This window comes from Botryllus schlosseri, chromosome 9 (assembly GCF_051294905.1).
Source record: "Botryllus schlosseri isolate E-star chromosome 9, Bs_hap1, whole genome shotgun sequence".
Lineage (NCBI taxonomy): Eukaryota > Metazoa > Chordata > Ascidiacea > Stolidobranchia > Styelidae > Botryllus > Botryllus schlosseri.
This window is the reverse complement of record NC_137244.1, coordinates 22,789,491-22,928,911: the sequence shown is the minus strand read 5'-3', so window position 1 is coordinate 22,928,911 and position 139,421 is coordinate 22,789,491. Positions and strand designations below refer to the sequence as shown.

Below are 139,421 nucleotides of genomic sequence, written 5' to 3'. Positions count from 1 at the left end.
TTATAACATCTGGTATCCTGTTATAATCACATAAGTGTAGCCTATGTTGTTAATTCGTGACCTCCGGTCTGTTAATCAAAAGATATTGTTGTATCCCAAACGTAGCAGACTAAATGAAAAACTTTCGTGAGACGCACACACAAATTGTCATGTCTTTAATGCTCCATGGGTGCCCGGGTGGCATTTTCATTGTGGGCTCAGATTGGAAGGACCGGACTATTAGTCACGCCCAACCAGCGCGGCTATTGACAATGGACACATACCCTAAGTTTCGGCCAAGGTCTTTCTTTAGTGGCACACTTCGTGAAGTCGCGTGTTGGTCGAAATTGCTTATGTCTTTTGGTGTGCCGTTCCACGGTATTGACTGGAACCTAAATGCCTATTACTATAAATTACGGTTGCATTTAAAACAAAAATCAATTTAAGCAAACATGTTTATAACAAGGTCCTTATTTTTTATGTTTTTTTTTAAGCCATGACGTCACGAATGTGGATTGACATTGACAATTGAAAATATAGGGTAAATATAGCTCCTTTGACCAAATATCTACTATAACTGTTGAACCGACTATTTTTGGGGTTCCAACCATCCCATATCGACGTACGTCGGTTAAATCGGGTAGTTATTGTCCCTAGGCTCATATAACATGTTTTTTGGAAAGTATTTACACAATTATGGCATAATTTTACAACTTAAAAAACACAATTCAGTTTTTTTTAAAGTCTTTGTTTAAAACATGTTTAAACAAAGTGTTTTAAACAACCATTTGCTTTAAATGCAGCCCTACTATAAATTATGTATGCTTTATTTGTTGAGGGGAAGACGTATGCATTTCAAAATCAAGCTTATTTAGAGAGAATTTTCAAGTCAATTTAATCTCTCGAAAATACTCTATAATTTATGTTGGTCTACGAAATCCTTTTGAGTCCCTTTCGAGCTCGCTCCTCACCCTATTGGTAGATTTGTGGTGCGGCAGTCATGGACCTGAGAAGAATGCAAATCGTTGAGTGCGATGAATCGTCCTCTATAAAAATGGGCAATAGGTACATTATGACGTAACAAGCAAATGACGCATCTTTTTTAAAGCAAGTTTGTTATCTCATTAGGCCTTTTCAGCACAATTCATATATTGTCTTCCAATATAACTTCCAAGATGCAAAATAAATGTAATCGTGAGTAATCGTGATTACTTTTCCAATGTAATCGTAATCGACTACTTCCTTATTTTGCTGTTATCGTAATCGTAATCGTAATCGCGTCATTCAGAAGTAATCGTAATCGCAATCGATTACATTCATGAAGTAATCACCCCGTGTCTGATTTGGTTATAACCCTGCACAGTAGTGATGGAGTGACAAATATGTTTTCACGAAAGTATCAGTGAATATAATTTAGGTATACCGGATTGCTTCGTTACTCTCACACGGCATTGTCGCCCATATCAAATATTTCATCACAGTAAATATGGCCCACCATAACGTCTGAAACTAGCGCTTCGCAATCTAGCAATTACCTGTCATATCGTAATCTAATCCATCACGTGTCTTGCTAATTTGGAAAATGCAGCTTTTTTGAACATTACACCTGTTTTAGCAGGTCACTTTTGATGCTTTATGGACAAAAGACATGAAATATATTTTCCGGTTTTTAGAAATGGTATTTGTATTTCACTTTCAATTACGATTATCATACTTTGAGTTCTAATTACTTTCAGTTCTTTTGTCTACAGAACATACATGTTGAAGCATAAAAGCAAGTGTAGTAATGCCTCTATTTTCCGAAAATAATGCTACACTGAATCTCACTTTTACGATCCACAATATTTGTTATTAACGTATACTAATCGCGCAAAGTGATGAAACCGTATCCGATAAAGTATTGCTCTTCGCCTAAACTTGGGGCCTTATAATATGGGGTATCGCGCCATGCCATGATATTCTCTAAAAACGGGGTCTTCTATAGTAAACAAAGGGTTAGAATCGCATTTTCATATCAATACTATAATTTGCATCCCATGATGCGAAACAATGCTTATTTTTTCGTCGCTACTTCTACTTCTACTTGAGTAGCTTTCTTGACTACTTTGACCACCTCTGAACTAATATATGGAAGAATCAATTGACAGACTTCATTAACAAATTGTAACAAGCAGATGCATATAGTAAGCCCGCAAGAAGTTGCATCGATTCCCTTATGGTGGGCCCAAGATTAGTGCTTTTTTGGACGGAAGGGGTTGAAAAAATGTTGTTTCGGACCTGGTTACAACACACAAGCAGATAATCGCACCGACCTAACAATTTGGCAGGGCTGTCAAACACACAACCGATGGACCGGATAAGGTGAAGAAATCTGTTGCATGCAGACCCAAGCAATCACCAGTGCTCACATTAGAGATGGCCCAATTCAAAACCTATGTTTCACTACACTTCTGCCATGCAGTCGATAGGCGAAGCTTTGCTAGTGTGACGTCATATTGACTGACAATGTGTTCGTTCCTCATTGTAAAATCCGCTAGTGGGCGCTAAAGGGTGTCCGGAATTTCATCCATAAAAATATGGTAACCCTATCATAAATCCTACCTGCATATATGTGCAATGTGCATACCTTCCTATACGTTCCTACGTACATGCATAATTTGGATTAAAATGTTGTACACGATTTATAACGCGGCATTAGTCCGAGATAGGTGATGGGTTTCGTGTGCCATGTGTGTATCTGTATATATATTCACACCCGTATATCAAGGGTGGTACACAGGTGGCAATACACACTGTTTTCGCTGAGAGTGCAGAGGTACTTCTGATAAAAATGATCGAATCTCAGATTTTCTCTTCGCGCTTCGAGCGAAATATATCTACGATAAGCAATTTGTTTCCACAAATGCAGTGGTCATTATAATTCATGTAGAAATTGAGTTACGTGCTTCATTCGCGTATAGTCGCGCAGTTCCATCATAGTAGATATAGTTTTTTTCGACAAAATTTTCCGAAATAGGTATTCTAATCTTGCAGCACACGGCTTGTCCAAGTCTGGTCAAGTAAGCCCTACCCATTACTATTTTCTACCGCTCGTGAGTACACCCATTTTGAAGCGTTCTGACCAACATGATAAACAAGAAAAATCACTGTATTTGGGAGTTAGTCTGTTACATGCGCGGTTATGGCGGACCGCTGGTCCTACCTAGCTGCAGCCATGTATCTGATGCGAAAAAATATCATAATTTTTGTAGCAATAACTTAATTTGTCATCGGCACAAATCGCACCATATCATATTAATCTACGTTACTCGCTCATTGCATGAACCCTGAGTATACAATATTGGTGTCGGCGTTTTAAGATTTACACTTATTCACGCAACCTATACCATGGCGTCGATATCTGAATAAACTTTATTGAGTGTATCTGTGGATTGAGAATTCACTGCCCAGGACAGCAGCGGACGCAAGGTCAAGTTACTTGCCGGTACAGCGCAACCCATAATATTTGGTTTGCTACCATTGCACTTCAGGCACAGCAAGTCCATTCATCAGTTGCACTGTGCTACGTATGTCGGATTGTTACGCCAGAAATCGGGGAGGCAAATTAATTCGTGTTTCACATTGTATTGTTGCACTGCGCTGTCATCGAGCGTGACAAAGCCGAATTTCACATTCCTTGGTTAGCCTATTGTGAAGGGGTTCTGGTGTTCTGACATTCTCTTCATTTGAGATTTTCGAAATCAATGCGACATAGCATTCGATTATTTATTAGCCTACCATAGTTATTATAAAATCTGAACTGTTTATGATGAATTGCGCTATCACAGGTGAGGTAAGGCTTGGCTCGTCTGTGCAGTGTGCACCACCTGTGACTCACCTCACACGTTGCCCTAAATGTTGGAATCATAAAAAGACATATATTATATGCGTAATTTAGGTGTAAAAATATTCAAAATAAGTCATCAATAACATGCGTCGAAAAGTACCAATAAGCATGGAAAGTTTTTCATCATTTTTTAAATCTTGACGAGGCGCAAGACGCTCGCGACGCTCGTCTAACTTGCCGCCTCTGACCGCACGTCTGACGTCAATGGTATAACCATAGTGTCCTATATGGTGTCGACACAAGCAAATCGCACGGTTCAATGAAATTGTATCATGTCACAGTTTCCATTTGGCTACAGGCAATTTGACGGTGATTTTTGACCGGCTTGCCGAGCATTAAATTTGATGAATCGGGTATCAATCGAAAGCTGACGCTGTACTTCTTGCGAAAATATAAATTTTGTTCCACTCATGGCCCTGGAACCCCCACAATCAGCCCCGAATTATTCATTGTCGAGTAGATTGGCAGTGTGACGCAACAATGCTGTCTGGCGAAACGAGAGACTAGCTCAAGAGCAAGAATGCGGCCGAGCAGCGAGAGTGGGATCAGCTGACGTCGCGGCAATAGCAATGTGCAACCGCGCCACAGAGAAACGCTGCGCTGTTGATACTTTTTCTATGCGCTTCGGTACAAGCGAGCACACACCAGCCTTTCCTTGACTTGTAAGGGTAGAACTGGGTCCACAGAATGTATTAGGGCCCTACCAATTTTCGCGCAATATCCTTCAGCTGATAGAGATATGTAGGCTACGTCTAAGTAGTCTACATTGTATATGTCAGATTATTATGATATCGATTGCCTTAGCCCGCTTGTTGCGTAGGGCTCCAGAGATGCGTGGCACTGTTGATACTTTCTATAGGCGCTTCGCTAAAAGCGAGCACACACCAGCCTTTCCTTGACTTGTAAGGGTAGAACTGGGTCCACAGAATGTATTTGGTCCCTACCAATTTTCGCGCAATATCCTTCAGCTGATAGAGATATTTCTAGTAAGAAAAATATACTTTCAAGTAATAAGATTCACTCAAGACAGCAAATTTAGATAATGTAAATATATCATATTGTAGTAATACAACTACAGTGTTGAGTTTTCACTCTAGTCCCCATGAGCACCACGTCGGTGACCTTGACACCAAATTCCGAGAAGGCGAAAAAGTGCAAACTCTGTTGGGCCGAATGGACAATGGACATTCAGTTATTCACAGATGCGAAAAAATAATGCAAATCCGTTTTACGTAAGTTACATTAGGAATATAAATACAGGCTACAGAATGAATATAATTCAAATATCTGTGACACCACTGTATTACTTTTGACGAAAAAGGTCCCCGGCATTCAAAAAAACTGTTTGGTGATTGAAAAATGCTAAACCAAATTCAAACGTCAACGTTTATAGCGATATCAGATATATTCCAGTGAAAAACAAAGGTATGAATTTGGTGGTAACATTTTGGAATCAATTGGCAGGTATGGCCCGCAAGCTTTCTAGTAACGGATTGAATCCGGACAGCGATACCAGTTTAATTCGACACTCCTGCTGTTAAACTTTATTCAACAATCAACATTTTACCTGCCGCATTTGCGGACCAAGTCCTACCCATACGGACCAAATAAAAGCTTGTAATGTATGCTCATGCTCAATGCTCCTTGCTCACACTAACCATAAAAGCGACTATAGAAAGTATCGACACCCGCCATCAACAGCGCGACGTGTCTCTGGAGCCCTACGCAACAAGCGGGCTAAGGCAATCGATATCATAATAATCTGACATATCCAATGTAGACTACTTAGACGTAGCCTACATATCTCTATCAGCTGAAGGATATTGCGCGAAAATTGGTAGGGCCCTAATGCATTCTGTGGACCCAGTTCTACCCTTACAAGTCAAGGAAAGGCTGTTGTGTGCTCGCTTGTACCGAAGCGCATAGAAAAAGTATCTACAGCGCAGCGTTTCTCTGGCGCGGTTGCAACATTGCTATTGCCGCGACGTCAGCTGATCCCACTCTCGCCGCTCGGCCGCATCCTTGCTCTTGAGCTAGTCTCTCGTTTCGCCAGACAGCATTGTTGCGTCACACTGCCAATCTACTCGACAATGAATAATTCGGGGCTGATTGTGGGGGTTCCAGGGCCATGAGTGAAATAAAATTTATATTTTCGCAAGCAGTACAGCGTCAGCTTTCGATTGATACCCGATTCATCAAATTTAATGCTCGGCAAGCCGGTCAAAAATCACTGTCAAATTGCCTGTAGCCAAATGGAAACTGTGACGTGATACAATTTCATTGAACCGTGCAATTTGCTTGAGTCGACACCATATAGGACACTATGGTATAACAACGCAGTGAGAACGGAAATAAGTCAATAATGATCTGCAAACATTTTCAGTCAAGTCACGGTCCTAGAAAACGCTCGCAAACAATGACAACATAGGCAGAATTTACGCGTCGTTCCGGTTATATAGAACGCTTTTTTGTGTAGTTATTGGTGTCTTACGGATTTGAGAGATAGCGAGGGTACGCGATGTTGCAATAGCAATAATTAATATATTAATATCTCTATAAATTTGTGTAACGTATAGCGCGGACCTACGAAATCATTATTCTATTTAGTTCTGACATTCACGCTACACATGCACTGCGCATACACATCATTCAAATTGTACGAGATTAATGGGCCTTCATGATCATTACGTTTGTACGCCAATGATTGTATTGTCCGAATTATGCGCTATTGTGAACGTTAGAATATAGTGTTGTGTACGTACAAGATATGTATATATCATTATCTATGCCGAGAAATGGGAATGTTGAAATTGTGCGTTCGTTCGAGTCTACCTATATCTTGACTATTGTCATGCAGAATTTATTATTTATAATCCACAATCTGTAATCACACATCGGCGATGGCACCACCTAGACACATGACGAGTGGTGAGTACATCACTTTCTACCTGGATGCTATCGCATTAACCATGACATTTGATCAGGAATATATATCTCTGCATTGGATTAATAATATGTTGGTAATAAAGTAGACGGAAATATTTTCATCTCACCTTTTACCAATCTAGACCTAGACCAATCTCAGTGTCAGTGCCAAACGTTATCGGCAAGCACGACAGGTAGGTATGATGTATCAGTTTGGTGAGAGTAGAATCATTCCTAACCGGTATTGTAAGGAGAATGTATATTATATATAATTACGTGCGTTTTGCCTTTACGAAGGTTCAATAACGGGCTGATTGCAAATTTCAGAGGATCATTTTCCCGCGAAAACTCCGGGGAAGCTGAGGCTGTACAGCATGCAGTACTGTCCGTATGCAATGAGAGCTCGCCTCATGTTGGCAAAGAAAGGCGTCGAGTAAGTTGGGTGAGAATATACTTCAGGCAGGCCAACTTTTTCGCTGCTTCACCTCAAAAGCACTGTAGCAAACTTTTTGCGGCTGATGAAGGTCTTAGTTTTAATGCTGTCGAAGTGCATATCCTACAGTTTATCGACGAGGCTTTAACGGTACCATACTGCTGGAAATCAGTAGTAGCCTACGTAAATGTAGCATAAATATGGTGATGGTTAACATGACTGATTGACCTTGGGACTTGCATCGCCAAGTTCCGCTCCAAGATTCCAATATCCAATAATCAATATGAATGGTCGTGTACTTTTTAGCCGATACATATTGCTGCATAATGATTGATTCTGTAAACTGACACCAACGTCAATAAACTACGTTTCTTCAATATTTCAGCCATGAAGTAATCAACATAAATCTTCGAAACAAGCCGCAATGGTTTATCGAAAAGTATCCGGTCGCGACTGTGCCCGTGATAGAACATGATGATAAATTGCTCGGCGGATCACTGGTGATCGCCGAATACATCGATGAAGTCTACTCCAAGGATGGAGAAAGAACACTTTCAGTCGACCCTTACGAGAAAGGGACAACAAACATGCTAATAAGTGACAAATTTGGAAAGGTGAATAATTTGCCCTCGACTATAATATATGTCTACCGGTACTTACTATTTCATATTATACCATCGATAGGCCATTATATCAGTGTATAAGCGACTTGGACACAAGGAGAATTGGGAAGAAGACTTTTTCAAATATGTCGGTGAACTGGATAAGGAGTTGAGTGCGAAGAAGTATTTCGCTGGGGGAGACAAACCAACATACGCGGACTATATGATATGGCCGTGGATGCGACTGATCGGTGAGTGTTCAATAAATAAGTCTTCTTTTCAAAATTACTCTCTGATATTTCAATGTTAGGCATCAAGTTGTTGTGGTGCAGGCATATGTAATCCCCCATTTCTCATATTGAGCATTGAAAAGTTTGGTTGAGTTGAGCTTTAAATGTACCCATTACATAGCTCAACAAATTCCCACTTCAATTTTGCTCATTTTTAACGACTTATGGATGAGCCATATATCGATGCAGATATAAACAGAAGTAGCGAGTAATACCTGGAGTATGGTAGATAGACAATTAGACATACACTGAGACGTATCAAAAACCGTATGCATAATGGTGCAAATACTAACCACTACGTATACTATCATAATATAATGACGTTTGTAGTAAAAAACTAAACTTTGTATCTTGGTCTCAAAAGGAACTTGTGAAATTATATAGGATACATAAAATCGGTATACCGATTTGCAATGGCATTCGTCATTGGCGGTCTCGCCCATGTTACATTTTTCATTTTCCACTTCTGCGTGGAGTAGAAAGACACTTCATGGAATCCCCTTCTTAATTCCGTAGCAATTTTGCTACATGATTCCTAATTCTACGCGAGTATAGCTTCAAGATACACTGACGTTCAGATGGGGATTGAGTAATGACGCGAGTGTGTCATACAATGGTCGTGAAGTGCTATAGGCTACATATAAAAGTGCGAAGCCGCATGCATGTTGTACAAGAATCAGAGATGCCACTGAGATATTTTGGAAAAACCCAGATTTGGACGTTAAAAAAACCCAGAAAAACCCAGATCCTATATTTCACTCAAATTTCTATTAAAAAGCTGTAAAACAGTGATTGACAGTCATCAATGGCAGGTATACGGACATAGAAGAAGTTCTAGCCCTTGATATTGAAATCCCAACGGTTCATATACTATACATGTTGCTCAGTTAAATGAGCAAATCCATCGAAATATGATGTTTTCCTCTCGACACATTGCTACCAAGCATTCGGTATGGGGGGGGTCAATACGTAGTGTATTATATATTCGTAATGTTAGTAACAATCCTAATCCCAATCTATCGTGAGGATGATTTTAGGGTAGTTCCAGTGACTGCGCCCTGACCAGATAGATTGAAAATAGCTTCCGACTCATTAAACCTGGAACAAACACTTTTATCTGGGATGTTTAGTCGAAAAAGAAACTGCCAAATCATGAAATTAAGAATAGGCCTACATTTGAATTTAACAAACCCCTCTCCCTCTGAATAACTTGCCAGGGTGCCCAAACTGTCTCTCTTTGAGTGTCCCTGTTCAAAGTGAATATACTCTGATGTCAACATGGTAAATTAGTTAGATAAACATTTGGTCTTTTCACGTGCATTAATTGCATTCTTTACAGCAGTTACATGCTATTTACTGACACACAACGAATTTGTTGCAGCGCTGGCATTAAAGTCCTAAATCTTTTTGAACTGTCAAACAACTGCTCCAGAGTTGCCCTGTGAACATGACTTGCTGCGACCTATTTTCAGTAATCATAATGAAGCTCTATCGCATCAAGCCCAAGACCTCTCATTTTATTGGTAAACGGGTCTCTTTAGACTCTGTCGTTTCAATCACAGTGGAATCCGTCGACATTATAAGATCTTACTAATCTAATAATCAATTTTGGGCCGTAAAATTGACCTGACAAACATGATGTTGAAAAAAAACCAGATTTCAAGCACAAAAACCCAGAAACCCAGGTGATGCTCGAAAAACCCAGATCTGGGTGGAAAAACCCAGGAGTGGCATCTCTGACAAGAATATTCATTCGATTTCAGGACCAGCCTGCGCGATTGATGATGTGCTTCCGAGTGGAAAGTTACCGAATCTTGAGAGATGGATTGAAGATATGAAGAAAGACGAGACTGTAAAAGCATGCCAAACGTCGCCCGATGTGTTGAAGAAATTCTGTCAGGGATACCACACTGGAAAATTTGTACACGACCTGGAGTAAAACTTGAACTTTCAAAAGTATATGTGATGTGTGAATTATATCAAACATACATTCACATATATCCAGAAAGCTCATCTGTTCCAGATCTCAAGCTGTAGGCTTAGGCTACTTCGGAGCTGTTTAACGTTGCTGTAATCCACAGCATTGTTGTACTTCCCAAAAATTACGTAGCTTTTAGCATCGTTAAATGTGTATGCCATTCAATTTATTTAACAAAAATGATGGAAAACACTTGTTGCTTGTGGCTGTGTTACGAGAATGCGTTTTACGACTGGCTGTGGTAGCCTATATGCATTTTTCGCTGGGAGGTGTTCGACATGGCCAAAGCAAGAAGACACTGTTGCCGGCCATATCGTTTATTGGTTGTAGCATGAACTACTGTACTCAGCAGTTGAAGATACTCTCAGACTCTTGTAATCAACAACACAATCATTGCCTCCTTGGGCATTTAAGATAGACTTACCACAAAACTACAGAAAGTGTACTCGATCGTCAGTGATTGCTTTTGCTGGCACTATTGTAAAAAAGCTTGGATGAGTCATGGTAGGTCTTTTTTAAATCAGATGCTTACAAGTAGGGTTGCATTTAAAACAAAAATCTATTTAAAACAGACGTGTTTGAAACAAGGCCATTGCTTAAAACATGTTTTTTTTTGTTTCTCAAAGCCATGACGTCACGAATATTCAATTGTGTCGTCATGGTACATTGAACTTAACAATTGAAAATATATGGTACATATTGTTCCTTTGACTAAATACGCCTCAAACCACTGCCATATACGGACCAAAAATATCTTTAACCAGGACTACATCGTCATGCAGCATTTTTACGGTCGGCGGTCATCATCAATGAACTGTTGAGCCGACTGTACTTCGAGCGCTCCCGCCATCGCATATCGTATACCTCGGCAATATCGGGTGGTAATCGTCCGTAGGCTGATACAACATGTTTTTTGGAAAGTATTTACACAACTATGGTATAATACAACTTGAAAAAAGCAATTTTGATTTTTAAAAAAGTCACCGCCCCCCCATTAAGTATATAATATCGATACCAAACACCCCATTTTTCAATTAAGATAGCATGTAGCTGCAAATGTCAAGAAGGAAATCCTTGTGAGTTGTGAGTCTTGGTTTTTCCAGCCGCCGAAACTGTTAATGTGCCGCTGGCCCGCTGATCATTCCATTTCGAAAACTGCGCTCTCTGCATGTTTTGTACAGCAAAGAAGTCTATCTTACATCAGTAGAACCATCAATTTGGTGAGAATATCGCAATCAGTCGTAAAACACTCAGATTCCTTTCGCAAATAACAAAATGTAAAGCATGAAACATTTGAAACAGCACGCGTCACAATCGAAATAAAAATGAACACTTTACATGATCCTCAAAATATCTATATCAGTTGAATACATACTCACACCGAATAAACGGAATCATTGAATTGAATATATATCCGGATAATCTCAGTACTTTAAGCAAATATCACCACTCGAAAGCACACAACTCGCGTGCACTTATAGACCGATGTTCCTTCGAGAATTCTAATGCATATTGAAATGCATAGGAGGGAGTCGTTGGTCTTGCGATACAAAACTCATTGTGTTATACCCACATTTACTTCTACTTGTAGATGAGAGTATCAATCTACGACGTCTGATGTCAATGGTACATAACAATCAGTAAGAACGTATATAAGTCACTAACGATCTACAAACATTTTCAGTCAAGTCATGCTCTTAGAAAACGCTAGCAAACAACGGCAATCTATCGTCATGATGACTAAGCAGAATTTATTCGTCGTTCCGGTTATATAAAACATTGTGTTTTACTGTGTCTAATGTATTGGGTAGACAGCGAGGATATACGACGTTGCGCTAGCAGTAATTTATATATAAATATCTCTATTATTAAATTAGTATATCCTATAGCGTGAACAATCTGAACATACACGAAATCAGTATGTTATTCCATTTAGGTCTGGTATTCAGACTGCACGCTTCATCATAACACCGTTGAAATTGTGTGGGATTATATAGGCCTCCTTATCATTATGATCATTACCTTTGTAAGCTAATTAATTGAATTGTCAGGATTATGTGATATTGCGCACGCGAAAATATAGTATGTTTTGTACAAGTTATACCTATATCCAGATGTATGCCAAGAAATGCGAATGTTGAAATTTTGCGATCGTTCGACTCTACCTATATCTCGACTCTTGCCACGCAGAATTTATTATATAATCCATAATCCGGAATCATATATCTGTGATGGCACCACCAAGACACATGACGAGTGGTGAGTATAGTTTTGCCTGGACGCTATAGTGTCAACTATTACATTATTGTTAATAACATTAATGGAAATAGTTCCATTCCTCCTTCTTCCAACCTACCCTAATCTCAATGCCAAACGTAATCGGCAAGCAAGACAGACATGTTGTACAAGTCTGCTGAGAGGCGAATCTTTCCAAACCTGATGTTTGTTTGTTTGTTTGCTTGTTTGTTTGTTTGTTTGTTTGTGGTATTCATGATGTTTTTCGACTACTATAGTCATGGTCAGTTACACCAGGCCTATTTTCTTTATTCTTATTCCGTAGCTGCCGACTTGCAGCACGGCACACTTCTAGGCTTTTTATAAGACACCGCGTGAGGCGAGGAGGAGCCTAGAGAAACCTCCTACACTTAGGTAGGAATTCTGGAGTCGAACTCGGTCGGACTCGAACCAACAATCCATTGGTGTTGTAGCTGTGGATTATACCACATACGCTATCTCGCCACTCCAAACCCGATGGTGTCGTAAATTGGAGGGATATCATTAGGGTGCATTTAAAACAAATGGTTGTTTAAACACTTTGTCCAAAACATGTTTTAAACAGTGTTTTAAACAAAGGCCTTTTTTTTCAAAAAAAAAAAATCGCGTTTTTTCAAGTTCTATAAATATGCCATAATTGTGTAATACTTTTCAAAAAACATGTTGTATGAGCCTACGGACGATTACCACCCGATATAGGCGGCGTATACGATATAGTTAGGACCCTCGGAATAGTCGGTTCAACAACTATAGTACGTAGATATTTCATCAAAGGAGCTATATTCACCCTATATTTTCAATTGCCAATGTCAATCCACTATGACGTCACAATAAAATATTCGTGACGTCATGGCTTGATAAAATAAAATAAAAATAAAAAACATGTTTTAAATTAGGGCCTTGTTTTAAACATTTTTGTTTTAAATTGATTTTTGTTTTAAATGCAACCCTAGATATCATATTTGATTATACGCGTGATACCTGTACGAAACCCACGTTCATTAATTCACTGGTTGCAAATTTCAGAGGATCCTTTTCCCGCGAAGACTCCGGGGAAGCTGAGGCTGTACAGCATGCAGTACTGTCCGTATGCAATGCGAGCTCGGCTCATGTTGGCAAAGAAAGGCGTCGAGTAAGTTGGCAGGCTTGCGTTTTCGCTGCTGTACCTCGATAGGACAGTAGCGGAATATTTGTGCTTGAAAGTCTTATAGTTTTGATTCGCTCGAAGTGGGATGTCCTCTAGTGATTCACAGTCTCGAGGCTTTAGCGAAGCCATACTGCCAGAAACAATTAGTAGCTAGCTAATTACGTGAATAGGCCTATAGCCCCAACATGATGCAAAATAACCGTGGGACTGACATCACCAAATATCGCTCCAAAATACTGCCAGCTAACTAATAGAAATAGTCTTGTACTTTTTAGCCGAGACTTTTAGCAGCACCTATATGCGAATGAACGGCATTTCTTCAATATTTCAGCCATGAAGTGATCAATATAAACCTCCGAAACAAGCCGCAATGGTTTCTCGACAAGTACCCGATTGGGACTGTGCCCGTGATGGAACATGATGATAAATTACTGGGCGGATCACTTGTGGTCAGTGAGTACATCGATGAAGTCTACTCCAAGGACGGAGAAAGAACACTTTCTGCAGATCCTTACGAGAAAGGAAGAACGAACATGCTAATAAGCGACAAATTCGGAAAGGTTAGGAATAATTCGCTCACTGCTAATATCATTAATTGATCAATTATTTTCACAAATATTACTTTACAGGCTATCACTACAGTGTATCAGCGCATTGGACGCAAGGAGAACTGGGAAGAAGGCTTTTTCAAACACGTGGGCGAACTGGATAAAGAACTGTGTGCGCAGAAGTATTTCGCCGGTGGAGACAAACCAACATTCGCGGACTATATGTTATGGCCATGGATGCGAATGATTGGTTGGTATTCAATGAATACTTTACGAAATGCTCTCTTGCATTGTAATATTATGTAACAATATGTTATTGTATATGCAGGTAGTCTATTTTTTGTCCTATTTTATTCAATTTAGCATTGAAAACTTTGGTTGAGATATCCTAATTAAATAGTTCAACAAATTCTCATTTGTACCGACGTATCCAAACTCATCAGTGCGGCTCTCAGATATATAGATATTAGCAGAAGTAGGGAGTAATAGCTTTTCTGTGATAGAGATAGGTGGCCATACACAGCGACACGTACAAAAACCGTAAGTATAATGGTGCAAATCCTAGCCGCTACGCAATATGTCATAATATCACGGCGTGTGTAGATAACAACTAACTTTTATGTATCTTATGTTCTCAAAAAGAACATAGTTATTCTCTTTCACCGAATTGCGGAGTCATCAGTCTTTCCGTGTAAGTCGCGGTCTCGCGAAGATGTGTCTTGTTGATTCGAAAGTTGACACCAACAATTGACTCATATAGAAGCCTACGACGCTTCGCCTCTTTCTGATTTCAAAATTACTTCGAGTATTTTTCGAACCATGAAGTAGAATGACATATCGCGGAATTCCTTTCTACTTCTATTTCAATGGCTATTTTCAACATTACTGCTAATTCTATATACGCTCGAGTAGCACCATTGACTATGAACGCCTGTATATTCAAAGTACGCGCGTATTGTCAGGTGGTCATCGTACGCGTTTTTACGTGATGACTGCGGAGTGCAATGGGCTGCATGTGCTAATATTCATTCGATTGTAGGAAGCGACAGCGAGATTGATGACGTGCTGCCGACTGGAAAGTTACCGAATCTTGCGAGATGGATTGAAGACATGAAAAAAGACGAGACTGTAAAGGCATGTCACACGTCGCCCGATGTGTTGAAGAAATTCTGTGAGGGATACCGCACTGGGAAATATGTGTACGACCTGGAGTAAAGCTAGAGTGAACTTGAAAAATTAGACGCTTGTGAATTATCAAGCCTATATGCAGGCAGATATATCCCGGAACCCTGTCGATTGTTGATCTTAAGCTGAATCTCCGTACAGATTTCTTACCTTTGCTGTCATTGTAATTCGCAGCATAATTGCACTTTTTAAGTGTGTACTTGGGATCGCAATAAAATTGCGCTGCTTTGAGTACTTTATAGGGAATAATAAATTGTTACAAAATGGTCGAAAGTATGCCCCAGCTAAACGCTTTTTTGCAAGTCACGAGCGACTGCTCTACTTTAGGCGTTTTTGCTCAGGGACGTGGGACATGGCTCAAGAAGACACTGATGTCGTTGGCCAAAATGTTTAATGGTTGCAGAATGACGTAGTCTACTACGCCTGTTATAGTATAGATAGGATAGGGCAAGTATGCGGTAATAATAGGTGTCAATAGGTTTATATTTGTTCGTTTCTTCAGCGCTAATAAATTTTCAATCGTGAAGTGTAGACATTGAAAATATCATATACGAGAAGATATTGTTCCACCCATTTGAAGTCAACTCCATCGTATCATCGGAACGCACACGATGAAATATCGTTTGCAGGGTAAATATACATAGAATATTTTTCATGCCTAGCTATTCTCTTCGCAATCTGCAAACACGACCGCTGTCTATTCGTGAAAATATAATGGACCTACTTCAAAACTTCCTATCCTTATGAGATAAATGCTGAATTTGCTGGTGCTCACTACGTTACAATGTTACGATCCGGATTGCCACGTATATAAAATATCATATACGAGAAGATATTGTTCCACCCATTTGAAGTCAACTCCATCGTATCATCGGAACGCACACGATGAAATATCGTTTGCAGGGTAAATATACATAGAATATTTTTCATGCCTAGCTATTCTCTTCGCAATCTGCAAACACGACCGCTGTCTATTCGTGAAAATATAATGGACCTACTTCAAAACTTCCTATCCTTATGAGATAAATGCTGAATTTGCTGGTGCTCACTACGTTACAATGTTACGATCCGGATTGCCACGTATATATGTACCTGTACCATGGTGACCTGATGAGCGAAAGTCGAAACTGAGGTCGCAAAATTGATACCAAACACCACGAAGTTAAACCAGATTTGAACCCCCTATTATCCGTTTGTATACCCACAGATGCTAATAATGAAATCACACGTGAACTTTGATTTTCTCCCAACCACAGAAAGTGCTAATGTATCGCTGACTGTTCCATGTCGAGGAGTGTACGGCCTGTACGCTCTGCATTTGTTATGCAGCAAGGAGTCTGGCTTGCTATCAACAGAACATCAATTTGGTGACAATATCGCAATCAGTAGAAATACACAATCAGATTTATTTTCGCACACAACAAAATCGAAACCAAAACTAATGCAGCTGTACGCGTCACAATCGAAATGAAGATGGACACGCTTTATTACTATTCATCAAAATATCTATATCAGTTGGATACATACTCGCAGCGAATAGACGGAATAATTGAATTGAAAATATATGCAGAACGCTGAGTGCTGTTGAGGTCTCTCGTAGGACAAGCTGCAAATGGCGATAAAGATCTCACAGTGCTCGATAGAAGTACACAAGCATTCTAGCATTATATGTTGCGGTTAATTTCAGTACGTCTGACAAATATCAACAGTTTAACACTCAAAAGCACACAACTCGCGTGCGCTATGGACCGATGATCCTTCGATAAATTTAATTTGTATTGAAGTGCATAGGAAGGTGCCGTCGGTCTTTAGATACAAAACCCGTTATTGCATGTCTAAGATTCTCGTGGCGAGTACCCTTGTTATCCGAGTGAAGTCAATCTGCGGCACGCTGGGGTAAAGGAAATTTCGAACGGGCTGAGACAGAGGTGGTCAGTAACGAAGTACTACCACTTTTTGCGAGTACTCAAGTAAAGGTTTTGCCTATACTTACTCAAGATTGTGTTTTATACTACTTTCACTGTACTCAGTGTTATAGGCAAAACTAGGCCCTAGCATACTTACTCTTTACTTACTTGGAATCACTACTTATACTTTGACTTAATTACAAGCAATGACTGGTTGTGTTTTAGAGTGCGTCCACCAGTATAGCCTACTACAGTACAGTTTGTATGGTAGTCAGTAGTTGTGGGATATGCAGCCTCCGTAACGCGGCAACTATATGTTTTCGAATGTTGCACCTGTTTGTAGTGTCATTGGTCCGTAATTTCTATTCGTAATTGAGAGGAAATTTACTTTGTTTCTAGTTCTACTTGGTAGTATAAACGCTGACAATACTATGACCACCTCAGAACATTTCTGAATTCACAGACACCGACCGGACGGCATATACCGCGGACCAGGAGATGTCTCTTTTCGGAACCTGTGTTTGAGCCCGCGCTCCATAGGAATGATATCCCTGTAGGCTACCGCTCCGTACAATCGCTGTCATCGGAGTAGCTATCATCCACCTCGCCCTCAGACACACGCTCAGATTGCTCAGCGTCGTCGTCTGAAATTCTATCGCGTGCTGTGACGTCATAAGCCGGTATCTCCATATTATCCAACTCGCCACACACTTCTTTTTCACGCTGTTCGCCTCCATTCGACATGATTATCAGCGGGATTTTAGTCGGAGATAACTCACCGTCCCTTCGCGACACAGTCGCCACCGCCAACTGTCTTCGCGGCGTTGAGTCAGGCGTTCCGTTGACAGGAGTGTTTTGTTTTGAAGTATAGACCGCTTTGTCCGGCATCCAAGAGCGTCGCAACTGCGTGATGCCTTTCACGTCTAGTACGAGTTCGCCTGTTCCGTTGAGGTTGTTGCGGTTTACGTTTTGGCTTCGTCCGATTGGCGACATTTCGGATTGGGAGCGGCGGGCGTAGCGGCTTTGGTGGGCTTGCCTGAATTCGTCCTCGTCGGAGCTGGCGTCGCCTCCCGGCTGAATCTGAACGAGAGAACGATCGAATTGTGAGCGTGCTAATTGAGAACGTGGCTGGTTGTCCGTATACAATACATGCATTCGACTGGCTCACGAGAAGGGCTTGGCGGACACAATGATTCGAGCATTCGAGTACTAACAGTAGATATTATCGAGTACTGGAATTAGACGCTCCTTGGCACTACGGGTAATTTTGCCAACTAAAATTATGGTTTCGATTTCAAAAATATTTTCAACTGTGACATTCTTATCGAAGCATACGAAACATGTAGTGCAAAGCTATACGCAGGTTGGTTGAAAAGAAATATCTGTGAAATCACAAAGTGTAAAGAAATAGTAATAGTCGAAATAATACCAAACTATTATAATGCGGGGTGGATCGACAAATTCCCTAGACCGACTCCCATCCTGTCCATTGAAAATGGAATCCTGCTCCGGCGTATCAGAAATAGTATGAATCCGGCTCCGACCAAAAAATGCCAATATCACCCCGCTTATGGCTAAATCATGCACACTCCTCTTTGATAATTCAGCTGTATTCGAAAAGTACGAATCCTGATCCGATACGAGTCCAGCCTTAACAGTGTAAGCATAGTGTCCTATATGGTGTCGACATAGGCAAATCTCACGCCTCAGTGAAATTATATCACGTCACAATTTCCATTTGGCTACAGGCAATTTGGCGGTCCTTTTTGATCGGCTTGCCGAGCATTAAATTTGGTAAAACAGGTATCAATCGAAAGCTGACTCTGCACTGATTACGAAAATATAAATTTTATTCAGCTCGTGGCCCCGGAACTCCCACAATCAGCCTCGAATTTTTCATTGTTACGGAGATTGGCATTGGGACGCAACAATGCTGAACAATGCTGTCTGGCTCTTTTTCTCTTGAGCTACTCTCTCGTTTCGCCAGACAGCATTGTGGCGATCTGCGCTATTACAGCACTATGACGGATTTCGCCTAAGTGAGTTTATAAAATGTCGCGTGCCATACGGATTCCATTTCCCGACACGTTATTACTGCGATGTCGGCGATAAGCACCACACGGGGAACGAGAACTGCGCCGACAAACTATTCTACCTGAAGCAGCATCGCACTATTTCTCATAGCACGCCTTCTCCTATCTTCCTCGTCGTTACTAGTCGCGCTAGCACGCCGTTTCGACTTCCTCCTAGTACTCGCTCTCTTAAACGCATGGACAATGCTCTGTGGAAAACAGGACCTAATCAATGAAGGACAAGAGCTGCCGTCAAAGCACGCGTTCATGGGCAGTAATTATTCTGGTAGTACGTTCCAACAAATCCTGTACTCTCGAGTTAAGTTTTGAAAGTTTGAATTCGTATGGACATAGACGATATCAAAATCTATGATATCTATTACCATGTTTTTGAAACATGAGGTTAATTTCTAAAGATTTCAATGTATGTCTTCCTATAGGTACGAGTTTGACAGGATGCGGCATGCATTTTACAAAACAGAATTCAGTAGCCTACAATAAGTTTATATGATGACGAGACCCACGGGAAGCGTATGGAAATAGTGGCTAATGTCAGCTATTACGTAGAATCGTTATACGTTACTGGTTACTGCGTGCAACATTGAAAAACCGGCATAGTAAATTGCAAATATATGGGTTGATAGGTGTATACTGTATATAGAGGATTTACACCATAAGGACACTGTGCAAATCAGGTCATCGACACTTTCTGGTAACAGATTGCTTTCACACCCTTTCCCATGGGTGTATTCGAGTCAAATACACCAACCCTTATCGATACATATCCCGGGGTGTAGTGGGCAGGGCTGTGGAGTCGGTAAATTTTACCACCGACTCCGGCTCCGACTCCGACTCCACACATTTTCAATATACCGACTCCGACTCCGACTCCTGAGTCTTTAAACGTACCGACTCCGACTCCGACTCCTGGGTCTTTAAACGTACCGACTCCGACTCCCGACTCCGACTCCAGCACTATTACCAATTTACTTCGAAAATTATATGCCACATTGTCGGTTGAATGACTATCATACAACCATTAAACATATGCAAACATATGATTAACGGTGGCATGCTAAATCGTTTCATTGTGGCACAGCTCGAAGTATCCACTATGAAATTAACATGAAATAAAGATTTGCTAAATATCCCTCCTTATTCAAGTTTTTATAACATGGACTCTCTAATATCCTGAAATGTATGAATCATTCAAATATGGCAGATATCCAATCCTGTATAATAAAAATGTAGATAAAAAATCCAAGTGTAGCTCTTGTGTATGACTCAGCAACTAATAAAGAAATTGAACTTACTAATTTTGTCATTGCACACTATCCTGATTACAAGCACAAACACTCTTACTACTAATTAGAGACATTGGTCATAAATGGAATTTAGTTAAGTAGTCAAAGACCATAGCCTATGTCTAGTCTACAAGTATTCAAGAATTGGGACTTGCAGTCTTTCTTAATCATTTGTTCGACCCAAACAGCTAAGCTACACTTCAAATATTTTTAATTTTGTCAAGTGGGAAGCATCATTTGGTCATATTTACATCATTTTTACAATTTTACAAAACCAGCCGATGCATTTTCTCTGTCACAGTATCATGGTATAATTCCAAAAATTGCATCAATTTTGACTGCGTCGCGAAAACACATCTTGCGATTTTCTTCCCCTCTGCAACTGAGTTGTAATTTGCAAGTAATGTCTAATTTTATCTATATCAGGGGTGGGCAACTTTTTCAGCGAAAGGGACACCTGATATTTACGAACCATTGCGCGGGCAACTGGAATGTTGATAACCTTTTTTTCGTCGTCGATAGGAGCGAACCGAATTAGGTAACATTGCAAACAAGACTTATATTAATACGCTCTAAAATTGATAACAATATGTCATGCAACTGTGCAGTGCGCAATCAGGCCCTGGTCGAATTTTTTTTGCAAGATAACGACTGAATTATAGGCTATAGCTATATCAATAAATATGTCGCTAACATACATTGGGGGTCGCATCTGTATACCACTGGGCTCATTTGGCGAGGACAGGATTATTCGACGTTTAGACATAGCAAAATCGACGGTATCAGTAAACAATGAACATGCCTCTATCATTTTGTGCAAATGTTTTGTCGACGATCTCACTGCGAGTGCACAAGCCAAGCCGTATCTCCTAATTGCGAATATAGTTAGACTCAATTCTGTGAATAATATGTATTTATAATTTTCAGAAGGGGGCTCAAATACTGAATGAAAGAAATCTAGTGACAATGAATCATGCGAAGTACCGAGAAAAATTTCAAGTCAAATAAATCTGCTATGAAATATTCTACTTCATGGTCATATACGAAGATCTGGGATAAATGTGGCTGACCCCTGGATACGTCAATGCGTCAGAACTGTTGTTTTAGTCATCATCAAATTTCGCGGTCATGCTAATCAAATTTTGGTTGGCCTTGCAATTGTACCTGATGCCATAAATAATTTCGAGAATTACCTCGCAGGCCACACCTAACCTTCTCGAGTGCCAAATTTGGCCTGCGTGCAACGGGCTAGCCGCACCTGATCTGTATGGTTAATAATAACAGTGATTGGTGCTACATAAAAATTATTTTGAAAATTCTTTGAAAGCAAATGTTTTCACGATAGAGAAGTTGGAGTCGGAGTCGGAGTCGAAGTCATAGTCATTCTCAAAAACTCCGACTCCGACTCCAGTCAGTATTTCCCCACCGACTCCGACTCCGACTCCAGCTATTATAGTTTTCACGACTCCGACTCCGACTCCATCAAGCGAAAATTACCCCGACTCCGACTCCGACTCCACCGACTCCGATTCCGACTCCACAGCCCTGGTAGTGGGTGGGAAATAGGTGTATTTATCAGATTTACATCATATCGTGGGGTGTAAATCAAGTGAACAACGCTCAGGTAGCAAATTGTGTTGTCACACCCATTTCAAGGGGTAAAATTAGTTAGACACACCGTAAATGTATCCCAGGGTGTGTGTAGTGGGTTTTCTTTTCGCGTACCAAGAAATCCCAAAGAGGTGGGCAGGAAGACAGAATCCACTACACTCCTGGGATGTATCTCCATAAAAAATTGTGTTTTTGATCCTTTTCACCCACTGGAAGGGCGTGAAAGCACAATTTAGTACCTGAAGTGTGGTTAACTCGATTTACACCGTACGCTATAGGGCGAAAACAGCGTAATTCACGATTTTCATTTACAGTTTATACGCCTAATGTATATATACTTCGAGACGCATTTGCCACCCACCTTTTGCGACGCCGAAATCGGAAGAGTGGCCACCTTAGCAGACCGGCTATCTTCCGACAAGGCCGGCATGAAGCGTTCAGCAAGCGGGCTAGGCTGGTTACGAGCCTGCTGGCTGGTGAACACCCGCGCCAAATTCGGGCTGTTATTCTGCATTGTAGTCAGCTGGGTTACTTGAGAAGCGCCAAGCTACAAACAAGCACACCACACATGCGATTAGCACACATGCAAACCAACATTAACACGCCGTGGAACACGGAAACCATTTCACTGATTTAGGACGCATGCTATATGTTCCAGCACAGTGTTTTAACACTATGGTTCTCGTGGCGATGCAAGAAAAATGCGTAATCATTTCGTTGTGAAATAATGTACGCTAGGTGTCACACAAACGATAGGTTGCAGAAACAAATGTGTTGGCAATTGTAGACAGAACATTAGTGTTACCCACATTGGGGCCTCGTACCTAAATGCTTTTGCTGTTCCTATGTATTTATGTAAAATGATCAAGAAATAACCTTGGTTTTTACTTGAGGCATGCAAATATGAAATAGGTGGTGTCCCTTTATACAATACAACTGCCTGTTACAAGCACATACTCTGGTAACGGCAGGTTATTCGATGTTTGAAGAGACTGTTAGAGGTAGAGAACTTTAACACATCATTGAATATAGTATATTCGTATTAAAATAAACCAGAATATTGTCGGCCGACACTGGTCATGGATAGTTTTCAGCAACTAGTAGAGATTTCAAAATAATTTCGCATATCTCTGCTGGTTGCTGACAAACCCCTCACGAGTGTCAGCCGAAAACGTCCGCGGGTTTAATTCAACGTGAATATATTATTCAATAGCATATTCGGTATGTGTATGATCCAGATACAGGTAGACTGTTACGAGTTTGGAGACGAAGCGTAGAAATCGCTTCATTGAGCCTATATCGGTAGCCCTCAACCCACCGCGAGGCGGTAAGTCGCGGCGCAATGTCGCCTCAGCTAGACTTTGTCAAACTGCTCACGAAATTCTCGGAAAACAGACTACAGCTCACTTAACCTTCACTACCACTTGCTGGGACTATAGTAAGCGACAACGCGATCATAATTGCACAATGCACATCCTCTTCAGTCATTTCAGGTATAACCAATTTATAAAGAGGACGGAGACGCCAAGTTAACATATTTATGCAGCCCCTGTCTATTATACCGCGATGGTCATACTTTACCTAAGCATGTGTATGTTGTATACTCTCAGCGAAAACAGTTTGTATTTCCACCTGCGTATCACCCTGATATAAAGGTGTGAATAACCACCCATGACACACAAAACTAGTACCTACCTCAGACTTCTACCGCGGTATAAATGGAGTACAACATTTTAATCCAAATTATGCACGTAGGTAGTAGGATTTATGACCGCGATATAATTCTGAGTTAGGTTCTGTTCGGCCCGTTGGGTGTGAGTGCACGTTGCACAACTCAAAAAGGGTAGCGGGTCACTTGTCAAATTTCGTATAGAGGCCGCGGGCCGCAAGAATTCAATATTGAGACAAAACAGGCCACACAGTTTAGCAACCGCATTTTAAAACTTTACGACCCCCAATACAACGCTGTGCTATTTAACAAGGGCAAGGATCATGGTTACCATAAAAGAAGTATTATTTTATAAAAGAAATACAAATACGACAAAAATACCACGATCATTACGTTCATTTTGTTTTGAACTATCAGCTGCGAACGATATACTTGACAACGCTTTTCAGTAACTAAGGAATCGATGATGGAGCAAGCGAGAGACTGTACTATCTCCCCGTAAAGCGTGCACTCGAATCTTCGTGCCCAACCCTACATATAACTGCACGACGGCAGACGCAGTTGGCAACCGATGACGTTATGGAACGGAAAATGATCAACACACGCAAAACACTCCGGGCATTGAGTATGTATATCGTAGTCCGTATTAAAAATGTCGTGTAACTCACATGATATGCTGTAGAATCGCGCCTTGAATTTTCCTTTTCCGAAACGTTGTTTCCGTCGCGCCCGCTGCCCAGTTGTAAACCTTTCTGTCGTCTCGTTCTGCACCGAAAAAATGTAGAGAAGATCTTACAATCAGACTTCGACAACTAGATATTTCCTTCTATAACGCTAATTAGAGCGAATTTCCGGTAATCTAATCAGGACTGTATACGGTGTATAGTCTGAAACGAGCGAACTTGTACAGTACAGATTATAGAAATTAAACATGGAACGGCAACGACCGATTTTGCAGCTTCGTTCCGCTTCGCTGAGGCTGGAGTGGAGGATTGTTTTGCGTAAGCGACTGTAGGATTTCTCGCAAATCAAAAGCTATCTTCCCGAGTGCAGAAATTATTGAATCTGGTCTTGATCGAAAGCTACTGTTGCACCGATTCCAAAAAATATAAATTAATATATGATCAGGCACTGATCCACCTAGAATCCGTCCTCCAAGTCTAAAATATCGGCATTGTGCGAGCAATCGGAGAGTCGCGACGGGTCATTGTATGGTCATTGTGCTGCGGTTACCCGATTGCTCTGAACAATGCCGATATTTCAAACTTGGAGGGCGGATTTTCGGTGGATCAGTGCCTGATCATATCTTAATTTATATTTTTTGGAATCGGTGCAGCAGTAGCTTTCGATCAAGACCAGATTCAGTAATTTCCGCACTCGGGAAGATAGCTTTTGAATTGGCAGAAATCCTACAGTCGCTTACGCAAAACAATTCTCCACTCCAGCCTCAGCGAAGCGGAACGAAACTGCAAAATCGGTCGTTGCCGTTCGATGTTTAATTTCTATGGTACAGACATTTGCCATTCTCATGCCAGTGCATATGAAGTATGATTTGATATAAACTGAACTTGATTTTTTATGTTGTGTGTCTTTCTAACTAGGAATTGAAATCAGTTTCTAAGTTTTCGAGAATTCAGTAGTTCTAATTTTAATCTAGTTCAGAAAAACTGTGACTCAATAATTATAATTATAATCTCATTTGGAAAGGCTGAAAATTTCCAAATTGTCGGAGGCTGTATGCAAGGGTAAGGAACTAAAGCATCAAAGTACCAAAGACTGATAGGCTGCGGGTGTTGCTTTTCCGAACAAGTCAATCGATACAAATCAAGATGATCAATTGAGTCAGCGCGAAACTCCAAATTAACGGGAATACATCTGTCGGGAATACGCTACGCTGACTGCACACACCACATTAAAACGGTGAGGTATCTTCGATTGGATCGTATTACGCTAAATTATTCGGCGTCGCATTTAATCTGTCGCTGGTCAGTGTGAGGTCGATGGTCGAATGTAGATTCACACGGAGAGTATTTAGTGACGCATGGACGCAGATATGTCGCAGTATTATGAGTTCAACGCAGTCACCCGTCGACTACGCATTGAAAGAACGGCTTTGTCACTTCTTTACTGAAACCGTGAAGGACGGAAGGCTATTATCGTCAGGACGTACAAAACCGAAACTGAATAAAAGGCAATTTTCGTGTTGCACACATGATACATCATGGCATATAGTAGAGCTTTTACTTGTACTTGGCCTACTGCATTTTTGTTCTACTTTTGTATTTGAAGAGCTTCTTGGAGGTACAGAACTTCAATATGCAGTTGAATGGTATATTCATTATGAAATGAGCCCGAATATTTTCCACTGACACTCGACAGGGGCAATCGCCAGCAACTAGTAGGGAATGGAAGAGAACAACGTATATCAACAATCGTATTACAAGATATGACGTCACCAGCATGAAATTTCGAATACGAGAGCGTTCAATGCACTATTTTTAAATGGTACACGAACTCCTTTTGTTGACACAGCCTTGGGTGGTGTATTTTGATAAATGTCGACTTTTTTGTTAGTTAATCGAATGTTTTGGGTGTACGACGTCGGTAGTGAGATGCTCCTGGCCGGAGTGGCTCGGTCGTAATGACTCTGTTATATTGAGCCTCCTCTCTCTCTCTCTATCTCTCTTTCTCTTTACATAGAGTGAGCGTTAGAAAAAGATGATGTAAATTTATTATATACCGGCAACGCAATACCAATTTAGTTACAACGACGACGTAGCGGGCACTGTCAAAATGTCATTCGCTTATACGCACAATTGCACATGTAGAAGATGTTGAAGTGTCTGGTATTGTTTTGATTCGATTTTAATTACACCTTGGCCGGACCAATTTCAAATCCAGTATATGGAGCATGCAGTTTTCGCTGGTAAGTCAGGATTTCGTTATAACTCTACACGGAGTTGCAACGTCGACTCGGAACTATCGGATTCGCTGCTAATCTAGAAATGACTAAAACCCAGTTTCCGACATGACACATCACATTCATGACTACTTAGTCATGAATGTGATGTGTCATGTCGGAAACTGGCTATGGCTAAGGCCATGCCTAAACTGGCTACCTAAACTGGCTATGGCTAAGGCTATGAACAGATATTTTAATCATCATTCCGTGACAAAAGTCGCGTGCGCCAGTACATTCGCCGGCAAGCTTTCTGGAATGACGCAATATATTGTGCGCGCGCGCGGTATATGTGCCAGGTTCCAAATTTCTACTTCGAAGGGGTCCAATCGATGATCGGTTCGCTGATAATATCCATACGATATCGCACTTTGAACAAAATATCGGTATCGGCATGCTATCATTATCGGTGAAAGTTGTAGTTATTGGTTTTATCGGTATCGGCTCGAAAATCCGATATAGGGTCGGACTCTAAACATGACAATCGCAGTGTATGATATATATAGTTCTTTGATATCAAATCGTGAATATGACATACCTGTAACTGTCGGAAAACGATCCGTGCAGCATCGCCGAGCTGACGTGAGACGCCCTTTTGCATCGGAACAGAAACACGAACAGGTTATGGTATCCTCTCCTAAAGACCGGGTTCATCGCGCCGTATATAATGAAGTTTACGCACGAATTTGTCAACGCCAGCCAGCCCGCCACCTGAAACGCCGAACATAACGACTGTGCAGCAGGAGTGGGTAAATCAGTCAGCCTTGCTACTGAAGTAGAAGTAACGCCGTAGAGATCTACTCACTTACGAGTAGAAGTAGGCATTCCGAGACATGTAAAAATTGCTTCAAGTCGAAGTTGCAAAGGGAACGGCAGAAAAGTAATCAACCAGATTTGGTCTCGAGGTCAGACAGGTAGGACAGGCTATGAAATTCGTCACTAACGCAAAGTGACTAATGCCACTATACAGTAGATAGAATCTTCGAAAGACATCCTGTTAACGCGATACAGCGGCTACCTCTCACTGTTCTTGTGAAAGTTATTATTCCGAGACTAATTTCGACTTTTTAAAATCCAAACATTCAAAAGCAAGGTAATTTTTTCCTGAAAACTGTTGATTAGAGGTGGAAGTGGTCTTATACATTACCACTTGAGAATGTATCGTGCAAGTATAGGCAAAATCTACTCGGGTGCTCCGGCAAAATAGAAGTACTTCGTTAATGACTGTGACTAAGACAACTAGATAATTCTAGTTCCCTAATTATAATAATTTGAGCGAAATGCCGGTAATCAAGTTCTAATCTAATTTGTCAAAGGTTTCAATGCTAAAATTTTAATTCTAATCCAACTTGTGAAATGTTACCATGCTTTAATTTTATTACTAATCTATAATTTCTAGTTTTCCTGAAAGTGTAGTGCGTAACGAGCCAATCTTGGTGTACAGACATTTCTCATTCTCATGCTGATGCTTGGACTTACAGGGGTGTTAAAAAATTGTTTTTCAAATTCCATCGGCTTGATTGTCAAATCATCAGGTTACCAAAAAAAACGTTGCAAACCAAATTTGACTCAATTCCAACCAATGGATGCCGAGGTCAGCCAATTCGGAATTTCCGTCATTCTTGAAATAATAGTATTTACGGTGGCAAATTATATCACTTCGACATGATCAAAAATCGTGTTCAACGCATGGTGGAAGGTGCAGAGATGCTTTTTCCACCCGTTTCCATCTTGACAAGGGCTTATGGTAGAGTTTGGATAAAGACATCGCCAGTTAACGTGCTTATGCTTGAATTTGATATAACCTGAACTTAATTTTTGTTGTACCGCTTTCTAACCCGAAATTTTATTCAATTTCGAAGTTTTAGCGAATTTGGTAATACTAATTCTACCGTAATTCGGAAAAACTGAAAATTATATAGTTTCCAACTCTGTTAATTACCACCTCCGCCGTATCGCGGTCGGGGCTAGTCTTCATCTTCACACAAGATCAGTTATATTACCTTTTTGAGGTGCGCAGGAGTCGAGCCCGGGTTGATCAGCACGCACAGCGCGAACGGCATCCAACAGATCAAAAACAGTACCACCGTGGTGATGAGCGTCTTCAGCAAGCTGCGTTCCTTCCGCGCGGACCTGCGGTGCTGGTCGGTTTGCTGAGACACCCCGCTCGCCACGCTCAAGCTACGCACCCATCTGCCGCTGCCGCGCACCGTTCTGAAGGAAAGGCACGTGATGTAACATATTCATTACGGAGTAGGATTGCCGTATTTTGGAATCGGGAAAGGGGGACTCTTTAATGAAATTTGACCGAAATAGAAAACAGCTGATTTTGAAATATTTACTGGAAATCTTGTTGTGTTGCCGAAAAAATATCAAAAAGGTCATCACTCCGGACTTTTTACCTATAGTTCCATGGCGCGGACTAAAAAAATGTTCATTTTCAGATTTGACCCCCGAAATACCCGCTTTCACCTTATATTATCAGTAGGGCGATTTTTTTTTACCTAAAAAATCTAAATTTTGACTTTTTTTGACCTAAAAAAACTGAAATTTGACCAAATTTTGATCTCACGTATGCAAATTAGGTGTTTTCGCACATAATGTTAAAATTGTACTATATATTTTCATTTCTGGTTAGAACTGTCTGTTCTTACAAAGTAGATTGGCCTAAAACAAACGTTTTTGGCTCAAAAACTGACAAATTTTTACATAAAAAACTAGTATTTTAACGAAATCTGGCCCTATGAAGAATTCCAGTAGTTACATTACGTAGTATGGTGGAAATAATTCAAATTTGTTGTAGTACAACGAAAGATACTTTCCTACATTCTCGGGTAGAAAGTGTCTGTTCTTACTAAGTAGCTGGTCAAGAATGGAGAAAGAACGTTCAACAGCAGCAGTTGTTGGCTGACAATACTGAAGTTGTGTGCACACTGCTGGTGACAAACCGTGTTGCTTCATTCTGACAATGTTGTCTATGTCACAATTTTTCAGCTTGCGCTTCTTGATATAAGGACATCAATGTCCAAGCAGTCTTGCTTTAGTTAGGATATTGCGGTACGTTGACCATCAAATCATGTCACTATTTGTTTCATTTGACCGTTTATGATTCACAATGAGCAGACGATGGTCCGTTTACAACGGTAGGCCTATAAAGTAGGCTACAAGCTGTAAAATATCAAATGATAAGTTCACCGACAGCGCAAAATCTACGATACAAACGAAATGCAGAGGTCAAACAATTTTTGACTTTGTAAACAATTTTGACAAATTTTGACCTAACGCTACAATTTTGACCTAATTTTGACTTTTCTTGACATGTCAAAAAAAATCGCCCTAATTATCAGTGTTGACTTCACAAAACGTCATCTTTCAGATTTGACTCCCTCGTAACCCGTCGTCTTTCTTTTAGGTTAAAATGTAACGTCTTTCGTGGTCTTTTAGGCGAAAAAGGGGATAATATGTCAAAAGGGAGGACATTTGGTGAAGGGGGGATATTTCTTCGAAAAGGAGGACAAACCCTCCTAGACGACGACGTACGGTAACCCTGGCGTTGCGATGTCTAAGTCGACAAGTTCTGCTTGAAAGTGTCAATCATGTTGTGTATTAAAAGACTATATATCATCATGCACCCAAATTTTCATGCCGATGTCTATGTTTTGGTAAGATTGGATTTAATCAATGCCAGGCAATGCAGTTATCTGTACAAGTGTCTCTTCGCGTCGGGCGCATATCAGGGGCCATACCTGAACAACGTAAAATAGCAAATTCCAATAATCCCCATCGGAATGATGACGGCCACGGTAGTGATGAACCAAGTGAATCCGTAGTCCGCGGTATCGTCCCACAGACATGTCAGAATTTTGGCGTCAAACCTGCACGCGACGAAATAGGTAAGTGTGCATCCCAAGCCCGCTGTTTTGGGAATTGAGTAATTCTAATTCTAATCTAATTCGAAAAAACTGTAGCTATAATAATCAAAATTATAGTCTAATTCGGAAAAGCGTAACTCTGAGTTCTCTGACTCCAAGTCGTTTGAACACTCCTCCATCTTTTCATGTTCTCGCAATCCTGTGGTGTTATGAATCGAGGAAAATATAGATTGACGACAAATTTATCGAGTTGAAATCGTTTTTTTTTCTTTCTTACCGAAGCTTCGGTATTGGCTGCGTTCACGACAGGACTATTTTAATTTTATATACTCACGTCAGCCTTCCCCAGCCGAGCACCGTAGGCGACACTACGATAATGGACACGATCCACGTACTAGCCATCATGTAGTAGATGCGTTTCCGTCTGAAGTTTTTGTGATAGGTACCAGAACGGACGACAGCCCAGTATCTGAAAGTGTCGTCACAATTCTTCAGCGTTACAAGACGAACATCGACACAATATGACATTGACAAGCATAACAAGCAGGGGGATCTTGGCGTCGTATAATGAAAACGAATGTTACGGTTGTGTCGTCATGTCAGCCGTTTAATTGATATTTCATGTACAGGGAATTCCTCGCTATGGTGTTGGGAAGGGTGATTATCTATTATTAATGGATTAAAATGGATTTATTAAAAGATGCATCATATTGTAAGGAGCGACCGGCCTCTGCAAACCTTCATCCCACTACTCGTTACATACGCATACGCGTTTTTACTGTCAGTGATTGCATCCCAAGTCGTTCGCGTATACATATGATACATTTCAACATTTATGATACCTTCGGCGGTAACGAAAACACACCGAGTATTATGAAATCCTCACAGCAAACATGCTATTCGAGATTGAGGAACCATCTCAAGTAATGACGATGGTGTTCGTGGGTTACATCAATTACATTATTGGCGGGCTGGCGTGTGTGAAACCAAAGAACCGTCTCACATGATGCTTTTTAGGTATTCATGGTCTTACGGCTACATTGGTCATTTAACACCAGACCGATATCCTTCATTATGAAGCCTGAGCTTTCGACTTTTAGGACTGTCGATTTTCGTTCTGGACATTTGTAAGACACCATGCGCGTGTGAAACGACGGAAATGTCTGTATAGTAAAAGTTTTTGTATAATTCAATTAATTGTGAGCTTAGTATTTATTTCCAGTAAAACATAGAAGTTCTCCAAGTTCTTCCTCAGTCTTTTCTAGGTTAACGATTGCCGCGCGCATATGACAGTCGCGGAAATTAAAGTTATACGGGATTGCGGAATGTCTCAAGGAAAATTCCAAAGTAAAAGGCCGGAAAAGACAATGTAGTTCGGCGGATTGCTAACAAACACACTGCACGCGCCCATCCTGTTATTCAAACCTATATTCAGTAAACTTTAAATGCTAAGAAGCAATGCATAGTGCGTGATTCTGCGACGCTGGTACAAAAAAATCTGGTTTAACAGCTTGTGTTGTGGGAAGTGCGATGATGCATTCACCATTTCGTGTTTAATACATTCAAAGCGCAATCTTGCTCTGTCAAAACGAGCTGGCCAGTCAGGTGCATAAAGACATGGCAACACTCCGTCTCATACTGCGTGACGTGAATGTCCGGATGTCGCAACATTGGCCAACAGCAAGTAAACCTAATCACAACAAAAGTAATGTAATCGTTCCGTCATTGCTCGATATCGAACGTTGTTGTTACCGTCGTAATAATTACACGAAGTAGCCTATGTGGTGGTGCGTTTATTAACATCCAAGGACGTTACCGAGAGCACGTTCACGATCATAGATTGATCAATATACTACTGCTAGCACAGTTGGACAGCTAGAAAATTGTCAGGTCTTCCAAATTGGACTAGAACTATCGCTACACACTAGGGAACATCAAAAATAATTTTATTTTTCAAATTATATTGTCTACTTGATAAAATTGTTAGGTTTCCTTAAAAATGCTGCACATACGATTTGGCTAAATGCAAACTTGTAGAAACATTGCTGGTTGGCTCAATTCCAATCAGTCGAAGCGAAGGTATTGCAGTCGAAAATAGAGGATTTGAAAATGCAGTATTTAAGGCGGCAAATTCTTTCATAATCTATTACAGAACTACCCACGATAAATACTATCATTTAAAATCCAACAATTTTATAAAGCAGCCAGTAAAATTTGAAAAAAAGTCATTCACGAACCTGAACAGCCCCACCGCACACACAGTTTATACACTGCATTGTATGTTGCGATTTTGCAATTATATACGATGCAGACATTTCGCGCGGTTGCGTACTATGGCGTCTGAAGGGTCGAGAATGTTTTAAAAAGTCACCGATGCATGTGCAATGCATTGCGCGGTTGAGAGCCGTGCTATCGCACTCGCGTATTTACACCAGCGGATCATGACATTCCCGCGACGCAAAACAGGCGACCTATAAAATGTACCGGCTACAGCGCTTCGTCGTTTAGTTGGTCTAAAGAATCGCGCGTGGGTCACCAATACAGTCAGAGCAAGAAGCGCTCTCAAATCTGGAGCGCGATCGTTCTGCGGTCAATTCTAAGTCCCGTCAAAAATCAATGTGACGTCACGTAATTGCATAACCTTATGGTCATCGATTCAATTTTGTATATGTACACCGGTACTGTACTAGTGCACTACTGGTGTACTGGTTTGTGAAGCCAGAGAACTTCTAACTTCGATCTCATCAAATTAAAAGCAGTTGGAATTGGTTTTGGCTCATTAATCGCACAGTGATACAACCCATGCATCATAATTGCCAGACATAATCCCAAAATTCCAAACCACGTGAATCAATGTGCAATGCGGTAGATCAGGGGAGGCGACCCCCACCACGCGTGCTATTTGTGGAACGCGAGGTGATTTGTCATGACACACCAAATGAATTGACGAACACGACATATTATCACTAGGGATGGTGTGAACCTCTGAAAGGTTCAGGTTCGTGTGAACGCGAACCTTTTTGAAAGGTTCTGTGTGAACACGAACGTGAACCTCATGACGTCACGTGACGTCATATTTCTAATTCCAACCCTATCTTTCAATGAAGTGATAGCCTATATTATTGTACACGATACCTAGCGACGGCTCGGGCCACATAATGCCACAATGCTGAAGTACATATTGGCGTTTTAAACGTCGCTAAATGTATCAACTGAGGCCATCAAATGATATAATACTCCCAACTCCCATAATATCATCCGTCGCTTTGCCAGCAATTTCGACGAGGAGTTGCAAGGGAATATAAGCTTGCGCCTTATAACGGTCTTGGCCAGACCGGACAATGTATTCGGCGTCTGAGTATTGCTACATTGCGATTGGGCATAGTGTAAAACAGGTTTCTATACTTGCTACCGAAATTAGGCTACCCCAAAAGTTATACAGCTGTCACCAACACCACAATCGCACGCATTTGGTTTTTATGATACAGTAAACATATGAAGTCAAGATTGACCCCGTATGCCTGCTAGATTTGTTCCATCAAAAACGATATCCATCTCATTGATTGGTTGAATAAGCATCATTCGCTGACTACTTGTAGTGTATATGTCGCTCGTGATGTTGTGTGATTGCGGGTCAAGCTCACAGCAGAGAGTCACTAACTATCCACAAACGGAAAGCTGGATATTTCGAGCAAACTTTTGTAACAAAGCAAGTGAAATCTTTGAGATTGTCAAGGTGCATGCTCGTTTTGTGTTGATTTTTTTATGCTGCCAGCGCCATGCATAGAGTTGCCCGCAGTTGAAATGCAATATATTCGAACCAAAGATGTCATAATGAAGTGAAAATTGTAATATATGAAAAAGGTTCACAGTGCAGAACCTACCAAGGTTCTGTTGTGAACGCGAACCTCCAAATTTCCGAGGTTCACACACAGAACTCTAACGTGAACCTCACGTTCACACCATCCCTAATTATCACCATGTTTGTTGCAAAGCATGTCACATAAGTTGTTAAAATGGAAAAAGTTAAAATTATTCATTAAATCAACATAATACAGAGTCTTTTGGGGCAGATTTTAGTTATCTTGAACATTTTTTCGTGCTCCGTGCGATTTACCGTGGCCCAATTTCTTGATTTGGGGAAACCCACAAAAATATACGGTAACCTGATATCGTATGGAACCGTTTTGATGCTTTAGTCTAGAAGTGTGCATGTGCTTGTGCATGTGCACTGTGCAGTTGTGCATGTGCAGTTGTGCACTGTGCAGTTGTGCACTGTGCAGTTGTGCACTGTGCAGTTGTGCACTGTGCAGTTGTGCACTGTGCAGTTGTGCACTGTGCAGTTGTGCACTGTGCAGTTGTGCACTGTGCAGTTGTGCACTGTGCAGTTGTGCACTGTGCAGTTGTGCACTGTGCAGTTGTGCACTGTGCAGTTGTGCACTGTGCAGTTGTGCACTGTGCAGTTGTGCACTGTGCAGTTGTGCACTGTGCAGTTGTGCACTGTGCAGTTGTGCACTGTGCAGTTGTGCACTGTGCAGTTGTGCACTGTGCAGTTGTGCACTGTGCAGTTGTGCACTGTGCAGTTGTGCACTGTGCAGTTGTGCACTGTGCAGTTGTGCACTGTGCAGTTGTGCACTATGCAGCTGTGCACTGTGCCGCCCGCGGGTCCGCGAATATTTTATACGAACTAGCATTTTGGCGCTAGGCATTTTCACGATACGAGACACACGTTCGGCAACATGCGACTCGATCCATGCGCTGTGTGCGTTGCCAAAATGATTGGCGGCGATAAAAATTGAAATACAATGACCGCCGCATGTTGGCCAAAACGTTCGACATTGATATGTCCATTGTCCAGGCGCCGAAATGACCGGCGCGAATAGCCCAGCTCCCGCAGCTTGAGACCAAACAGAGGAAAATAATGAGTCCCGTGTCGAAATGCGAATTTGGAATTGTCTTCGTCTCATAAAAGGACATGCTATTTTAGTTTCATCTGATACGTGTAAGCGATTCCAATATATCCAGAAGATCAACGACGACCTTTACAGCTGTCCGCTATACCGCGGTCTTCGGATCTTCGCAGACAAATCTAGGGGCAGACCTAATTAATTGTGACATCTAACCGACTTGCTTGATACAGGGGTTGGCACATTTTAACCATCCCGCCATCTCATCATAAAATCTTAGATGGGCCTGTTACTCATTGGCTATGGTACCGAACGCAGAAGACTTGGAAACGATCAAGGCAACCACAGAAGATCGAACATTACGCGACTAAATTTAAATTACGTACATTGGGCTGTAGGTCTACTGCGGTAGCGACCAAAAGTTATACCCTTCGCGACCAATGCTGTAAGAATCTCTGACGTAACCAATGCCGTTGCCACAAGTTACAAGCTACAAGCTACAAGCTACAAGCTACAAGCTACAAGCTACAGGTGGGTGGTGTGTTTCCTTGCTTGAAACGCTAAATATGACAAAATTAAAAATGGTTGGCGCGCCAGTTGGTACTGGTAGGCTAATGTTTTGCAATGTTTTGCTATTTAGGCACGCTGCATACGAAAGGTTGCCAGCCCCTGCGGTATAGATACTTTGTTTTGCGACTAGGCCAAATTTGGGCATCGCCAAAGGCCAGCAGTTAGCGTACGAGTTCGCCGGGTTGGTAATGGTTACGAAACACTATGGTCTTTGAACAGCATGAGATAATGATAATCGCATACGTATATGGTACAAAGGGATCTATGGTACGACTATAGATAAGTCCAACTAAATAGATGCCTTGCCATCTCACCTGTTGATTGCAATGAACATCAAATTATACAAAGATACGGTGCACGTGCTGGTGACGATGTACGCGATGGCATCGCAGAATATCTCACCCACTGCGTTGCCGCCATTGATGATGTTAGCGATCACGGTAGGATTGACAAGCGCCGACACCTGCAGTAAAAGCAGAGGGTGATTGTCACGCGTCATCGCTAACCGCCATTGAGTGAGTTCTATGAATGAGTGTGCGAAGTAAAACTATATATCTATACAAATCCAGGATGTAGAGTTGGACTGCTAGAACGTATTCAGCCTTTCCAGACTAGATTAGAATTCGAATTATAATACAGTTTTTTCAAATTGTATTAGAATTAGAATTAGTGAATTCGCGAAATTTGGAAATCGAATTAGAAAGAATTACAACAAATCAGAGTTCATACTCGTCGTGAGTATCCTTTTCAGTAAAACCATAAATTAGATTAGAATTGAAGTTGGAGCACGGAAACATTTCACGAATTAGATTATAATTAAATTAATGTAATTAGTTAACTAATAGTCCAAGTCTGCGCGTTGTAGAAAAAAAATCCTGGCTGAACTTATATTCTCAATAACAAATTGACTTTCAAGCAGACGACTGTGCCTCATGACTTTCCGACATACGATGGACCATGATGGGATGTTTTGGATTCTAAAATTTTAAATCCAGCTGATACTCCAGGCTATTGAAACTGTGACGTGACGCAGCGGAAAGCATGGCATGACATACAGATATCGAAAAAAATGGCGTGAGTCGTTGCTTGGAACCGGATATACGGCATGGGCTAATCATCAGCAGATTGCGTGTATCCGAAGGGAAGATTGGTTCATACAAGAACGTGTAAACCGTGCGCTAATAAACTGTCGCGATCTCAACGAATCTCACCAAGGAGGGCGAATCTATAATTTTCAAACGCATTGCCACCCAACGGAAATTCTGTGTTGCTAAATCTACTACCGTATTTTGAAATCAGTCGCATTCGTATACCACTTCAGTTTTTCCTTCACCATCATCGAATATTTGTTGACGGCATCACATCGAATCTCACACACCATGTCAAATCTGACATATTCCGGTATATTAGAATCCTTTTTAATAGAAACAAATAATAGCTTATTGTCTTGGTAGCTGGTTTCCGATACGTGTGCACTGTACAGTGTACAGCTTGCCGAGATGGCCTCGTTGTTTAGCCAAGGTTGCAGTAATAAACCATCTTTGAATTTCACATTTCGGCTTTTTTGGTGACTTCTTGTGACTTTAATTCTAACGGCATAATTTGCTACATTGACTTTACTTTGAATCTGGATCAGGCACGTGAAGTACGAATAGGCTGCGTACTCGCGGTATGTTAATGGACAGCCTTTATAGCAAACGAATTTCCGGTTCAGTTTATACTTCCTATGGTTAGTCCACGCAGCAACATTAAAAAGTAGGTTTTATATTTTAAATTTCAAGCAACCTTTGGCGGGCCGCACAGAATCGCTTCGCGGGCCGCACTTTGCCCAGGCCTGTTGTACACCAATCTTCTGTCGTTTCGCACTATACAGCTCTCTTGTAGCATTTCAGGAAAACCAAAAATTATATCACAATTAAAAATACAGCATAGAAAAAAGAATTATAATTAGATTACCGGAATTTCACTCTAATTTTTAGAAAACCAAAATTATCTAACTTTCTAAATCTGCACCGAGAACGGTTTTCAATTCAACAGATTGGAGTACCGGTATTTGTAATTCGGGCCGTAGCGTATGCACTATGCAGTCATTTTCAAAGCCAGGAAGAGGTGTAAATATCGCGTACGCTTCCAGTGTTCGGTTACAATCCGACCTACGGCGGCACCTATATGGACTTAAATTTCACTCTATCTATACACTCAATTCAACCGGCGTTGTACCGTATAAATTTACAGTGTTAAAGGTGAAACGTAGAGTGGTCAAGATTTCGGAGCGATAAGTAACAGGAGGGTGCGAAGAATGTCATTTGGCAGTAATGAAACCGGGACCACGCATATTCGCGCACAAGCTACATCCTGCAACTTGATCGTGTAAGTAGAGAAATTAAACATGGAACGGCAACGACCGATTTTGCAGCTTCGTCCCGCTTCGCCGAGGCTGGAGTTGAGAATTGTTTTGCGTAAGAGACTGTAGGAATTCTGGCAATCCAGAAGCTATCTTCCCGAGCGCAGAAATTATTGAATCTGGTCTTGATCGAAAGCTACTGTTGTACCGATTCCGAAAATATAAATTAAAATATTGATCAGGCACTGATCCACCTAGAATCCGTCCTCCAAGTCTGAAATATCGCCATTGTTCGAACAATCGAAGAGTCGCAACGGGTCATTGTTATGGCCATTGTGTTGCGGTTACCATATTGTTCTGAACAATGCCGATATTTCAGACTTGCAGGACGGATTCTAGGTGGATCAGTGCCTGATCAATATTTTAATTTATATTTTCGGAATCGGTGCAACAGTAGCTTTCGATCAAGACCAGATGCAATAATTTCTGCGCTCGGGAAGATAGCTTTTGGATTGCCAGAAATCCTACAGTCTCTTACGCAAAACAATTCTCAACTCCAGCCTCGGCGAAGCGGAACGAAGCTGCAAAATCGGTCGTTGCCGTTCCATGTTCAATTTCTATAGTGTAAGTTAGAAGACTGTTGCCAAGCAACGAAAATGCATTCCTCGTACACTCAAATAAACTCTGAGTTATACCACGAGCTAAGATTTGCGTTTCGGAAAGCAAGCTATCAAGAAATGAGATTTTCTGACAATACGAAATATGACTCTCCATGGTCACTGGTCATTTTCCCAGTCTGTTTCTTATACGTGTGACTAATACGGTCAGTGGTCACGGAGGGAGCAGGAAATATTATATTTATATCCCGAGATGACAGAATTTGGTCATGACGTTTCATTGCTGGATGCGGGAGAATGCCACAAGCTATCGCATACTCGTCATTTTCATTTGACAAAATCGCATTGTAAGAGACTTTATTATTATCGGTGGAGCAAGGAATCTCCACTATGACGCAAATGACAATCACTCACAAACAGACATTATACTATTTCTATGTTCAGTCTAAGCATTTGTGTTGCATATGTCTGTATACTGATTTGACTCAGTGTCAAAACCTCATTCTCAAGACAAGTGAGATATCAAGATTCGAGAGATTACCAAAATGGAAGATTCCATGGAATTTTTTTGGAAAGAATTACTTGATATTTATTCAATGGCAGAACGTTTCAAATGCGACATTAAGTGCTGCCAATAAAGACTGTGTTTATTATCTCGATTCGGAGTTATCGCCTACGAAACTCACCGGGTACTGAAACGAAATCTCAGCTCGGGGCAGAAGCAAGACCATAAAAGAAAATTAAATAGAACTGTCTTCGTTACCGCAGCATCAATAAGATCAATAATGCTGGTTTCATATTGGCCAGTAGGTGAATTTCACGCATATTACTATTTTCACATATCACGACTGCCGAAATGTTATTAGGAAAACAGAAGGCAGTTTTGCCAATCACGAGAAATATGCCGCGTTTCGCCGGCGGCGAACGTAACTTTTCCCAGGGAATTTCATCAGAAGCACAAAGAGATTTCGATTAATGAGAGCTTCATAACATCGGCTAATTTATCATATGTACACGGAAATCGCCTACTATAAGGTGTTCCGTAAGCGGAAAATATTGGGGAAAAAAGCATCATAACCGAGTCGTTGAAGATGCCAATCGAATAAAAATAGAGAATAAGCGAAAGCAAAATCTATGCCTACTCAAACGCAGAATCGGGGTCAATATAATACCTCTTTAAAGGCGAAGTGTTTCCACTTTCCGGCCAGTAACGCCACGGTTAATGCGTTTCAGTTTCACGTCAATGAAACGTAGAACAGCGTTGAAAGTCCATATATGCTTACTTACTCTTAATGGAGACACGGCGAGATATATTTACACCGTGTTACTGAATATAGCAGTTGGGTAAATTTTGAGTTCGGGGGAATATCCCGAAAATGTCTGAAACATCCTTACAGGCATTTTCCGTCTACAAATATAGATGATCTACTTATATTCTCCCAAGCTGCCAACCTGCAACCATGCATTATACTGCTACAATTATCTTAGAATCTACACGCTTACTGCGCGAATACCGTTGATACACGAAATTATTGCATATGTTCGCAACTGATACAAAATAATAATGTCGTACCCATGGGGCTTTACGGAAAAGCGATAATGTTCCGGGAAATCAATATCACAATAAGAAGGTATTTTATGGATATTATCATACGACAATTGGATATACATTCGAGTACACTCGTCGTCACGATTTTGGCGCCAGGACTTTTTTATGGGTCAATCATACCTAATTTTGGGGCGCTGAATACGAATCTGACGGTTTTTTTGCTCCATCACGTCACGTTTTTGAGATATTATATATGTTGAATATTTCAACTTTTTCAAGATACTCAAGTAGATTTTGGCTACTTGCAGTACTTGCTGAAGTGGTAATGTTTTACAACTACTTTAACATCTACCTGAACAGTATTCTGGATGGACTAATCACTTTTGCAATTTGGTTTTTGTAAAGTAGAAAGTAGTTCAGGGATAATATTAAACCACTATCATGAGTTAAATTGTCATAAGAAAAGCGTAAAATAGCCTCTGAATCGCGGTAACTGAATATATTTTTTCGAAGATTCTACCCATAGGGGGTGTCATTATAGTCATTTTGTGTTATATGCGGCGATACATCTTGCTATTTTGTATGTAGCCACCTCCGACTACCTGTTGAAAGTATTCGACCACCCTCGCCCCCGACTAAATATACTTGGATATTTACTGACTTTTAGTAATTCTCAGAACTTTCATTTGTCTTCCACTTGAATTAGTTTCGACATGTTTGAGAAATGACTACTTCTACTTGTAATTGAGTAGAAATGTAAGGCGTTACTTGTGTTACTTGAGTAGCAACGCTGATCACTTCGACCGACTCTAGTTCCTAAATCAATCATTATAACTTTTGGGGCAATTGATTTTTGAAATTTGTGGATCAGTGTTATTTTATGGGTCGAAAAGAGTTTCTGATCGAACGGAGATAGAGAATCACTGAATTCAAGTTCACCGAAAATTCGCTCATTCTGTACTACAACAACCCAGGTTTCAGGATAGATGATTTCAATAACAATATTTGATCTGTTGCTGTTTTATGCTTACCGTGATGTCACTAACGAAAGCCGCAATTGGATTAAATTATGAAACTGAGAAAAATTCACACGGAAAAAATCTGACGTGATGGAGAAATTCTGAGCACAGAATCGAATTCAGCAACCTTAAATTAGCCTAAATCACTCGTTAATTTTTTTGACGCAAGAGTTTTGTCGAAATTTGTAGACCAGTGTTGTTGGTCATTAATATGAAGTTTACTTTCGATGGATTAACTGCACCGAAAGCACGGCTGAAGCATTCTCTATGAACTTGAATCAACGATGAAGCACTATTCATACCATCGTCAATATGCTGATGCGACTTGCCTGAACGCAATTATTCGTGTTTATGCGATACCAAAATAAGACACCTGTGATTCTAATATATTAATATCAGCATCGAAAATACGAATAATCCCAATATCGAATTATACCTCATTGTTACTTCTGCCGGCGAAAATTCAACCAACCGCTACGCTTAATATCAGTTGGAATTAGGGCAAGGGTGAGTCGACCCATTGCGATGCCTATCGTGGAACTAATTGCTACTGATCATATAATTATGCCGAACTGGATATATATTGCAATTTAGGTAAAATTTCCAATGGTCGACATAATTAAAGTAGATACCATCATATATTTCCGAGAGAGTTCAGAATATATATATATAGAAATATGCATTTTTAATAAATGATTATATTATTAGTATTAATTGATAAAATCATGTTATGGTGCTTATAACTAGAGCTCGACCGATATTAGATTCTTGAGCAGATACTGATAACCCCGATATCTAGCACCTTTACCGATATAATCGATAAGGCTCTATTTATAACATCAGCGGTCTTTTTCGCCACAAGCTAATTAATTTCATCAACACACGCAAGCTGTAAATTGATTACTTTAGTTGTCACTCGTAATTATTATCGGACATTTAGGAGTAATTACAATGTTATAAGAACTATCGGGTCAAAATCGCCATTCGCGTCGAATTTCAAAAAAATTCTGGTGCCTTCAAATCTGCGAAGTAAGGTAGCCGATAGGCCAGCATCGCATCACGAAAGTGTCCATTGTCCAATGAATGATGAATGATATATCGTGTACGATACTATACTATAAGAGTATCTCACTAGGAATCGATCGATCGCATCGTGTATCATTTTGAGACCCTGTAGTCGAGCAAGGGTATACTATCACATGTATTTCTAAATATAGCAGGGCAGTGCCGTTGTGAATCAATGTTGCAGTTGTACTCACGAGAAAGTCAGCCACTGCCAAGTTGATTATAAATACATTCCCATGCGCGTGAACCCGCTTCTCCAACGTGATGGAGAAAATAACGATGAGGTTTCCAATCGTCCCCAAAACTGTGATTATCGTCATGTATATCACCTCCGCGTACTGAAAGGCGAATGAATAAGACGATGTTAATTCCGGGAATGTACAAGGTGTACGTCAATAATTCATCGCACAACCCGGCACCCTTCAGGAAACCGCACATTACACAAATCACTTTAAATGTACGCCAACTGTTTGGCATATCTTCTGGAAATATCACACAATATCACATATGTAGACGGTGACAGCGGGAGCGATTCCTTATCATTGTCTGTCTGGCACTGCTGCATCCGGTGCTACATTCTGCTCGTTTGTATATAGCCTGATATGCAAATATTATTTGTACAGCATTATTATTCTGTATATTATCCCTGTGCCTGAGTGATTCGATTATGAACCGAGGATCAGGCTACGAATCCAGTCGAGTATTCGAGAAGCACTCATTATTATTACGTCATATTTAGAGTTCATTCATGTACCTTTTATACGACCACAAAGAATATAAGACCAGTTATACATCACATCAAAGATTATTAGGTATTTTTTCGATCATACCGTAGGAAATATATGAAATATATGTCTTTGCATTTTATGACTATGCAATAGGTCAATCAGAACTTCACAGATATGACATTTCCGTATCTTTGTACTACATGTTTCATATGCTACAATTAGGGTTGCATTTAAATCAAAAATCAATTTAAAACAAACATGTTTAAAACAAGGGCCTTGTTTAAAACATGTTTTGTATCGTTTTTTTTGGCTTTTTTTAAGCCATGACGTCACGAATATTCAATTGTGACGTCATAGTGGTATGACATTCGCAATTGAAAATATAGGGTAAATATACTTCCTTTCTCGAAATAGGCTTCCAACCCCTGTCATTTCGGACCAAAAATATCTTTAACCAGGACTACATCGTCATGCAGCATTTTTACGGTCGGCGGTCATCATCATCGGAACATTTATTCCGTACCAAGAATCTAAATCTACGTACTATAGCTGAACCGACTATTCGAGGGTTCCAACCATATCCCATATCGTATACGTCGGCTATATCGGGTGGTAGGCTCATACAACATGTGTTTTGGAAAGTATTTACACAATTATGGGATAACTATACAACTTAAATGGTTTTTTAAAGGCCTTTGTTTAAAACACTGTTCATACATGTTTTAAACAAATATTTTTAAACAACCATTTGTTTTAAATGCAACCCGCCTACAATACGATCAATCGAGATTAAGAACGGGCCACAGTGGAAATTAGTATGGAAACTAAAATTATCGTTGATAAATTACCTCTTAATGGCAAGGAGCGTACAAGTTCAGTACTCGACACACTACTCAACTTGAATCACTAGAATTAGCACATTAACATTCCATTTAGATTCGAGTAATCATTATCAACTATCAATATATGCTTGATATCATCACCAAAATCTTCACCGGAACTATGGTATATTTATTTTACATTCAAAGGTATATACTTAGAGCATGCATGTAACTTCCGATTTTGACGCCGTTAGTAAATTGCGTGATGAGGTATCCGATTCTATCATATATCAGCTTTCAGTTTTAAAAAAAAATCTGTTCACGGTTTCCAATATAGCCCATCATATCCACCATTTCTCGTTGATCGCATCAGTAACCGTGGACTAACCATAGTCCCGTGAAAATGTATAAACAAACATGCATACGCAATTTACCTGAAGTGCCCCAAAATCCGGCCAGTATACTGGTGAAGGCGTAGATGTAGAAGGGTAAGATGTTATGTTCTCCATATCTTTCTTGAATATATACTATATATATAAAGCTCAAGTTGACTGATCTCCAATGTGCGCTACTGAAGCATAGTGATAATACACCTGTTCAGTTATAAATGAATTATTGCTAGGTTAAAAATTGCTAAAATGCTGCGTGCATAATCTGCGTCAGTCGTATACCGACTTTTCTTTGATTATATACTTCGAGATGTATAGGTTGATGCTGTAGGCTGTATATAACTGCTTTCGTATAAATAAGTTTAAGAGGCTACGACAGTATCATTTTGAAACACATATTTTCAATCGCAAGCACGGAAATTGAAAATTTCGTTTACCATTCAAGTGTTGCATACGTTTTGGTACACTGCCAATTAAGTGATATGCCGCTTTGGTAACTATATTGAACCCATAAGCTTTCAACGAAGCTTAACATCACTGAATTTAGACTGCATAACTGAAAATATATATATGTGCGGACTGCGGTGTTCGCTCTATTGTTAAACATTGTGGATGTTTCTCCATACTGGCAACGTGAAACGAAATACTACGTATTATGACGCGCCGACAGCAAATGGCCGCTGAAACAGAACTTAAGACAGGTCTGACGTATTGCAATTATACTATTAAAGTAAACACATTACGTGGCATTTACAAGTTCGTATGCCGTATGTGATGAATCGAGCGACAAACCGACAATACACCATTTCAATTCTTCACGAACGTCAGAGCAGGCAGAGTCGCTGCGATTTGTTTCGCGAGCTTTGGAATTCCAACAATCAGCGTCGTTTATTTATTATTTTATCATTTCAAAACACCACAATATTGCGATACAGGTAAAAGCTAGGAAGGAGTCGAAACAACTTGGAATAGCCTTTCAATCAATCAATTTCAACTATTTATCAATTATCATGATCATCCATGTTGTGGGCCTAAGTCTAGTACAGGTCCATTACGGCCTTCGGTCCATCGCAATAAAATTATCAATGTTGAAAACACCCCGAAAGACTACTGGTGTACTGGTTGACATAGTCGTGCTGTGAGCTGTATGACTAGAAATACCAACCAAAACTGAGACGCAGTGCAACGAGCTAGATTTCCAAGGTCCTGCAAATGCAACCAATTTGAGATTGGGTTCGATGGGATTAAGTTGAAAATGTGCCAGCCTATTATACCGACATCGTCGCGATAACGTACGATGATGGCATCTTTATCCTGCAAAATGATTCCACCAAGTGTTACGGTGGTTGACTATTACACTTTTTAAAGGCCGATACGCGAGGATATCTATAAGCCGAACTTCGTGACGTAGCATCACCTACCATTCAAGACACCCGGTCCGATACTTCCATCACTCGCTAACCATCTTTAGAAGATTTAGCTACACGTATTGACGAGTTTCCATCGGAAAACCTCTGCGCCAATTTTCGGAACTAGCGGCGTCATGTATAGTGATGCGGCATGAATAATGCCATGACTTCCGGCCGTGAAGTCGCAATGAAGGACATCATTGAGCGTCGAAATCGGCGAAGTCAAACCGATATTATGCAACTTAGTAGGTGACGCCGGAAATAACTTTGCGTAGAAAGCTGTACAGTGTACACTGTACATTGTGCAAGTGTACCGCATTTACATATCAATAACCGCTGCTGGTCTCTGATTGCTCAATCAAGTTCTGAAAGTAGTCTTTATAAATCTGTCCAACATCACACTCCTATACCTCTTTATAATTCAGTTAACCCACCAATCTTCTTTTAACCAATATTTGATTACACTGAAAGCATCAAGCCCGTAGCTATACCGGAAAAAGACGCAAGTGCACAAACTTTCGTAAGTTGGAATTCGCGCTCGCCTATTTAGTAACGTGGCTAGCGTCACCTAGAGGAGAATAAAAAGGCATTAAAATATTCACAATTCACTGTATGATAGCATATGGTTTAGTATCCAGATCACAATTTGCTTGAGTGATAGATGCTCCAAGCTGTTTGTAAATCGTCATGGTAAAATGAAATTCAGTCTGATTGCCGCATTTGCAATGTTGATGATGATGAGAACACACATGCATATGGTCAGGGCCGTAACAGCACTTCGTCAGCCCCCCCCCCAAAAAAACACGTTGGTCCTGGGCCCACCATAGGGTTATAAACCGAACTTCTGTGGGGAGGCTTCCCCCCAGACCCAACATGTCATCTACATTGGGTGTCCGTTTAGTGAATCAGCTTTTATAGCCTCAACGCGCGAATCGCGACAAAATTCCAATATTCATGACTGAATCGGTCAATATTATTGGGAATTGCATATCTATATTGCTATCAATTTTTATCCTCTCCCTGCTCACGTAATCAGATTTACCGGTAGAGCTGAGTGAGGTGTGTTTGGAAAGGTAGGACCCAGCAATAATAATTAAACATCTCCGGGTGTATTATATACCCGTTAGGCAGGAACGAAACATCTACACAGATGAACTGTTTAGTGAGCCAGCGCTAAGCGCACAAATTTTCGATGATTCATTATAAAATCGGTCAATAAGATCGGGAATTGCATGTATATTGCTATCGATTTGTTGTCCTCTCTGCTCACGTAATCAGATTTTGTCTTGGAAAATGTAGCCTATAGAGCCCGTAAATAATAATCAAACATCTTCAGGCGGGCAGACCCGTAGGTATGACTTCGTTACATGATGTTATTTCGTGACCTCCTATCTGCTATATCAAAAATATAGAATCGTTCAAACGTACTAAACTAAAAGATCACACTATTTCAAATTGGAATTTCTTCACTGGTATATAATTTTTCCATGCGGGTCGGTATTTGTCTTATGAGGTTCAGATTGCCAAGACAGGAACATTTAGATGCCAGTCATTTAGGCGCCTATGGACAATTAAACCTACATGTATTTTGTATATAAAACGAAGTTTTCGGTAGGCAGAAGGGCGGTCCTTTTCGGCCCAGGCTTTCTCGCTGCCTTTCGTTCTGGCACACTTCTTGCAGTCGCATGTTACATGGCCTAAGACTTCATACGTCTTGGTGCGTCGTGGCGAGGTAATGGCCAACGCCGATACGCCCATTTCTATAAATGTTGCGTATTTTTTCTTGGGGGAAGAGTACCCAATATCAAAGATACTTGGCACCCTGAAATCGCGCCAAGCGCGAAAATTTTTTGAAAAAGTTGCATAAATGTTCAAAAAATACTCTATAATTTATGCTAATTCACGAAATAATTTTGGGCCTCCTTCGAGCTCGCCCTCTGCCCAATTGGGGGGTTTGGGGTGCGGCAGTTACGGCTCTGCATATGGGGCATGGACCACTCGGTTGTATTTTGCGATACATTCGGGAACTGTACCTAAAAGATACGCTAACGTAATGAAAATATATGGGTGCACTTTGCACTATTTCCTTACCAAACCAAGGAATTCCAATGGGTTCGAAATACCTATCTTCTGCTTCGTAGGTGCCTCATCTATTTTTCCACGGGTCGCAGGCCACGTCGCTGTTATAACTTATGATTCGTTCAACACTAGAGTAGCCTGAACAACATTTGGTCAGGACGGAAACAGCTCTTTGTCAACCCCCTAAACGTTGTTACGTTGGTCATGACCCCCACAGGATGATCAACCAACATTCCGGGGGTTTCGTCCCCTTTCACGGCAAGCCTTTTCTCATCTTCTCGAACGCACGTTTTATGTTATGAGTAATGAGTAGCCGACTCAGTGCATATTAATGGTATTTGCTTGAAAAAATTGTCAATTTGATGACTGAATGTTGCCAATGCATATTGGTAATTGCATATTGGGGTTGTTCAAAAATAACTTTTTTCGAATTACAGCCATTCACTGATTAAATTGTCAGGTTACCCTAAAAACGCTGCACACCAAATTTGATTCAATTCTAACAAGTATAAGCCGCCACCAAGCGGACGGAACGGGTTCTATTCCCGTCGGAGGTTTATCTGGGCTCCTCTTCCCCTGCCGTTGCCGTTCTTACAGCGACAAAAAAAGCCCAGAAAAAGACACGACGAAGAAAGCATTCACAAGGAATGGAAAGAACTAGTAGAAAGGGACGCGGCTTCAAAAATAAATCAACACCGAAAAAGAGCTGTGACATCAGCGTGTACTCAATTATCAACGAAAAACCCCGCTTCTAATAGTTGGAATTGAGTCAAACTTGCTTTGCATCGTTTTTGAAGACAACTCAACAATTTTATGGGGTTGACAGAAATATTTGATTTTTTTTTTTAATTTTTATGATAAATTAAAAATTTTAATTGGCTCTGCGGTGGCTTATAAATGTAAGAATTGAATCAAATTTGGTGTGCAGCGTTTTTAGGGTAACCTGACAATTTAATCAGTGAATGGCTGTAATCCGAAAAAAAGTTATTTTTGAACAACCCGGTGTTGCATTTATTGCTATTAATTTCCTATTCTCTCTCAGCCAAAGTTATCAGATATATCGACAAAGCTGGGGGAGGTAGTGATCCTCGGAATTTTGTGGCACATAACCACAACTATGAATCTTCGGGCGCGACCCTCGTTGTTTACTACTTTGTTGCTATTTCGTCTCTCCTCGCCAGCCTAGTCAACGGTTATTGGAATCGACTAAGCTAGAAAATAAAATTTTTTCATGAGACGCACACTATTTCAAATTGGCATTTCTTCAAGAGACGGATCAATTTCCTCTGCCATCGTCCCGGATGACATTTGTAGGCTACTGCACGACTATTCGGCGCCTATCATTTAGGCACCTATGGACATTGGACAACGGACACTTAGACATTATATGTATCGAAGATTTCGGCCATGGATATATGCAGATTGCAGACATATAGAGGAGGGTGAGTTTAAGAGTCAGTGGCAGTCCTCGTTCATTAAAGATTTCCACAAATATACTTTATGGAAGCAGTTATCGTATAAGCGGGGCGAACGACGAAGGCGTCAACTTAAAATGAATCGTTTTATTTCTGTAATTAATTAGCAAGCGCCTTCAACTTACACTTTCCAATTGATAGTAAAACTACTAGGGTGGAGTGAAAATGACTTTTTTTAATCTAAAAAAGAGGGTTCTTAAATCCCGACAAATGACCTGAAACTTCAATAAAAATTGAATTTAGGGGTTTCCCTCCATTTTCCGGCCGGCAACCCCCCAATTTCTCTGCGCGAGGGGGTAAAATTGCATATCTCGGCAACCGCTGATCGTAGAGTCATGATATATAGCTCAAAAGCTGCTGAAACATCATGTTTATATACGTCCTAAGAAGAAAGTTTTCTCTGTTGTGAACACAAAACTAGTTACAGCCAAAAACAGTTAAAATACGGGTAAACGGCGTGAGTAACTACATACTCAACTCAGATGTGTTTGGGGCTGCGGGCAGCCCATCCTGGTGACGTAAGGTTCCAGTCATTTGCAACCGAGGTGAATACAAGGTTATAATAATAAGATCCTTGTCCAACAGGGATACTCGGCTGGTTGGCGTCAGCGAGCCCGGGAGTGCCGCTAACCAGGGCCGTAACGGCCACATCCCAAACCCCCCAATGGGGGTTAGGGTTTCACACTTTACACTTCACTTGGCTCTACCGGTGAATCTAATTACATGAGTAGAGAGGACAATAAATTGATAGCATAATATATATGCAATCGCCGATCTGATTGACCGATTTTATCATAAATTATCATCGACAATTTTCGCGCCTCGCGCTGCCTCACTATACAGTACAGATGATTTCATGACAAACGCGAACAACGTGATGGGGGGGGGGTCGTTTTACACCCCATGAGAGCCCAAGACCCACGTTTTTGGGGGCCTGACGAGGTACTGTTTCGTTCCTGCCAATGGGTATACATACGCCCGAAGATGTTTAATTATGATTGAGTCGTCCTACCTTTTCAAACACACCTCACTCAGCTCTACCGGCAAATCTGATTACGTGAGCAGAGAGAAGATAAAAATTAATAACAATAAATATGCAATTCCCGATCATACTGACCGATTCAATCATGAATTCTAGAAATTTTCCGTGCTTCGCGCGCTTAGGCGACAACAGCAGCTGATTCACTAAACCAACTCCCAACAATATGATAAATAGCCGTAAAAAGGGTATCGCCGGAGGGGGGTCTGGGAGGGGGGCCCTATGGGGGGCCAAAGACCAAAGTTTTTTTTTTTTTGGGGGGGGGGCTGACGAAATGCTGTTACGGCCCTGCCAATAGGCATCCGCTCCATGCCCGCGTCCGCACTCCGATGACCTCCATTGCCGGCCGAGCCGACATCGTGACACCTTAATGCATCTTACAAGCGGGGCCACGTTTGCTTCCCCCCTCGGGCTTTACTTTAGACCTTATTCCGTTGCCACCAGGGACTAACTCTTCCTCAGACGAGGCTGGGAGGCCATTGCTGGCCAGATATATTCCAAACTGCAGCCCATTTTACTGATTTGGCGCACGACGACGCCCATACACCTTATTACGTCTTATGCCTTGCACATCTTGTACGTACTCTGTAGGATACACTTCGTCACTCAGCTTCGTTCAATGACTAATACAGTGCCAGGGGCTGGGAGGCCACACTCAAGGGGGTCCGACGACCACTCAGGGTCTCCTTCCACATCCATATTCTAGCTAGATCAACCAATCGGGCGTCGTCAGCGGCAATCCCCGGCCCGCTGACGGCAACCTGACGAGTATCCCCACTGGACAAGGATCTTCTTATTGCAACCTTGTAGTCACTTCGGTTGCAAACGGCTGATACCTAGCGTCACCAGGTTGGCTTCCCGCACCCCCAACGCATCTGAGTATGTCATAACTCCCGCCGTTTACCAGAATTTTTACTGTTTTTGCTATAACTAGTTTTGTGTTCACAATAGAGAAAACTTTCTTCTTAGGACGTATATAAACATGATGTTTCTGCAGCTTTGGAGCTATATGTCATGACTCTACGACCAGCAGTTGCTGAGGTATGCAATTTACTTCCCTCGCGCGCAGAAAGTGGGGGAAATCCCTACATTCAATTTTTATTGAAGTTTCAGGTCATTTGTCAGGATTTAAGAACCCCCTTTTTTCGATTGAAAAAAAGTCATTTTCACTCCACCCTACTACACACCGGTTCCCTCGCCAATGCGATTCTACCCTTACATAAATATCTAGCCAGAAGATCCATTTCAAAGACATGGAGAAGTGATCGAATGTCTACTCGCCCTCGTAAGCAACCACTATATGCAGTAGGGATGGTGTGAACCTCTGAAAGGTTCAGGTTCGTGTGAACGCGAACCTTTTTGAAAGGTTCTGTGTGAACACGAACGTGAACCTCGTGACGTCACGTGACGTCATATTGCTAATTCCAGCCCTACATTTCAGTGAAGTGATATAGCCTATATTTATCTACTGTACACGATACCTAGTGAGGACTCCGGCCACATAATGCCACAATGCTGGAGTGTTCAGCCTATCGACGATTTAAACGTCGCCAAATGTATCATCTAGGTCGGACAATCAAATGATATGATAGTCCCACAAAACTAATATCTTCCGTCGCTTGCAAGAAAATAAAAGCTTACGCCTTAACGGTCTAGGCCAGTGGTTCTCAACGTGGGCGATATCGCCCCCCAGGGGGCGATTTGGCAGCCTAGGGGGGCGAAAATGACGAAGGGGGCGATAGGGGGGCGAAAATGGACAAAGGGGGCGATGACGCGCTAAAACGGGTATTTTGGAGTCAATTCGGAGAAATGACGTTTTTTTTTGGGTCAACCCACGGAAAAATTCGACAACGATCCGAAAAGTTGACCTTTTTTTTTTTTTAGTCAACCCGCCGATGACTACAGATTGTATACCGAATTTTCAGTTCACAAAATCTGGGGGGCGATGATCGGCCTAGAGCTTGAAAAGGGGGCGATGAGTCGAGAAAGGTTGGGAACCACTGGTCTAGGCCAAACGGACCATGTATTTGACGTCTGTGCTACGTTGATATTGAGCAAAGTGTAAAACGGGTTTCTATACTTGCTACCGATATTATCCCATTAACACCCCAACCGCATGGATTCGGTTTTCATGATACAATAAAGATACGAAATTAGGATTGACTCCGCACGTTTGCTACATCTTGTTATATCAGACAACTATATCAATTTCATTGATTGGTTGAATACGCATCTGCATTCGCTGACTACCTACATGTAGTGTATATCACTCTTGATGTTGTGTGATTGCGGGTCGAGCTCAAGGCAGAGACTCACTAAATATTCGAGCGTACTTTTGTAACAAACCGAGTAAAATTTTTTGAGATTGTCAAGGTGCATGCTCGTTCAGTGTTAATTTCTTATGCTTCCAGTGCCATTGATAGAGTAGCCCGCAGTTGAAATTCAATAAATTTCAACCAATGATGTTATAATAAAGTGAAAATAGTAATGTATGAAAAAGGTTCACAGTGCAGAACCTACCAAGGTTCGTTTGTGAACCTGAACCTTTAAATTTCTGAGGTTCACACACAGAACGCGAACGTGAACCTCACGTTCACACCATCCCTAATATGCAGGAATAAAGTCAATGTCCTGCATCTACAAAAAACCTTTCGTTGTCTCCTGGCTGATATCCGATGGGCACGTCCTGTCGAGTCGAAAAACAATTATCTGCTTATCCGACCTAAATTACATCAATGAAACAGTTTTTTAAAAAATGTGTGAAGTTTACAATGTTGCCATAAAAAGTTGTTGCAAACAAAAATAGAACAACTTATTAGTAATACGAGACGAAACATGATCTTCAGGATTCCAGATAGAAGGTAGTGTAGGACTGCGCGTTGCCTGACACCGATATCTGCAAAATAATGAAGTCAAAACATGCGGAAAGAAATGATATGATATAATTTATCGAAATATCATTGAACAAGATGGATCACAGAGAATTTTCCACTACTCTTGACCCTCAGATTTTCCGAATAAAACAGTACAACAGGAGTTGAAATGGAGGGCGTCCAAGCTATCGAGAACAATGCCGGTCACACTGCTGGCAGTGCAATCAAAATATCGTACCGCTTCCAGCTTCCACTATCGAAATGAGCCCCCTCTGATGACATTAGTACCCACCGTGACCCCTGAAAGCCAGCGGAAAATCCAACTCTCAATGACTAATTCTAGGAATGTTTTGCATAGCTAGGTCACCATGATTATTACAATTTTGAACCAACATATTTCAATTTGGCAGCACACAAATCAATTTCTCTGTGGTGAAAATCCCCCCTGCCAAGTCTCAATTATAACGCACCACAATCGTTATTAACAATGTCACAATGGACCTATGATGTCAAATCACTGTTAAAAAGATTCCCCCTTCCAAATAACCATCCTGTCCACAACTATGGTCAGACTTGGGACAACTAGATGATTCAAGTTCCAATTCTTGACTAATTGGAGCGAAATGTTGGCGATCTATTTCTAATCGAATCTGTGAAACGAGTGTAAATTCTAACTCTTATCTAATTTCTGGATCAGCTGAAAATGCTCCAAATGAACTGCATAGTGCAAAACGAGCCAAGATCGGTGTACAGAGATCTGTACTTGTCATGCTTACGGGAATGAACTTCAATCTGACATGAACTAAACTTGAATTTTGTTACATTTCTTCCAAGTCAAGAATTTAACTCAATTTCAAATTTTCCGAGAATTTAGTAATTCTAATTCTAATCAAATTCGGAAAGCGGAAAATTTGCTAGTGATTCAATTCTCTCTAAGGTTAAACACATCCGCATAATCATTCACAAAATACACAACGTCACACTGTACCTGGGTTGTGCTACGGCGTTGCGGAGTTGACATGAGTCTGTGAAAGCCCGCCGAGCAACGTTAACGCTCTGGAAAGTAATTCACTGAGATCTCGCCATGTCGCGTTCCCACCGATAGCCAAAGCAGTCCCGAGTTCACCCTGCGCCCCCGGCGCTAGAACACCGACACCGTCTCTAGATCCGCAAGCAAACGCAGCGTCCAAAATTTCAGGGGCTTTTTCACCGCAAAGCACTGATATTTCCGGCAGATAGTCCAAAGCGGTCCGTGCCACATCGTCGCGGTTAACTAATGAATTGCCTACTACGCCAGATTTGCTACCGTGGCCTTGAGCACCAAAAGACACGCCCATCACTGGCGTCTTCTCCCCTGTTAAACACGCCAGGTAGGCTGGATAAATATGAGGGAATGCAGCAGCTGGCGATGTCCGCATACAAGTCAGAGCTGTACTTAGCGCCGAATGTCGTATGCTCGCGTCTCTACAAGTGAATATGAGTCGGGTTAAATGAGGAAGGAACGGTTCTGGGTTGAAAAACCTCCTTTTGGAATCGTTCAAATCGGACAGCAATTGCGCGTAATTCTCCAAATCCGAGTTTTTTGCAAATAACTTCAACCATTGATTCGTTTGATCCAAAGCGTCGCTCGCTTGTGGTTGAATAAAAAGTGGATTGCCGTCGGTCCCGCACTGCGAATAAGAAACAGATTCCAACAGTTTGAGTATCTTTGACAGCAAAATAACGATGCTCTCATAATCGCTGTACGTCCTGTCTCGAAACATGTACAACATTTGATGGTGCGGCGCCATGACTTTGTAAGCCCTCGTTGGCTTTTTCTGCAAAAAAACGTAAGATAACTTAAGTATATCGTACAGCGCATCTCTCATTTGCCTCCTCGCTTTCGTTGTGTAGTTGGACAGCGCTTGAAAATACGTTTCGAAAATATTATCAACGTCGTCTACGTATCTTTCGCTAAACAATCGCTTGTGACCGATCGCGTCAAGAACGCCGATCAATTGTGACATGAACAGCAGGTGGTTCTTTGCTTTAAATTCGCGAAATTCGTACCACGTACGCCCTGTTAGCTCTGCGACCATCAGAGATAACTGCCGTAAAACTATCGAAGGGTTGTTGCTGGCAAACTGTTTCAGCAGTAAACTGGCGTCGTAGGCACTGTCGATATTGGACTGTATCATATTAACGGCTTCTCTACCATCAATATGTCCTGATTCTTTAACATACCCGATCCTGTCGAGTAGTAATTGTATTTGAGCGTCTGTGTGACATATCGAACCGACATCCGCCGATGTGATTACCTCCGTCAAAGTGTCATTTTCTTTCAAAGATTCCCCGTGTTTCGATATGGGTAAATTCCAAACGCCGTGAAACGGTTCCAAAATGTGAAGTTGTGCCAGTATTCGCCACCACAAGTCAGAAGACGACTCGGCCGCTTTGGAATAGGTAAATCTCACAGTGTCTTCCAAGTTTTCCAATCGCCTCCCGCGCTGACCGAATCTCGTGTAAAATATCAGAAACAAGTCAAAATACGACGTGTCCACATAACCGGGCGTGCTCGAACCTCCCTGCTTCGAATCGGCCGACACCATGTAATCTAGAACACGGCAGAATTCTTTCGAAGACAGATTGAATATCGGCTCTTGCAGGCTGCTGCTTTTATTTTCGCGGCCCTTCCAGATTTTCGACACGTGCATGCACACCCAGAAAAAGTCCATGGCCGTTCTCGCGTCCACCGCGACGGCAGACTTTTCCTTACCGGGACAAGTTGCGTCGGAAAGTAGCCATTTCAAGCACTTGTAAACCGTGTCCCAGTTACTGTGTTCCGTGATCAAGGCTAGAAGATAAGTTTGGTGCGAGGACGTAGGCTGTAGCGTCTTGACAACATTCATTTTTGCAGACATTTTAATCGGCATCGAGCCAGGAGCTAGACGGTCAGACTCAAAGAGCAGTTTTCTTTGTAAATCGGGTCTGTGCGCTAGCAATTCCGGATCTAGCAACTGCAACCAATCGATCAAAAGCCCCGTGCTACCGACGCTAGCAAAAAACGCATCGTCTTGCGAGTCGGACTTTCCGCGATTCATTTTCATTTTCCTACTCCCGATCTCTTCCAGAAGAATCTGCGCTACGAGCGCCACCTTGTTTTTAATTTCCGCGTCTTTGTCCAGAAAAGCGAGCTGTTTCCTCAAAAATTCCTCCAGCTGCCCCCAATCCAACGTCTCTTCGCTGGATTCTGCAGGCGCCCTGGAAACGTTCCACGATTGCAACAGCAACACCAAGCGGTTGTTCTGCACAACAGACGACGGCCTTTTGCTGTGTATGGCTGCAGTTAATTTTTTGAACATGGCCCTCCCCTTTTTCAATACATCGCTATCGACATGACGCCCTGATTCTAAAGGCAGTTGGACTTTTCTCAGCAAAGTGCAGGTGCGAGACGCATGCTCGTACAGCCCATTCAAAAACGTCAACCCTGTTTTCTTGGCAGACACCAATGCTTGCATTTCGGATATAAAATTAATCAAAACGTCTACACCCTTGCTTTTATTCCACGTTAAAGACCTCAACAGTCTGCCGAATAATCCAGAAATACGACGGCGCGATGTGTCTTGATTCGAAATCGGCGACATGAATATATCGTGCAAGATATCAGATATACTGTCTTCGGCAGAGACCTCCATTTTTGTTGCACGTCGGTTATCACCAGGCCGTTCAGGTGATGAAATAATCATAACATCAGATTCCTCGCTTGGTTCCGAAGTCAAATCAACAATATCGGCACCAGCGTTAGCAGCAGACTGTATAACTGACGGTCTCGTTGTTGAATTTTCAATGTTAAGTAACGCGTAAAATTCGCTACCGTTAGTGCATCCTCGCTTTCTCTGCCCTTCAACGACTCGCATTAAATGCGACACGTTGCTGTGCATGGATTCACGAACCGATTCAGGCGCATTCCTGCAAATGTCATCCAATTGCGACAGCAAAATATTCATCGTACGACAAGGTATTCCAAAAGATTGAATGAACGCCAAAAGCGGTTCCAGGCTTAAATCGAGACAGGCAGCTAAAGGAAGACGAAACGCTGGACCTGTTATATCACCGCGAAGGAGTCTTTCTTTTAACCAATCAGGCAAGAGCGAGGCTTCTTCTTGTGTATCCATTTGATATGCTTTAGGCACGACTTTACCATCTTTGTCAAACCAAGATTCCAACAATTCGTTATACAAATCGTCGCTATTCTCACTTCCGGCACCAGTCCATGTGCTGGGCGGACCGTAACTCAAAAGTAGTATCATAGCTTGCGTAACAGAGATATGGAGCTGTGCATGGGCCTTGCTGGGCCAACGTAAGAAAAATTCATCTTGCGTGTCCCGCCAAGGAATCTCATCTTGCGTCAGCTCGGCAGAACCGTTCCCGGGCGAATTCACTCTCGCGAGGTTGAGATGTGTAACAAAAATCGTCAATACAGAATGTAAAAACACTGATGCCAGCGTCTGAGCTGGGGTGGCCGTCCTACATATATTCTTCACCAAATACTGTCGGTCTATCAACAACCGGGAGATAGCCACAGCGAGCTTGGAAGCGTACTGCACCGACTCCGGTGAAACCTCTTGCAATGATTTGAGATCGTTTGTCAAAAATTTAACGTACGACACAATCGCGATATTGTCGGTGTCCCATTTTAAAGCCTCGATAATCGCATCACTGACTTTGTCTCGCATAACGTCAAAGTCTCTCAAAGCCGGCAGAGATTGGCACAGCCAAGAATATTGATCTCGGTCGAAATTATCGGCAGGCTCATCAACCTCCATGTCGGTATTGGCATCCAAAATTGTTGATAACGCTATCTTTGCTCTGTTTCTCGTGTCCAACTGCGAAGAATGCAGCCTGCGGAGGAAGTAATTCACAGCCTGCCACGACTGAGACGTGTCCTGGCCTTGCAAGTTATTGCGGATTTGTCCCACGATTTCATCTTCTTGCACTGATTTTTCTTTCTCCGATTCGGACGCCATGAGAAACTCGCACAGGCACTGCACGGGAAGCATATTCAAATCTCCGCGTACCGACCCTACTAGCCCCGAAAGCCACGGCATTTCTTGGTCTTCCCCGTGCCTTTCGATAATGCTCAGAAGAAAATCCGGACTGCGTGACCGGCACAGATTCACTCCGACTTGAATTTGACTGCACAGATTGCGCACTTGGCTCAAGATATGATCGGGAGGCCTTCTCAGCGGACCCTTAGTGTCCATCGCGATGAGTTGCGACAAAAGTAAACTAGACGATTCCGTCACAGCTATTTGAGTTGTGGCTGCGGCCAAATGAGACTCGAACTCCAGAATCTCATTCTTCTCCATCTCAACCATTTGCATTTCTTTCCCGATAATTTGAGACCGCTCGTTTTCATCAACGACGGTCGCCATGGGAAATGTAAAATTGTTGATGATCGCCATCTCCATAAAGTTCCTCAACGTGGGATATTCCGTCCACGCTAATATGCCGATAGAGTTCGGATTGAACGCGCAAATTGCCAGCAATGTTTGCCACACAGACCAGTACAGAACAGAAATTGCCAACGATGGCGGAACATATTCAATTGGAAGTTTAATATTCTCGGGATGGTGATATTGGGACAGCGATAGCAGTGCATCGATTAGTTCATCTCTTTCCACAGGCACAGGATTAAATTCAGGCCTTCCCAGCATACCTGCTCGCCTGACAAGCTTACCGATCAGTTCAACCGCATCAGCAGCTACCATAGGATGACTGTGGGACGAGCCTATCACCGCCAAACGCAGTATCGTGTCTTCCAAAACTGGAACTTCCGCACAATGTTTTAGCATGAGATTGCGGTCAGAGTCATGTGGCCAATTGTCTTTCACACAGTACGAATCGTATTGCTTCAGAAACAAGACCTTGTGTAAGCAATCGACAAAGTCGTGACTTGACATTCGCGGTAGAAGTGACGGTATTACTGTAGTGTGCAGCCACCATATTGCATCTCGTTGTAACGCTGCGATTTCCAACTTGTGATTGTAATAGAATGATTCGTAGTTTGCATCTGACGGCGGAGGTTTGCTATTAACAACCACCGATATCGAGTCTTTGATGATTGGGGATATGCTGGCAAGCATTATCAAACATACAAGATCAGTGATGGAAGCCACGAATCTGTCTTTATGACTTTGATCCAAGGATGAAAACTTTTCCGGGTCGGGGGGTTTCATAATACCGAGTCCAAATGACGCAAAATGCACTTCGTACTTCGCTTGACGTATTATTTCTCTCAACAGAGCACGCACGGCCCGTAAATAATCCTCTTGTTGCATTAGAAGGTCTTGGCAAACAAAAGCAAGTGTTTCTGCAGCGGCGATGGGTTTGTGCTGCATTAACCCAGCCAAAACCGACATGTTAGTGGGATTCCTCGCGCTTGACAATTCGTTATACACAATATAATTGAAGAGCGTAGTAATCGAGTCTTTGTGAGCGTCTATCAAAGCTTTTAGCGCGTAAACATAGTGAGTCAACAGAGATTTACTTTTCAAACGGATTTTCGTCAACTGCCCGATTACATCGACGTCGTTTTGATTATGATCCCGACAATTCAAACATATCGCCAGAAGAAGATCCTGTGTGACTTTGGCTAGCTTCGGATTTTGCAGCCACATTTCAAGTTTGTGAGCGGCAAGAAGTCGCACCTCTGAGATTCCGCACATCGCTATTAGAGTCTTCAAGAGATGCTGTCCGGACGCGGACCCTGTCGCATCCTGTGCCGATATTGTGCCTTGTCTGCGGGACACTCTTTCACGTATCATTTCTAACGCGTACAGCCGTGGCAACTCCGTCTTTACTGTAAATCGATTTGGATAACCATTCTCTCCGTTTTCTTTCGACAATCCATCGATTGATTCAGACTTCTCCTCGTGAGGTATCAGAACAGTATTAAAAGCAGTGCTTATGTTCATAACAAATTGTTTACATTGTGGATGATCCACCCACACACGATCCCCTAATGAATCTTCGACAAGGACTTTAACTAGTAACGTTGGCCAGTTGGAATTCTGTTCATGTCCCACAAATAGCAAATTGCAGGCCAAAACCGCAACAGAAGTATGTCCCTTTGATTTGTGGTAATCAAGTCCGATCTCTTTCTTCAGCAAACCGGTGAGGCTCTCCACCACAACATCGCGTGTAAAAATTGAGGGTTGCTTACGTCCAAGTAGTAATAAGCTATACATGACTACTTGGTCCGGCTTGGATCGATTAACCTTCAGAGTTCGTATAGCACCGCATATTAAACCGTCAACAGTGGAAGAATCACCATGCGCATCCAATACTTTACGGAGGAGATCGTGCGGGGGACATTCAATGATATTAATATTCATTTCTGGCATAGTTGGGGAGGAACTCGAATGGTGTGGTGACGACGTGCCATGAAATGTTGTTGATTTCTTCAACGATGGTGGTTCGATAATAGTTCTGGAAGTTCCCAAAGCGATCAGGTCTGGCAGTGGTCCGAGCCGGTTGTAACCTCCGGGTCGCGAGCTTTTCTTAATCGGTAGACTCATAGTTTGGTTCTGTTTCATCACACATGAAGAAAACTGCTGCTATGATATTCCTATTTCACCCCTTTGCATCTTGCCATGGGAAGATTAATAATAGGCACCTAAATGAAGCGTAATTGACAGTCTTTATCAACTTGCGTAGATCAATTTAAAAAGTTAACTCTACATGGAAAGTAGAATAACGGTATCAGAGATATAAGATGATATTCTCAAAGAAGAGTCACTGCAAGATAATGGGCAAGACACATGATGCTAAAAGTTGAAATGTTTTGAATGGACAGGACAGTCTATTGTAGAAATATATTACAACATGCTTCTTGGCTCCCACGAAACCATGAGCATTTCAATTGCTTTGTAATTGGATTGCTTGAATAACATGAACAGGCGGATTATGGCTGACGGATCCTGGTATGTGTTGAGGTGCATAGTTGGGCTTGTGGGGCTATATCAACTATTATCTATACCAGTGGTTCCCAACGTGGGCGATTTGGCGGTCTAGGGGGGCGAAAATAACGAAGGGGGCAATAGGGGGGCAAAAATGGACAAAGGGGGCGAAAATAGCGAAGGCGGCGATAGGGGGTGATGACGCGTCAAAATAGCTGACCTTTTTTTTTTAGTCAACCCACGGAAATTTAGTTACAAAAGTGTCAAATTAGGCTTCGAGTCGAAAAGTTGACCTTTTTTTTTAGTCAACTCGCCGCCGCGGCCGCCGGTGATTATAGTTTGTATGCCCTATTTTCGGTACACAGAATTTGGGGGGCAATGATCGGTGTTGGGCTTGAAAAGGGGGCAACGGGACGAAAAAGGTTGGGAACCACAGATCTATACTTAAAATTGAATCATTCACATAGCATTACATAGCGGACAAACGAAGCATCTCACTTCTCATGGTAGATGAAATTATGATTTCAGAAAATTAGAATCATGGAAATGACCAATTCATGTTGGTAATAATAAATGTAGCATCAATACCCAGTTCAAGAGTAATCACAACACGAATTGACCGAACCAGCAACAAGTCATTAGTGGACTCGTCTTCACCTTATCATAATAGGACACACCCGCGTCTGCACGGTACGCTCATATATTGCCAAACGACGAATGATACGCGCATTCCACATGCTGTACGGTAGATGACGTTAGACGTGGTATCTGGTCGCCAGCTACAGGATTACTACTAGGTAATACACGTACATCAGGTTACAAGTCATGTTCCCTCTACAATAGCGAAAAATTGTGAACTTGACCATTTATGTATTGGCGCTGCCTACATGTAAAGTAGGGCAGTGCGTGTCATGGAAGGGTATACCAGGTGCTATGCCCCTCATCACGATTCAGTAAAAGCGCAAAAGCATTACACAATGGCACGCCCGGCAACAAATTTCACCAAGTAAAGATGTGCTGGTCACACTTTTTAGATCCGGATAAAATCCGGTTCACTGAAATTAAAGTCCGAACCGGATCCTATTTCCATATTCGAATGCTAGATCCGAATCTAAAAATGAAATCTAGGTCACTTCAAAGCATAGCCTCTGTAAGGGCTATGCTTCAAAGAACAATGGATCGTGCAAACTTTCTAGTTGTTAATCGTGTCTTGACAATATTGGCAATATTTGCCAATAAATCTTGCAAAAAGGTGGAGCATAACATAAATGCGATTACATGCTATAGTTACCGCCTTCGTTACTCTCTGACCATAGCAATTTACAACGCAACAATGCTGTCTGGCGAAACGAGATGGTAGTTCAAGAGAAAATGAGCCAGACAGCATTGTTGCGTCTCAATGCCAATCTCCATAACAATGAAAAGTTCGAGGCCTATTGTGGGAGTTCCAGGGCCACGAGCGGAATAAAATTTATATTTTCGTAATCAGTGCAGAGTCAGCTTTCGATTGATACCCGTTTCACCAAATTTAATGCTCGGCAAGTCGGTCAAAAATGACCGTCAAATTGCCTGTAGCCAAATGGAAATTGTAACGTGATACAATTTCACTGAGGCGTGAGATTTGGCTGTGTCGACACCATATAGGACAATATGCTATATTCCTTTCAAAGTTGCAATGCGGAATTATTTGCTGGGGTTTCTACCTGCAAAAATATGATTGACCAACTGCAAAAACTACAACATCGGATCATCCGTATCACATTGCCAAAGCCCCACGGGGGCCTGACTGTGCAACTGATAAATCGCTACTCAAACTCGTACAGAACTGATATCTCGAGTTTTCGGTGAACTTGAATCCAGTGGTTCTCCATCTTTTTGCGATCCGGACCTCTTTTATACTCATAAATTGTGGATGGAACTATGTTTAGTCGGTAGCAGTTATCATCTTTATATACCACTCTCAATTTAATGATTAGTAGCTCCGTATCTAATTTAGTTCCCTACGTTATCTATCTTTATACATCCGTCCTGCAGACTTTAGTCGGTCAATGCATTTTGTGTCAGCACACTGCTCTTTCGTAAAACGTTAAATGTTTGCAAACAATAAACATTGTATTGTTCATATATTATGGAGAAGAGATCCCAGGTAGCACGCCTACTTGGGTACCACAAGGTATCAAGGTGAGATGAATTGTGGTAACCAGCTGGGGAAACCAAGCGGGAACCGTACATTTTTGGCCCCATATTACAGAGGTAATTTCTGTGGGACCATGTGGGTAACCCACTTAGCTGGCAGCGAAGACAATATTACGACCCCGATCCTTGTAGCAGTGTAAGTGGGCCGAGAAGTCGACGTAGATATGTGCTTGGCGATGTTATGTAAACCCTACACGTTAGTTACTGTACAGTACTTACCTGAAACCTGCTATCTCCAATCACGCAAACCAATATATACGGTAATCTGAGTATATAATAACCTTTACGGTGGGTGAGTAAGGCCGTAATCACTGTTTAAGTGTAATCATTGAGTTATATTTTCAACTGAACAAGACACACACAATGTACAATACGATAAGATAGAAAGCGATGTAATGAACAGATAGGAGGATGCCGACCGACGCGCAGTTGCCGTCTTTTAGACTGACATCTACCTCGGCTTAGAGTGCCCGCCGTCACAGTTACTGTCGATGTTGATCATTTTCGAGGCCAGGGCCCATGCTAGCGATTTCCATAACTTGTGTGTGAGTGCATTCTTTCGTCGAGTCATTCTCGGGTCTCATGTCGCAAGAAGAGGAGCCCGGACAAACCTCCGACGGGAGTCGAACCGAGGCCGCCCGATTCTTAGGCGCTTATCGTCACCAGTACCCGAATTCAATTCATGTGGAGGTGGAATTCAATTTGAAAATATCCCAGCGACCAGCATCGCAAATGAATAAATCGGAAACCGATTATAATATGACTTTACTAGATGAACAAACCTTGCTGTAGGAAAATATAAAAGAATCATCTATTTCGGAAAACTACTCGGTCACATGTGGGAGCCGTATGAAAAGTCGACCATTCTTCATTGACGAAAATAACAAGTTCCAATTATTTGATCACAGAAATTTTACGAGTAAAATTAATCCTGAGTTAAAAATAATAGATACAGATAAGGGATAAAGGTAATGGGATCTACGCAAGAAAATTATAACGCACGCTGTGAGGAATTGAGTACTCTAGCAACGGAAATTTAAGTTCACTTCAGTGTGACAAACGGTCAATTTTAAATAGTTCAAATCACATTGACGAGGTAAAGCATGGTAGGGGTTTTAATGTTCGAGGTTCGAGCAACCAACAAGGATAGCATAATAGCTAGAAAACTTTACTACATACGAAACCACCTTTATTATTCGATGAAATAAACCAAATAACATTGATGGAAAATAAGGTTGGTTCCTGTGTGGGTGATATATGGGAAATCTGAGCTCCTCTATAAGTGGGTTTCTCATGTTTCAAGATGATTTGATATCAAAAACTCAACAAGTAAACCTTCCCCGAGTTCAAATTGATAGGTACAATTAGAAGAGACTTATTGCAATCTACCTGGGATTGGTATGGTATAACCACGCATCTTTATGGATGGAAATCCCGCTTGGTTTCGATGTGGGTTACATGTTACTAACCCATTCCGATCATCCATCCCACCTAACCATTTAAATTCCACCTGGATACCAAGTGGGCGTGCTAGCTGGGGAATTGTTCACTCTGGTTCATTACCCGAATATGTGGCCCTTTAACCTTGTTTTAAGACATCAAAAGAAACAGGATGTCTGCCTTTCCAAAGAAAAAAGTGCTTATCATGATAACTTGAAACAATTTATCATCATTAATCTCCACCTGTACTTGTCATGCTAACTCTTCATCTCCAATTACATATCTTGTCACATTTTATCGGAATCGAGGAAAGCTGTTTCTGAACAAATATCTCAGTATACTTGGTCGGGGGGAGGGTGGTCGCATTCTTTCAACAGTTAGTCGGAGGTGGCTATATACGAAATAGTCAGATGTATCGCCGCATATAACGCAAAATGACTATAATGACACTACCCGTGGTTAGAATATTCGAAAAAATATACTCATGCAGTTACCCCGATTCAGATGCTATTTTACGCGTTTCTTATGACAATTTAACTAATGATAGGGGTGCAATATTATACCTGAACTGCGTTTTACTGTACAAAAACCTAATTGAAAAAACAATTAGTTCATCCAGAATACTGTTCAGGGTAGATGTTGAAGTAGTTGAAAAACATTTACCACTTGAGTATAAGTACTGTTAGTAGCCAAAACTTACTTGAGTACCTCGAAAAAGTAGAAACATTCAACATATATAATATCTCAAAAACGTGACGTGGTGGAGCAAAAATAACGTTAGATTCGTATTCAGCGCCCCCAAATTAGCTATACCATGACCCAAAGAAGTCCTGGAGCAAAAATCGTGTAGACCAGTGTAATCAATAATCGTTGGGTTATAATTTTCATCTGAACACAATATACAATGCGATAAGACACGATGCGATGTAACGAACAGATAGGAGGATGTCGAACGGCACGCATCAGTAGCGAGCCTTTAGCCTACTCTAACATCAACCTCTGCATAGAGTACCCGATGTCACAGTTCTTTTCGATGTTGATCTTTTTTGAAGCCGCGGTCCTTTCTACTAGTTCTTTCCATTCCTTGTGAGTGCTTTCTTTCTTTGGGTCGGGTCTTTTTCTGGGGAGGAGGAGTCCAGATGAACCTCCGACGGGAATCGAACCCGATCCGTCAGCTTAGTAGGCACTTATCGTTACCACTATGCCACAAATGTGGCGAGATAGCGCTGTGGTATAATCCGCGGCTACAACACCAATGGGTGTGGGTTCGAGTCCGACCGAGGTCGACTTCCGAATTTCGATACCTAAGTGTTGGAGGTTTACCTAGGCTCCTCCTCGCCACCTCATCCGTGTCAGCGGTGCCTTACAAAAGCCTAGAGGTGGGCCGTGCCATAAGTCGGCAGTTACGGAAAATAAGAAGAATATCGGCCTGGTGTAAATGACCATAGTAGTCGACAAACACCATGAATACCCCAAAACAAACAAACAAACAAACACTATGCCACAAAAATGCGCTACAATGAAAGATAGGACGGTGTCGAAGCGACTTGGAATAGTCTATGAAATCGGACACCCACCTTGGCCTAGGCGATGTAAAGAGGAGGCATGCACTGCACACTGAATGAAAAGTAATAAAGAAGATAGTATAGAAAAAAGCAAGCGACGATATGTGGGGTGGCATGTCATAGAAGGCGAGATCGATAGGTCAGTCATGGCCCGGTAATCTTGAGCATTGACTAGTATTCATTTAGTAGTTATTGCTTGTATTTCGACTTGAATGTGAACATGCTCGTCATTTGATAAAAAATACTAAATCAGGATGAAAGTTCGGGAAGGTAGGCTTAATCAGTGGTTCCCAACGTGTGCGATATCGCCCCCTGGGGAGATATGGGGGTGCGAAAACGGACGAAGGGGGCGATAGGGGCGAAAATAACGAAGGGGCGATACGGGATAGGAGCTATATTGGAGTCTTTTTGTCAACTCACGAAAATTTTGCTGTAAAAGTGTAATTTCGAGGTCGAGCCGAATCGTTGACCTTTTTTTAGTCAAGTCGCCGGAGATTACAGTTTGTATGCCCATTTTTCGATTTCCAATATTTGGGGGCGATGATCGGTGTGGAGCTTGAAAGGACGGCGATGATGAGTCGAAAAAAGTTGGGAACCATGGCACTGGTCTAAATAGAACCAGGGGTATCTACAGAGCCTCATCCAAGTCCCAGGAAGACGGGACTCCGGATATGGCCAGATGCCCAACCCGTTGCAGTACTCATCCTGTACGTGGTGACAATATTGTCGGCACCTAAATAGCCCCAAACCCGCGTAGTTTTTGCACGTTCCAAAACATAGTACCAAGACTCATTGTTGAGTGTTGATTAGGCCAATACATATGCCGTATAAGTGATCCAAAAGTCACGCGAAAACTGCTGAATGACCCCCAATCGAGAAAACAGTAACTATTCATTCTCTGGGACATGTTTCGTTCAAAATTTTGTTGTAGGCTTACAACATTATTTTGGATTCAATGTTACTATATTTTCGATTCCAAGAAATTTTCCGAATTCCCAATACAAAATATTGAATTTTGACACATTAGGCTACTTCCGCGTAACTTTAACTTAAATGTGAAAACATCGACTTTAGGTATATTCTATACCCGCAAAATATCCCACCCGTTTTCCCTGCATGGGAAAGTCAAATTTTTGCATTCAATTATTGTGTTCAATTTAATAGTCAAGAATGACAATTTTGTTCGGGCCAAAACTCGGCAATCCGACAGCAGTTGTCGAGGTAGTTAATTGTCCATATATCCAAGACACAATACAGACAGATTCTATTGAATGAATAATAATCTGCGTATGACCTCCTACTGACCCCTCATTTTCATTGCTTCACTTACACTCTTTCGGCGCGCATGCCCCTTCTTTTTATTATTAAATATTTTATTATTATCTGTTGAGGCTAATAGGGTGGATGAATGATAAACTGTTCCATACCCTTCGAATCCTACCCATCTTTATATCGTATCGCAATCTTATTGTGTTGCCGTGAAATGATGAAAATAAGCTGAACTGAACTGAACAGGTGTGAACTTCACAATTTGCGGCCATTGGGGTATTGTAATGTCACGAGCCAAACGATCGACTATCGCAAAACTAATATTTGGTTATTATCTCACAATCTACCTGATCATATTTGAGATTCAAGATGCATCGTGCATTGCACCCTTATCCATAGAGGCATGGGGTCTGAAATAAACCCCCATAATGTGGCTATATTTCAAGGACTACATAGTTTTGTCTGAAAACTGTGAAGTAGAAGTAGAATTAGTATAAAAATCAAAACCCGTTGAGTAAGCATCATTGCAAGTTGGCAAAACCTTCGTTTCCGACCCCACTGCTTGAATGTGCCTACGCATGTCTAAGTAGTAGGCTATACATCTCATTGTTGTATCTGAAACACCCCAGTCTACCAATCACAGTGGTATACCCATCTTAAAAATTGTACTGGTGTCGCGCATACACCGAGCCGAAAGGACGGTGAAAGGGCGCTATTGGTCGGCCAATTTTGAAAACTGTTCTCAATATTCGTAATACAGATAGAAGAGACGGTTTGCGTTTAAAACAAAAATAAATTAATTTGAAACATTGTTTAAGGCGCGGACCTTGATTTAAAACAGGATTATATGTTTTAGTCATGACGTCATGAGTATTCAATCGTGAAGTCACAGTTGCATTGCTATATAGTCCTTTGGAAAATATAGGGTCAATGCGGCTCATTTGATGAAAAATGTTTCCTGCCTCTGTCTTCAACGGACCAAAGAATATCTTTGACGAGGACTACATCGTCATGCTGCATTTTTACGGTCGACGCTCATCTTAATCAGAACTTCCAATCCGCTCCAGTGATATGTGACTACGTGTTATAGGCTTACTATTGAACCGACGACGATGTCGAGGATTCTGACCATTTCATGTCGTATACGTCGACTATGTCGGGTGCAAGTCGTGCGAAGGCTCAAAGAAGGCTACACGTTATTGCACAATTATGCACAATTATGACATAATTACACAACCTTTGAAAAAATATTATTTTTGGATATCGCATTTGTTTCAAACAACGTTTAAAACATTTTAAAACAAAGTTTTTTTAAACACCTCTTGTTTTAAATTCAACCCTACCTACGTGTAGACAATACGGTTGTTTGTATAATGTGTATGTTATCTGTTAGTGGACACCATCTGGTTGATTCTCAAGTTTGAGAAGTGACGTCGGCAAATTTTTGTACGTTACAAATTAATATCCAAGCATTCTGATCTATTTTATTGGAATAAGCTACCTCAAGTGACACGAACATCTCTTAGCAGAAGTACTACGTTACTACAAGATGAAGATTCTACTGTTGATATGTCTAAGCTTGTCCCGTAAGTATACAGAATATTCAGAATGATTGTGTTTAGAGAAGTCTTACTTTAGTAGAACCTCAATATTTCACCAATGGCAAAATTTCCGGACTAGAAATATATAAGTATAGGCCTACCAATAATGGAGATATTACCGGTATAAGATGCATTCGAGCATATATCAGAGTGGAGTATATACCCAGAGTGTCATTTCGAAACATAAGAATTATATTTATACATAATAAACAACAAACCATATATAAATATATCAGGAGCGGGCAACTTCTCCAGTTGACGGGCTGGATATGGGAAAAATGAAGTCGTTTGCGGGTCGGATTCCTGATTCGATACATTAATCGCGTATTTATCCACCTATACCCGAATAAATCGTATTAAATAGGCTATATTAAACCAAGTTTAAAGCATATAGACCCAAAACAGTATTTAATAAATTTAATAATGTAATGTACTTCATTAGCTGTTGAATTCAATGAGATTATAATATTATTATTATTATAGCACAACAACAACAGTGGCGCTTATCGCCTGTGCAGGCCTTGTGCGCCACGACAATGCATTTTTATAAAGTTCGGTGTCTTTGCTTTTTGGTCTTGTGGACATTCCATGCTCGCTAACTCCCACTCTCCAGCCATTCTCGCTTTCTTGGGTCCAGTTTCGGGTCTATGTTGCCGACTTCGGAGCTCGGCTCACTCATCTCTGGGCTTTCTAAGACGCTGTGTACACAGCAGGTTCGGCGATGAGGAGCCCATATAAACCTCCGACCCATAGAAACTTGGCCGAACCGAGACTCTAACCAGCAACCATTGACGTAGAAACCCTTAGTAAAGACTGCACGTATAAACATCAGCTTTGTCATGTTAATGTTCATGATCGAAACTAGTTGCTCGCGAATGTAGACGGTTTCAATGCCATCTTTCTCAGGTTTGCATATTTGGATTCATTCAGTAACGCAAAAAGTTGTCCACGTTTCGGGTTGGAATTTCTCTTTCAGGGTCGAATCTGTCTGCGGGCCGCTCAAATTCCCATCGCGGGCCGCATCCGGCCCGCGGGTCGTTAGTTGCCCTCCCTTGATATGCATGTATTTTTCTGCAGAGTCGTACGCCAACAAAATTATTGGGGGACAGAATGCTGACGAAGGCCAATTTCCTTCTATGGCTCTTCAGACGAATCTCGGGAGCTTTTTCTGCGGCGGAACGATTATTTCTGAATACGACGTGTTATCGGCAGCACATTGCGACCGAATGTACGATTTGAATGTTTGAACGTGGATGTATAGTCCGGATATTAGCAGTCACCCAATATCCACCACAAAATGTCAGAAAATGGCGAGAGCAAATTGGTCAGACTAAAATATCGCCGCTTCCAATTTTCGGAAACTATTATGTAACATATGTGGGTTGCATTTTAAACAAACGGCGTTATAAACACTTCGTTTAAAACATGTTTTAAACAGTGTTTTAAACAAATGCCTTTCTGAATTTTTTTTTCAAACATTGTCTAATTATGCCAGTATTGTGCAAATTTGTCCGAAAAACCATGTAGTATGAGCCTACGGAGGATTTGCACTAAAATTAGTAGACGTATACGATGTGGAGTGGCTGGAACCCTCGAAATCGTCGTCGGTTGAACAGTTTTTGCACGTAGATATAGATCATTGGTGCGGAATTTAATGGGTGTTCTGATGATGATGACCGCCGACCGTAAAAATGCTGCATAACGATGTATAGTCCTGGTTAAAGGTATTTTTTGTTTGTTTATGGCAGTGATCGCAAGCCCTTTTCGTCGAAGGAGCCATGTTTCCCCTATAATTTCAATTGTCAATACCAATCCATTGTGACGTCGCAATTTAATAATTGTGACCCCGTACCTAAAAACAAACAAAACACAAACAATAAAAAACATGTTTTAAACAAGGTTCTTATTTTAAACACGTTTGTTATAATTGATTTTTGTTTTAAATGCAACCCTAATACAGGCACATTGGTATGAACTTGGAAATCATCCGTCTGAATGGCGGTAAAAGCCCACTCAGCTTGCATGATGAAAATGATGGCAATTCTTTGTGCATGTTAACTGGATGGCTCTCTATTGTATAGTGTGATTCGATGGCTTCAGCTCTGCTGTTACCAATCAGATATATTCTTGCTTGCAGAAGCTTGACAGGACATCAAGTCGTTGCGGGGACTACAAAAAGACTCAGCGGAGGTGTGGTGAAGGCCGTTGTTGGCAAAGTAGTTCATAGCGCATATGACTCGTCAACGTTTTCAAGTGACATCATGATCCTGCGAGTTGAGGTGCGATTGATGTTTTAGGCATGAATATACAAGTTGACTTGGATATCATTCCCTACTTTATGCGCTGGAGAATTTTCAAGAAATGTTTTCGCACGATTTGCTACTCAGCAGTGTAAACGTAATCTTCATGATACAGATAATAACCTTATCTCTTCCCTATATTCGTCCTTGATTAGGTCTCTCTCTCTGCGCTGCTTTGTAATGACGCTTCAGGCGTCAGAATACCGATAAAAAGAACGCGGTATATATGGCTATAACCCCGGATATATCCGTTGCTGCGCAGCATGCGCAATGCGCATTCGATGATCTGATATCAGACGCACAAGTGGGACTGCAATTCATGGTTAGGAATATTTATTGACCGAAGGAGACATTTCAATCAATGCCACGTGTTAACTGAATAATACACAACAATAAAACTGCATTTCGGCATTTCACGTAGCAGTAAACGTAACGACTAGCATAGCGTAGCCTACTCTCCCGCATTGAGTGAATATAGGCCAAGCAGAATTGGACAACTAGAAAATTTTCAGTTTCATAAATTAGATCAGAGCTATCCATTTTTTCAAACTAGACTAGAATTAGAATTATAGTTGCACTTATTTAAATTAGACTATAATTAGAATTGTAATTACAATGGTTTTTCCAAATTAGATTAGAGAGAGAGAGATATGATATTATTTTTCGCCTGCACCATCGAGATGCTTTGACGACGGAGTTGCGATACGGCTCCATGAGATCATCTAGTCTGCGCCCCCGTTTTTTTTCTCCTCCATGCTCTCCGTGATTGCTGAGCGCCTAGCAGGATAGCTGCGGATACCAATTTTCGAGTCTTTGGTATGACCCGGCCGGGGACCTAACCCACGACCTACCTACCGAGAAGCCGGACGCATAACCATTACACTATCTCGCTCGCTCGGTTAGACTTAATGAATCCGAGAAAACTTGGAAATTGAATGAAGTTCTGTTCACATCAAGCCAGAGCTCATTCTCGTAAGGGAGATGTGGTACCGATGAGACAGTGGGACCGAAAATACCTGAAATATTCTCTGTGATAATCCCACGTACGCGAATTTGTCAACAATTGCATGCTGGCAGGATCTTTCCTCACATACAAAAACATCGACCTTCGTGAGTTATGGGGTCAGTGACGGATGATTTATGTTTTGGAGGGGGTGTAAAATAAATTTGGATCGACGTATTCATTTTTCTGTATCACCTTCCACATTAACAAACCAGCTATAATTTTTAATGTGAAGTGTAGGGCTTGTATCAGGGTATATAATGCGACATATGTTTTTATTCTATACCATCCTCGAGTGGACTATTTTCATTTCGAATACACTACATATAGGGCGGGGGCCCATGGTACCATAGCCAAATCAAGCAAAATAGTTGGATCAACTAATCACTTAACAACAGAAACACGCCTACATGTATAAAGGCTGCAAATCATAGTTAGCCTACCAGTGGTGTTTGAAAGTCAAAATGTCGATTTACGGGTAATATGTACGTGCCATTAATTTTGCAAGTTTGGGCGTAAATCGAAACGTAATTTTACGCCGACATTTGAGTTGATAGAATCTATTTTATGCTTGAAGGTGGCGAAAAAACATTCTTCATTGGCTTGCTGTAGCTTAGATTATAGTACACAACAGAACAAGATGAAAAATTTGAGTTTTTGAGCGCATGTCTCATAGGTACCATGGTCGTGTACCTTTGGACACGCCGGGTGGGGACCGATGATACGCTTAAGCAACAAATTTTCAACGTCTATAAATATTTTTTCTAATTCGGATATTCATGTAAATGTTCGCGATAGGTAGAGCTTGGATCAAAGTGTGGAGCCAGCAAAAGACCTGCTATTCTCGGCTGAAGATTTGAGGACTAGTAATCATTTTGCAATTTTGATCCATCGGTACCACATCTCCCCTACAATAAACTTGCATCGATTCGCACTATACAGCAGACTTGGACAACTAGGCGATTCTAGTTGTCTAATTTCACTAAATTGGAGCGAAATGCCAATAATCTAATTTTAATCTAATTTGTGAAATGTTTCCATGCTCTAATTCTAATTCTAATCTAATTTGAGAAATCTCCCTATGCTCTAATTTTAGTTCTAATCTAATTTATTGTTTTCCTGAAAATGCCACTTTGTCCGGGACATTTTGCAGCGAGTTAACAAGAATATCCGTCCCGCGCAGGGAAATCCACCGCCAAGCTGCCATCGCCTTACTTACCAGAGATGAGCGGATTTGAAATTTTTATGTCCTAACCCAATCCAAATCCAAAAATTACTTTTTTACCGGATTCCAGCCGTTCACTCATTAAATTGACAGGTTACCCTGAAAAACTCTGCACACCAAATTCGGTTCAATTCCGAAAAGTATAGGCCTAAGCCTCCGCAGAACCAATTAAAATTTCAATTTATTAGGAGAAATTCAAAAAAAAATCCAATTTTTCTGTCAACCCCATAAAATTGTTGAGCTGTCGTCAAAGACGATGCAAAACAAATTTGACTCAAATCCAATGAGTAGAAGCGGAGTTATTGGAGTTTATCGTTGATAATTCTCGGATTATCCTTGATTAGTGGATTGCGATTGCGGTGACCCCTGGTTTAGTACAAAACGAACCAAGCTTGTTGTACAGACTTTAACCATTTTTATGGCTACGGGAATGCACTGTGATTTGATATGAACTGGTTGTTGCTGTATTTATTTCCCATTCACTCAATTTCCAAGTTTGGCGAATTCAGTGATTCGAATTCTAATCTAATTTGGAATAGCTGAAAATTTTCGAGTTTTCCAAGTCTGCTATACAGTCATCATGTAGCATTTTCAGGAAAACTGGAAATTAGATTGGAGTGTGGAAGCATTCACAAATTAGATAAAAATTGATCAGAGCAAAGAAACATTTAACTGAGCCCAAGACCACAACTCACGTTATTGCTTCTTACGAGACTTCTCAATTTTTCAGCACGCGTTCAGGTTCAACGATGACCGTTTCCCGTTGACCGCAGCGCCCTTTGCCATTGATCGGCCGGCTGAGGGTACTCCAATTACAGTAGCGGGCTGGGGAGACACCGACATATCTTCCGGTCAAACCATTCCTACCGATTTGCAATACGTCGTTGTATCTGTGATAGCGGACGATACGTGCAATAGCGCCGCCGCCTACAACGGGTCCGTTTTGGATGGGATGATATGCATGGGAGACATGGCCGGGGGAATCGACTCTTGTCAGGTTGGTCGTCTAATCTGCAATAGTCTGGCTAGTGGCTACGCCGAGTCCAACGAAAAGTGATTAAATGGCAGCGCTTCTGACATGACCCTCACAAATGTTTCGCATACGCAACCATTGTTCAAATTTCAGGGCGATTCAGGAGGTCCAGCGTATATTACCGGTACCGATGTTGTGGCGGGAATTACCTCGTGGGGATATGGCTGCGCACTGGAGAACAAGCCGGGGGTATACACTGACGTCGCTTATTTCAGTGATTGGATTGCTCTTTACATGATAGGCTAAGTGATCAGTCGCAGCTGTCCATGGCTTGTCTCGTGTGACTGTAATGCAAGACATTTAAGACACGTGAGAGGATTTCTGAGAACGTTTGTTAGTTGTACTTTGTATTGAGTGCGGTATAGGTCGTTGTAAGGTTTGCGCGAAAAGTCAGTTCTGGCGGAGTGTACCAGCAAGCTAACATGCTCAAACCCGAAATTGGATTGGTAAAACTAGTTAGAAGGCCAGATGAGTGAGTTTCAGACCACGGTTGAATGGAAATGTCTCCGGAACCTTGTGCAAGCAGTGCTATAAGCTGTAAACTGTATTGTTGATATAAAAAGTTTCAGGGTTGTGTAGAAAATGAGAGAATTAAATTGAGCTACGCAAAACATCTATGACGTCATATTCGTATTCATTTTCTTTCTCTGTATAGACTAGTGCGGAGCGGATCGACAAATTCTCTGGTCCGACTCCGATCCGGTTGTTCAATTCTCTGGTCCGGCTCCGGCCGTATCAGGAAAAAGTGCTGATCCGGCTCCAATCCGGCTCCGACCAAAAATAAAAAATTCCGGCTAGAAATCCGGTCCCACACGGTACGGGGGTTCCGTGAATTTGTAAATATGCCTCGTTTATTTTCGCACTGGCTTGCCGGTTACTTGCGCGTGGTTGGTTAGTAGTTATTTAGTTATAAAAGTCATGCTTATACATAAAGATTGTGGCTGTATGGAAAAAGTAGTGATCCGGCTCCGGCCGTAACAGAAAAAGTACTGATCCGGCTCCAATCAGGTCCGGCCAAAATTGAAAAAATCCGGCTGGATATCCAATCCGGCTCCGGTTCATGCTCCGTACTAGTATAGACACGTCAATCTACATCAGCCAAAGTCCATATTTTATGCAACAAAAGCGGCAGAAAGACGAACCAGGCCAGTTTTTACCACTGGATCAGTCCGATTGGCGTCATCAGGAATTTTTATATGTATTTACGGCATGAATTCATAACGATATACTAATATATCAGAGGTTCATGTGACCAAGAAAGGGAAAGCGCGAGACGACACTAATGCGATAAATTTTTATTGAAGACTTAAGGATCTGTACAGAAAACTGTATAGACTTTGGTGTTTGCTGCCTATGGACACCTATGGACACCTATGGAGTATGGAATGAATTCTTGGAATGCTGTATATATTCAAGTGGGGCATTACGAAAATCAAAAAGTTGTTGTGGAAGTAAATCGCGTTAAATCTCGAACAAAAAACGCCGAATTGCAGTAATATAACAAAATAGGATACCAGATTTCAAATTCATTTTTGAAATTATTTTTGGTCCCCTCGGAGCTTGGGCCATCTCAAATTGGGAAATTTGGGGTGCGGCAATTACGGCGATGATCGTGTTTTCAGATCGTTCACTCTACCTTAGATGGTTTAGGCATGTATTAAAAATCGGTACTCCAGTTGCTGTAATTCTTTTCAAATATAAAACCTGTCACAGTAACGTGGACGCTGCATCACCAGTTTGTCACAATTTCTCTCCCGAGGAAGAGTGTCATTTCATCAAACGTCTCTTTCTACTCGACCAGATCTACAATCGAACTTTACTGAACACTGCTCGATATGTCTAATGGATGCATAATGTTCGGTTGCATGTATTTTTAGTCACGAGTAATCTTTGTAATGACAGATATATTATTATTTAAAACTATAACAAGGTGACAAAATCTCGCCAAGATCAAGGTAATATCCACAGAGTGATTTGCTACAATGTGAACAACAAGCTATTCGCATGCACATAAAGACCTTATCTGCATTCTATATGAGTATTGTGCTTCCTATACGCTGTTGATATAAAACATTGGTTCCAAACTGCGGCACGCGTAGCACGCGTACCACCAGTGGTACGCGGGACCATTTCAGGTGGTACGCGAGTAACCTCATCGAACCTATAAATGTATGGATTGAAGAAAAGTGTTTAGATCAAGATTTCTAGTTTGTTTTGTATCCAAGTAACGTTGCGCTTAATGTAGGCATACCATATTTTGGAAATCTAAAAAGAGGACACTTTTTCAGAAATTTGAGGCTTGCAAAACCGGAGAAGATTTCCCCAAAACCGGTGAATTTTTCCCACTTCGTGATCGGTTGACTAAAAAAAAAACAGGTCATCTTTCCCGCTCAGAGCTCAAAATACCGTTTTTCTTTCCGCAATGCTAGGTGGATGCCCGGAGTTAAAATAGCCGTTTTTCGCTCCGAAATACCCGCCGGTGCGTAAGTTCTGTGCTAATTTACGGCATATCACTCCCAATCAGACATGGGGTAATCGTGATTAGTAATCGTAATCGATTACGACGATTACAGCATTTCCAAGTAATCGTAATCGCAATCGATTATATTCGAAAAAATCCGAAGTAATCGTAATCGTAATCGACTACTTCACATATCTAATCGATTTCTTTGTGAAAGAACGATTACTTTTCATTTGTGCAATGCCCATGACATGAACTGAACTATGAACATTCATGAGCATTGAACAACGCAGATTGTGAAAACAGGATTTGGATAGCAGAAATGTCTGGTTTTCAAACGCCTCTATAATCATTATTACGTCACAAGTATTAGCTTTGTTTTTGATTGCATAACGAATTATCCGCACGTAGTAAATAGATATTAGATGTAAATAATGTAGTACTGTGATTGTAAGAACACCCGCTGTGGATTATGTCACTGCACTGATCATTAAACTGCACACGCCACTACCTCGCATCAGGATAATAATCACCACACGGCCTAGTTTAGTTTCGAATAGTAGCGTATATGTACAAATTGTAGGCTACATTGTACAATGTATAGATGTTTCGTTATGCTTAGGTAAACGCAATCTGACCGTAGCTGATTGGCGAGCGGTAGGCCTATTTACGTATACAATGGACAACGATTTGAAATTTTGTACCCGTCAAATTGAACATGACAATTTCTACATCGAAGCATTAAAAACCAGGCTGCTGATAAAAAAGTCATAACCGAGCCGTTATTTTCCGTTACTCGTATAACGGCAGATCGAAATATATGTATTAAGTGGATTGCAGTCAGAAGTTGATGTTTACCTTATCATATTCTCATACGGCCCTATACTTAAAACGGGCAACAATTGTTCCTTCGCAATTTTATACTCATCATTCGGATATGCCACTAGCCATCCCCTTACACACCATGTTAGCGTGGATTTCAGCTAGAATCAGTACCGAAACAGCACTTAGCCACCGCCATTCTCACAAATCGGGATCTTGTGCTCCCCATAAGGCGAACAATAAAGCTTGTGGCGGGCGAAGTCCCCCAGAACCCCCTTAAAGGCCGGGCTTTTCACAAGAACTGGAAAACACGATTTGATGCGATGGATCCGCTGTGAATTTGCTGTCAAGTCGCGCCAGGCGCGAATATTTAGGCACATAATTTACGACTGTAACTTTATTGTATGGTGTTAACTCGTGACCTCCTGTCTGCTATATAGTCATCAGATATTGGAGTCGCCCAAACGTAGCGGACGAAAAGAAAACTAAACGAAAAACTTTTGTGAGACGCACCAAAAATTGTCATTTATGCACGTGGTTCATCATTTTCCTCAGTGAGTGCCCCCGGTGGCATTTGTATTGTGGGGCTGAGATTGAAAAGACTATTCTTCGCGACCATCCAGCGCGGCTATGGACAATGGACAAATACACAATGTTTCGGCCAATGTAGCATGTCTTGTTGTGTTGCGGCGCGGTATTGGCTGGCACCGAAATGCCTATTTCTGTGTGAATCATGCCATGGTATATTATGTCATACACAGGAAATGACGTCATTATATCTCATTTAAAAATAAAGACCTTCTCTCATGAGGCCTTTTCATCGCATTGTTGTCTTCCAAAGATAACTTCTCAGAAGCAAAATGAATGTAATCGTGAGTAATCGTGATTACTTTTCCAAAGTAATCGTAATCGTAATCGACTACTCGCGGATTTTGCTGTAATCGTAATCGTAATCGTAATCGCGTGATTCATAAGTAATCGTAATCGCAATCGATTACATTCATGAAGTAATCACCCCATGTCTGCTCCCAATTTGTTCTCAATCTGACCTAAATTTTCAAAAAAAGAGGACAAAATCTCAAAAAAGAGGACAAAAGGGCGTCCTCCGAGGACACTTTCAAAAAAGTCAAAAAAGAGGACAAATCCTCTTAAAAGAGGGCGTATGGTAACCCTAGCTTAATGGTCCCAGTCCAGTTATTCTGAGGATCTACGATGTGGTAAAGACCTATATAATGAATAGAACAATCTAGCACAGTGGTTCCCAACGTGGGCGATATCGCCCCCCAGAGGGCGATTTAGCGTTCTAGGGGGGCGAAAATGACGAAGGGGGCGACAGGGGGCGAAAATGGACAAAGGGGCGACGGGGGACGAAAATAGCGAAGGGGGCGATAGGGGGGCGATGACGCGTCAAAACAGCTGACCTTTTTTAAATATTTTTAGTCAACCCACGGAAATTTAGTTACAAAAGTGTCAAATTAGGCTTCGAGCCGTAAAGTTGACCTTTTTTTTAGTCAACCCGCCGGTGATTACAGATGGTATGCCCAATTTTCGGTACACAAAATTTGGGGGGCGATGATCGGTGTTGAGCTTGAAAAGGGGGCGATGGGTCGAAAAAGGTTGGGAACCACTGATCTAGCATGTTCGATTGCTCGTTTCGTATCTTCAACTATGACCCGTTGTTGAAATTTTGTGCCTTTGTGCAGATTTTATGTACTGACTGTTACCTCAGACGCTGATCATAGCGCCTGCGGCTGATTGACTGCTCGTTATTTAGTTCGAATGGTGTTGGTTGATGGTCGTGAATATTGGCACACAGAGCTCGTGTGACCCGTGAAGAGAGATCGTTTTGTTGTCGTTGCGTTGCAGTTGTGGCATTTTCCGATTTCATCTTTTAAATATACTTTCCACAAATTTATCAGACGTGCACAAATGGTCACCATAGTGCAACCGCGAGTCAAGCCAGGAAAGATTCACGTATACTCCCAAAAGCTCGCAGAGCATGAGCAAATAGAGCAAATCCTTAAAAATCACCGCGCCTCGTGGGATTCCCTATACCGGGCAGTGATAATAATTATAATTATCAAGTCTTGTTCCGATTTCAAAAGATTCCATACCAAATCTTACAATTTGTGCCAAACTGATCACAGTACTACTAACTTGTGAGCAAGCAAAATAGTGGCTCGCAGCCTCTGTCCCGGTCGATAATAACGAGGTGTACTACATGAGCTCAGTAAAAAATGATCGAAATGGTAATAAAAGCACAAGTTTGGGAAGCACTGCTGTATCTTCGTGGCAATAACGAATTTGCCACTGCTGGTACTGCAAAGCTCTAGATCCAGTCGATTTTATTTACTTAATTTCCTGTATTTGTATGCACTACGCAAGAAAAGAAATCTTCTTCATGTTGCTCTCTTAAAGCGAAATTGAAGCACTTTAATTGATTACTCGTCAGTTAAATCTCAGTAGTAACGATCTTCTTCATTGTTAATTCATTGTTGATTGTATCCATGGAACATAGTAATAGACATCAGTGTATACGCCTGGGTAGTTTGGCTGTGCGCAGCCATAACCCCAGGAAACAATTCCGACTTGAGTGTTTGTACCTTCAAGTGTTACGGGTCCACCGGAATCTCCCTATAAACATAACAAGAAAGCAAAATTAGTTCAAACGTAACATTGCGCCAGCGGTGTGCTGTGCAAACTGAGGCTAGGAGAGCAGGAGAGAAAAAGTTTGCGGTGCGCGAGGAAATTCCAATGTTGAATTATGTGTGGTCCGCGAAATGGTCCGGTGTGCTTGAGCTAAATTCAAGTGGGTTGAGATAATGGACAAAAACACTGAAATCGCTGTGCATTAGGGCTGTTCAAAAATAACTTTTTCCCCGGATTTCAGCCATTCACTCATTAAATTGTCAGGTTACCCCAAAAAAACACCGCACACCAAATTTGGTTCAATTCTAACAAGTCTAAGACTCCGCAGATCCAATTATAATTTTTAATTTATTAGGGAAAAAAAATCAAATTTTTCTGTCGATCCCATGAAATTGTTGAGCTGTCTTCAAAGACGATGCAAAGCAAATTTGAGTCAATTCCAACTAGTAGAAGTGGAGTTATTTGAGGTTTGAGGTTTCGGATTATCCACCAATCCAATTTCATTCACTTCACCTATCCATTATTGGTGTGTAGTCCGATATCAAATATTTTAGAGAGCCTCGCGAATACCGTTGCCTGTTCTTAATCAGATGGTAAGCCTTGCAGCTATAGCTATACTTTACTAATGAGCCTACGTTAGGCCAGCGGCCAGCTTTGCAGTAAACATCTCTACCCCTGCCCCATAGGCCCTTGTTGCACCCGTCCAACACTGAAGTCATTTCGACGAGGTTTCGCCGGAACGGGGAATTTATTGAACACTTGAGAAGGAGTATTTTTATAAATAGTAATGATATTTGCAACGTGAAATATGAAGATCATTCCTGATCTCAGTGGAACAAGGAATGCGGTAACATCGTGGCCCGAACGTCTTACCCCACATTATGTTTAGGGAGAGGTGGGGTACCGATGGATCAAAAATTTCAAAATGATCTCCGACCACCAAATGTTCAGCCGATACCAACAAATCTTTTGCTGGCTCGACACTTTGATACAAACTCTACACACCGCGGATATATACTTGAATATCGGCATTTTCAAAAATTATTTCTGGACGTTCAAATTTTGTTGCTCGAACCTCGAACGTATTATCGGACCCCACCGGGTGGGTCCAAAGGCACGCGGCCTAAGGACCCTTGAGACTTGCTCTCAAAAACTCAGATGTGGCGAATTTTTCTGTAAACTATAACTATTCTACAGTAAGTAAAAAAAATGTTTGGTCGCCACCTTACAAATAGAGAATAAATAATAACTCAAATGTTGGCAGAAAATGACGTTTTGATTTAGGCTTGAATTACACATTTGAAGGTACATACATATTGCCCGTAAATCGACATTTTGACTTCAAAAGAGCTAGTTATAGCGATAAATTATACCACCGGTAAATATGACATACAGCCTTCTCCGTATGTAGGCGTGTTTCTGTGATAGCATTATTAGTTAGTTTAACGATTTCGCTTGATTTGGCTATGTTATCATCGACCCCCGACGCTACAAATTTTGCAATTGACTTGAAAAAAGTCCACTCAAGGATGAATTTGAATATAATGTATGTGTGTCGTTATACAGCCTGATACAAGCCCTACACTTCGCATTAAAAATCATTGCTGTTTCGTTCGTGTTGAAGGCTACTAAGAAAATGGAATAATTCGATCGAAATTCATTTTACACCCCCCAAAACAGAAAACATCTGTCACAGACCCCATAACCACTGCAGGTCAAAGTTATTTGCATGCGAAGAAAGATTCCGTCAGCGTGCATTTGTAAACGAATTCACGGAGTGTAATCATTTGATTAGCAAAGAGAATTTTTCAAGTGTTTTCGGTCCCAGTGTCTCATCGGTACCACATCTCCTACATGAACTTGATATGCAGTCGTCAAGTTGTAATCGTTTTTCAGTTACAGCACCTAATCCCGCCATTTCTTTACCTGGCATGAATCCTTGCCCCCCTCCATGTAACCGACGCATATCATGCCATCCATAACCTCGCCATTGTACGCGTCTGGTTGGTTGCAGGTAGCCTTTGCGATGACAGGTAGAGTCACAAACTTCAGTTTATCAGGATAATAAGCTAAGACAAACATATGAAGCTGTCAAAAGTTCGTTTTCACAGACATCGCACAGGATTTCATGGTCCCACTTACTTCCTGATGCCAAAACATTTCCCCAACCCGATATGTCACAGGCTGTTCCTGGGGCGGGACTTTCAATTGGGAGCTGTATAGCATTTACGGACGAACTTCCCGCAGTCAAATCGAGTCCAGTCTGAAATTTCGAACATGAATAGCACTGCAAATATTGTCTTCTTTCGAATAACTAAAACGCGGCGATACCTGGAGTTCAACCAACATAATGTCATTTTGCAGTGTTCGGGAGCTGTAATCTGGATGTTGAATGTTCTGTCCCATTCGTACAGTTTGCTCGGCACCGTTGGTATCAGACAAGACCAAGTCTCCCGCCACGGCATAATATGCTTTTGTTTTTCTGTGCGATATATATTTGATGCAGATATATACCGACATTTGAGTTTGATAAGAAGGCACATTTTAACGATCTACAAGACATGAGCAATACGGCCACGAGCCATTAGCCTTTTATAATTAGAGGTGCATGCAGGCCGTGTAATTTTTGGCATTTTTCAGATTTTACTTTTGGCAATTTTGGCATCGCCATAAATTCATACTTATAGACTCGAATGAACCATGTAAAACGCTTCAGTTTGGACTTTCTTATGAAACGGAAGTCACAAAACATGCAGTATCCAAACTGTGCCATCAGACAGAAAGATTTAAATTGAAAACGATGTCGAAGACCCAATTTACCCAATACAAAACCGAGTGCTTCTGCAATATCTATTCTCAGTAGTCGATTCACTGTATGCGTGCAAAATTACCGACATTCGCACATGTCACAATTAATACTTATTATAACAAATCAAAAGGGTTTCTGACACGTTTCAATCGCAACCTTCACTACCCAACCAATTGTTAGAAGTCATGAGTGACTTTAATATAATCAATATATATAATATGAAAAATTATCAACCAAGCAATGAAAAACTAGGAAAGGACTGAATGTATGTGTATGGTACTTTCAGATCTGGAGGCCTTTTGCACCATATCTGTTCAATGTTAAAGTTACATTGATGAAACTATGTCCCTATTGGAAAACGGGACACAATCTATTGATTTATTGAACAAGGAACATGCAGACAGTTTTCAATTACAAGTTAAAGAGGAATGGAATTTGGTATAATGCACATTTAGAGCTAAATGCAGCCTCGGTCGCGCGTGGTGGCTAAATGATGTAACAAAATGCATGCGTATTTGACAACAGAAAAATACCTAGTATTCGCGCTAGATTTTGAAATTAGGACCCGCTACCAGAGATTCCAAAACATGCTAATTACTACTTTGGCGCGCAGAGATTATCTACTCCCTAAAACATAAACCCATCTACTTCCTAATCGCTGGATATCATCTCTTTCCTAATCGATGGATTTTCAATCCACAGATTGGCTGTAAATGCAGATTTAATCACTGGACTTTTTGGCCTTTTCGTTCACCTTTCATACACCCCTTGGATAGTAGTCTGCAGACCCCCGAAGGATTCACATACCCTAATTTATGACTTCTGCTTCACACACTTGTTCTATCGCTTCATACACAAACTCCTGCCTATTCTTGTTGACATTTTATCAAAATCTTCCATAAGCATCTATATATTTTCAAAAAGTCTTATTTTTGGCATTTTAAAATTTTTAATTTTGACAGTTTTGGCATTTGGTTCACGAAATGTCAAAAATAACACGGCCTGTGCATGCATGACTGTGTAGCGTATCGCTCCCTGATTACGTTGATTACTGCACTGATCATCAATCATGCTGCTATTTGTTTCTGTTTGCGAACATATGCTGTGTCAGTGTCAGTCGCTTTTAGTCGATGTCCGAAGAACATCGCCGTTGTTTTAAGTTGCTTGTAATAAAAGACTTACGCTGACGTGTCAACGATATCTACACCGAGCCGCGGAACAAGAAGAACGCGCGCCCACGACAGCACGCTATAACTGTTTAGCGCCAGGCAAATACTGACATCATGTTTTCGCCAAACCAACATGCGACGAAATGAATTGCGAAGCCAAATTAGAATTGTGGCGATAAGTGCGCAGCGGAAAATAATCAACGGATGTTTCATTCGTGGCATTTCAAGCTGGGGATAGAATCGCCAAGTGATTGCAGGAAGTTAGGTGACTATTAGCTCGATAAAGCGCAACAATACCAACACGGCGACACAGCAACGTCGAATTGAATCTGGACAGCTGCCTATCAATATTATATTACGTAGAGGGGTGGGCAAACTCTTTAATGCTTGCACAATGCACATGGCACACGCGTTTGGCCATTTTGCTAGAGAGGTTTGAACTGATTATATATTGTTGCATTTTATCGCGTATTAACAATATGCGTATTGTTTTCGTGTTGTTTCTTTTCTTGTGGTTTACGTAAGACTTGTCAAATTTAGAAGGTGGCTCTACAGGGTTAAAAATTTGCAATTGAACTCTCAAATCGAGTTCACATAAATGACTCACCCGCTACAATGGATGCTTGGTCAATGGTTAGGTCATCAATCAATGATAAATCATTATGTTAAATAATGAACTTGATTATTATTAATTACGCTAACGCAGGTCACGATCGTTTCCGGGCTAGCAATGGCGAATAAGGCTCTCCCGTAAAGGCTAGCAACAACTGCAGAGTTTGGCCAAGAAAATCTCGTCGAGATTACCGAGCTAAAATCTTCCTTAAATTCTCATCAGCTTAGGCGTCATATCAGGCTGATTTCAAACGCCTTGCAGCCCAGGTGGAGACACACTGTATCAGTGTATCACTATAGAGCAGGGGTTCTCAGCCCGCGGCCCGCGACATCTTTCATTACGGAAGCAATTACTACAGTCACAGAATTGCTACAAATTTATTTAGCTACTTAGCTATCTTATCGCACTGTCTCTGTTTCGTTTGATTACTCATTCTTTGATGTGTTCTGGTTTCTTGATATAGGCCTATGCTGAAGTTTAGATTGTTATTGTTTTGAATCGGTATTCGGCTGCACTCTGCTTCAAGAGAATCCCGCTGCGTAGAACACTTTTAAAAAGTGTTTCACACACCGTGAATGGTTTGAGCAGAAACAAGTACTAGAAACGAAAACATCGAAAGCTGGGTTTGTAACTCTGTGTCGAGCAATGAATTTGCTTTCCCAGATATAAATGGAAAACCGATGTGTCATATTTGTCAAAGAACAGTTGTTGTAACGAAGCATCGAAGCTTAAAATGATACCACGCCTGTTTCTTCTGGAGTTTCACATATCGCCTGATCTCAGAAAAACGATGCTAGCTTGGTGGCAAGCCCAAGCAATCCATATTTCAGGCATTGTTAAAATTAGAAACGACGTTACAGACGCACCGTTCAAAATTGCTTAGAATATCGCTAAACCCAAGAAATCTGCTAGAGAAGGTGCGATTTCAATAACACTTCAACATACTGTGCGAATATTCGCTGTTTCCAGAACTTAGCAGCGAGGCCAACATAACCTGACAAATTTCGAAGCTACAGTTGTCTGATTCAACCGTGACCAGAAGAGTAACAGCAATGCCAGTCGATCTTTTATCGCATTTTCTGAACCACGTTGCCGCGTAGACTGCTTTAGCCTAGCATTGGACGAATCCACCGACTCCACAGACATGGCATAGCTAATTATCTGGGTGCATTTTATCAGAGTTGACATATTTGCAGAGGAAATGAGTAAAACAACAAATTTACAAAGCTGACTCCTGTAGGCTAACTATTGGAGCAGGGCTCAATCAGCCATGGAAGGAAAGGAGAATGGTTGATTGGTTTGCTCAGAAAGGACCCCAAACACCAGACTTCTTCTATCACTGAGGGCTGAGAGTCATGATAATGACCTCTGTAACGAAAGAGTGACCGTAATTTCATACTTGCTCACTGCTCACTCATGCATTGAAACAGGGAGTTCAGTTCTCTGTTGGAAGGGTTTGGGGTGCATATACCTACCTGGAAACGAATGCAATGCAGGCTACATATGGGGATTTACTTGCGCCGCTGGAAGATACATATTCTCACACACAAAAAAACAGCCACTGTAAACTTACGAACGCTGTCAATTAATGCTCTAGAATGCATGAAAATGTAGTAAATACCAGTATACGACTGGTAAATGGGCTCTAGTAGCCCACAATTTAATAGTAGCCCACAAATACATGATGATAATATTCTGCGGCCCGCAGCGTCTTCATTTGTAAAAATGCGGCCCGTTGTACAAGGGAAGTTGAGAACCCCTGCTATAGAGTATGAGTCATACTCTATATCACCACATAATAAAAAAACTTCATTAACTACATTTCATTATGACGTCATAGACTCGTGTTTTTGAATTTTTGTGTTGTGGGTCTTTTAAAGTTAATATTTGTGATATGCGGCTCGCGCATGAAGCAGGTCTTCCCACCCCCCACCCCCCCTAATATATTATCTATTAATCGTACGGAGGCGTTCCAAATTTTTCGGAAAACAGATTATAAAGTAAGCCATAAGCCTTCCCCTTCCTTCGGCGAATGTGATATCATTTCAGAACAGAACATTTGTCTTCGTATTGAACATTGGCCGAGAGCCCGCGTCACCAACTTACGTATTCTGATAGCAATGTGCGGCGCTAAGAATCCAAAATTCGTTTAGAATAGATCCGTCGCAGTATGCCTCTACTGATGCACTGTCAAAGTGCACGATGAAAGGAAATTGTCCTGTTGCAGCATCGCTACCACCAACAATCTTGTCCGCCGAAGCTGCGAAAGTAACATATTTGTACTGCCGAGGCAATCCAAAATTAGGCAGTGCAGGATTGTGATGTACCACGTGAACTCAGAACATGACGTGTTTTGAAGAACTGTAGGCCTACCAAGTCCATGCTTTGCGAATGTCGATATGCCACGCCTAGAGAAGGGAAAATCGTACGAACAAGGTATTTTATAGGGATTTAATTACAACAGGCCGTTTCGCATGCTCGTAATAGTTAATTTGTAAGAGAGCTTCATTATTATTTGCGAGTCGCATGGAATCTAGCCCACATTTTAGCCCAGTGATTTTCGCAACACGTTTTTAAAGCGACCCACTTGAAAAATAAATTCAGATCAGTAAAATCTTGCCGCCCGAATCGTGAATATGACTCGGGATTGAGCTCTGTGTCAGGACCAAGTTTTTTCATGGTTTGGTTTAGGTAACCGCTAAGTAGTTTTAAGGGACCGCAAGTGTTTTATATAAATACCAAAAATAGCCAAATTTGCTTAAACGAATTATTTATTAGGCTATAGCCTACTGGCAGTGCAAAATCCCAGAACAAATTTTCCAGGCTCTATCTCATGCAACAAAACAGATTCGCAATCTGTTGTAGTTCCAAGTCCAAATTTTGGGAAACTCGCTGGAGAAAATAACACTGGTCATGGTGGCCAGGACCATGTTATTGGAGTGTTGAATCGATCTATTTGTTACACACTGTCTATCGTTGGGGAACACATTGCGTGATCGCCTTCCAAATAAATAATTCGATGCGAAACAGTAGGTTATACCTTTATGTTCAATTTGGTTGGCTTATTTCTCGATGCGAATTACGATCCGCGCCATGTTTTCAGAATGTTGTATAGGCCAACAGTTTTCTCATTCTGAGATTCTTCAGAATAATTAAAGAATATCCCTCTTAAAGTTTTTTTGATGCCTATTTCAGTCAATTCAGCACTATTTTACGAAGATCTCGCATCCAGAGCCGTTCAGTAGTTGGCAATTCCGGGCGTGATACCATATTCCATAATGAGCGTCTTCAAGCTGCGTATTTTACGTCTAAAGCCACTGTTCCCCAGACCTATAGACTATACATGTAAACAAACACACTTTTTGGTCTGATTCATATTTGCAACTTCAAAGGATTATTTAGCTACTACCGATCACCATACATTTCTCAATGCTTAATTTCTCATGCAAGGAACAAGCCAAATTATAGTTCTGTAGTGATGTAGGCTACATATTTGATTGATACGGATCGGCCAAATATATCTATCAATTTGATGCCGATCTGACCAGGACGAAGTAAACTTATCTTTGAAGGTTATTTATGTTAATTACTCAAGTTGTTGAAATGCTGAGAATTATTCGAGTTTCTTTGTGATTTATCATACAACGTTATCCTTATATTATCAAGCTCCTTACCGGCGAGGACAGCAGATAGAAATATCACCAAGCAGATCATGATGTGCTTTCCGAAATTGTGGAAAATGGTTGAGCCGGCCGCCCTTAAAATAGTCTACTTCAAAGAAGTATGTTTGCTGAAGTAAATCAACATCTTGAATTTCCCATGCGCAACTGTGCATGATAGCCAGCAGCCAGTGGCATAGGTGGGTGTGACCAATATAGCAGATGACGTACAGATATCCAGATTAGGATTTTACCAAATCTAAATTTGGAACAAGAAATCCAAAATGCTAAATCCACATTTATAATTTTATCACAAATTATGTTTATAAAATATGTACAAAATAAAGAAACCCGTATTTTCTGCCTTCTTACTTCCTCGAGGTAAATCTGATATCCAAAACGTGAGAGAAATACGCATTTAGCAGTTGCATATCTTCTGCAAACTCTGCATGTAATGCAGGGATATCTAGAACTCTAGATATCGAGTCATTTTACGCATTTGTAAAAATGACTCGAGTCAAGTCGAGTCACCGAAAAATTGCGACCGGAGTCATTACAACATTGCCTGGGCGAGATTCAAAAGTCCATACTGAATCTCATCAAGCGAAGTATTTTAGGTATTATGTTGCTGATCAACAGACCTAAATACATATACATATAAACAAATCAATACTCCCCTCATCTAAAGATATTAGCGAAAAGGATTATCATGCTGATTGCTAGCTTTCGCAACTCAAAAACAATAAAAACTCAGGCGGTACCGATCTATTGCTTATCAATCATGCACGGAACCAGCCAAATGATAAGGCTTCATATATCATGGCTCTTCAACCGGGTGTATCGTATATCGCGGGCCGCACAAAATGATCTCGTGTTTGAGACCTCTGTATTAGAGCATAGAAACATTTCAGTAATTAGATTAGAACTACATTTCTTTGAAATAGTCTAATTATACAACTAAAATTATCCAGTTATCCAAGTCTGGTGGCAGGAGAGCATGCACAGAATTCCATCTGGCAATATGTCAGTCTCCTCCTTCAAGTCATGGAAACTACGGCGGCATAAAATAGACAGCAATGAATCAATATTCAGAAAAACAGCAGGATGGAAACGACATACGAGAACTCTGGTCAACACCAGCAGTGAAATTACCAAGTTAGGAAAGACGTGAATAAAGCGATGATGTGTGTTTTGAAACGGAATAGAAACAAAAAAATACAATCTTTATAAATCACGATACTGTTCACGCGACGCATTGGCGAGCTCAGCCCACAGAGCTGCACCCGTAAAGCAGCGACTACTTCGTAATCGGTATGGTCAGTTTTGACCCGCGCTGGCGAAATCCAGGCCCTCTGTTCGACGACTGTGCCGACGATTGCGACTTGGCTTCCTTCTCGTCGCCGTCGATACACGCGAGGTCTCCGTTCGACTCTGATTCAATTGCAGGAGGGGTTAACACGGGAATGTGACCAGGGAACCAGTGACATTGAGCTGAAGCCAGGGGCGGTCAAATAGTGAGCGTTCGTACATAGAAGTTTCCAAGCAATTGAAAATAAGACGTATATTTTGTCCTCGATGTTTTTGCGACATATACATCGACTCATGATATAGGCTACATACACACGATCTGTGCATATGCATACCATGAGTGCATGATGTGCATACACACCCCGGACAACGAACGTGCAGTTATAGTCTTGCAAGGCTGTCAAAGTCTTGCACCACCCCTCCATGCTGTCCCAGTACTGCTGAGAGCAAAGCGGGAAAACCATAAATCCGAACCCAATGAGTTTTCCCAACAATAATACTTGCAATATTGGTGGATATAGTACGCCTCTGGGGATGTTCTGCTTCTACAAATATACACTTTTATACGCAAGGTACATCTTAAGAAAACAATGATGGCACAGAACATCATAAGGTCTCTCCGCGCTGCAAAGTTCCCAGTATCCGATTGAACATGAGTATTTATCTTCCAGATGGGCCATGGCGACTCTCCACTGCAATGCGGCCGTGAATAGCAAAAATGCTGAACAGAACACCTCCTGATAAAGCTTACTCCGGAATCGTATGTGGTAAGGGTTGTACGAGTTTCCAGTAAACGGTAAAAGGGTATATCACGACGTATCTGATTGATATACATTGGGCTAAACACAGTGGCGGCTCGTGACAATATCGGGTGGTGGGGCAAGGGCTGCAAGCGACTTTTTATCAAGATGACGTCACAATGACGTTTTCCAACGTAAACAAGTAACTTAATGATGTTACGGTAACATGAATTTCCCGACAACAGTGATTTTAACGTATGTGCCACGAGAGGTCTGCCGGTGAGCTGTGACTTGAAGTGTGGTAACTGCGTAAACGGCGTACGGAACAAAGATTCAACGCGGTTCATGTTCGCACTAGACCTGACTAATTATCTGCAGAAATGGAAATGACTATAACTCGAGAGATTGCGTAAGCCTAATTGGAAAGGTCAACGAGTTCGGACACATACCCAATTGTTATCTCATACATTGGGCCTGTCATATTGAATCCAAAACATCATTCTGAAGAACCAAGAATAGCAGTCTCGGAAACTCGGTCTCGGTACAGCATAGGAGATTTTGGCCTTGAAACTGGAGACTGTAACACGACACATATGGTTTTATTACTGTCTATAGGTCTGCTGCGAAATCGCCTTTGGAAAATATATTACCGAATATATACGTGGGTGAAAGCCGTGCACTGTTACATGACATCATCGAGAAGTAGCCTCATGGCCCTTTTCGGTATGGTACACTGTCAAAATAATGCAAACAGACCGAATTTTGCGTAAAATTTACTGAGGAATAGGCTGATCAAGTGATCAGCTGTTAGCCGACATCGAAAACGAAATAGCTATCGCGCTTGACAGGGGGTTGTAAGCAAATGGCTTGAAGGCCACAATTTCACGGTGAAATTGACATTGGAGAATATAATATCAAAGTAAATATTTGAATGCAAATGAGAATGATATCATCATCTCGTCACCTATCTCAGTATGGAACACAGTTAACGTTACCACAGATACACCGGCTTTTGCGTGAAATCCGCAATGCGTTGTAGGCTAAAGTGTCAGATCTGAGCACATCTCTACCATATTCGACCTTGATAACGAAATTACTGCCCTAATCATTGAGTGTCAACCTTGAGACTTGGCACAGCGTTCGATACTAAAATCAAAACACACCGTGCAAAATCTCATGACAGATCTATGTAAGGAGCATCGTTAAAATCAATAGAGACCAATACCGGCTTTGCGTAAAATCTGTTAGCGATAAATGACGAGTCAGCTCTCACTCGACTTAAGGAAACGAAATTACCACTAACATAGTTCAGTGACAAACTTAAAACTTGGTACAGCGTTCGATACTAACATTAAGACTTACCGTGCCAAATGTCATAACCGATCTCAGTATTGAACATCGTCAAAATCAATGGATACCAATACCGGCTTTCGAGTAAAATCTGTTTGCGATACATGACGGATCAGCACACACTCAACTTCGGAAACGGATTTACTACCCTAAACTTTAAGTAGAAACCCTGAAACTTGGGGCAATGTTAAATACCGCCATCACGACATGACATACCAAGTTTCAAGAGTTTTCATGGTGTGAAACACCATCAAAATCGACCTATACCAGCAAAGGTCGACTAAACGCATATGACGGTAACCGAGTTCAGATATAGATACGATTGTTACATCACACCTTAGGGGCACAGACCTATTGAGCCCCGGTTGCTCGGTAATTTTATGAATAAAAGAGAGTAAATCACCGTTTCTTTATTGTGCGCGGCTTTGAGAGAATAGACAGTCAAAGCTTGTTATGAGCGCAACCGGGGCAAGCCCCGGCTAGGCATTCGCAAAGCGAAAACACAGAAGAGGATTCGATTTTCGCAGAGACTTCGCTATATATGGGCATTTACAAGCGAAAGGACAAGAAGAATACGATTTTCGCTGTGATTTCGGTATATATAGATTGTTGTGCGTCTATAAATGGTAAAGAATTGTTATTGAACAGAATTTTAGGTGGGGCAATGCCCCAGTTGCCCTATAGGACGAGCCGCCACTGGCTAAACATCCAATCCATCTATGAAGCCGATCTGAACAGCGCCTAAAGTTAATTCATCATTGAATTTAATTGATGCAATTTATCTAAATTGCATAAATGCTAATGATCTCTGTGATTTATCGTACATGGTAAACGGTTTCATAATTTAACGTAGTATTATTATCAAGTTCCTTACTGACGAGAACAGCAGACAGAAATATCACCAAACAGAAAACGATGTACTTTCAAAAATTTTGGAAACTGTTTGAGACGCAGTGGCGTAGTAGTTACTTGGCGATTTTGGCTCTGCACCAGGCTGCAAGGGGGCAGCAAAATGAGGCTGCACACTGCACGGTGGGATAGCTAATCACGAGTTAATTTGTTACGATTTTAAGCGCGACAAAAAATCATCGGCGTGACGGAATTATGAAATTGCTGCGAAGGTTTATCAATGCTTTATCAAAATCTACGATTTGAACTTGATTTTGAGGATATCGCTGATTTTACTTCGGCGAAAGCTGGAAAAGTTCAATTCTAAGGCGACTACATTGATCTTTTATTTGCCTAATAAATTTGTTCTCCAGTTTTTGTCTTTTATCTTTGGCGTTGACGCTCGGAAAGTGAGGGACCTTTCTCAATAAGCAATATAAAACTTTCTGAGACGAGGCATATTATTTGCAATTATTTCTATTGAAAAGATTGCTTGAACACGAAACTACGGTATTTCAAAATTTGCTGTAGTCTACTTGGAAAGGAATTTTCAACGAAGGCCAGGGGCGACAGTATACGCTCCTACGTCACTATTGAGACGTCCGGCTTTCAGATCAACATTTTTACTGAAGTAAACACCCATCTTGAATTTCCCATGCGCGACCTGCGCTAGATAACCACCTGCCAGTAGCACAAGTGGTTGTGACCAAAATAGTTGACGACGTGCAGTAACGTGACTGACGGTCTGTCTAATATACGAGACGCGTAGTTCTCAAGCAGCCATGTATTCAGCAGAGATGAGCGGATTTGAAATTTCTATGTCCTAATCCAATCCAAATCCGAACCTTCAAATCCAAATCCAAATCCTAATCCATAACTTTTACATATTCAAGTCCATGTCCAATCCTAATCCGATTCCAACTGGAAATTCAGAAAAATTACTGATTTATGCAATGGTGGGATTCGAAAATTTTCTTTCACAACCAACGATTCACTTGATTCAAGATAACTCAGTAACCATAAGTACAATAATAACTGATCTGAACAGTGGCGGCTCGTGACAATATCAGGTGGTGGGGCAAGGGCTGCGGGCGACTTTTATCAACATGACGTCACAATGGCGTTTTCCAACGTAAAAGAAGTAACTTTATGATGGTCACATGAATTTCCCGACAACAGTGATTTTAACGTAGGTGCCGCGAGAGGTTTGCCGGTGAGCCGTGACTTGAAGTGTGGTAACAAATGTTTTATTCATTTATTTTTAATCAAAGGATTATTTTACAAAATGTACGTGAACTAAGAATCGTCCCTATGCCACGAATCATGTATCAGGTCATCCTCAGTAGCATGCGTTATAATATTATGGTAGAGTTAGAGATTACGCAAATCGATAGACCCTAAGTAATTTTTCTAAGCCCGTCCGAAAGTGTTTCGTACACGATCCTGGCGTGTTACGACCACTGAGCTGGTGGTTACGACCAGAGATGGGCGGATTCCAAAATTTCGGGATCCGAATCCATCCGGATCCGGCTGGCAATTGGAAATTCAGAGTCCAAAGAAATCCTGCTGGTGAATGTCCAGTTCGGAATCCTAAAAAATCCTGCCAGAACAATGCTAATTAATCATATCTAGGGCTGGGCAAAATGATTCGAGTACTCGAATCTGAATCGAGTATTAATTTTAATGATTCGAGTCTAGTAGTAAAAGTCGATTTTTTCGAGTACTGAAATTATACGTTTCTCGCCACTGAAAGTTAATTTATCAACGAGAATTATAGTTTCGATACTAATTTTCACTGTTGGAGCCTTGAAACCTTGATTGCTCGTATCGTACCATCGTAACATGTAGTACAAAGCTACCAACGTTACTGGGAATAGCACGTTTCCGAAGTCATGATCATCCCACAACATTGTTACCAAGTGCAATGAGATCGGTATGGTCGAAAATACCAAAGTATCTTTAATGTGATGGATAACAGGCATTATATTCTTTGAGATCGCATAAAAGGTGCATATTAGAGCTTTGACATATTACATTCTATTATGACGTCATAACGAGTGATACTCGATTACTCGACTCGAAGCATATTACGAGATTCAGAATCGAATCTCTCAGGTACTCGATTTTGCCCAGCCCTAATCATATCACAGCAAAAAAATCCGGCTAAAATCCGACCGTCACCCCAAATTCAAAATCCGGATCCAGTCCGGCCAGGTAAAAAAACATTTAAATCCTGCTCCGGCTCCTGAACCGGACTGTGGCCATCTCTGGTTACGACCAGGTGATAATAGGCAACCAAAGCGGAGGCACCCGGCGTACGATTGGATCAATAGACTGGACAACTTCTAGACCTCTCATTTTCGCTCTAAAGGCAACTGCGTAAACTACGTACGGAGCAAAGATTCAATACGATTCATGTTCGCACTTGACTTGACCTGACTAATTCCAATGACTAGAACTCGAGAGATTGCGTAAGCCTAACTGGAAAGGTCAACGAGTTCGGACACATACGCAATTGTTATCTCATAGATTGGGCCTGTCATATTGAATCCAGAACATCAATTTGAATGGTCTTTGAAGAACTAAGGACAGCAGCCTCGGAACTTCGGTCTCGGAACAACATAGGACATTTTGGCCTTGAAACTGGAGACTGTGACACAACACATACGGCTTTCTGTCTATAAGTCTGCTGCGAAATCGCCGTTGGAAAATATATTAATCAATAAATACATGAATAAAAGCCGTAAACTTAGTATACTGTTACAAGAAATCATCGAGAAGTAGCATACGCAATCTCATAACCCATTCCGGTATGGTACACTGTCAAAATCAATACAAACAGACGAACACCGAACTTTGAGTAAAATAGATCGAGGAATAGGCTGATCAAATGATCAGCTGTTAGCCGACATCGAAAATGAAATAGCTATCGCATTTGACAGGGGATTGTAAGCAAATGGTTTGAAGGCCACAATTTCACAGTAAAATGGACATTGGCGAACATAAAATTATGTGAATATTTGAATGCAAACCGAGAATCTTGGTTAGCTGTTTCATGCGATCATCGAGATATACCATTGGAAATATCATCACCGATCTCGTTATGGAACGCAGACTATAGATTAGCACAGACCGACACCGGCTTTTGCGTGAGATCCGCAATGACGTAGGTAGGCTAAGTTTCAGATCAGCGCGGATCTCTACCATACTCGACCTCGAAAACGAAATAACTGCCTCAATCATTGAGTGTCAACTTTAAGACTTGGCACCGCGTTCGATACTAAAATCAAGACATACCGTGCAAAAGCTCATGACAGATCTAGGTATGGAACATGGTTAAAATCAATAGAGACCAATAACGGCTTTTGCGTAAATTTGTTAGCGATAAATGAAGAGTCAGCTCTTACTCGACTTTGGAAACGAAATTACCACCCACATAGTTCAGTGACAAACTTAGAACTTGTTACAGCGGTCGATACTAACACTTACCGTGCCAAATGTCATGACCGATCTCGGTATAGAACATCGTCAAAATCAATGGAGACCAATACCGGCTTTTGAGTATAATCTGTTTGCTGTAGTTACTACAGTGTAGTATGTACATGATAGATCAGCACACACTGAACTTCGGAAACGGAATTACTACCCTTATCTTCAAGTAGCAAGCCTGAAACTTGGAGCAGTGTTAAATACTACCTTCACGACATATCATACCAAGTTTCAAGAATTATCATGGTGCGAAACACCGTCAAATTCGACCTATACCAGCAAAGGTCGACTCAACGCATATTACGGTAACCAAGTTCAGATATAGATACGATTGTTACATCACACCTTAGGGGCGACGAAGCATATTTGCCCCGGTTGCTCGGCCATTTTACGAATAGGAGAGAGTAAATCACCGTTTCTTTATTGTGCGCGGCTTTGAGAGAATAGATAGTGAAAGCTTGTTATGAGCGCTACCGGGGCAAGCCCCGGCTAGGCATTCACAAAGCGAAAACACAGAAGAGAATTCGATTTTCGCAGAGACTTCGCTATATGTATGGGCATTTGCAAGCGAAAGCACAAGAAGAACGCGGGTTTCGCTGTGATCTCGGTATATATTGATTGCTGTGCGTCTATAAATGGTTAAATTGTTATTGAACAGAATTTTAGGTGGGGCAATGCCCCAGTTGCCCTATAGGACGAGCCGCCACTGGATCTGAATAAAGTTTGTCGCCATTCGCCACCCGACATTTCAATCTCCCAGAAAATAAGTCAATCCAATCCAAATCCTAATCCGTTCTGAAAAAAATGTCTAATCCAAATCCAATCCAAATCCGACAAAATTTCACAAATCCTGTTTTTTCAAAACCTAATCCTAATCCATGCTCATCTCTGGTAGCATACGCGACAGGGCGGGTTTGAGGCACCAGTCATTTCGATGGCGTGGGTTCGAATCCCACTGCTGCCACCATGTAGTAACGTGATTGACGGTCTGTCTAATATACGAGACGTGTAGTTTTCAAGCAGTCATGTATTCAGTGACGACCAAGCACAGAAGCACCTGCGATGTCGTCACACCCTAGTGGCGCCATAGAGCTACCACTAAATCTCCCTTCTCGGGACAAGCACAAAAGCTTATCAGCAGCACAAACATGTACAACGCAAGCACAGAATGAAGACAATAAACAATCCGAATTGAGGCAGTTAGCGGTACAAAGGTATGAAGCAATAGGCAGGCAAGAGGTGAATGAAGAACACAACAATTTTACACACACTACTCCAATAACTACATCAGTACTCCTCGATGTATCTGCGAGGTGCGGTTCTGTTCCGATCCGACCGTCTAACTATCGCCGCCTCATGATGGTCATCGCGATCGACACTAGTAGCGCTCAAACTGCTATCTCCTCCCTGATCGGGAAATTTGAAGAATTCAGCTGCCTCACCGGCAGTAATGTCGACGCCTTCTTGCGGGGCATTCTCCGTCTGGTATCTTCGCACCATTCGGCGATTTCTTCTGAAGGTGCCACGCCCCGTTTTGATAACCAAGGATCTGGGTTGAGTGTCAGTATCAAGTTTTTCTACAACACCCTACGATTTGCAGTCCGGAATCCAGACGCGATCTCCCACCTTGAACTCATGTCCAGGTACTCATGTCCAGGTGTCTTTTGTTGTCCAGGTACTCATGTCCAGGTGTCTTTTGTTGTAATCACGAGTAACTCTGCGTCGGTAATCTGCTTCGGCTTTCTTCACGGCGGTTCGGTCGACAGACTTGGGCAGAAGATCGTCTGGATGACACGGTACTCTTGTTCTTAGTTTGCGGCAGTGTTGGGATGACTCGAGTCATGACTTGACTCGAGTCAGACTCGAGTCAACTTTTTCGCATGACTTGACTTGACTCGAGTCACTTTGCAAAAATGACTTGACTTGACTTGACTCGGCGCTTCAGAAATGTCGATTGACTCGTGACTCGGAGCAAAATTTACGAGTCAATTTCAAGTCATCAATAAGTAAATGATGTCGACTAAATCACTGTATCATTAGTGTATTCGGATAAGTCGCGACTCGCGATACGCCAGTGACACTCGTGAGAGCAACCAGTCTTTCACTTATTGTACGTTCCACTTCCACTGGTCCTCCATTGTTACATCACAAATAAATTGGTCGCAAACGAAATGATCACAGCTACGTTGCTGTGGTAGTAGTAGATTAATCTAATGTTTCTTAGACGGCGCAGTGTTTACATTGCGCAGTGCATCATGTGCCTACTGAAAATCTTCTTGAATTTCAGAATCGTCTCTGCTGCGTTCACTGTTTTGGAGACAATGCAAATCTCAATGTCCCTGGAGTAGCCTAGTAGTCAACGGCTAGCAGGTACATGGAATTCTGGTATTGAAAGAAGTCGGCACCAACACGGGACCAGGGTCTCTCTGGGAAGGATGCTGACAGCATCGGTTCCACCCTTTCTCGCTGATGCCCCGTGCACTTTTCGCAATTTCTGACGGTTTCTTCAATGTCCTTAGAAATTCCAGGCCACCAGCATGACTGTGATGCATTGAGTCGGGATTTTGTCACCCCTTGGTGAGCATCATGGAGGTATCTTAAAATGTATTGTCTCAGCGTACAGGGGATCACCAAGCGATTCCCTTTAAGCAGGAGTCCGTCATAAGTAGATAAACAGGCTCTATCATTCCAGTATGGCCTAAGTGGGCCATGCAGCGTCTCTTTGCATTTCAGCCACCCTGAGGATACATTTTGCATCACTGTGCGCAATACGTCCTCTTTCTGGAGCTCTGAGCGAATTTCATCCAACCGTTTGCAAGACGCAGGAAGGCTGGATGTGACAGCATTGACATAGGCTTCTGTCTCATTATGAAGGCCATCAACGTCCTCGGAAGTTGGCAACGGACAACGAGACAATGCGTCCGCAGTATATAGCAGTTTCCCCGGAACATGAGATATGGTGAAGTTGAACTTCATCAGCCGCATTCGAAACCGTTGCACTCTGAGCGGAAGCTCATCAAGAGTCTTTGTTGACAAAAGTGAAACTAATGGTTGGTGATCAGTCTCCACGCGAAGTTGACGCAAGCCGATCAGGAGTTCCTTCCATCTCTCCATAGACCACGTTATAGCAAGGGCCTCCTTCTCGATTTGAGCGTATCGTCTCTCTGTCTCAGTCAGCGATCTGCTAGCATACGCGACAGGGCGGGTTTGAGGCACCAGTCATTTCGATGGCGTGGGTTCGAATCCCACTGCTGCCACCATGTAGTAACGTGATTGACGGTCTGTCTAATATACGAGACGTGTAGTTTTCAAGCAGTCATGTATTCAGTGACGACCAAGCACCGAAGCACCTGCGATGTCGTCACACCCTAGCGGCGCCATAGAGCTACCACTACACGACGTACGGGTAAACGTGGCCAGAAACGATGGAAGTACTTCTACTTTTTCGGATTACGCAAGTAGGTTTTGCCTACTTGCAATCTACTTACTCAAACGGCCGTTCTTTAGACTAGGCCGCTTCCATTTCCACGCAACAGGGATATATGTGCATACCATTGAGGAGTGAAATTGTCATAATGACAGGTCGAAATGATTATGATAAATAGTATGGAGGATCCTTGCAGCGTATCTCAGGATTTCAGCATTTCGAATAATGCAGAAAGGTTGTAACGAAGCTTATATTGCGCACGTCAATAATATTCCCTAGTCGAATGTACGCTTGAAACTGGGCAGATCATTGCCTGGTAATCAAGCAATAGTCACTGGGTCTTCTTGAAGGTACAGAACTTCAACATGCAGTTGATATTCATATTGAAATGAGGCTGGCACCAGTCCGCATTTTCGCAATCACTTGATGAACTGCGTTACCAGGTGTTTGAAGGAGAGTCGATGGAGGAAATGACTCCCAACTCAAAGTCCGCTCACAAGAGACAACTCCATTTTCCGACCACACGCGGTGAATTACGGCAACTGCTTTTCCCATCGTAACGCATACGCTTATTACCCATCCATTCATGAAAACGACTTTATTGTCGAGAATATTTGGCAAGCAGCAAATAAGCGGCCTTCCTCGGATGAAAAAAAGTTGTAAAACCGCGCTACAAACGATCTGCTTTCAGTATTCAGTGTAAAGGCGAGAAAATATCTTCTGAATATTATTGCGCGACAGGTGTAAACTAGATTGGCGGGGAGAGATGGACATTGGACTACTAGATAATGTGCAAACTTTCCAAAATTGATTAGAATGATGGTTACAAATTGTTTCCAAATTAGATTAGAATTACGGAATTTGCAAATAATTGGGCATTGAACTAAATTCCGAATTACAATGAAATACAAATCAAACTCCGTCAACACCGAATAAGACTTCGTTCTCATAAGTATAAGGACGGCATAGCTGCAGAAGTCTGCACCAAGAATTTAGATTTCTTTGAAATTAGTCAAACTACACAACTAAAATTTATCTAGTTATCCAAGTCTGGTGGCAGGAGAGCACGCACAGAATTCCATCGGCAATATGTCAGTCTCCTCCTTGAATTCACGGAAACTACGGCGGCATCAAATAGACAGCAATGAATCGATATTCAGTGAAACAGCAGGATGGAAACGACATACGAGAAATCTGGTCGACGCCAGCGAAAACATAATGAAATTACCATGTTAGGAAATACGTGAATAAAGTGATGATGTGTGTTTTGAAACGGGATAGAAACAAACAAAAAATCTTTATAAATCACGATACTGTTCACGCGACGCATTGGCGAGCTCAGCCTACAGAGCTACATCTGTAAAGCAGCGATTACTTCGTAATCGGTATGGTCAGTTTTGGCCCGCGCTGGCGAAATCCAGGACCTCTGTTCGACGACTGTGCCGCCGACTGCGACTTGGCTTCCTCCTCGTCGCCGTCGATACACGCGAGACCTCCGTTCGACTCTGATTCAATTGCAAGAGTGGTTAACACGGGAATATGACCAGGGAAACAGTGACACTGAGTTAAAGCAAGGGGTGGTCAAAGTTATGATCGTTGGCGCATGGAAGTTTCCGAGCAATTAAAAATAGGAAGTTGTATGTTTATGTCCTTGATGTTGTTGCGGCATATACACCGACTCGTGTATACACATACACACGATATGTGCCTATGGATATGCATACCATGAGTGCATGATGGGTCTTGTAAGGTTTTCTAAGTCTTGCACCATCCCTTCCTGCTATCCCAGTACTAGCGCTCAGTTAAGCAGGAAAACCACAGATGCCAGGGTTACTAATAAGGTCTTTAGTCTGACCCGGCCGGGTAACGAACCCATGGCCTACCGGTCAAGAAGCCATCAGATTTTTGTCTATTTTACACATTTTGAGATTATCAACTTGATTTGAAGTTTTCATTTTTTTTCCGGCCATATCTTGACCATGGTCGACTTTGAAACACTGTGAAAACGTAACCAAGGCCGAAACAAATGAAAATTTCACAAGAATTTAATTTACTTCAAGTTTGAAAAATGGATCTCAAAATTTGAAAAAAATGAACATAAGCTACTTTGATTCCACCACGACGATATAGTCGTGATGACACCAACTCAACACCGCCAGACTCACCTCCAGACGAATGCAGATCTTCACAAGAAGCGGCCGACAAGGCCCCGTTCAGGCTCTGATGGCTGGTCACCGGGGTCAGGTCCACGACCTCTGCGAAATATCCGTTCACGGCCGCGTCCAGCAGCGTCACCAGCACGGAAGTGTTTTCCAGATTGGGGCTCTTCGGGAAGGGCCCGGTGAACTTCCACGCACCGCCAAAACCGATGTCTGAAATCGAGAACACCGGGTAGAATTGGTACCAGCATCAGACCTTCTGTATCTCACGTAATGTAGAATTAAGTGCGTCTGTTTGCTTATCGCGACATGTAATAACCAGGGTACAATGATTCGATACTATTTTTCATTCTGGGAGCCTTGAAGCCGTTACTGGCATAAGGTTCAATGAAATAGGTATGGTCGAAAAAATACCAAATATACTATATTATTTTATAGTCGCATAAAAGGTACGTATTTGACCTTTCTACATCATACCTACTGTTGTGACGTCATGACAAGAAATACTGGACTCTAAGCCTAATACTCGATTCATAATGACGAAACACAAGCACGAACTCGCATAATGCGTCATTAACAAGACTGCGATGATGTTCCGGATTGAATATAAATATTGGAGTATTTGGTTGTATCAAGTTCAGCGTGCGAGTGGTTAGTACTTGTTCACTTGCACTAATCTAATAGACACGCACACTGCGACATTTATTAATAGCCACGGTATATTTCTGATGCTGTGAACGCAATGGCGTTTTAACAGATGTTCACATTAAAGGAATGACGCATGCCGTCAAGATTACGATATTGACTGCGAAATAACAAGTGGTGTTCAGTTCACAGCTTGCTACCCTCACCTCGAAATTACTTTACAGTTACCGAGGAAGCTTCACGCATTTATCGTACTGTATACTCATGTCAGCTTTGACGATTTGCACTGTATACTCGAGCGGTAACGTTTAGTAATGTAGATTGTAGGGGTATGTTCGCAACATCTTTATGAGTGAAACTGGCATAACGATCGGAAGAACTCGCCCTTGTATCACGATACTTCAATTTTTATTCGAAAATCGCGCCCACGTGTAGCATCATCAGTTAGTAAGTGCTAAAATTATACTTGAGTAACAAAATCTGATTACTATGAAGACGTCTGGTTGTGATTCCTATCTATGTCAAGTCCATCTTATTTACAGCGACGCAAGGCCTTCAACAGGTGGACAGTAGCTGTTTTCTGTAATATATTTCGCAACACTGCAACCATACAAACGACCGCGGTTGATCGCTCCTTACTCTGAAGGTACGAAGTCTGCTGGTGGCTCCGCGACTCCTCGTTGCAGACGGAGTTGTGCACGATCATCTGGATGGCGCTCAACACGCCCAGATCCACGCAGTTCAGCAGCAGCGAGCTGATCTTCTGATTCAGCAGGCTGTGGCTGAAAAACAACAGCAAAGGAGCAACCTCTGTAATTAAACGTGCGGACTGCGGATATTAGGGTGTATCTACCAAAACTGTTTCATTTACACATGCATTCAAACTGCGGTAATGTTCATTCATTCTGTATGACTATGCACTCCGTCTTATCTTATATTTGAACTTTTTTATATTTTATTAGCCTTGTGTACAGTGCGCTAGTGTAGGGATGATATCATTATGGAGTGTAAATCATTACGCAGTTAATAGGTGTATTTTACATTTCCACCATGATTTGCGGTGCAATACTTCCATGGGTATACGTTTATTTGCCACGTCCACTATTGCGTGGGGAGCAAATCTGTCTGTGAATAATATGTGTATTCATCATTTCATGCTGGCGTGGAGTGCAAATTAATCCGTGGATATAGGATATCGGCATCGTAGGCCCCGGGTGTAGTTATCATATTTACTACGGCGAGGGGTGTAAATCATTTTGTGGGTATATGACGAGGGGTGTAACTCATTCTGTACGTATAGGCGTATCGTAGGTGCTGGATGTATTTGTCATATTTACTATGGCGAGGGGTGGAAATCTTTCCACGGATAGCACCACGAATACCACAAAAACAAACAAACCAGCCGTCACGCTGCTTGCTTTGAGAAGTATTTCGGGGGGGGGGGGGGGGGGGGGGGTTCCACTGCCCTGATCAGATTTTAATGTAGATTTTCGAAATCAGTGAACAATAGCTCTCAAATGAGATCAACTTAATTAATTTGAGCGCTCGGGTCGTCGGCTGCGAGGCTAGCAATTATGTTAGATTCAGATTGCTGAGCGGTAATTTACACTGAGCAAGGAGCGTGACGACGGGTGTTGCGCATTTTATCTATCCGTCGGTTAGTTATCTGTAGTTTACCATAGCCGACAATTTAACTCACACAATCGGAAACACGTCAGGGAAGACCACGGTCGATTCGGCCAAATACTCGTACAGCACTCTCGCTTCCGAATCGTCCTGGCAGTGCTTGACTTGCGCGGCTAGTATGGTGAGGAGCAGGACCTTGAAACGGGAAGGAATCGGTCACCACGATCCAGACGGTGTCAGCCTAACTCAACGCCCTGGCACATCAGCCGCGTTTGACGTGCCAGATATCTTACAGTTGTAAATTTACGTAAACCAATACAAGTATTAGAATAAACAAGGCTTAACCTGGACAAGGATCAGTCTAGTCTCTATGGGAGAAATTAGCGTGGTGTGGATTAAAGGCGAACGCAAATACTGCAAGATTGAAATGAGACGGCGACGTTTGGCATGTGACAGTGGACAAGAAACGCAAGATCGCACAAAAATGGAGAGGCAACGGACACAAAGAATTACTGCCGATGATCAATGTGACAATGTGTCTAACAAACTGATTCTGTGTTGAGGCCAGACCAGGGTCATACTCGACAGGCCACTAATTATATACAAGATATATAGTGTTCCCCGTGGCCATTAGCGACGAAGTGCCTTGTGTGGCTTTCTAAGTCTTGCACCACCCCTCCATGGTATCCCGGTAATGCTGAGCGCCAAGCAGGAGTAACTGGTAGCCCGTCGCAAAAAAACAGTACTCAAGAAGTGGCCCCTGATTTCAAAAAGGTCGGTGAACCTTCACTACGGAATGGCGCAAATCGATACCTGAGATTCGCTGTCGTGCAACATCTCATCGTCAAGCAACACGTTGAACGCCGGGTCCGTCGATAGCTTCCGTCTCGAACGCCGAGACGAAGACGAAGCCGACGAAGACTGCGCACGAGACGCCGCGCTCCGTCTCGCGTGGTGATGCTGGTTACGCCTACGTCCGGCACTGCTGCTGCACGTGCTGCTGTCGGAGTCGTGCGATGTACAGCCGAGATTCTGTCGACGGCCAGACAACGTGTTAAAGCGAGGCCCGGGCCAAACACTAGGGCTCAATGATTCGAGTGAAGTAGTGAGAGATACTGTAGTTATATCTACCTTGCCACTATAAGAGTTAATTTATCAAGGAGAATTATAGTTTCGATTATATTTTCAACTATGGAAGCCTTGAAACCTCAATTGATCGTATCACAGCATACGAAGCACGTGGTACAAAGCTGGACACGTTAATGGAAATGACATATCTCCGAAGTCGAAGATAATTTCAAGGTTTCAAGGCTTACACAGTGGAAAATAATATCGAAACTATAATTCTCGCACTCTCAGCGGTGAGGAGTGTGTGTTTTCGGCCTTCCGGGGAAAACTGGACAGGAATATTTTTTAAAAACAATTCGGAAAAACGTAAATACCACACTCACATGTCTGAGCCTGCTCGGCGTGCCGGATAGTTCTTGGCCTTCGGGCAGCCGCGAAGTGCTGCCTTGATTAGGACGTCCTAAAAACCGAGACGGACGACGTGTGAAGGCCTAGACACACAGAAACCACGAGACAAGTCTCACCTCTCCTGTCGGGAAGCACCAATTCGGGAGGCTTGGCGGGGAGCAAAGGCGGGCACCTCTGACCGTTATCCGATTCGGGCAGGGGGCTAGGATTGCCGCGGCTGAAATTACGACGTATCAGGCTTGATACCAGATCACATATTCATATATATGCCCATAGGGCTTTTCAAAAATAACTTTTTTTCCGGATTCCAGCGATTCACTGATTAAATTGTCAGGTTACCCTAAAAAACGCTGCACACCAAATTTGGTTCAATTCTAACAAGTATAGGACTCCGCAGATCCAATTAAAAATTTTAATTTATTAGAGAAAATAAAAAAAAAATTTCAAATTTTTCTGCCAACCCCGTGAAATTGTTCAGCTGTCTTCAAAGATGACGCAAAACAAATTTGACTCAATTCCGACCTGTAGAACCGGAGTTATGTGAATTTTTCGTTGATAATTCTCTAATTATCCACCGATCAAGGATAATGATTCTCATTCGGTTTCTTTGTTACGACATAGTTACCAGTACAGTTGACTTCGTTCAGCGTTCTTTCATGATTACATTGTCACGGCAAATTGGTTTCATTAATTTGAGACCATATCATTTTAGAGCGCGCAGTGCCTCTTAAACTTATGATGAGGGGGACACGAAAAGTCTCTTGATTTAATCATTGATACTGCAACAATTGGAGTCTTGAAAGCAATATTCGAGTATCATACCGCCAGTCACCTATTCAAGTACTACAAGATAGTAAAAAACATCGGAATACCGACCTTCTCGACGAGTGTCCGTCACTAGAACGCGCATCAGAACTGCTACCGTGGTCCTCCACAACCACCGTGCTATTCGGAGGACAGGACACGACGGCCGTCGTAGTGGTGACGCCGGTCGTGGGCCGGGCGATGTTCTGGACTTGATGCGGGGCACGGGACTTTCCGATGGTGGATGATGAAGTGGAATGCTGGCTGGACGATGAAGACCCGGGCTTGATCCGTATGCCGCAGTACCGCTGCACTTCGGGACACACGGGCAGCAACGCTGGTTTTATTGAGAGAGAGGGTGTGAGAATTTATTTCTCATCGCAAATTATTGAAATGTGGAATACAAAGTTTTGTAAGACACCAAAACTGATTTGATGCGGCATGAAAAATGCAGTTCTTTATAGAGTTTAGATATAGGCCTATAGGGATTAGCGTTGGGATCGAGTCGCTATCTACGAGTCACTGCACATTTCGACTCGAGTCAAGTCACAAAATCATCTGAAGAAGTTGACTTAAGAGGTCCCCAACCATCTTATTTATAAGATTTGTCCCTATTTTGTATGACAATGTCTTATAAAATTACACTATCCTTATTTATAAGACTTATCTCTATGTTTGACTCGTGTCTTGGTGACGATTTTTGTGTATCGCATTGTACATTGTGTGTCTCCAACGGATGAAAGTGATGAGCTTTTTCAGTTGTCGGCTTCCCAAATAAGTGCTACTCATAATTTCTGGCTGTCTTTCATTTCAGATCCTGTGGATGGCAACCCCAATTATATGAAATATGCATTTCTTAATCTATAGTTACAAAAGTTGCGAGATGAAGCTACACCGAAGTGATCTGGTGATCATCACGAGTAATTAATTAAGAGGAATTGATCGCCATATTGCGTACATTGAAGATATAACAGTGAATAGTGAATATAACATATTACAATCAGGACAAGCAACATATTGTAAGAAATAGATATTATCTAATTTAGATCTAAACGTGAATATATGATGAAACTACACAAAGAATGACTGCCTTCGAGTAAATATATAGGTAGTATTATATAAAATAAGTGAAGCATCTTCAAAAAAACATGTGCTAGCGATACATTCCATGTTGGAGTGTTGTAGGAGGAAGAGGATTGCCATACCTGCCAAATACGCAACGCTGTCAGGGTTGACCTCGTATTTGTCACATTGCCTGTGGCGGGACACCGCTTCCAGCATGGACTGCAGTATGCGGTTGGTACGCGATCCCACAGCCGGGTCAGGATGCCGGAAACCTGTCATGTAAATTTATTCATGAGTCAGTGCGCGCGATACAATCACACGATATCTTGTCAAGTTTACATAGAAATTACAGTTTCTCTTATAAAATGTGTAATCACAATACAAAGAGATAGAATCTTCGAAAATATATTCAGTTACCGTGGCTCAAAGGATACCTCATGCAGTTCTTATGATAATTTTTAAAAGCGATGAATACTTATCTCGATCTCTTATGCTCGATAAAATGACAATGACCCCCCGTGAAAATACGGTAAAAGCCACTTACCTTTCAGCAGGTGAAATACGAACGCGAAATGAAATCGCAGCTTGAAGTTGATTCCGACGCTGTGGTCGAGTTGGATGAAGTACCTCTCCAATGCTGACCTCATGTTCATGAGGAACACCGCTGGGGGCTGCCGGAAAAGATACAAGCACAGAGTTGGCGCAGTAGTCAGCGTTTATATTATGTAGAATTAAAAGTATGGTAATGAAAGTAAATAGATTTGCAAAATAAGTGTCACGTAGCGGTGGGGCGAAAATGATAACCACAAAAACCTACTAGAGTAATCAAATAGATGTAATCTGTCACTGACATCTGTACACATATGCCTATAATCGTACCTGCCGACCGAAAGCTGAGGTTTCCGTCAGATGATGCAGATTTTGTTCGATAAGAGACAGCCCAGCCGAATATACCGACGGGTGCTCGAATTGCAACGCGGCTACCCCGAGCCAGAAGAACAGCGTCCGCACCTCCACGTCCTGAAAAAGAAGTCGTTCGTGTATCGAAGACACTTGGAGAAGGCAAATTCTCAAACAATGGCCAATATTGAACCTAGCGATGGTGGTAGAGCAGGGGTATGGAAACTTCTTGACAAATGTAAATAAAATCACGGGCCTCACATAGGTTCTTTAGTAGCAGCAAGGATCGCTATACCTGAACAAATTGATAACGGTGATGGGACAACTCATGAACAAAACTCAAACCTCAAACATTCAACTGCAAATTCGGATTATGCATAGTATTATTTTGATTTTAGTATTATTTTAGTCATTCTCTCAGCTCACTTAGCGTAGTTCCAGACCATGTTAAAGTAGGGTGAGTTGGATCGGAGGACATAGCGCGAGCCTTGATCGGACAGGGGTGTAGTTTTGCGAAACCATGTACCGCCCAGATTCTCAAAGACCGGGTAGTGTGAAACGTCACGGTGAATACGGAAACATGAAAAACTCACCACTTGCACGACAAGCTGTAATCTTGTGAAGCAGAGCAGGCAAGCTTCAAATAAGTTCAAGTCTGCGGCAGATTCCAAGGACTGTAAATAACAAAGTTTAGCGGTCTGCATGAGTTTTTTGTACTAGAGTAGGTCGATCTCTGAATTTTCGGATTGCGAGTAAGGAATCGGCCTTAAAGTGGGATATGAGTCAGCAACAAACAAAGTAGCATACTTGACCGAATTGGTACATCTCACTGCAGAAATACTTTCCATATTAAAGACACTATTAGAGGTATGGAACTTCAATATACAATTGAATAATATATTCACATTGAAATATACACGAATATTCATCAGGGGTTATTGTCAACAGTTATTTGACACCAATCCAGCCACACTGGTGGAAAGAGTTTGTGTACTGTCTAAAAAATTGTTCATCGAGCTCAAGTCATCTGTCTACTTTGATTATTCGACTTCATGAACATTGGAAGAGGTACAAAACTTCAGTATACAATTGAAAATCATATTCATATTGAAAGAAACTGGAAAAAATTCGGCTGACACTACACAGGGAACTAGTAGAGAATTGGACAGAACATTGTGTAAAATGTATAATCCAATTGCACTAGGGCAATATATGTAGAATGCTGTTTTAAGCTGTTTGAAGGAATCTTATAGTGCAACCTTTTGCAACTTTTGTCCATTATTTTTCATGCAACTTTTTGCAAGTTTTTCGATTTTGCATGAAAGTTTTTTCCATATATGATGCGACTCACTTTTTACATGAAATATTTGGCAGTATATGTCACTGTTTTTTGGAGAATTTCGGTGAACAACACGGCCAAATTCGACTGAAATACCGTAAATCAGCACTGAAGTAACGCTCTTCCGGGTATTTCGGGAGCTGAGCCGGATAGTTGACCTTTAATTTTAATCAACCAATGGAGAATGTGGATGGAAAACTGTATTTCGGGAGTGGAACTGGGAAGTTTACCTTTTTCTTTAGACAACCGGGCCAAATGTGGTGTTTTAGTGCAACTTTTGTCAAAAATAAATGCAACTTTCCACGGCCCTACTTATCACTATTACCAGGTGATACTCACCTTGCCCATGATACGCATGATCTGCTTGACGTGTCCGGCGCTGACGTTCTTCGTTATGCACCCGAGGACCACCAGCGCCCTGGCTTGCAGCGACGGGTTGTATTGAAACGCAAACTTGTGGCTCAATCGGACCCACACGTTCACCCACTGACAGTCGAGTATGTCTTTACCGCAAGCCTATTGAGATATTGTTGTGAAGAAGGTGATCGATGTGTCATATAGTCAGGTACTGTGAAATTCTATTTTGAAAATCGCAACCTTCACATACCTCCATGACCTCCAGCAAAGCATCCGAGATAAAATCGACGTACGACAAATTGACCGATTCGTCCTCTTCGTTGTCGGTCATAGATTCGTTTTCAGACCCGTCGAAATCAGCCCCGATAAACCGTTCTGACAAAGCGATAACACCATAAACCGACCATCAAGTCGTCCGCATTTGAGGATTATTTACGTGGAAATGGCACGGAAGTCACAGGCTGAAATGCGGTGTCCATGGGCGACTTCACTTGCGATATCCCGAAAAGCTCGTAAGACTTTGGCAAACAGAACTCGGTCAGACTCAGCCGGAGCACTTGCTGTGATTCTTCTACAAAAACAAACAAAAAGCAAAATACATAATACATTCATCATGAAATAAACCTAAATATTATCGGCTGACAGTGGTATCACCGAATATGAAGTAACATACATAACAACTCGAATAAATCGATTGGAACAGATGGCTTGCGCTCAATGTAATATTTTTACATCGTACACATCCTCGTTCTGATGACAAGAAATAAGTTTGCAGATTTCGATAAAGTAGCTTCTTGGAGGTGCAAAATTTCGCTCTACAACTAAATAGTTCATGTATATTCACATCGAAATCGACCCGAATATTTTCGGCTGACACTCCTCAGGGGTAATCATCAGCAAGTAGTAGTGAATGGGAAAGGAACACTGTATGTCAACAATCGTATCACAAAACATGGCATGTAAAAAAAAGTCAACAAAACAAAAAGCATGGGAAATAACAAGACTATATGTATTGTACATGTGTCAGACTTGTGCAAACTACTGGATTTTTCAAAAGAGAAACTAGAACTACTCAATTTTTATAACTCGCAACCAGAACAAGCATGAACTACCAACTTTTCAAAATTCGCAACTAGAACTGGAACTACTCCCTTTTAAAAACTCGCAACTAGAACTACTCACTATTCAAAACCCGCAACTAGAACTTACGGCAATTAGTAATTAATACACCGCAGAATATAGTGCAAACGTTTGACTTAGCCCGCCAATGTATTTCCTGCTTCTCTTCTCAGAAAAATATTTGCCCTAGAACTAGAACTACTGGATTTTTAAAATCTACAACTAGAACTAGAACTACTAACTGTTCAACATCCTCAATTAGAGCTAGAACTAGAACTACTCAATTTTCAAAATCTGCAACTAGAACTAGAACTACCCAAATAAACGTTCATCAGTTTATCGTCAACTAGCTAAATGAGTAGTTTGTACAAGTACGATATGTACAGCACGATGGTACATCAAGTATGCGAGTAACCAAAGTCCAAAAACTCACCTTTGAACTGTGTCTGCTTGCACGTAAGCAGAGAGTGGATGATGTTGACGACAAGGCCGTGAATTGAGGCACGCAAGGAGAGAGGCCCGGTGTGTAGGAGAAGAGTGACGAGGTGGCAGAGGTGAGGCAAATGCGTCGTCACGTCAAGATTGTTGTTGAACGATAGCATAAGGAGATACCTGAGAGTAAAAATGGCAAATCACCGGATTTCATAAAATTACGACTCCTACGTACTACCATTACATTGAAGACTAGGCAAATTCGAGTAACTGAGAGATTCGATTAGGAGTAGTGTATGGAAGCCTCAAGTCGAGTATCTGAGCATAACACAAGACAGAATTGAAGTGTTCAAATATGGACCTTTTATGCGGCCACTGAATAAATAATGCCGGTTTAACTTGTTCATAAACTACATCCCATTTGTTGACACTAAGTCACAGCTAGGGTTGTAACCAAGTCACAAGGCTCCGAGTCACTTCCGCCATTATGACTCGAGTCAAGTCGAGTCATTTCCAACTCACCGAGTCAAATCCGAGACCAAGTCAGCGAGCAGAGGGCCGAGTCATGGTCTTATGACTCGAGTCCGAGTCCAAGTCATTGATTTGACTGCTCAGTGCTCAGTTTCAAGTTACAGTTTTGTTAAACCCACTTTTTATAACTCTGTTTGCTGATATTGAATTGCTCGCATTTACAATATACTAAATTTCCTCAATTTTACCACTTTCTGATCGTATTTTCAAGTACCAGTACCAATAGACGAAATACCAATGGCGTGGTTACTTTATTATTCTTCGAAGTTACAATGAAATGTCAGTCTTGGCCGTTTGAGTCTCGAGTCATACGACTCGGTTCGAGTTGCGCACAATGACTCGAGACCAAGTCGAGTCAATACAAGGATTGACTCGAGTCACTTCCGCATTTTGAGAAAATGACTCGAGTCAAGTCGAGTCAACAGAAAATCGCGACTCGAGTCATTACAACCCTGGTCACAGCCATCTAAAACAATAGCGCAGGTATGACTGCTGACTGCTTAATTACTAATGTGTCCGTTTGATATTTTCAGTCCTACCAACCTGGCTAGTATCGCAATATCCTCCCAATGTCTGTGTTTCTCCAAAGTAGGCGTCGGACGCAGCGACGTCTTATCTACGATATCACACAGTCTGCTGATGATTTTACTTGACACAAGCTGCATGTTGTTAGCCGCCAACGCCACTGAAGTATCTGCCATGATCTCGGCCTGCGGCAAAATTGGTACCTTGTAAGCCATACCCAAATAGTACAGCGTTCAAATTCTCACTTCTTTAGATCCAAGCCCGCCCGTGGCGCTGGTTTCGATGAAGGCGTCCAAGACCATGTCGATCAGGTCCGGCATTTGACCGATGCTGCCCCAAATTTTGGTTTGGACGCTCGGGTAAAAATCTTTTTCTTCCACCGTCAGCTTTATCAAGCGTTGTATGATGGTAAGAATCTGTGACAATAACGCAGGGTTAAAAATCGGTGCAGCTCGGTTTAAAAAATCTGGTACCTTTGACATCGTGGTGCGATCGGCGTGCTTCAAAAAGGAAGGCAGGTTGAAGAGCCAAGGCTCCATGAATTCAAGGCACAGGCTTTTGAGCTCGGAGGAAGACTGAGAGAATCCTGAATGAAATGTTGAAGCGGTTGACACTAGGGCTGGGCAAAATCGAGTACCTGAGTGATTCGATTCTGAATCACGTAAAATGCTTCGAGTCGAGTAGAGTAATCGAGCACCACTCATTTTGACGTCATAACATAATGGTATATGTCAAAGTTCAATTATGTAGGCTACCTTTAATGCGACCACAAAGAATATAATTCCTGATATCCATCTCATTAAAGATACTCAGGTATTTTTTCGACCATACCGATTTAATTGCACTTGGTGACAATATAGTGGGATGATCATGACATCGGAAATGTCCCATTTCCAGTAGGTTTCGTAGGTTTGTACTATATGTTTCGTATGCTACGATATGGCCAATCACGGTTTCCGGGCTTCAACAGTTAAAATTAGTATCAAAACTATATTTCTCGTTGAAAAAGTAACTTTCAGTTCCGAGGAGCGTAGAATTTCAGTACTCGAAAAAATCGTCTTTTTCTACTCGACTCGAATCATTAAAATTAATACTCGATTCAGATTCGAGTACTCGAATCATTGTGCCCAGCCCTAGTTGACACAACGTTTATAGTTTTTTTTCTATTTAGTTTTAATTCAGTAGCATATTCGTATTGAAATGAAACTAAATATTATCGGCTGACACTCGTCAGGACGTAGTTTATTTTTGTCCTTGATGGTATGCATATACACCGACTTGTGCATATGCATACCATGAGTGCATGATGTGCATATGCCGCTGGACAAGGAAGTGCAGATATAGCCTTTAACGGCTTTCTAAGTCATGCACCACCCCTCCATGCTATCCCAGTAATGCATGAGCGCCAAGCAGGGAAGTCATGGATACCAGTGTTACTAGGTCTTTGGTCTGACCCGGCCGGGGATCGAACCCACGACCTACTGATCAAGAAGCAGGACGCTTCACCATTACGCTATTTTGTCAGGGGTAATAGTCAGCAACTAATAGATACTTGGAAAGAACATTGCATATCGACAATCGTACCACAAAATATGACATCACCAGTATTTTGAATATGAGACTGAGAGGTTTCAATGTACTATTTTCAGATGGTACACAAACTCCTTTTGTTGACACAGCCTTGGCTGGTGTATTTTGAGATAAATCGACTCCAAGGCGCACAAAAAAAAGTGTGTACGGCCCCTCTCAACGACGCGAAGTCCGTCGTCTCGATAATTTTTCGCACAAACGGGACTATCCAACAGATGTTTGCTAATGGCAGAATTTATGGCCTTTGATTGCTTCGCATTATTCTGGAGTAGTGGGTGCGTCATGGGTGAGCTTTTTACCGGGCGTGATGCGCATGACGTGATCAATCTAGGGACATACTGTTTTATGAGTTTCTTAGTTTTATTGAAGTATTGACAGTTGCCCGACAATTGTGCAATAGGGCTCTTCAAAAATGGCTTTTTTTCTCAAATCGTACTGGCTACCTGATAAAATTGTTAGGTTACCTAATTTAAGCCTACACACCAAATTTGGTTGAATTTCAACCAGTAGCCGCATTGCTACAGGAGAAGAAAGTTTCTATTTATTATATAAAAATAAATAGCAAAAAATTTGAAAATTTTCTGTTCACCTCTTGAAAGTGTTAGGTTGTGTATAGAAACGATGTTCACCAAATTTGGTTCAATTCCAACCAGTGGCAGCGGAGTTATTGCCGTCGAAAAATTTGGATTTGAATAAAATAGTATTTATGGTGGGCACCACTATAATAAATAATTAAAGAATTGGTCACAGTAAATACTATTTCATTCATTTATTTGCCTCGCAATGAAAAACAAGCCGAGGTTGTGAAGCATGAGTACGTGACTTCATTAGTAAAGAAAGAACCCCAACTTGAATCAAACCTTACCCTAACCCAAACCACAATTCAACCAGAACTCATATCTGCGGGTCCATGATATTACATCATTATTTACATCATCCCCGCCCAGGGCCCACTTACCGGTGATGCACTCTTCGAGCAGTTCCAAGGTCACGTGACTCTGACGCTTCGACAGCCCGCAACTCAGCGAGACGATGAACAGCGTGTTGTTGGCCGGAATACACAGCCCCGGCGACTCGCAGAGCTGCCCTTGAACTTTGAGCTCGAAAGCGTTCGCGACCGCGCAGAGCAGATTATACGCGGCCGACCTGACCACCGGTTTCGAATAACCTGCAGGGGACAGAGTGAGGTTAAAAGCACGCCCATGAAAGTATACTAAACTGCTTGACACGCACCTAAATTGAGGAGTGCGATGCTGATCAGAGTCCCCGGCACATCTTTGGCGCCGATTTTTTGGTGACACGACACCGATTCCGGCTTTGACAACTTCCATCTGGTGCAGATATGCTGGATTGACTGAACAGAAACGCATGGTAAAAAAGGACAGGTCGTTGGGTTGCGGTTGGTTCTGGACACAGTTATTCAAATACTCAAGTCCGAATCGAGTATTTGAAACTGTAAAATTTGAAAAAGTATCAAAATTATAATATTATTTTTTTTTGGTTGGAAATATCAACACGGTACCTCTGTTTCTACGTCATAGTCTTATCTCACCAAAAAAAAATATGCTTGCAAAATTTTATTTCACTTGGCATACCATTAGTATTTTCTTTTGCTGAGAAAATGTTCAATAGCGTTTTTCTCTATTGTAAAATTTCCTTCTACCGCTTCATCAGAAACCAAAAATTTTAAGTCCTGGTTTTTTGAAAAGCCAACATCCAGATCTATATTTTGCTAGCTTTTTTTGCCTAGGTGCAACACGGTATGAGTTAGAGAACGTCACAGCAAGCTGTCGAAAAAAAAATGAAGTTTGAAAATTCAAAACGAAATTTCTTCAAGGCGAGATCGCACATAATCCCTCAAATTTTAGCAACATGCGGGACTGTCCTATTGCTTCCTAAAACAGGCATTAGTTCGGAAAACGGGCGTCACAATTTTGAGGTACGGTGCTTAGAAAGTCGGAGCACAACTTCTCTTGCCAAATTGAAATTCTGTGGGCTAGAGCTACAATTTGGGATATTTTGTTTATAGCATAGCGAAACTTTTACTTGATCTCGAATCACTAATGCACTCGATTATGCAGAAAGTAACTAGTGCTAACTAGTCTGATCAGCAAATAATAAGCATAATAAGTTCACATCGTTACGTGTAAGACAAACTTTGAATGAAAACGTATCTCAGAGTAGGCCAAAGAAAATAATTGCAAACCTCCGTGATCTTGGCGGCGTCCTCATGCGAGAAGTCCATCCGTTCGTTGCTGGTCGACACTCTCATCGTGAACGTGAGTTGATCGTCCAGCATTCGCAAATACTCTATCTCTTCGTCATAATAGATATCGTTAAGCAACACCGAATGACCGAGGACCTACATAAAGTCGCAACATTATCAAATTCCGAAGAGAATATTCCGAAAATCGCGATGGAAATACCTTTGACCTTTCGACGCTGGTCAGCTGCACTGCTTTCGAACCGACTTTGATGTTCACTTTCGTGTCTTTGTGACCACACCTGTCAAAAGTTACTCCGTTAGCTACCCGTTGATTTTTTGTACCCTGTATATTACTGGATTTCAACCTTGATGATCTGCAAAGTTGGACACTCGTCCATTAATTAAAAAACGGACACATCAAATTCCAAATTGATATTGTAATTTGCAACGTATTTTCCCATATTGTGTCACAATATGGCATTCATAGTCAAACTTTCCCTTGGCGTAAAATGATTCATCAACCGTAGCCAACATATACGACCAACGAAAAATCAATTCGACAGTACAATCCAGAAGAATAATAAAGGCTGGCAAACAACAAAGTAGCAGTACTTTTAAAAGAAACTGAACAAGCAAAATCAAAAGTGAGGTTTTAACAGGACTTGACCTTGCCACGTATAATATCAAAAAGGCGATATTCCAATATTTGCGCCAGAATTACAAACATTTTCGACAATAACATTTAGGATCGTTTTGAATGTTGAAGGTTCACCTATCCGCAAGCTAAAAGGGTCGAGAAACACTGCCGTTTACTATTCTAAAGAGCATTTATATCTTATAAATACAGTATAATAGCACTGACCGAAGAGCACCGTTATAAACGGTAATGTCGTCATCCAATTCGGCAGTCGCGATAGGTATTTTCTGCTGCTCCGTCTCGATGTACTCTTCCAATTGCTTCAAATAGTCGATGAAAATCAGACTGAAAATGAACGTATTTGTAAATTTCCAAATGCAGGTCACAAAAGTAATCAAAAATATCACCAAATCGCGATCGACAGATTTGGCAAAATGAAATGAGTCGATAAAATCGTAAGCCAAAAACAGATGGGATGACCTCAAGACCATTTACAACCGTGTAATGAATGTATCGCTTGATAAAATTTGTATGGGGCATAATATCACAGCTTGGTTGAGCCAAACCCACATCTAGAAAATTGCGAGAAAAGCGTAAAGGTGTCTTAATAAAAATCTTATCCGAGACCATAACATCGGTAAAACGAAAAAATCCAATCACCTTTTCGAGCCCTTGAAAGAATTGAAGACGTTGTCGTGATACTTGACGTATTCCTTGAACCAGCTGTTGGTGTTGTATAGATACACGACGTCCAGATTTTTGTAGGTCAGCTCCGGGAATATGACCAGCCATTTCGGAAGGAAGTCTCTCTTGAATCTGAAGCCAGAATGGTCGCAACGGATTTGGAACTGCCGCAATGACCTTCGTACAGCGTCTAAGAGCGCTCTGATTTAGGTTATTCGCCAGCAATTTAAATCAAACTAGATTACTGAGGAAGCTTGTTATGTATGCTGTCCCGGTGGATTCTCAAGATAATACCTAACCATACGACCATATGTATATGGAAAAAAGAGATTAATATACAGATGTGGGTCCAAATTCATACATTTTTTACTCAATGCAGGCTCGTTGATACAGCTTAAAATGGCAACACATTTCTCAATCAGGCTCCTACTACAGAAACCACTGAAACGTTAGATTCAGCACGAAATATTCACCTGTTATGTGGTCCGACGCGTGTCAGGTCAATCACAATCTCAAATTTTCTTGATATAAACGGTTTGATGGCGAGCAAGACGTAGTACATGAGCAGGTCTTCGCGAATCTCATCGGTTTTATACCGCCTCGCGATGTAATAAAACACGGGATGCCCCATTTTCGATCGTCCTGACTGAAACATATGTCAAACATTAGTACGGTAACATTACCACGTAATCCAAACGATGAGTATACCTGATAAAATATATTCAGCCCCTTCAAAGCCTTGAATTCTTCCATGTCCACAGTTTTCCGTTTCGCCATGTGATCTTCGAATTTCGTCGAGTTCAAATTTAAGCCGCTAATCCTGGTTTCCAAGGCCGGCCTGCGATCGAAAATTTTTTACTTCAAATTCTGCGAAAACGAATATGCCTGTTCTAACTGCAAGATCTGCTGACCTGTTATATTCTGGCGGACCCAGATAGGCCAGCAGCGTCACCATTTTGTCGAAAGGCTTTCTGCCGACGGCTTTGGCATCTCTGAAACAATAATGGTGCACTGTGCAAGAATTCATTGACGATACTGACAAATAACATTTAGGATACTTTCGGAGGTATACAGAACTTCAGTACACTATTCAATAATATATTCGGGTTTATTTCAATATGAATATATTATTCAATTGTACAAAGAGAAATAAACCACGATACGTTTATTACATTTTTAGTAAATATTACCAACTGAATCAACTATTTTTTAGATTTAAAAAATTGTGCTCGCAGATAGAAATGTAGTTTGTGAAAGTGCACCTACATCAAAAGTTTGAAGACTCGGGTAACACAGCACGTCTTAGTAACATTTGTTTTGATTTCAAAGTAGCTGAAAAATGAGTTTGTGCGAAAGTTTCAAAGCTGAAAAGCTATAAGTCTATCTTCAAATATTGTGCATGCAGGAATTGAAGTAGCCTAAATTCAACGCGATAACGAGAAAGCATGACAAAGGCCTTATAACCTACTTTGAGCACTCACATAACTACCAGAACTATCATCAGACCGTCACATTTTCTGTGTCTCCAACCAGTGGGATGTAAATAAAGAATATTTTCACAACCGCTCAGCGGCTCGGAAGACCATCTTACCGACTTTTGGCGAGATATTCTCCAATCTTCTCCTGATTATTCCATAACAGTCGATGCAACGCGGCGACGTTCGTATCACTGATGAGAGGCATCGTGTGGAAGACTCCGTCGCCACCCGGAGATTCGGGTGACGAAATTTTAATGAAAAACCTGCAGCGAACGATGCATTATTATTTTAAACAGCGACATTCACATTCGACTTACTGGTGGCACGCGTCGAATCTTTTCTTGACAAACTCGTTGAAAGGCATCATGTGCGCTTCTTTGGAGAAGGTGGCGTTGTTGGAGATGTTCTGCATGATCTAATACACGGTATCGATATATTAGTAAAAAGATGTTTGTAACAAACAATCAGAGGCGAACATTGTTGTCAGTTTTACTACTCATGAAAGGATCATCGACATAAGACTTATCGCGAAGGTAATTTTGGTCCACCGGAAAATAATTGCGCGGAAAAGCAAAGAACACAAATGCAGAAGGGTGGTGGTAGACAGTTGATGCCATATTTACCTTGCACATCAGCTTGAAAGCACGAGACAGATTGGGCGGTAGCCGTTTCTCCGTCAGGCCGAATTCGTACGGAGACACTATGGCGGGATTGAGAAACCTCAGAAAAACCGCGCTGGCCACAGCGCCCGTCCCGTTCTCCGGGAAACGCTGTGACACGACTTGAAACAGGCAGTGGCACACGCTCTTCAGCTGGGGCGGAAACCTTGTAGAGCGACGGAAACGTTAGCCGCACGCGCAAAATCTCTTTTATCGATTTGTAAAATATACGTACTTGTCAGTAGATTTCATGATTCTGGAGAAAAAACGCTCGGTGAGATGCTGCAGATTGGCCCTGCTCTGATTGATATCAGCGTCGTCTGGAATCCTGTGGGCATCCACCTAAAACGAACGATAAAATACTACAAATAGAAATTGGGAATTGCCAAAAATCACAGCATCACAGTTTTCTGTGAAGACGCGATCAGCCCACGGTATTGTCACGAAGTTGCAATGGAATTGGCATGGTCGAAAAAAATACCAAAATATCTTAAATGTGGTGTAGAGCTGGTAGTATGTTCTTTGTGGTCGCATAAAAGGTACATATTCAAGCGTTCCATATCATCCACAATCTTATGGTGTCACAATGAGTAATGCTTGCTACATTTCGCCCTAGAGATGGTATTTATTCCGTTACGGACACAAACTTTTTCAAAGCAAGAGAAAAAACACACCGAAAAACAATATCTCACTTCGAAGTTCAAATTGACAATTTCATTTCCCAAGCTCCAAGCAATCAACGGCTCCATCAGATTGTGCAAGTAACTGGCGCCGTACACTTTGAAGCAGAACGACATGATCTTGCTGGCCAGCGAGTTGCCGCGGAAAAGTATCTGCACGTTGTCCGCGTATTCAACCTGCAAATTCAATATTGCCCAATCTCCAGCACCGTCCTGGTGACAGATCTATGAAATCATCCTACCTCCTTTGAAAACATATTCCACAGCAGCTGATAGAGCAGATGTTTGGCATCGAACAACGTCACAAACACCCTCGCGAGTTCGTCCTGAAAACGCATACTTTGATTAATCCAAAAGGAAGAGTTGCATCTTGAGAAAAATTCATGCAACAAAGAAAATCTTACTGCGATTAATCGCACAGCGACACAGCATACCGCTGCGGTTCTCGACGCATCGAGGACTGGCAAAATTTCAAAGTATAGTTTGTACGGTGGTTTTCAAACTTTTTGACTCATCTCCGCCTTATCAAGCTTGACCGCCGTCATAAAAGCAAGAGTTGTTCGCGAGTTGTCACATATTTCTTATCCATTTGTGATACATTTGTGATACTCCAGACGCAGAAGTACTGATTATGTACGCTTAATTGTGCCAAGTGAACAGTAGTTTTTGGATGTGCTTCATTGAATTTTATTATGAGAGAATGAATCAACAGACGCATCTGTGCCCGAAATAAAGTTCAAATTTCCCATTATACAGCCCATATTATGCAAGGTGAAAACGCATTGAGGAATATCGCTTTAGCATCATTCCACTTCAAATAGATTCGTGCATTCAACTTTACAAGAAACTGAAAATAAAAGCCATAAGACTTAACAATATATTCAGCGTACCGACGGTCCAGAAACACTGATATGTCACAAAAAGAAAGAAAATGCCGTGTGCTGAGACCTATTTATCGTAATATATTGTACTAAAAAAGACTACAGTTACACTTCGAAACCTGTGAAATCTGTGAAAAAATCAGGAACGCAACAAAGAGTATTAAATCAAGCCAACCGAAAATATTTAAAAAACCAAAACCAAAAGATAAGAAATTTTTCGCAACAGAGCACATTTCTCACCATATGCATAGAGTGCACCACGTTGGCTAAGGCGTTAGCGATCGGCAGCTCCCCTCCATCTCCCATCATGGTCACCAGCTCCACGAGGTGGTCGAAACGGTCCGACAGGGTAGAGTCCTTCAGCATGTCAAACCGGGCCGGTCCCTGCTGCTGCAGTATTTTAGTCAGCACCTCCAGGAACGCAGCCCTTGTGTGGAAATCGGCATGGTACGCCAGCACTGGACAGAAATCGGTTACAGGTTCAAAGTGGAAAACTCTAAAGTCTGGTCGCACACTTACCCATTGCGTGGACGAATCCGTATTCGATGTTAGCGCTGAGTAAGTTTGACATGGCCGAGACCGTGGAATGCCGCAGCGCCAGGAGCTGTTTCACGTTTGCTTGGCTTTCGGTGCTGGCTACGGTTTCGTCACCGGTCAGCGAATTTAACGAGCCCAAAAACGACGAGTCGGCACATTCGTTGAGAAGCTTCATGAAGAGAGTGAAGTACCTGTTGTAAAAGATGATGTTCAACGCAAAAGGAAGTTTTTCCTGAATCGTTAATACTCTATAAGGATTTGAGTGCTCGAATCATTGTGTCTGACCCTATTCGCGATAAACCCAAATTACTATAAGTTGCTCACTTGAGAAAAAGTTGCGATTTGGCTTCCGCCACATCACCGCCATCCACTTCGTCTGGTTGCAAAGGAAGATCGTCCAGCAACACAACGACGGCGCCCATCGCCGCCTCATCAAGTTGCCTGTAAAACAATTCAAGAAAATTCAGCTTTTGTTACTTCTATCTTTGCCGTCTTTTCGGCGATTAACAGTCCCAAGCAAGAATTCAAAGGTGGTAACACTCCAACGTCGTCATTGTCAGTCACAAAGGACTTCTACTTTTTTCCAGGTATATTTTTCCAATTGATCCTATGGTCACACGAATGCTCCTTCTACATCCCAGTTTTTAAACAAAACTAGTCCTGGAACATTTACTTTTTAACTGTCTTGGAAATGGCTACTTCTACTTGAGTAAAAACTTACGACTTTACTTCTACACTTACAGATATACATTATACAACCAATAAAACGAAATTCACCTTCTACCAATCAAATTAAACCTCATTCTTAAATACACATCTATAAATCCAGCGATAAGAAGCCCTATAGTACAACATGATAAAAATACCTGAGAACAACTTTGGTATCGTCGGGTATGCTGCTCTCTTCATTCTTATTGAGCGACGCCATTATCCATTCCGAGGCGTACTCGACCAAACGGTTCCGAAATTTAATTTCCGACATGAAAAACAAGCTGTTCTTTTGCCGCATCATCTGCAAACGACGCGATAAGGATCACTGCAAAATATTTAAACATCTAAACAAGCTCCACTCACCACTTCCACCATCTGGCAGACGTGAATTCGCATTCGAATCGACCGCATGTTGTTCGGCATGTGACGTACGTATCTGGAAAAGTCATTAACACATTTAGAAAATACACAAGTTAAGATGAGCTTCTTGGAGGGGCAGAGCCTCAATATACAATTGACCATATTTAGAAAAGACACAAGTTAAGGTGAGCTTCTTGGAGGTACAGAACTTCAATATACAATTGATTAGTATATTCATATTGAAACGAACCCAGATATTTTCGGCTGACACTCGTCAGGGGTAATCGTGAGTGGCTAGTAGAGAATTGGAAAAAACATGGTATATCAATAATGGCATCACAAAATATGACTTTTATCAAAATAGGCCAGCCAAGTGTGCGCCTACAGAAGGAATTTGTGTACCAATTGAGCTCAAGCGATTCTTACAACTTACGATTTGAGAAGCAATCGAATAGCATAATCGTATTGAAATAAACCCGAATATTTTCGTCCGACAGTCGTCAGTGGTTATCGTCAGCAACTAGTAGAGAATTTGAAAGATATATTCCAATATGTTTAACGTCGCATATTGTATATGAAAGATCTGTACCTACAACAGAATCTCACCTTGAAAAGCGTACCAAAAACACGTACCTGACCAACTGCAGCACCATGCTCTCGATGCTTTCCTCTCCCAAATGCTCTGCGTCGATGTCGGTACAGTTTTCCAGCAAGTTCTCGAGCACGAAAATGATATGGTTGACGAAAGACGTGTTGCCTTCGTTTATGAGCATCTGCTTGGCGACGTAACAACGTTATCAGAGATGTAACAACGCGAGACGGTGACTGCAACGGTCATACCTGTCCCAATGGATCGTAGAGGGTTTTCAGGTGCATTTTCGTTTGTTGAAACAGAATCGGATACAGCGCTGGGTGCAGAGTGGTGCCAAGAAGATTTCTAAAGAAGAGCAGGAAACGAAATACAATAACGTTGTGATTAAAGCAAAAACAGAGTGTCTCAGTGTATAATCTGGAGTTAGGAGTTCAATTGATTTCAAGCACACACTCTAAAACAGGGGTTCTCAACCTGGTGGGCGCGCCCCCCTTGGGGGGGCGTGAAACATGTGAAGAGGGGCGCGAAGAAGCAGTCACCTGAAAAAAAATTTCGCGCTCGGCGCGTTTTACCTCCAATGGACGCATGTTTCTCTCCATATAGACCCACTTTCATATTTGTTTATTCTCCCATCAACATTTATAACCGACCATACCACCAAACAATCTGTTGGGGTTGCTAGCATGCCAGTTGGATTTTGTGATATGACGATAAGGGGGGCGCGAAATTTTTCACTATCAAAAAGGGGGGCGTGTCTAAAAAAAGGTTGAGAACCACCGCTCTAAAATATGACGAAAGCAAAAATAACAGAAGGTAATGAAATACATTAACATTGGAATTAAACCAAAAACAGAATGTCTCAGTATACGATTTGGAGTTTGTAGTCCGCACACTCTGAATAACGGCAAAATCTAAAATATGGAAATCGCTATTTGTACTTCTACTCAATAAGAAAGTTACGGTTTTTCTAGTTCTGAGTACCAACTTTGACCACCTCTGAGTTTCAGCACTCGGAAAATCTTCACGCATGACTCAACTCGAATCTGACTGAAGTACTCCAATAAAAAACGAGTTAAACCAAAAACACTCACCGTATTGCGTTTTTCATGTCCTCCGTGGCCCGGCCGGACTGATGCGACAGCAAATTCAGCAGCGTCGCTATGAACCTCGAGGCCCTCTCGTGCGGCGTAGGCGGGGCCGTGCTCTTTCCCCCTCCCGACGGCGGGTTCGCGATCGTCATCCGCGACAGCGACGGGTCCACGTTGCCCAGGCTGTAGCTGCTCGAGCCGCTGGCAGGCATGGTGCTGCTCGTGTGCAGCCCGGGGCTACTGGAACTTGTGGCACGAGTCTGGCCGCGCTGGCCGCCGACTGATTTCCTTTCGAGAAACTGCCGAAAGTTATAGGATCTGAAAAAGGTAAGCGGCGTCATAAGCTAGCAGAGGTCAAAGGTAGTCAGCATCGCTACTTTAGCGGAACTAACGCTGCAAATTTCTGTTCCGTAACAAGTGCACTTAGCAATTTCTGTATTGACCCGACTTGTACTCGGGTCATTGTGCATGACTCGAACCAAGTCATACGAATCGAGACTAGGACCTCCAAGACCAACGATATCACGAATGACAGCCATTCAATCTTACTGGAGTTGAAAAAAGTGAGTTGGATTGGACTCACTCAAAACTGAACAGTGAACGCAATGACTCGGACTCGAGTCACAACACCACGACTCGGACTTGACCCTCTACTAACGTGGTCTTGACTCGACGGTGAATTGAAAATGACTAGACTTGACTCAAATCAAAACTATAAAAGCGAGATCGACTTGTAACTCGGGACCTTGTGACTTGGTTACAACCCTGGCATCTAGCAGCAATTTCCAGACAAGTTACAACCACCTAAAGGGGAAGTAAAAACTTAAAGGTATGAAAAGTACTCAAGTAAGCAGTTTGAAAGAGTAGATTTGGTCGAGGGTTTGCATAATTTTAGCAGTTAATAAGTGTCCATTTTCAAAATTGCAATTGCAAGGCGTATCTTCACGACTAACGCAAAACGATTGATCATTCTACAAATGGGTGCAATTCATTAAAATATATTCACTCATCGTGATACATGTAACGTGGGCTACTTGTTATCGTGGCAATATCCCTCGATGTGATGCAAACCTGTCTCAAAACTATTTTGTACTTTACAGAGTACAAAGTATACAAAGCAAGTAGTTTGCGTGAGATACTTACGGATCTTTGGCGTTCACGCAAACACCGCCGAGAGCGCACAGAAATCCCGTCATATTAATCCATTCTCCCAGATTCTCCTGAAAAAATGCACACGACTACCTGTTAAACGGCCACCAAGCTCAAATTAGAGGCTAGCGTCTCATTTTAAGGACCAAATCATGCTACTGGCATTTTCTATGACACTTAAATACAGTTAAAAATGAATGCCGTACCCCGGGCATAGCTCTTCTTACACTCGCCGTCATAGGAGAAGGCGTGCTGTTTGCGTCCATGGATAGGCCGCCTACATCGTCAAATTTACCGGACTTGGCGTTGAGCAATGGCATCGTCCTGGAGTCCCATTTAATCTGCGTGTCCGTCCAAGCCTGCAAACACAAACCGGACAATGACATTAAACCAGGCTATCACTGCATCGACTCCAACATACATTTTAACTGACCAAACTCTAGTTTAATATGGTACTGTATACCAATGGCAATGCCATATATCTGTTGTCTGAACACAGAGAAACCATAAGTCACATTTTATAAATCAACTCACGCGCGATCAGCACCAGATAATCGAATACTCGACGCCTGATACTAGATTCATAATCGAATCGCTCAGTTACTCGATTTCGCCAAGCTCTACCCGCGCTCGAGAAATCACCAAAATGCGTAAATCCTAAACATACGTCTAAACTCGCGGGCGTGAACTTGCAACATTTCCTGAAGAGTTCGGTAACGCTCTTCTGCAAAGAGCCGTATCCGTTTTGCATGCCGCCGCCGACAGACGCCAGGTTTCGGTAGACTTCGTGATAGTCAGGCAGCATTCGGCAGAGCGCGTTTTCATCAAAACTCCACCTGAACACAGATGGGAATAGGATATACAATAGGGGCCTTCAAAAATGACTTTTCTCAAATCGTAAACTGGCTACTTGATAAAATTGTTGGGTTACCTAATTTAAGCTTACACACCAAATTTGGTTCAATTCCAACTAGTAGCCGCATTGCTACAGGAGAAGAAAGTTTCTATTTATTATACAAAAATAAACATCAAAAAATTTGAAAATTTTCTGTTCACCCCGTGAAAGTGTTAGGTTGTCTATAGAAACGATGTTCGCCAAATTTGGGTCAATTCCAACCAGTGGAAGCAAAGGTATTACCGTTGAAAAGTTTGTATTTGAATAAAATAGTATTTACGGTGGGTACCACTATAATAAATAATTAAGGAATTGGTCACCGTAAACACTATTTTATTCATAATCAAAATTTTTCGACGGCAATTACTCCCCTTGCACTGGTTGGAATTGAACCAAATTTGATGAACATCGTTTCTATAGACAACCTTACACTTTCATGGGGTGAACAGAAAATTTTCAAATTTTCTGTTTTATATTTTTTTATAATAAATAAAAACTTTCTTCTCCTGTAGCAATGCGGCTACTGGTTGGAATTGAACCAAATTTGGTGTGTAAGCTTAAATTAGGTAACCCAACAATTTTATCAAGTAGCCAGTACGATTTGAGAGAATAAAGGCATTTTTGAAGACCCCTAATATACAAGCATAACGTGGTGCCAAACTGAAAATGGTAGCTATTGTCACAATTACTTCGTTTCCATGCTCGGCCGACGGTCGGCCGAAAGGCCATGACGCATGCGTTGTACATGTCGGCCGTGTTTCCATGAGCAGACGTAACCCAACCGTGACTTGGCCGAACTGGGTGGGCGAAGCGATCGCGATGACGTTTTTGGCTTACTTACTCAGTAACAATTTCATAATAATCAGAAGATTGCGATAAATGACTCGGTAGGAATGAGCCGAAAAGACTTGTAGCGGTCATTCAATCAAACAACACGCTTTGACCTTGAACACGAAATGCATCCAACATGTAAAATGGTTCTCGATGAACCAATTGCTTAAAACTAACAGAAGATAAAATAAGATGGATAAAAGATGAAAATTGGTGGCATATCTTAGTATGTGGGGGATATAGATATGGGATATCGTGGTCCAATAATTTCGAGCACAGAATAGTAACTTCTCCGGTAGTCTACCGGTACTACTGTTTCGTCGTCATGATTCAGACATGAACGTCCAGTGTCCTGTCGATGATTTGCTTACCAGGGGAATGTGAATAAGTTCACCTAGTTTGTGGTCAAGCGGTATAGTTTGTATTGTATCCATGCACCATAGAACGCAAACCTTCGAATTGTGGCAGCAGCGTATGTGATCAGATCGCGAAGATTTCGGTAGCCTACGGGTAATTCGTAGCAGTACCGGTACTACTAAATTCCGTTGCGATCATAATTCTTGGTTTCTCAAGGCGTCCAAGATCCGTCCGGAGTGCAGCCATGGTTAATTTGATACGAAAAGTGTATTGTAAGTAGCGAATATCAATTCGCTAATCGAAGACACAGCGCAAGCATGGCCGAAGGGCTAAGCCGAAGGATTTACTAGATGGCCGACGAGTCGGCCGACGTGGGTGTGCATCACTGTAAATGCGCAACAAAATTCTCTCGTTCGTCGGCCGAGTCTCTCGAAAATGGGCCCATCGGCCGAGCATGGAAACGAAGTAAATAACAATAGAGTTTGAGTACAAAATCGATTTTCAAGACATACCAAAACTACTTCAAGTGCAAAAATAGAAATAAGAGATCAGAAAAGTACATAAATAAGTAGCGTTTTTAATGAAATTTCTTTGTTGCAAGGCAAAATGACTGACAGAACAGGGTCTATTTCGCGCTGTTGTTACGATCAAAAGTGATGCAAACCAATCTATGAACTTCACTTCACAACAGCTAAATCGTAATAATAAAACAGTTTTGCGCCAAAAACTGCCGAGTAAAAGCGAACGTACTTCAGCAAGTAACCCAGAAGGAAAAAATGTAATCGAGTACTTAGAAAAAGTAAAAGTACGACGTTGAAATTTGCGTTTACTTAATCTCAATCTCCTCGTGAAGACACCGAAAGCACGAGAGCGCGATCAGCACCACTTCCGTGTCCAGGCTCCACAAGTGTTCCAGCAGCATCATCTCCACCTTGTTCTGAAACAAGACCCGAAATGACAACGATATTCGTCAGCACCGAACAGATTACGGACCTGCGCGCGTTTCATCACTTCGTCCCGACAACTGACCACCGCCCGCTCGTGATTGTGAACGAGAAAGGCGATACGGTACGCCAATATCTGCAGGAGCCATTTCAGACCGTTGCAGGCCACCTCTGCCGGCGTCGACATTTGATCTTTCAAAATTCGGTCGCACACAGTGAATAGCATCGTCGAACTAAAGGGAAATGAAGATACACTGGCTATTTGACACCGGCTGATAGAACGAACCTTATAGTCTCTCAGATAATACGGCTTAGCTGCTTTTTACATCTACCTCATAAGGCTCAAATATGAGATTTTAGTGAAAATAGCCAATGGGTTATCTCCGAAACTAGAGCCAATTTGAAAAAACGAAGGACATATTTGGAATAGGTGCACTTCAGAACTCCAGAACACTAATTTCCACTTGACAAAATCTTAAAATGTAGGGAGTATCTCGGATTCAGAATGATCAAGCAGACAAAATTCACTTGAACACATTGAAAAAAAGTATTTTGTTATTGGCTACCTCCCCACTATAACACACACTAATACCCAGATACACGGTAATGCCAGAATCGATTCCTACCTTACATCCCAAAACGTCTTCACCGGCGATTCGGGATTCCACGTCAGAGATATTTGCGGGCTGTGGAGCTGCAGCAAGGCCTCCATCGCTTCTAAAGACGACTGTACGCCCAGCGCAGGTCGAATCGGAACCACCAGACTAGTCAGCGTCTTCACAAAGTCCCAACAATTGGAATGAATGAGCTGATTTGAGCGTCCCATATCCTTGGAGACAAATCATAAACTTTAGTTTCAGACTGTCTCCTACCGAATAATTTAGAAAGATTGACTACAGCAGAAAAATCAACGCACAGTCACACAGTGTACATCAAGTCTAAAAACATGACCAGAGTCGTTAAAAATTATTACAACCGGGACAGGTTTCAGAAAGACTTGTACATTCCCAAATAACTTGATAGGAAGATGGTAAATTCTGAAACTGTTGTCCCCGTATAACATACACAAAACGCATACTCGCGTTGTGCTATGTATCTTTCACAGAGAAACCCACAGCATTAATTCTTACGTGCAGAAACAATTTCTGTTCCGCGATTGTGAGTTGCACAAGCGCTTGTACGAGGTCCTTGGGCGATATCGACTCTTCCTGCGTGCGTTTCAAGCCGACGTTCATCTTTTCCATTTGTTCTCTCAGAAATGACTGTGAAAAGACACATTACAGATAAAAAACGAGCGTAACAAGCATAGAAAGTCGGGGCTGCTCAAAAACTACAAGTTTCTACGTTGGAAGCACTGATTTTCTAACACGTCAAAACTACTTTAGTGGGTGTAGAAAATAAAACGTCTGCAAAGTAGTTGGAGTAGCCTCATACAGTAGATTTGTTAGAGGGGTTGTACACTTCTAGAAGTTAATCAAGTTGGCTACTTTCGCAGTTGTTGAAATTTTCGAACCTATATTCGGTTACCGTGTTACAGCGACTATTTCACAAGGTTTTTATGACAATTTCACTGCCCCGAAACCATTTCATAGTTTTCCAAATCCAAATCGCAAAAAGTGAGAATCCTTGCCCGAAAAATTGTTCTAGTACAAGTGGAAGTTGTCTTAAAATATAACCACACGAGTAAGTACTGCAAGTACGTGAAATCTATGCGAGCACACTCGAAAATTAAGTGTTTTCGTTGCTGATTACTTCTAGTCAACACTGGGGAGAAAACTAACAGGGACAGACCCCTTGTGAGATATCAGTATCAATGATAGGTTTGGTAACCAACAAATCATGTTCCGTTGAAAAGATAAAGCTGGAGAATAGTCTCAATATCATATCAGTTGTGACTAGACTCCTTTCAGTTTACCTGGCTGCTTCTCGGCGACGTTGATGTCTGCCCGAGTCTTTTCGGGGTGATTTCGAGAAACATCCTTCGCACATCGCTGCCGAGATAATAAAACGAATCGACTCTCGGCCACCACAACATCGGATTCTGCATTGTAAAAAACGTCACTTTTTTTATCTCCTGATTAAACGGTGTCCATCGCAAAAACACAAACCTGAGTGGCGATACAATGCAACGCTCTGACGATGGCCATTTTCAAATGGATAGGCGCTGCCGGCGCGACGCAATACTGCGGCAGTTTTTTATCGTCGGGGTCGAGCCGCATGCACGAGACCAGGCACTCGACCAAGATGTCCTGGTCGGAAATCTTCGACAACGCCTTGGCGCCGTTCTCCAAAAGATACGCCTGGCGGGTACGAGATACTTGTTTACCGGTTGCGAATAGGATTAGGACGTTATATTTTTAGCGGCACATAGCCTACACCGATTTATGATATACATACACATGATCTGTGCATATGCATACCATGAGTGCCCGCTGGACAAGGAAGGTGCAGAACTAGCCCTGTAAGGTTTTTTATGCCTCGGGTCAAAGATATCAATTGGAATACTGGATAAAGAGACCATCGGAGAATGACAAATTCTTGAAATGGCCCCGTGAATACTATTTTATTCAAATCCAAATTCATCTACTGCAATAACTTATCTTCCACGGGTCGGAATTGAGCTAAATTTGCTATGCATGTTTCTCTAGGCAACCTAACAATTTTGGGTCTTCTTCAATATACCCTGAGATCAAACACATCACAATTTACAAACAGAAAAATAAATTATTTTTCGTGGTGGGATATGAGTTGTGTGGAGGGATATTAGGGTTGTGTGTGGGAGATATTAGGATTGTGGGGGAGGGATATCAGGGTTGTGAGTGGGAGACATTAGGATTGGAGGATGACAGATGTTAGGGTTGCGGGATAAAATAGGGTTGGGGGTTGCAGACATTAGTTCGGGTATTTTATCACCCCTAACCCTATCCCTCACGCCCAACCCTAATATATGTCATTCACACAACCCTAATATCTGTCATCCCCCCTAACCCTAATATCACTCACCCACATCACTAATATTGGGATACCCTAACCCCAACCATAACCTACTTACAACCCTAATATTCCGTACCCCAACACAAAATAAGAATTTATTTTTCCGTTTATAAATTTTGATATTTGATCTTGGGGGTATATCGAAAAAGCGCCACAATTTCATGGGGTAGACAGAAAAATCTGACAAGTTTTCAACTGATTTTTGATATAATAAATCTAAAACTTTCTTCTCTTATAGCAATGCTGCTTAGTATTTCTAAAAAGGAGAAGTACTTACTGACCACCCCCTCTGCCTACGAGTCATATTGAGATCAAATGGTCGAAAGAAAATCGCAAAGATACAGATTGGTTGGGAACGTGGTATATTGCTGATCAACCATGTTGTCATATCAACCTCGGAAGGTACGCAAGCGATCGTGCCCCGGTCGTACTTCATAACTCACTTTCAATTCCGGCAGTACTCCGCACACCAACTCGTGCAGAGGGCATTTCTCGCCGATATTATACCCGGCGCTCGAAGAAGAGCCAAAGTTTTGTGCATTTTCCGACGGGATACAAGTGGCCGCTTTCAGCATCCTGATAAACGACACGGCGCTGCTCTCTTGCGTGTGACGAGACGTCAAGCCCTTGAGCAAGCACTGGAACCATTCTTTCTGCAAACCACGTGCGAGATATAAGATTGCCATCGTAACATTGACACGAGAACATTCACCTTTGTCTTGGTGCCAAGAGTTCTGATATTGTCTGACGCAATTTCACAGATAACAACCTGAAATTTTCGAAAGTGTTCAAAATACTGGGCAAAAATCTTGTATCTCAATGATGCAATTCCATATCGAGTATTTTGTTTCGAGTAGCACTCCTAATGACGTTACACGAGCATCAATGATGTGAAGAAAAAAATGCCACTTGCCAGCTCTACACCGCATGAAGAAAAGTTGGTATTTTTAGACTCCACTAATTTCATTACACTTTGTGACCATGCTGTTTGTTGATCATGACTTCACGGAAACGTACAGCATGTTTTGGATGCTGTGATACGCAAGGTTGTAACCAAGTCACAAGGCTCCGAGTCAAAAGTCAATCTCACTTTTATAGTTCTGACTCGAGTCAAGTCCGAATCAGTATCCAGATAATGTCTTGTTAAACCCACTTTTTATAACTCTGTTTGGTGATATCGAATGATTCGCATTTATAATATTCCACTTTCCTCACTTTTTAGCACTTTCTGGTTGCATTTTCAAGTACCAGTGCCAATAGACAAAATCCAAACAGTGTGGTTACTTTACTATTCTTCGAAATTACAACGAAATGCCGGTCTTGGCCGTCTGAGTCTCGAGTCATGTGACTTGGTTCGAGTCTTGCGCAATGGCCCGAGTCCAAGACGAACCAATACGCAGATTCACTCGAGTCAAGTCATTTCCGTATTTCGGGAAAATGACTCGAGTAAAGTCGAGTCATCAGAAAATCGTGACTCGAGTCATTAGAGCCCTGGTGATATGACCAATTCATGCTGGGAAAAAGTATGGAAACCATAATTCTCGTTTACAATAACTCCAAGTGGAAATAGGATTATAATTTCAATACTCGACTCAATTATTACAATTAACGCTCCATTCAGATCTGCGCACCCGAATCATTGTACCCAGCCTCAGTAAAAAGGATCTTACGGGACAAAGTGTCAGTAGCATGCTCTGTAATGGCCAGCTCGTCGCGGCCTTTCTCTTGGAACTTTCGCTGCAACCGTCGAGCAAATCAAACAGCTTTTCGGCCGTGATCGATAACTGCTGGTTGTGCTGCTTCTGCTGCTGCAAAAGACTCTGAACAAAAAAAATGTCCGCGATGTTATCGACGTTCGGATATTGAAGGCGCGTTCGAATCGACGTACGCTTTGTGAACTCGAGGAGAATTTAAACAAGGTTGTGATCCGTGAAAGTCATAAAGAACGGACTTGATTCGGTTAAAATCAATTTAAAGAGTAGGCCTACATCACTTACGATGCGACAGGAAGTGCTACATAAAATTGACAAGCTTTGCGGAAGCAGACATTGTATTTTTCCTGTTTAAGGAATTAACCGTTCTCCAGCCCAACACATCACGAGACAGTGAAGTAGTAGGCCTAGTCAATGATATTTGAAGAGATTCTTGGAGGTAGTCTACATAACTTCAATATATAATTGAAACATATATTGATATTGATAAAAACAAGAATATTTTCTGCCGACACTCGTCATGGGTAATCGTCAGCAACTAGCTTGAATTGGAAAGATTTATTTTAATATGAATACATTATTCAATATGTACTCAATCAATATTTACAAAGCGTGAATATGATTATCGCTAAAATCATATTCTGTTGAAACATAAAAGTACCTAGTCTAATTCACAACAGGAAACAAGCTTGTAATGTGACTATTTCACAAACGACATGAAGAGAAACGATATCCGTCACCGATTCGTAAGGAGAAAGGCACACTTTCAGCTATCAGTAGGATATTCGCTATTATTTCCTGAGACTTGATCCCAAACATAAAGCAAACGCTTCGGGCAAAGATTTGGTATTGTGAGCAGTGAATATATCATTGAAAAATCACAACGAAAACGGATTTGCATAAACATTTAAATCCCGCAAACCTATAGGCCAATTCACAGTGTTATTTATGTATCTCTGGTCTCTATTCCATTCACCGATGTGAACACAAGGTGAGCAACCAACATACTGAGTATTACTGATATGTAACCAACCAGAGTGTCCAAATTAATTGATCTATTAACAAGACCCATTACACGTTAAATGATACATAGAAGCAGCTGAGCCTCCTTACCTGGTATCTTTCTTGCTGCGCAGCAGTCATGGGATTTTGAGCATTAGTTGCGGATAATGATGGATGCTGAAACTGATTCTGGACAGCCACTTCGGGATAATATAGTGCACAGAGGTCGGCCGGGTATGAGTGTAACCAGTTCCAAATAGCCTACAAGTCGAGGTGAACATAGGAAGTCAGAGTTCTGAAGAAAATTGGTGCGATAGCAATACTTCACCTTCTCCAAGCTGGAACATAAAACGATTTGCACATTTTTTCGAAGATTCCTAAACCTCTTGACAACGTCTGAAAAAATCAATCAAAAATTAGTCACCGAAAGCGCTATCTGACGAAGGCATTACATTCATTACTAGTATGACAAATCAATACGATTTCATATCAACCAATCAAACACAAACTGATTGTTAGGCTATGATTCAGAGTGATTTGGATAAGCTTATGGCCTCATGAATAAATATTTCAATTCGATTTAAATACTAGTCATTTTGTATATTGCACTCAGGAAACTAAATACATTTTGACCTACTTTCAAGTAAATTTGTGATCTTCAGCATATCAACATGAATATGCTGTATCAAATCCAAGTCGCTCAAGTCAGGCATATCGTCTGGGTTCTGCGACAGGTCACTCAGTCTGAACCAGAAAGAAAAGGGAGCGTTAAAGATACATTCCTTGGATGTAAGGCAGCTAACTGCATCACCTGGCTGATATTTTAGAAAACACTGCTTGAAAATTGTTTTGACTCAAACAGTACAACACTCTAGATGCCGAGGCCTTCAACTGAGTGAGTAAATTGTAGTCACTACTTGGTTGACGGATGAACTGAAATATATATATAAATAATTAGATGATTTCAAAACAACAAAACATCAATATGGATTTGACAACACTTGAGTACGAAGTTATTAACAAACACAAAAGAGACCACGAGGCAAACCAGCTGTCATCACTCAAGCACAATAACACTTCAACACTGCAGCGCGTAGGCCTACTATAAATTCAGATGAAGACATAGAGGCATGACACAAACTCATTCATTCATTTCCTGATTATGCCATTCTAATACACCACGCTCTGGAATTAATAGTGGACGCCGGCTTTAGTAAGAAGAAATACGCTACTACTAGAGAGGACTAGAAATTCGGATCTTGAAAAGTAACAGCAAGCGCTATTGTTTAAGACTAAGCACATACTTGACATATTTCTGGCAAGAGCTGTCTGATCAAAACAGACTCATCTCGGGATGACGAATCTTTCGGTTGCTATAAAAATATATTGTCAGGGTAATTTCTCGGTAAAGAATTATAAAAATATCTCTCTTCTAACTTCCGAGATGCATTTCTCCAGAGTGTCCAGCACGATGATCTGCGATGTGTATAGATTCCTCTCTTGACGATCGCCGTAAATCCGCTATGGAATACACAAATCAATATATCAAGTGCCTAATAGTATAGGACTGTCATAGAACACGATGATTCATTGCAGGACTCTAGCTTAGAGAAATAAGTGTATTCAGGCATTATGCCCAGTTCCAATAAAATCCCCAAAGGGGACTAGTCAAAGCATGGGCCCTGATCATGGCCTACGGAACATAAACAAGTCATGAATTATTAAAAGCGGCATCAATATCGTTCCTATTCCTCCCATTCACGACGGAAGCAATGCTAGCAAACCGTCCAACGATTCATGTCACTTCTACATACTCATGCTATCTCATACAAAAAATGAAGAAAAATAACCTTTCTATAAATCAATTGAAGGGGAAGCGAAATAGAAACAAATGATCTTGGAATTGTGAAAGTAGTAGGTTTATCTATTTACTTATTTGCTCACAAAAGCGTATTCTAATAATACTGTTAATCTAGGTTAAGATGAAATGAGTACTTTGTGGCATATCTCTGCATAGAGTAATTAGTCAGTATCGGGGGTCTAACAGATACCATAACACACACGAGTAGAATAGCAAATCAAATCACTTGAAAAGATTAGAGATTTGAAAAGGTTTGGAACATAATTAATGTAAGTTAACAAAATTGCAAGTTAATTTTAATTATGAATTACAGAACATAATTGTCAGTACTGTAAAATTCACCATACCTCAACTATGCACTCATACATTTACTACTCATACTGACTGAGAATAGGATGCTAAGATCAATAATTTGTAATACTTACAATGTTCGCAAGATTTTTGAGTATTTCGGTGAGTCCGTTAACCACCCTTGTGAAACGGGTATGGCTGATATTAACGAGGCATTCTTTGTGTTTTTCCAGATTGGCCCGGCACGCCGGTGTGAATTGAGGCGCTTTTGATGGCAACTATTGAAAAAGAACATCACACAACTATAGCATGTAATATGAGTAAAACATAGTGCAATGCTCAATAACACAAACTCATCATAGTTTAGTCATCTAATGAATTGCGTCAATAGTAATAGAACCAAACATCGAGATTTTAGTGCAGCAGGAAAGTGGAGCAATATCTTCATGAATTACTTTCAAGTCAATTTGTGCAATTTCGTAGTCATTCATTCATTACATAAAGTCTTGCCAAGATTTTTAATCTTAGCATACAAAGAGAAGAACATATTCATTCATTCATCCCATTCAAGTCCTAATCAATTGAATAGTATATTCATATTGAAATGAACCTGAATATTTTTGGCTGACACTCGACAAGGGTACCAATCGTCAGTAACTAGTAGGGAATTGGAAAGAACATTGTATATCAACAATTGTATCACAAAATATGATGTCACAAACTTGATGAAGTTAAATATAATAAAACACCAGCCTAGAATAGTTGCTAAAATGCAGTAGAGGCGTACAGGCTACAGAAATAACCATGTATACTAATACTTGGGACAAAAAGTGACATATGCGATGTTGATGCAACGAAGCCATAGCCAGAAAGTTCCTGAAACATCAGTAGGCCTATGTTTTGGGCAATATCAAAAGGTCATCGGTCCATGAAACAAAAGTATGCTCATCATAAAAGCCGGCCACTCCAGTACTTTCAATTGTCGTAACTCGCCACTGGTCCTGCATTCATCAAATGATAATGATACCCAGTCCAGATCTGGCAATAACATATGTTACTCTTTACTAGGCACACTACAGATGTAGTGTGCTTCCAACGTTTCCAGCCCCCTTGACTGTGTCACAGGAGCAAAGCAATAATAATACTGATGAAATAAAATTAAGTTTTCTAAAACTTCAATATATCAAGGAGGTAGAAAAATATCTGACTAGTGTAATGTCACAGATTTCATCTTGAATATTGAATAGCATTTAATGGCAAATTAATTAATGGCAAATTAATTACTGCAACATCATATTTGAACATCAAAGACTGCAATAAAAAATTACGATATTCTCAGGCCTCAGCAAACCTTATTTCGTCCAAGAAATTAGCTTACCTGTGCGTCAAAACGAGATATTACTGTAGAAACCCATTCTTTGGGGCCCTGGTTTGCCATCACCAACCGCCCAACCTATGTTTTGATATCCAGTAAGCCGCTGATATACTACGTAAACAATCGCTGATCGATAATCCAGTATTATGAATGAACGATTCCATTCATTGTTTCTTTTTTCTCATTCTTCATTCATAAAACCGGATGAGAACCGAGATGAGTATCGCCTACATTTTGTGGATCAATTCGCGAATTGATCAGCAAACTCAACATCGCCACCAAACGAGGGACAGTTTCTTGTCTTCCTTTACTTCGCTCCTACACATCTTCCTTTCACAAATAAACCACAGTATCAGAGATAAAGAGTGGATATCAGGGGAACCTTTGCCGCGCGCTGATTGCGGAATCAGGTCCCAACGTACGCGTAAAAGTTCTGGTTTCGCTAATA

The 139,421-nt window shown here is 41.6% G+C and overlaps 7 protein-coding genes and 1 long non-coding RNA gene across 12 annotated transcripts; 3 read left to right on the top strand and 5 right to left on the bottom strand.

The window, feature by feature from the left end:
• The first annotated feature begins 6,600 nt into the window (after nucleotides 1–6,600).
• LOC145446008 (glutathione S-transferase omega-1-like) lies at nucleotides 6,601–10,285 on the top strand. The gene is made up of 5 exons (XM_080324193.1): nucleotides 6,601–6,793; nucleotides 7,118–7,223; nucleotides 7,609–7,837; nucleotides 7,908–8,076; nucleotides 9,879–10,285. The coding sequence occupies exons 1-5, from the start codon at nucleotides 6,766–6,768 to the stop codon at nucleotides 10,052–10,054; spliced, it is 708 nt and encodes a 235-aa protein (XP_080180319.1). The 5' UTR covers nucleotides 6,601–6,765; the 3' UTR covers nucleotides 10,055–10,285.
• A 1,630-nt stretch (nucleotides 10,286–11,915) lies between these two features.
• On the top strand, nucleotides 11,916–15,773 carry LOC145446006 (glutathione S-transferase omega-1-like). 2 transcript variants are annotated; one of them, XM_080324192.1, is made up of 5 exons: nucleotides 11,916–12,352; nucleotides 13,394–13,499; nucleotides 13,846–14,074; nucleotides 14,144–14,312; nucleotides 15,106–15,773. In XM_080324192.1, the coding sequence occupies exons 1-5, from the start codon at nucleotides 12,325–12,327 to the stop codon at nucleotides 15,174–15,176; spliced, it is 603 nt and encodes a 200-aa protein (XP_080180318.1). In that variant the 5' UTR covers nucleotides 11,916–12,324; the 3' UTR covers nucleotides 15,177–15,773. The 2 variants fall into 2 exon arrangements, with proteins under 2 accessions (XP_080180318.1, XP_080180317.1); XM_080324191.1 differs by having other exon boundaries at nucleotides 11,930–12,352; nucleotides 15,102–15,486.
• An 856-nt stretch (nucleotides 15,774–16,629) lies between these two features.
• Nucleotides 16,630–46,261, bottom strand: LOC145445985 (melatonin receptor type 1B-like). Of its 4 annotated transcripts, none has more exons than XM_080324166.1 (11): nucleotides 44,696–46,261; nucleotides 42,907–43,050; nucleotides 36,433–36,581; nucleotides 30,976–31,110; nucleotides 30,516–30,644; nucleotides 28,773–28,983; nucleotides 27,308–27,480; nucleotides 24,479–24,575; nucleotides 22,503–22,649; nucleotides 19,310–19,435; nucleotides 16,630–18,234 (listed from the first exon to the last, which is right to left on the bottom strand). In XM_080324166.1, the coding sequence occupies exons 1-11, from the start codon at nucleotides 44,768–44,770 to the stop codon at nucleotides 17,713–17,715; spliced, it is 1,908 nt and encodes a 635-aa protein (XP_080180292.1). In that variant the 5' UTR covers nucleotides 44,771–46,261; the 3' UTR covers nucleotides 16,630–17,712. The 4 variants fall into 4 exon arrangements, with proteins under 4 accessions (XP_080180292.1, XP_080180291.1, XP_080180293.1 ...); XM_080324165.1 differs by having other exon boundaries at nucleotides 22,503–22,688; nucleotides 44,696–46,260; XM_080324167.1 differs by lacking the exon at nucleotides 19,310–19,435 and having other exon boundaries at nucleotides 22,503–22,688; nucleotides 44,696–46,255.
• A 7,051-nt stretch (nucleotides 46,262–53,312) lies between these two features.
• On the bottom strand, nucleotides 53,313–62,480 carry LOC145446390 (integrator complex subunit 1-like). Its single transcript, XM_080324678.1, has 2 exons — nucleotides 54,514–62,480; nucleotides 53,313–53,548 (listed from the first exon to the last, which is right to left on the bottom strand). Exon 1 carries the CDS (start codon nucleotides 61,100–61,102, stop codon nucleotides 54,524–54,526), a length of 6,579 nt encoding a protein of 2,192 aa, XP_080180804.1. The 5' UTR covers nucleotides 61,103–62,480; the 3' UTR covers nucleotides 53,313–53,548; nucleotides 54,514–54,523.
• A 6,923-nt stretch (nucleotides 62,481–69,403) lies between these two features.
• LOC145447090 (trypsin alpha-like) lies at nucleotides 69,404–75,425 on the top strand. The gene is made up of 5 exons (XM_080325511.1): nucleotides 69,404–69,521; nucleotides 70,614–70,764; nucleotides 71,674–71,815; nucleotides 74,795–75,061; nucleotides 75,191–75,425. The coding sequence occupies exons 1-5, from the start codon at nucleotides 69,485–69,487 to the stop codon at nucleotides 75,341–75,343; spliced, it is 750 nt and encodes a 249-aa protein (XP_080181637.1). The 5' UTR covers nucleotides 69,404–69,484; the 3' UTR covers nucleotides 75,344–75,425.
• Nucleotides 75,426–80,723: 5,298 nt separating this feature from the next.
• LOC145446374 (trypsin-like) lies at nucleotides 80,724–89,430 on the bottom strand. The gene is made up of 6 exons (XM_080324648.1): nucleotides 89,295–89,430; nucleotides 87,727–87,880; nucleotides 83,361–83,511; nucleotides 83,172–83,292; nucleotides 82,956–83,098; nucleotides 80,724–81,014 (listed from the first exon to the last, which is right to left on the bottom strand). The coding sequence occupies exons 1-6, from the start codon at nucleotides 89,332–89,334 to the stop codon at nucleotides 80,865–80,867; spliced, it is 759 nt and encodes a 252-aa protein (XP_080180774.1). The 5' UTR covers nucleotides 89,335–89,430; the 3' UTR covers nucleotides 80,724–80,864.
• Nucleotides 89,431–96,133: 6,703 nt separating this feature from the next.
• On the bottom strand, nucleotides 96,134–100,620 carry LOC145447345 (uncharacterized). The gene is made up of 2 exons (XR_013917538.1): nucleotides 100,253–100,620; nucleotides 96,134–98,393 (listed from the first exon to the last, which is right to left on the bottom strand). It is a non-coding gene; the product is annotated as an uncharacterized LOC145447345 (long non-coding RNA).
• Nucleotides 100,621–101,064: 444 nt separating this feature from the next.
• Nucleotides 101,065–139,206, bottom strand: LOC145447344 (neurofibromin-like). Its single transcript, XM_080325764.1, has 62 exons — nucleotides 138,977–139,206; nucleotides 137,733–137,876; nucleotides 136,884–136,967; nucleotides 136,751–136,819; nucleotides 136,258–136,379; nucleotides 136,084–136,190; nucleotides 135,775–135,842; nucleotides 135,558–135,707; nucleotides 134,403–134,552; nucleotides 133,445–133,501; nucleotides 133,176–133,385; nucleotides 131,847–132,038; nucleotides 131,654–131,779; nucleotides 130,869–131,000; nucleotides 130,365–130,567; nucleotides 129,788–129,971; nucleotides 129,625–129,731; nucleotides 127,379–127,547; nucleotides 126,918–127,070; nucleotides 126,706–126,782; nucleotides 125,566–125,880; nucleotides 124,723–124,819; nucleotides 124,516–124,655; nucleotides 123,886–123,958; nucleotides 123,678–123,823; nucleotides 123,136–123,252; nucleotides 122,794–123,002; nucleotides 122,515–122,732; nucleotides 121,636–121,719; nucleotides 121,406–121,570; nucleotides 120,949–121,055; nucleotides 120,678–120,879; nucleotides 120,372–120,469; nucleotides 120,168–120,317; nucleotides 119,488–119,568; nucleotides 119,285–119,414; nucleotides 119,050–119,222; nucleotides 118,553–118,708; nucleotides 118,118–118,237; nucleotides 117,476–117,554; nucleotides 117,256–117,411; nucleotides 116,283–116,403; nucleotides 116,008–116,217; nucleotides 113,933–114,045; nucleotides 113,705–113,875; nucleotides 113,478–113,644; nucleotides 112,405–112,583; nucleotides 111,289–111,423; nucleotides 111,103–111,227; nucleotides 110,835–111,011; nucleotides 109,750–109,830; nucleotides 109,136–109,276; nucleotides 108,801–108,927; nucleotides 108,397–108,528; nucleotides 107,264–107,528; nucleotides 106,504–106,604; nucleotides 106,363–106,439; nucleotides 105,725–105,943; nucleotides 104,985–105,106; nucleotides 103,925–104,067; nucleotides 102,647–102,853; nucleotides 101,065–101,986 (listed from the first exon to the last, which is right to left on the bottom strand). The coding sequence occupies exons 1-62, from the start codon at nucleotides 139,034–139,036 to the stop codon at nucleotides 101,853–101,855; spliced, it is 8,727 nt and encodes a 2,908-aa protein (XP_080181890.1). The 5' UTR covers nucleotides 139,037–139,206; the 3' UTR covers nucleotides 101,065–101,852.
• Between the last annotated feature and the right edge of the window lie 215 nt (nucleotides 139,207–139,421).

Excerpts from the sequence above, each read along its gene's own strand:
- LOC145445985 (XM_080324165.1), bottom strand. The coding sequence starts at position 44,770 with ATGGAGAACATAACATCTTACCCTTCTACATCTACGCCTTCACCAGTA. Across the intron at positions 30,645-30,975 it reads CTCGGCTGGGGAAGGCTGAC|GTTTGACGCCAAAATTCTGA; the intron begins GTGAGTATATAA and ends CGTCGCGTGCAG. Across the intron at positions 18,235-19,309 it reads ATAGTGCGATGCTGCTTCAG|ATTCAGCCGGGAGGCGACGC; the intron begins GTAGAATAGTTT and ends TCTCTCGTTCAG.
- LOC145447090 (XM_080325511.1), top strand. The coding sequence starts at position 69,485 with ATGAAGATTCTACTGTTGATATGTCTAAGCTTGTCCC. Across the intron at positions 69,522-70,613 it reads GATATGTCTAAGCTTGTCCC|AGTCGTACGCCAACAAAATT; the intron begins GTAAGTATACAG and ends ATTTTTCTGCAG. Across the intron at positions 70,765-71,673 it reads GCAGCACATTGCGACCGAAT|AAGCTTGACAGGACATCAAG; the intron begins GTACGATTTGAA and ends TCTTGCTTGCAG.
- LOC145447344 (XM_080325764.1), bottom strand. The coding sequence starts at position 139,036 with ATGGCAAACCAGGGCCCCAAAGAATGGGTTTCTACAGTAATATCTCGT. Across the intron at positions 112,584-113,477 it reads GATATTGCGATACTAGCCAG|GTATCTCCTTATGCTATCGT; the intron begins GTTGGTAGGACT and ends TTTTACTCTCAG. Across the intron at positions 109,277-109,749 it reads TACAGCTTGTCGTGCAAGTG|GACGTGGAGGTGCGGACGCT; the intron begins GTGAGTTTTTCA and ends CTTCTTTTTCAG.
- LOC145446006 (XM_080324191.1), top strand. The coding sequence starts at position 12,325 with ATGGCACCACCAAGACACATGACGAGTG. Across the intron at positions 13,500-13,845 it reads TTGGCAAAGAAAGGCGTCGA|CCATGAAGTGATCAATATAA; the intron begins GTAAGTTGGCAG and ends TCAATATTTCAG. Across the intron at positions 14,313-15,101 it reads GCCATGGATGCGAATGATTG|GAAGCGACAGCGAGATTGAT; the intron begins GTTGGTATTCAA and ends ATTCGATTGTAG.
- LOC145446390 (XM_080324678.1), bottom strand. The coding sequence starts at position 61,102 with ATGAAACAGAACCAAACTATGAGTCTACCGATTAAGAAAAGCTCGCGA.
- LOC145446008 (XM_080324193.1), top strand. The coding sequence starts at position 6,766 with ATGGCACCACCTAGACACATGACGAGTG. Across the intron at positions 6,794-7,117 it reads ACCTAGACACATGACGAGTG|AGGATCATTTTCCCGCGAAA; the intron begins GTGAGTACATCA and ends TGCAAATTTCAG. Across the intron at positions 7,838-7,907 it reads TAAGTGACAAATTTGGAAAG|GCCATTATATCAGTGTATAA; the intron begins GTGAATAATTTG and ends TACCATCGATAG.
- LOC145446374 (XM_080324648.1), bottom strand. The coding sequence starts at position 89,334 with ATGATCTGCTTGGTGATATTTCTATCTGCTGTCCTCGCCG. Across the intron at positions 83,512-87,726 it reads GCACATTGCTATCAGAATAC|AAAAACAAAAGCATATTATG; the intron begins GTAAGTTGGTGA and ends TATATCGCACAG. Across the intron at positions 83,099-83,171 it reads AAATGTTTTGGCATCAGGAA|CTTATTATCCTGATAAACTG; the intron begins GTAAGTGGGACC and ends TGTTTGTCTTAG.